Source organism: Talpa europaea, assembly GCF_964194135.1.
Source record: "Talpa europaea genome assembly, chromosome: 14".
In the NCBI taxonomy this organism is placed as follows: Eukaryota; Metazoa; Chordata; class Mammalia; order Eulipotyphla; family Talpidae; genus Talpa; species Talpa europaea.
The window spans coordinates 73,508,287-73,638,669 of record NC_140082.1 but is presented as its reverse complement, the minus strand read 5'-3'; the positions used below and the strand labels follow the sequence as shown (position 1 = coordinate 73,638,669).

At 39.3% G+C, this 130,383-nt stretch overlaps 2 protein-coding genes across 2 annotated transcripts; one reads left to right on the top strand and one right to left on the bottom strand.

Moving 5' to 3' along the window:
- Positions 1-37,108: 37,108 nt before the first annotated feature.
- Positions 37,109-97,774, bottom strand: LOC311184215 (ankyrin repeat domain-containing protein 26-like; the record flags this gene model as incomplete). Its single annotated transcript, XM_084254059.1, is given in 19 exon segments — positions 37,109-37,342; positions 37,921-37,986; positions 37,990-38,174; positions 38,177-38,207; positions 40,762-40,891; positions 42,550-42,568; positions 42,571-42,661; positions 54,580-54,673; positions 55,005-55,075; positions 57,975-58,123; positions 59,455-59,835; positions 59,838-60,414; positions 63,583-63,720; positions 64,214-64,315; positions 64,317-64,398; positions 90,480-90,586; positions 93,612-93,781; positions 93,929-94,047; positions 97,536-97,774. Coding segments are annotated over 19 exon segments (2,985 nt in total).
- Positions 52,301-52,825, top strand: LOC311183600 (AP-1 complex subunit sigma-2-like; the record flags this gene model as incomplete). Its single annotated transcript, XM_084253146.1, has 1 exon — positions 52,301-52,825. One exon carries the CDS (start codon positions 52,301-52,303, stop codon positions 52,823-52,825), a length of 525 nt encoding a protein of 174 aa, XP_084109272.1.
- Positions 97,775-130,383: the final 32,609 nt, after the last annotated feature.

The following is a 130,383-nucleotide window of genomic DNA, read 5'->3' as shown; positions in this document are numbered from 1 at the left end:
CATGAGTCACACACACACATATGTGATGACTATGGCTAACATATGTTTAGCATTAATTATGTGTTCTTTATATATTATTTAACTCTTAAAATAGCACTGCTTTGTAGGCATGGTTAGCCCCATTTTACAGATGAGGAAATGGGCCTTAGGGATTAAGGAATTTGTCCCAAGTACCTAGCCCCTACACACAGCAGCTGGAAATACTTTCATGGTTCTCTGAAAAGTCATATTTATAAACCCTTCAAAACCTCTCAAACCCATGATCTACAAGATTCCTGGGTACATGACTAGCCCCTGATAAAGTATACAACACCTCCTCACCAACTCTTCTGGAGACCCACCATATTGCTAGGTCCTTGGGTAGAGAGTAAATTGACACTTGCCCTTAATGAGAAATAGCCTAGAAGCTTAAGGGAGATAAAGTGAGACAAAACTAGAAAGACTCATAAAGAAACGGTTAACACTGTTTATTCACCTGCGGAAATGTGGTCAATGAGTGAAAGGAAAGAACAATAATTGTCTAATAAAACTGAAAGTCAATATGAAAAAAAGATGCTGCTTTTAGTATATAAAAACGGAGAGTTGAAAGGGATCTCCAGAAGCAACGAACAAATGAATTCTAGTTTCCTTGTTTAAAAACAAATTCTTGAACACAAGTCTTGGTTTTAACATTTTTAGATATTGTGATGTTACTTAATAGCAAAAGACGGTTGACTTTCAGGTCTTAAGCTTCTCCAGAAGGAAAAGTCTGGTCTGCAAAACATTTCTAGCTAAAAAGCTTCAACAAATTCTGGCAATAGTTGGAATCATGAACAACCTTGTTCTTTCTCAAATTGTTCCACTCAAAAGTCTCTTTTATTTACTCCTTGGCAAACAGTTTGGATTACCCTAAAGCATTCTGTCTCCCCGAATTCCCCTCCAGTCACATTTGCCACGTCGACTCTCAAGATGAATCTGGGTCTTTGTGCCTGAGCAGGGGGTCCAGAACCACCAGCTGTAATGTGCCCGGGCAGTGTTTTCCCTTTGGACTGCCAACCTGAGTCAGGCCCAAGTGGGTGGGTGATTCAAGATGAAATGAACATTGGCTCCATCTAAGCTTTTGGTTCTGATGCTTAGCAAAACGTCTTTGTCCTGTGTGCCAGGGAAATGCAAGTTTAGAAAAAAATAGGCAGGGAATTGTTATATAAAAGTAAAATTGCTTTTATGACCTCAGGACTGGGATATTAAAGTGCTGTCTAAAGAGGGGGAAATATAACTAGAGGTATATTACAAATTCCCCCTTTTTTTTTTTATAGAGGCATGCTTTATTTCTTTGTTTGCTGGTTTGTTTGTTTTGTTTTGTTTATACATGCACTGGGTACAGTCAGAAGCGCGGGAGGGTGAGAGAATTCACCAGAGCCAGAGCGGGGAGCAGAACAGGCAGAAGGACCGAAGTACACTGCTGAGGGGAGCAGCGGGCGGCAGGAGAGGTCTGCGCGCCATGTGGGACCCTCCTCCGGTGGCGGGGAGCAGCCGGGGATCGAACCGGCGCCGCAGAGGCCGCGGGCAGCTTCGCAACCCAGCGCTCAACCGCTGCGCCACCGGGGAGGCCCACAAATTCCCCTTTTTATGTTTAATATATTTTATTTTATATAACTATTACAACATTTTTCATTTTTGCACAATGTATGCATTTTCATTTTGGTTACATACCCAATACAGACTAATTATAATAAAGAAAATATCAAAATCAACAAGCAACTATAAACCAGAGACACTCTAGGGTGGGGGTAGGAGAGGAGGGATTGGAGTCAAAATAAGGCGGGTGCAATTTTATGGTGTACAACTCACCCTTTTAAGGTAGATTAGAAGTTGAGTTCCCCTTTGAAAGGATTTTAAGGGAATACTTTGGCTTTCAAGAAGCTTGCTCTTGTTTTCTCCCAGATCATGAAAGTATTGGAAAGTGATGACTCACAAAACCAAGAAGAATCTTCTCATTAGCTGATGTGAGACTATCTGACTATATATTACCCTTTAAAACTTATCTACAAAAGGAGATCACTTGAATTCTAATATTGATTCATATTTTTGGTAATTTTTACGTGGAACAATGAATTGATGTCCAAATTGACATCAAGGACATTTATTTTTCCTTTCATTCAGTGACATTTTTACACCTCTTGAGCTATGCTGTGTTTTGGTAAACTCACAGTGACATCTGAAATACATCTCCCCATTTTCTCCTAGAAGTAGATGATGCCAGAACAGAATAATTCTATTTTTTTGCAAGCTGAAGCTATTATGGCATAAGTGAATGTTTCATCTCTACTCACTCAGAGTTTTGCTGTCTTTGAAGTTTTAAATTTTTAAAATACAATCGGGAAGGGAATAACAATACAACTATGAATTGCATTTGTAGAAGGTAGAATACATTGAATATACTACAGCTTACATATGCATAATGTATATATTGCTAATTCAGGACCTACACACTGTCACAGTGCTATCTTCATAGTTTTCTCCTCCACAGTTATAAGACTGAATATAATTTTGTAGTCTTAAAAAAAAACCTACCTTTAAATGGCACTGAGAGCTAGTGTTGAAACTTTTAGCTCCTCAGAAAATGAACAAAAATAGAACTAAAATGACCTCCCTACATTCACACACAAGTCCACATCAAAACGGCTTCCTATAACTGGAGCAAGTGTGGTTCCACATTCTTAGAAAGAAAAAAAAAAGATCCGTATTTTCTGTGTGGAAGCAACAACACTGAGTGTTCAAGTAAAAGGAAGTTACATGAACTGAAAGATCCTTTCAAGGAAGAATGAATAGCTAAGAGAGGTAATGAAGGGAATGAATAAATAAATGCATTCAGGTCATGACACTATTAATTTGGAACAAGCTGTCTTCAAATGTTCAAAAAATTATCCCAAAGGAAAGCAGACTAAATCATAGTAATATGGCTTAAATTAGAGTAATGCGGTAAAACTAAGTAGGTCTGGTATTATTATTTTATTTGAAGACCAATTTTGAACAATCCTTCTGGGATAATTGATGATGGTGTGAAAATGATTTTTGGGAAATGAATGATTTTGTTAAAGATTTCTATAGAGCTGGTCTTTTAGGGGTGGGAGAACACCAGCCATTTATGGCTGCTTTGCTCTGGTGAAAGATTTCCACTCCTTTCTTGCCATCTGCAAACCTGCTGCAGCTTGGAGTCTCCAGTTCTCTTTTAAACTCCTGCAGCTGAGACGGGAGACTCAAATCACAAGAACTGGGAAGAAGGGACCATCAGGCAAACTTTATGTTTGTGTATATTTGTACGATCGTCCACAGAACTCTAGATTAAGAACTGGAAGCTCCGGATCTCAGACGCTCAATAGCTACATGGTTTAGAACCAGCTGTTCTGTTCATCATAATTCCGTTTTTTCCCATCTGTGAGTTATGTTGCTGACATCATTAAGTTATAACAGGGATCAAATGTGTTGTGGAAATGCAAAGTGTATTATAGATTCATTATTACTAACTCTAAAGTAATTCTGTGCTGCTTCTCCACCCCACTTTCCCAGCATTTTTGCCTCTAAACCAACTCTGCCCTTGCTGATAGGTTGTCAGAGGCAGTGTCCTGAAATGTGTGAGATGAAGAAGCTCAAGAGAGAGGTACCAAGAGGTCAGTTGCCCCAGGTTACCAGCTAAACCCCCTACTAAGATTCATAGCCTGGAAGAATATTTCTGATAATTACTGTGCAATAACAGAAATGTTTCTGAACAATTATTTATTCTAGTTCTGAGTTCTCTCATTCTATTCTCTAAAATTAAGACATAGGATTGGTATGAAGAAGGCTCTTACTCTGAAAGTCACTGTTTCTGTACTAGAAGGAGTTCCATCCACTTTATTAAGTTATGGGTTGGGTATGATGGGGCTTGGTTTACTGAGTTTTGCTTGAGATGGCTTTTCAAAATGACTGCATGTTACAAAATACACATATTTTTATGTATAAATTACATATTTTAGTGGGCGTGGAAAGGAATGTCTACTGACTTATATGAGGCAGAGCAGAAACTTGGTATTGATATTATAGGTGCATGATTTATAGGTCTGAACACATAATCAAAGGGGCACTTTAGAAGGAAATTTTGTCATTCTTTATGAGGGTTCACAGACTAAAGAAATAATAGTTTAAGGTTAAGGAATATTAATATGTGCATAGGCATCAAAAAGCTGAAACCACAACTAACTACACTAATGGCTTACCACCAACACAGGGTTTCTCAACAAGGACGTTCCTGACAATTTGAGCTGGATAATTCTTTGTTATGGGGCAGTCCTGGGCATTGGAGCATATTTTACAACATCCTTGGCCTCCACTCACTAGATGCCATTAACACTCTCCCACTTGTGACAAACCAGAATGTCTCCACACATTGCCAAATGACGCCTATGTTTGTTGGGGGCAAAATTAACCTTGAGAGGCAAAATCACTGCTGGTTGAAAATTACTGTTTTAATTTTGTGGTTAACAATAAGCACTTAACAGCTACATTCTGACAGCTTTAAGCTGCTGGTGATAGAAGGGGGGAAGTGAGTTGAGAAGACTCTGTACTCAAGAGAGACGGCAGAGGAAGTTCAAGCTCAGTTCAGAATGAGTCCAGAAAGATGAATGGCAGCACTATGGAGGTCTTTCCTTGCAGAAGGAAATTCAGCCCTTCTTTCCTTTCATGTTGCCACATGCCTCCTTTCTCTGACTCTCCAGTAGGAATTTATGTCTCAAAGCTCTTCTTTGGAATTTCACCCTGCCTTCACCTGGAAGACTCAGTATTTACACAATGGCCAATGACATGAGAAAGCATCCCAGAGGTGACATGTTTGTTTGCCCTGGCCTCATCCACAGATATGTCTCTGATTCCTCTAACAGCCTTGTCCATAAGTTTCAAAAAATGTAATTGGAAATTCCACCTCTTCTCTTGAGGCTTTTGTAATGATAACTTTTTCCCTATTAATTGCTCGTTTCTTTTAACCTAATATTTTCCTGTTAGTAGAATGCATGTATACTGAGTGATTTGTTCCAAACTTCGTACATGTAAAGGATATCTTTGCTGGAAGATCCTTATTATCATTTTTTTTTCTAAATTTTTAAAAACAAAATGTTTGTCAGTATATTAAGGGAGAAAACAGATACGAAATGGTACCTTAAATAAAAGGTGGGAAAATTGTTCTATCAATGAAAAGCTAAAGCAAACAAAAGTGAACGATTCTGTCCAATATATCAGCAGGGAAAATGTGATCTAAAGCATGAGGACATAGGCTTGCTTTGGAACAGGACAGCGGGAGTGTTGGATACAGAGCCAGGTCTTGCTAAGAATGATCTTAGAACTGGAGAGCAAAAGAACGAGACCCAGCCCCCAGGAAATGGGACTGGCAGGAATGAAGAAGGAAGCAGTTTCCAGCCAGCTGGCTTGCTATCCAAAAGGCACTGACGCCATAACACTAAGGGTATTAACTCATGAGTCCTCAAATGTTGTAGGTAGAAGAGTCAGGTAGAGCCTGGACTTACCATGTTGTGGATTTGTCAATACTTTTAGGTGTACTGGAACCATAGACATACTTAGCGTAAGCACCCTTAGGTGAGCAAGGGTAGAAGAGGGCAGGGAGCCTATTCCTAAAATGGATGTACCTCTTAAAATGTAATTAGGTTTAGAAGATGTGAAAAAAGCCCTGCAATATCCTCCATATGTATCAAGAACTGTGGCATTTCATGCAATAAATGATTATTTTTTTAGAGTTATTTATTTATACATGAACCGGAGTACAGAACAGAAGCACAGTGGTGTGAGAGGATTCACCAGAGACAGAGCATGGAATGTTTTAAATGCACTAAAAAAGACATTCTTCTTAAATTTGAGCTTATGACAGAGTAGATTATTCTTTATTATTCAATAGATCTAGTGAGAAACTAGTGGGTCATGCATTACAAAAATCAAAACAACTGGCCAACAAATCTTTTTCAAGTATAAAAGTGAGCTCCTGGGAATTCCTGTGGTGGTAGATTGGGGATGGAAAAGCATCTTCTATACTCAGTGAGTGTCGAAATCTGTCACCATTTCCCTTTTTTCTTTCTTCTGCTGTGCCTCAGCCTCCAAGAATTCAGTGTCAGCAAAAGCAGTTGGTACAGAGGATGTAAACTGCTTTTGGAGATTGTTCCTCTCTGTTTAGTGGAATTCTGGTTTGAAGATGTAGAGGCCAAACCACTGCTTTTCTTTCTCTCAGTTCTCCCGCCATTTGACCATGGACTTGGGCTTATTTGTGAAACTTTCCTGCAACCAGAGTTAACTACGGTCTTTGTTCTCTGGCTGAGGAATAGGAAGAGGATCTACGGCATCAAAGAGAATATTGGGCAGATCACCACGAGGGAAGTTCTTGGGAAAATGACTCTCACAGTTGTTCATGTGCTCCTGGCCTGGCTCCCAAGCTCATGTGATTCAATCTGATCCTATTCAGCATATGAGACGAGGCACTGGGCATCGCAGACACTGGAGAGAGTTCCAATAGCCCTGCTAAGGCTATGAAAACAAAATATTGGGGAGAAACCAATAATCTCCAGAGTACCTGGAGAAAGTAACAAAAACAAAAACAGGACAATAACAAAAACATAAAAAACTAACAAGAAAGAATAATCTTGAAAGCAACCAGAAAGAATAATCTTGAAAGCAACAATGAAAATGTTCATTGTTCATAGAGAAACCATGATTCTCATGACTATGATATTCTTATCAGAAAGCAGGAGGCCAAAAAGAAGTAAGAAAATGTTCAAGTGCTAAAAATAAAGACCTATCAATTCAAAACTGTGTAGCTGGTAGAAATATCCCTCAGAATTGAAGGTGAAAGAAATGCATTCTTACATCGGGAAAACAAAGAGTTTTCATTTTATTGGGAAACTATTATTGGGAATACCCATTCCTCTCTTCTCTATGCACACTAATTCTATTAAAGATCTTTCACACCAAGAGTATGTTTCTTTTCTTTTATCTTTGTGTGTGTAGATGGTCTAATGCCTTTCAGAGAAGGCAGAACTTGATAGTTTGGGGTCCCTAGGTGCCCTTGGTTCCATGCTAACACTTTCAAGGCAGAACCCCTGGAGCAGCTCTGGGAACTCACACGCCAGGGGAGGTGGCTAAGTAGCCTTATGGAGCCTAGTTCCAGCTTCAGGGTCAGTTTGGAGGTATATTCTTTTGACTGCCTTGCCCAGTAGGTAAGGTGATGAAACCAGCGAGGTCCAAGGGCAAATGGAGCCCACTGCCACATTTCCTTTGCTGTAAAATGAATTGCTTGGTAGGAAGTGACGGTATGTGAGTTAAAATAGGTCTGGGATCAAAAGGAGAATAACAATAACAGGTCCTGTTCCAAGTCTGGGCTACAGTGTCCCATGGGCCCTGGAGATAATATTGCTTGTGTTAAGCTGCAAAGTTTAAACTGGCTGCTCCAGCTTGTGACCCTTCTCATCTTAGGACTGAAATCCCACCCACAGTGCTAAAGGGCACAAAAGTGTCTTCCTCTAAGACCTCTCTCTGCCAAGTTCCCAATGCTTCATCAAAACAGCTAAACAGTGAAAGGCACTTCTCCTTGAATGTAAACTGAAGGGCCTGTGCTCATTGACAAAGGCAAAGAGATAGCTGGAAGGTGGAGAGTTATTTTGGAAATCCTGCTCAGTGCAGGCCAACACAGCTGTGGGTGGGGTGAGAAAAGCATGTCATATGAATCTTCTCACTAGTAAGACCTGAAATCCAGTACACAAGCCTGTTACACTTGGCCATAAGCAGTCCTGCACAAGCCATGAGTCACAATGCTCCTGTTTGTGCCTGTCACAGCATGTGAGTGAAAGCAGCATTCATATTCTTCTTTTCACCACCAATACCTGGAGAAAGTAACAAAAACAGGAAAGCCATTGGCCTGAATTTGACGTTTTTCTTTCCAATGTCTCTTTCTGGGGAACACAGAATACTACTACGATAGAGTGTCTACCATAACAGATGCATTGAACATTATAAGAACATGTAATAGGAACATTTAATGCTGACCAAGGAGAAAGAGACCCAAAAGCTGGAACACAGAGGATGAGTAGAAGTTGCCCAGAGAAAAGTGTGTATGAGTACATGCTGAGGTTGATGGGGGATGGGAGACTGAAGAGGGCTCCAGGAAGAAGGCATGGCCTGTGTAATGTCCTGCTGACAAGGACAACATGGTTCTAGAAAATATAAAAAGAAATTAATTAGCCAAAACACCAAGTAGAAAGCACTGGCTAGCAAGGGATTAGGTAGGAGGAATAATTAGGGCTTATGCTACTAAACAAACACTTCTAAGGACAGCCAGCAGCCTATGGAAGGTGGGATGACTCAGGTGGGTTTGCATTTTAGGAACAGCACTTTGGCTGCAGCATAGAGAACAGTCTGAGGGGTGAGGAGAATGGAGGCAGGATCGCCATACTGGGCAATCTGTATGGTAGCTCATTCAGCCAAAAGATGATGATCAAATCACAGTAGTGATTAATAGAGACCAAAAAACTTGGATAAATTTCAGGGATACTGGGCATCCCTGGTTGTTCAAGGGGTTAAGATGCAAGCTGTGAAGCTATCCACAGCCATTGCAGCATGAAATCGATCCCAAGACAGGGAGGTGACCCACATGCGCAGCAGACCTCTCCTGTCTCACCTGCTGCTCCTCTCAGCAATGTTTTTCAGTCCATCTGCCTCTTCTGCTCCCCACTCTGTCTCTGGTGAATGCTCTCACCTCTGGCACCTATTCATACAAGAAATATACCATTCATACAAGAAATATCCCATTTCTTGTATAAATATATAAATAAATCTTAAAAAAATTTCCAGGCTGCTTAAGGGACATACAGTTTTGAGTACTCAACATGGGGAATGAGAGAAAGTTCAATGGGTGGCACTGTCATTCTCTTGAAGGAAATAAGGAGAAATAGCAAGTACAGAGGAGAACATAATAAGGTCACAGTCAGTGATGTGCTCCATCTGGGCACACCCCTGTGGAAAGAGCTTGGCAGTTGTGTCTGCTGACCTACCCAAATTACAACAATATTTAAAAGATGAGCAAGAAGATTTTGCAAAAAAACCAAAAGTGGTGAAGAGATAGGAGGAAATGATATTGCTTAAGTAGGTCAACTAACATCACATGGAGTATCAATATCCAGGACTATTATTGAGAAGCTTCCATTTTTTCAACTTATATTTTTATGTGAATAGTACAGTGTGTCAGTTCTCACACTTTTTGGTTCTATAACGTCTATTTTTTCGAATCATTGAAAACTCAAAGCTGATTACATGGCTATAGCTATCAATATTTCTTCTACTAGAAATAAAAAATTAGAGAAATTTTAGACATGTATTAATTCACTATAAATAACAAGTGTATTACTAGTTAATGTTTATGAAAATAACTATTTTAATACAAAAATTAGTGATAAGAGTAACATTATTTTTTAAAAGTATGCTTTTTTTCAAAACTCTTAATTATCTGGCTTAATAAAAAAAAGCTGAATTACCCTACCTGGTTCTGCCAGCATTCTGTTTTGCTATCACAGTTAATACATCCTTTGGAAAAGTCCCATTTGGTTTTGTGGTATCACAAAACAATAAGAGTGAAAAAAAGCTAAATAACATCTTAAATATTTATTAAGAGTTGGATCTTGCAGATCCCCAGAAATGGTCTCCTAGGTTTGGGGGACTACACTTTTAGAATCCCTGCCCCACGGCAGGAGAGCTTGACAATACAGAGAATCTCAGAAACACATTCTTGATGCCACAGCCAGGAGCAGACTGGAATAGACCGATTGAGATTTCAAAGATGATTTTATGAGAGGTTGTCTGGTTGATATCACTTTTCAAAGTTGGGAACGTAGTCTAGAATGTTCACTCAGTTCATTCATCAAACATTTAGTATAATTTTACATTATTATGCCAGAAACTAGACAACAGGGCTCTTTCTGTTCTCTTTGGGGCAGATTAAACAGTGAACAAATAAACTAGTAAAATATGTATAAAGTAGAATTTATTCATCATGTATATGTAAGGATGGCAAATTCTATGCAGAAAAATAATGTGAAGAGGTATAGGGAAGATTAGAAGACTGTGCACAGGACAAAGGAAGGCCTCCTTAGGAAGGAATTATTTGAGTAAAGACCTGAAGGAAGTGAAGGAACCAATTGGATATGTGGCAAAAGTGCTTTCCCAGATTAAAAAAAAATTCTTTAATTTTCCCCCTATTCCTTCTGTAATCAAATCTATTGTATCTGGCATTAGCTGCAAGTGCAAGAAGATGAAAGAACTGTTCAATGTCTGCTAAGTACCAAGCATTTCATTAGCTTTCATTTCCATATGAGATTTGGGACTTTCAATAAGATTTTCAACTTAGTGAAGGAAATAAGGCACATGTACACGATTCCTCTAGTTGTGTAGTTTTTAAGAACAGAAATAGCTGGTTTGAAATTGCACCACCATAAGTTTTTATGCACCGGATCTATAGAGTCTACAATTCCCTTTCAAGTGGTACAGATGTAGGAAGGGAATTCTTCATTAAAGGAGGGTAAATCAGGAAATTCGTACCTGGTCACACTTAAATGGTTTACTTGCGTTTACAAAGTGTGTTCATAAACGATCTCACTTACTCTTCATAGCAATCCAAGAAGCTGGTATTATTCTAAGACATACGCTGGCCTCCATTTCTGAGCCGAGCTAACAGGTTCAGAAGGCGAGATAAATTAGCTGGCCATGTGGTAGAGTTGGGACCTACTTTTACCGTAATTTGCCTTTCCGCACAGTGCTTCCCCACGCCGCACAGCTGTTATGAGCAGCAACTAAACCAAACAAGCGTTACACTCCCCTGGCCCAGGCCCTTCCCTTTGCCAACTGCACAACCAAGGCCGACGAAGACCAGGGCCGGAAGGAGGAAGTGCGCAGGTGGGTGAGGTCACACACTTCCGCCCTCTAGGTCTGCGCTTGCGCACGAGGGGACTATCCTCTCGGGGAAGCCGCCTGGAACTCTGGGCTGGCGCAGACGCAGAGCAACCTCCAAGCGGAACTGGGTTGTCGCCAGCTCCAGGGACCGACACACCCCGTGGGAAAAGGTGGTGGCACGCGGAGCGGTGCGCATGCGCGGGCAGTTCTCGGGGTGAAGGGGTGAGAGCCGGACCGGGCGGCCAGCTGGGCTGGAGCGGAGCAGCGTCAGGATGGACGAGGACGTGCTGCCCGCCCTGAAGGTCCTCATCATCGGCGAGAGCGGCGTCGGCAAGTCCAGGTGAGGCGGCCCCGCGGTCGTGACGGGGGCGGCGGACGGGGCCGCCATGGCATCATCTCCCCGGCCGGCCGGGAACCGTCAACGGCGCGCCCCGAGTGGCTGCGCGGGGTCCCCGCTTGTGCCCCGCGGGCCCCTCCGCCTCGCGTCCCGGCGGCCCCGGCTCCCGCGGCCTCGCTGGCCGCCCTGCCCGCCCGCCCGCCCGCCCCGCGCCCGCAGCCCCCGCCGGCCCGCGCCGGCCCGAGTGGCGGGTCTTGCACACCCCGTCGTGGCGAGAGCGCCCCGCGGCTGCTGCCCGCCGCGCGAGGCCTGGGCGCCGGGGCCGCGCTGGTCCCGAGGCTCGCCCGGGCGAGGCCGCGGCCCCGGGCTCAGGCCGCTCGTGCCCCGGCGAGCTGGAGTCGGGACTTTATCACTTCGGGATTCAGGTTGGACTTTCTCTAACGACGTGACGCGCAGGGAAGTCTCGTGACGCCGCAGGTCGCCGTCCTGGCCGCGCTGCAACGCCCGCCCCGGCTGCTGCTGTCCTGTGTCATGAGTCAGCCCTGAAAGATCTCTTTGGTCTTCCAGCTGCTGGAGTCACTCCCTGTGCTCTGAGATACTTTTGCTGAAGCTGTGAGCCACCTTGACAAATGATGGTTCCAATCTGCTGCAGCACAGAAGATAACAGAGTGTTGTTTTTTCTTTCTAGGCGCGAGGGGAGTGATACTGACCATAGTTAGACTTGAGTGTGTGGCGGAGACATGGAGCTCGCGGTGTGGGAAGAGCGTCCTGATTTCGTCCAGGTCTGTGGAGCAGTTCCCCGGGTGAATTTATCCTCACCATATTTCCTGTTTTCGCTCCTGATACGCTTATATGTCAAGTCACTTTCTTAATCGCTTCCTAGTTAAGGATTTTTAGAGATTTAAGGATTTGAAATCTTATTCTCTAATATGTTCTGAAAGTTGATATATTTTTTAAGTATGGTAATATATTTTCATAGTTTTTCTCTCCTATGAGAGAGAAAGAGAGAGAATGGCTGTCACCGCTACTGGTAACATCTCTTTAAAAATTGTGCGTACTTACTAAGAACGTCTTGCATTCATGCAAATATCTCTTTCTTCAATAAATGACAAAAAATAAAACTTTACAGCTTCATCATGGCCTGCAGTTGATTCTTGGCTCAAGATTTAGTTGGCTTTAGGATTTTATGGATGAATTCTGCATTAGTTTAACATCTCAATTATAGTTGTTTTTATTGTTGTTGTCGTTGTCTTGGAGAGAGAAAAAATGGAAATATATTAAATCTATTAAATATATTAAATTTCTTTCCACTCAGGATTGGAAACAATCTTAATGAAAACCCCAGGAAACTGTCCAATATATCTCACATATACATAAAATGCTACAGTGTTCAATGAAGAAAGTGGAATATAAAATTCTAGATAGTGTTATTCCAGTTTGGATAGAAAATATTAATGCAATAATCTAGTGTGAATGTAGAATAGAATGGAAAAATTACTTGGTATTAAGTGGAATACTATACAGAGGTGAAAACATGAGGGTGTAGCTACAGCCGATCCTGTGGATCATCTTGCCCACATACAGTTGTGTGAAAGAGTCTAGATAGAAAATGAACATAATAAAATTTATTTATATTTTAAATACCAGACAAAATGAAAATCAAGTTTTAATTATACACTTAATAATACAGAATTATATGAGAACTTGTCATGTAAAGCAAGGGAAATAGTTACTGTAAAGGTCGCATATTGGTGCACACTCAGAGAAGATGATGATGATATGTGATTTTATGTTTCTCCATCTAGTGAATGGGAGTTCATTTGGTGATTCTTAAACTCTACATTTATACAACTTGCCCTTATACAAGGGTGTTATAGTTGACAATTCAAAATACTGGAAATCACAAGGAAGAAAGTAAGCTAACTCATAAAAAATATTTGTCTTTTGATGAAAAATCATAGTTGGCCATTGGTCATTTTATTTCATTCGACTGTTCAAATTTTGTATAATGCATGCAGCCCCCTCTTATGATCAGAAACGGTTGACTAAAACTAATGAAAACATCATCATTGCGCTTACATCCCTGATCCTTGGCAGGTGAAAAGGAACTGCTAAAATTATTTTTCAAATTAATAATACCTTGATGGCCATAGAAAAACTACTATTAAGGATGAAATTGTGGCCTTCCTGCTAGGCAGGCAGGCGTGGGCACAGCAGCTTCATTTGGAGTGAATGTCAAATACACCTCATTGATTTTAGTGAGGGGGTTTGGGTTTCTGGCCTAAACCTAGGCTCCTGCTCATTTGCAAATCCAAATAAATATATTTTGTCTTGAAAAAAGTAACTATAAATGTACTCTGTTTAACCCATAAGCTTTATATTGCTTTGATAAAAAAAGTGAAAGTAAGACACTAATACAAAGCCCAGACCATTCCAGCTTTCATATACAAGAGTTCTGAAAGTTGTACATACCTAGGGAAAGAAAAAAGGCAAAATGATGAAAGGAGACATGATGTCTCATAAAACAAAATTTGAAATAACTGAAAGATCCTTCCTCTAACTAGTTACCAAGAAACAAACAACAAAAAAGAATATGGTAGAATAGAATGAAATTCCTGTGTTCCAAATCAACTCACCCCATGTTGACATCCTGTGGCAGACAAGCCTCTACAAAATGTCCTGTCAGGGCACAGCGGTTGAGCGCTGGGTTGCGAAGCTAACTGCAGACTCTGCAGCTATGGTTCCATCCCCAGCTGCTCCCTGGCCACTGGTGGAGGGTCCCACATTTCGCGCAGAGCTCTCCTGCCGCCTGCTACTCCCCTCAGCAGTGTACTTCGGTCCTTCTGCCTGTTCTGCTCCCCACTCTGGCTGGGTGAATTCACTCACCCTGTCGCACTTCTGACTGTACCCAGTGCTTGTATAAATAAATAAATAAATAAATAAATAAATAAATAAATAAATAAATCTTAAAAAAAGAAAAAGAAAGAAACCTCTGGGAATAACCAGAGCCTTTTCAAGGAACCTTGAGAATGACAACAATGTCTAAAGCCCCTTTGTTAAAAAAGGAATTTTATCTTTAGCTGAAAACAATTCACTCTAAATGAACTGATGTCAGCCGTCAATGAAAGAACATCACAAATACAATGCAGACACTTGTTGCAATGTCCATGGGACCCTTTATTGTTTTTTACAATTGGTGACTTTCATGGTAGCAATGATGAGATGACAACCAATGTTCTAATCTAAAGCTCAACCCATCTGAGCAATTTTGAAATGGAATTGCACACAGACCACACAAAATAGATATCCTAACCAACATTTCCACCAAAGATTGTAAGAACACTTTCTTCCCCACTTAGAACTTTTACATAGTCACGATCTTTGGAGAAAACAGAGGCTATTTACCTCTATTTCACTTTGAATTTCCACACCACCATGATGCAGCGGGTCTGTCGGGTGGGTGATGCCAACATGAATGAGTCCCATCCTCCCAATACGAGCACCCTAAGAATTGGAGAAGAGTCCCAGCCCGGGCCTGTGGGCAGAGATTGGGGAAGGGGATGAACCTGGTCCAGCAGGATCCAGTGGGGAAGCACCCTCTGTGCTTTCATCTAGGGAGAAAGCGAGACCCCAGAGGGAAGGCAAAGTGACTAGTATCTCCCTATGGGCGGCCTATGGCAGCGTTGGGGAGTACCGTTCAGGAGACCTCGGGGGGGGAGAGGGCTGGATGTGGAAAACTGTCAGGCTTTGGCGGGTTGCTTTATGGGCATGGAGGAGCACATAGGTCCGGCTTCATTCATTCTTGAGCAGCCGAGTGGGTCAGAACCCCAGGAGACCCATGGACACCCTGGAAATTGCCCAACACTGTGAAGTCAATGAAGACGACACACGTAGTTGCTCAAGGATGTCAGGATGGGGTGAAGGCGTCCAGTCCACCCAGGAGGAAAAAATGCCAAGCCATCTGGTGCGAGCACAGCCTGCCACGTGGCCACTATGCTGTGGGGTAAGGATGTGCATGCAGTGTGGGGAGCAGCCACGCCAGGTAGGAAAGAGTAGGTGTGATGGAGAGAGGGCTGGAAAGAGGTGAAGGTGACAGAGAGGGGTGTTTTGAGCAATGTGTTCTGGGAAGGCCCCTCTGAGGAGGGAGCTCTGTGGGAAGGAAGTGAGGGAACAGGCCCTTCAAGCAGACAGAACCTCAGGGGCGAAAGCACTGAGTCTGACAGGCTTTGTCTTCAGCTTACACTGTCAGTACGGCCAGCGGAAAACTGACAGACATAAAAGGTAGAAAGAAAAAGAGGCCTACGGGCCTCCCCGGTGGCGCAGCGGTTGAGCGCTGGGTTGCGAAACTGCCCGCAGCCTCTGCAGTGCCGGTTCGATTCCCAGTTGCTCCCTGGCCACCAGAAGAGGGTCCCACATGGCGCGCAGACCTCTCCTGCCACCCACTGCTCCCCTCAGCAGTGTACTTCAGTCCTTCTGCCTGCTCTGCTCCCTGCTCTGGCTCTGGTGAATTCTCTCACCCTCCCGCGCTTCTGACTGTACCCAGTGCATATATAAACAAAACAAACGAACAAATAAATAAATAAATAAAACATGCCTCTATAAAAAAAAAGAAAAAGAGGCCTAGACTTGAAGACCTCCTGACTGAAAGAGGCCACCCAGAAAAGGCCACCCATGCAGGAGTTGTCCTTGTTCTTCATCCCTGTGAGAGTGAGGAAAGGACTCAGGAGCAGTGACAAAAAAGGATCTGAATGGAATTCAGACCTGTTCACGTGGGCAGGGCAGGTGACCATTGCTGAAATGGGCCCGTGGGTAGGATGAGCATTTGGACACCATGATGACCACTCATTGGGTCCTAGTTGGTAGCCCCCTTGGATAGTTTGGTGAAAATGCACAATGGAATAATGTGAAGAAAGCACAATGCAATGTGGGTGAGTTCAAATCTGTGCTAGAAGAAGCCTGCTGGGAATCCCTGTGTAGAGATAGAGTGCTCTGCTATGAAAGTTTTCTGTGCGTGTGAAGGAAAGGACAGTCAATTCCTTCTCAGGAGGCCTCTCCAGAAGAACAGAGAAGACACTGACAAGGGTGATGGAGGGCCAAGGTGAGGGGCGCAGGCTGCAGATGAGAAAAAAGGCACTGCCCACGGCTTAGGAATCTGCACAGGCACCCCTCCTCTGACGCGTAACTCATTTGCTCTGAGTTCAATTCCTACTCCAGGAGGTTCCTGGAAGAGGCACGGAAGGATGTCATTTCTGTGAGAGACTGAGCCACCCCAGAAGGGTGAGGGGAGCTGAATCCAGAGGCCAGGGGAGGGGGAGTTGCCAGGGAGACAGGCCTGAAGGGTCTGCAGTGAAGGCCATTCAGGGATCACTCCCGTCTAGGCTGAACTCCATCAGATGCCTGTGAGAGAGCAGGTGGCCACGGCTCTCTCTGGAGCATGCTGATCTAATCAAAGTGCATATCAGAGTCAATCCCTGATTGTCTTCACTGGGCAACAGGAGGGTGGCAGGAAGAAAGGCAGCCGGCATTTCCCAGGAAGTCACCGACAGGGCCGAGGTCGCATCCCTCCAGGGCCATGTTGCTGAGGGTTCCGGTCTCAGGAAGAGGCTGTGTGTGGAGATTCCACCAATAGACCTGCTGCCTCGGGTGTGGCGGACGACCCGGGATGTGGTAGAAACAGCAGCAATCTTTCATTCCAAGTCTCTGTCACTGCACAAAAAAAATAAAATAAAATAACTTGGAGAAGATGAAATCAGGAAGGTGGCAGGACACAAAATCAACAACGAAGCTCAGCTGTGTTTCTCTCCCCTGACAGCGACCAGACAGAAAGAGTCTTCAGGGAAACGACCCCACTAACGAGTGTCTGGAACTGCGCTGAGGAAAGAGGAGGGTGTCACGATGGCGCCTGTCCCTGGACCTGCCCAGGAAGCCTATGCCCAACTCCGCTTCCGCCACTTGCCCTGCCCAGAGTTGTGGGATGGGGGTGCTGCGCCTCAGGGGCGGAGGCCTGGGCAGGGCAGGCGTAGACCCAGGTGGGGCGGGGCGGGCTGTGGCGGGCGGGGGGCGGGGGCGGGAGGGGGCTGTCGGTTGGGGGGCGGGGCTGGGGCGGGGCAGGGGCAGCCTGGGGAGGGGCTGGTGCTTGTCTAGTCAACTGGACAAGGCGGTGCAGATGCTGACCGCGCCCCTGGGAGATGGAACCCAGGTCCTCTACCCTCAGGTGTGTGCCAGGTACCAGAGAACCTGCATGCCCTCCAACGCACTCCTGTTCATCTGGCAGAAGAATAACAACATGGACCTGAGAAGCATCACCTTCCCTATTTACAACACCTCCGCTGCGCCCCTCTACTTGGCCGGCCTCTTGGGAGGAACAGTCCTAGGTCCCGGCTCAGGGAAAAGCCGGTTACTCCAGCAAGCCAAGGCCATGCGGCTGCAGTACTACCTGAAGACCGCGGGCCCCGAGGACAGCGCACGCAGCCAGAAGTGGCTACTCGAGTTCCTGGACCAAATTCATGCCATTGAAAAGCACCTGCCCTTGAAGAACATCCAGGTGCCCTGGGCTGGGTTTAGAGGGAGGAGAAGGTGGGAGGGATAAGAACTGTCCACATGGGCATCCCCAGTGGCGCAGCGGTTGAGCGCTGGGTTGGAAGCTGCCCGCAGCCTCTGCGACGCCGGTTCGATCCTCGGCTGCTCCCCGGCCACCAGAGGAGGGTCCCACATGACGTGCAGACCTCTCCTGCCGCCTGCTGCTCCCCTCAGCGGTGTACTTCGGTCCTTCTGCCTGCTCTGCTCCCCGCTCTGGCTCTGGTGAATTCTCTCACCCTCCGGAGCTTCTGACTGTACCTAGTGCTTATATAAATAAAATGAAAAAATAAATAAATTTTAAAAAATAAATAAATATATATTAAAAAAAAAGAACTGTCCACGGATTGTCCACCCTGGCTACTTGGTGGAGGCCTTGACGTGGAACCGGGTCTGCTCCACTCTGTTTGAAGCTTAAGCCAGCTTTCTTCAAGGGACACCAAGGGAAGTCGCCAACCTAGATACTGGGTCACATTCTAGTGGGAAACACTCATTTTACACCCCAGGGGTGGGAGTGTTCAAAGCAGACATTGATTTTCAGGGTTCCTTTTGGTTTTCTAGCCAGAATGCTCTCACTTCACGTCTGCACTGTTTCTGGAGCCCCCAAAAACTTGCTTGGTGTTACTGGAATGAAAAACAAACCTTTAAGCTGAAGTTCCCTGGTGTTTTTGAAAAACACGACTAGCTCAGATTTCTCAAGTATTTTCTAGCATCCTGCCAGGTACCTTAGATGTTGTACAAATCTGCTAACACTTTTGGCAAGACCTGGTGAGAGACACCCGCTGGGAAAAGGCTTTGGATACCAGGCCTTGCTGAAATTATACTTTGTATTTAAATAGCAAAAGACAGCAACCTACTCGTCATTTACAAAAAGCCAAAATTTTGACAGTTATCAGTGATTACACAGTATTAGAGAAAATTGAGAATTTGTATACTCAGGAATATTAAACATTGGATTTTTGAAACAAATCTTAGAAAGCATGCCATGCATTGGTGGGGAACAATTTTTATTACCTTTATTCTAAAATCATAATTCACACTATTTTAATCTTTTACCGAACTGTATCTTGTTTCAATCAATAAGCTATAATATTTTGATAGATCTTGTCACTCATACACAAATATTGGAATTAAAAGTTATTTTACCTGAATGTATTTTTACGACAGGTGGTCTACTTCACATCACTCTCTAGGAAACTGGAATTTGAGGTGACTGTTAGGTCAGTGGTCCCTTTGTTTTACATGGCATACCTTCTGATCATATTATTTGCAATCATATCATGCTACAGGTAAAAAAAAACTTTTATTAGTTTTTAAACTTAAAAATATTTGTTGTAAGATTTTTAACGTAACGTGCCATTCTAACCATTTTAAGTGTACAGTTCACTGGCATCAATCACATCCCCACGGCTGCGTACTGTCGTGACTGTTTCCAAATATCTTTTGTAACCCAAAGGAGGAACTCTGTGACCAGTGAGCAGTGGCTCCTGCTGCCCTTCTCTCCTCCAGTCCCGATTAACCTTGACTCTATTCTTTCTATGAATTTACCTTTCTTAGATTTTCATGTCAATGGAATCATACATTTTTCTGTGACTGACTTATTTCACTTATCATAATGCTTCCAAGTTTTGTCCTTGTGCACATGTGACAGCTTCATTCCACTTGATGGCTCTGTGCTCCGTTGTATGTGTGCTCCAGAATTTGGTTACCCACAGTCTTTTGTGGGTTCTTGGAATATTTCCTTCTCATGACAATTGTAACACTGCAAGGAACATGTTGTGCTCATGTTAAGAGAGTCATTTACAAGTGGAATTGGTGGGTTGCATGAGAATTCCATAGTCAGCTATTTGAAGAACCATCACATTGTTTTCCAGAGTCTACACCATTTTCGATCCCACCAGCAGTATATAGGGGCTCCAGTTTTACACACGTTCCCTATAAACCAGCACTCATTCTTTTCCCTTTTATCGATTTTACCTGTCTTAGTTGGTGTCAAGTGGTATCTCATTGTAGTGATGATTCGCATTTCTGTAAATATCTGATCATGTTGATTGTCTTTTCAATTGTTTATTGGCCTCTTGTATATCCTCTTTGGAGAAATGTCTACCCAAGTCCTTTGCCCTTCTTATAATTGGTTTGTTTGACCTTTTGTTGTTGACTCGAATTTTTCCTTAGCACTTTGCATATTTCAGTTATTAAGCCACTTCTCAGCTATATGACTTGCTGATATTTTCTTCCTCTTTATAGTATGTCTCTTCATTTTCTTGACAATAGCCTGTAACAATTAACATTTTTTTTATTTTTTTATGAAATCCAACATATCTAATTTTTTTGGTACTTGTATTTTTGGTATTATATCAAAGTGTCCATTGACAAGTCCAAGGTCATGCACACTGACCCTGTGTTTCCCTCTACAAGTTTTTATGATTTTAACTGTTTTATTTAGATTATTGATCAATGTCTAATTCAGTTCTGTTTATGGTATTTAGTAAGGTCCCAGCATCATGCTTGTGTTTGTGAACATCCAGTTTTCCAAGAGCCATTTATTGAAGAGACTCTTCCAGTTTGTTAGACTTACTACACTTGTCAATCAACTGGCTATATTTATGGATGATTTCTGGACTCCCAATTTTATACTGTTAGTCTGTATATTTATTTGCATGCTAGTACCACATTGGGTTTCTTGTTTTTTTTTTTTAAAGATTTATTTATTTTATTTATACCAGTACTGGGTACAGTCAGAAGCGCGGGAGGGTGAGAGAATTCACCAGAGCCAGATAGGGGAACGGAACAGGCAGACTGACAAAATACACTGCTGAGGGTAGCTGCAGGTGGCACGGGAGTTCTGTGTGCCATGTGCGACCCTCACCCAGTGGCCAGGGATCGAACTGGCGCTACATAAGCTGTGGGCAGCTTCGCAAGCCAGTGATCAACCACTGCACCACTGGGGAGGTCCCCTCATTGTTTTAATTACAGTAACTTGTTGTAAGTTTTGAAATCTGGAAATCTCAGTCCTGCAACTTTTTCTTCTTTTTCAAGATTGTTTTGGATATCCTGGGCTCCTTGCAATTTCAAGTGAATTTGAGGGTTGGCTCTTCCATTTCTGAAAAAGAAAAAAGGAAATTGCAATTTCAATAGAAATTGAGTTGAATCAGTATATTGCTGGGTGATTGACATTTTAACAGTATTAATCCTTCACATCAACTAAGGATGTCTTTCTATTAAATTAGGTTTTCTTTAGTTTCTTTCACCAGTGTTTTATAATTTTCAGTGTATACATAGTTTACCTCCTTGGTCAAATTTATTCTTAAGTATTTTCTTCTTTTAGATACTATTCAAATAGAGTGGCTTTCTTAATTTCCTTTGCAATAGCTCTTTGCACATAAATAGAAACAGAGCTTAGCTATTGTAAATAGTGCTGCTATAAACATAGGGATGCAGGTGCCCTTTGGAATTAATGTTTCTGTGTCCTTTGGGTAAATACCTAGGAGTGGAATAGCTGGATCATATGGAAGCTCCATCTTTAGTAGGTCAAGACATCTCCACACAGCTCTCCATAGTGGTTAGCCCAGTTTGCTCACCCAGCAATGCAGGAGAGTTCCCTTTTCTCCACAACCTTGCCAACATTTGTTGTTGCTAGTTTTATTAATATGTGCCATTCTTCCTGGTGTAAGATGGTATCTCGTGGTACTTTTGATTTGCATTTCCCTGATTACAAGGGATGTTGAACATTTTTTCATATGCCTGTTGGCCATTTGCATTTCCTCTTTGGAAAAGTTTCTTTTTAGCTCTTCTGCCCATTTTTTTACTGGACTATTTTCTTTGTTTTTGTTGAGTCTCATCAGCTCTTTGTAGATATTTGTGATCACTCCTTTGTCATTAGTGTTGTGTGCAAAAATTTTCTCCCAGTCGGTGGGGTTTCTCTGGTTTTGGTTATTGTCTCTTTTGCTGTGCAGAAGCTCTTTGATTTGATGTAGTCCCAGCTGTTTATCTTAGCCTTCACTATCACTGCTTTGGGTGATGTGTCTGTAAAGATGTCTTTGAGGTACATGTCATGTAGTGTTTTGCCTACATTTCCTTCTATGTATTTTATAGTTTCAGGTCGTATGTCTAGTTCTTTAATCCATTTTGATTTGGTTTTTGTGCATGGTGTGATATAGTAGTCAAGCTTAATTCTTTTGCATGTAGTGACCCAGTTTTCCCAGCACCATTTATTGAACAAACGTTCTTTGCTACAGTGCATATTTTTTTTGCTCCTTTGTCAAAGATTAGTTGACCATAAATCTGAGGGTTTATTTCTGGATTATCTATTTGGTTCCATTGATCCATGTGTCTGCTCCTGTTCTGACACCATGCAGTTTTGATGCTTATGGCTTTGTAGTATAGCCTGAAATGTGGTAGTGTGATGCCTCCATTCCCTTCTTTTTTTTTTCAGGAGAGCTTTGACTATTCAGGGTTTTTCGTGATTCCATATGAACTTCATAAATAATTGTCATATTTCTTTGAAGAATGTCATTGAAATTTTGATTGGAATAGCATTGAATCTGTAAATCGCTTTGGGTGGGATGGCCATTTTAATAATATCTTTTCTTCCGATCCATGAGCAGGGGATGTCTTTCCATTTCTTTGTGTCTTCTTCTATTTCTTTTAACAGTGTTTTATAGTTTTCTTTGTATAGGTCCTTAACCTCTTTTGTTAGGTTTATTCCCAAGTATTTGATTTTTTTTGTTTCAATAATAAAAGCGATTTTTTTTTATTTCTTCTTCTTCGGATTTATTGTTTGTCTATAGGAAGGCTACTGATTTTTGCGTGTTGATATTGTATCCTGCCACATTACTCATCTGATTTGTTTAATTAGTTTTTCTGTGGAGTTTTTGGGGTTCTCTATGTATATTATCATATCATCTGCAAATAGTGATAGTTTAACTTCTTTTCCTATTTGGATTCCTTGTATGTCTTCTCTTGTCTTATTGTTCTGGTTAGGACTTCCAGTATTATACTGACAAGCAGTGGTGAGAGTGGACATTCTTGTCTTGTTCCACATCTTAATTGAAATGCTTTCAGCTTTTCGCCATTGAGAATGATACTGGCTATGGGTTTGTCATATATGGCCTTTATGATGTTGAGGTATGTTCCTTGTATCCCAAGAATTTCAAGGGCCTTTATCATAAATGGGTGTTGTACTTTGTCGAACACTTTCTCAGCATCTATTGATATTATCATATGGTTTTTATATTTCTTTTTGTTGATGTTTTGGATAACATTGATTGAATTTCATTCTTGGGATACAAGGAACATACCTCAACATCATAAAGGCCATCTATGACAAGCCAACAGCCAGTATCATTCTCAATGGTGAAAAGCTGAAAGCAATTCCATTAAGATCTGGAACAAGACAAGGATGTCCACTCTCACCACTGCTTTTCAATATAATACTGGAAGTCCTAGCCAGAGCAATAAGACAAGAGAAAGACATCCAAGGAATCCAAATAGGAAAAGAAGAAGTCAAACTATCACTATTTGCAGATGATATGATAATATACATAGAGAACCCCAAAATCTCCACAGAAAAACTAACTCAACTCATCAATCAATTCAGTAAAGTGGCAGGATACAAAATCAACACGCAAAAGTCAGTAGCCTTCCTATACACAAACAATGAATCTGAAGAAGAAGAAATCAAAAAAACTACCCCTTTTATTATCGAAACAAAAAAAATCAAATATTTGGGAATAAATCTAACAAAAGAGGTAAAGGACCTATACAAAGAAAACTATAAAACACTGTTAAAAGAAATAGAAGAAGACACAAAGAAATGGAAAGACATCCCCTGCTCATGGATTGGAAGAATAAACATTATTAAAATGGCCATCCTACCAAAAGCAATATACAGATTCAATGCTATTCCAATCAAAATCTCAATGGCATTCTTCAAAGAAATAGAACAATTATTGATGAAATTCATATGGAATCACCAAAAACCCCGAATAGCCAAAGCCCTCCTGAAAAAAAAAGAAGGAAATGGAGGCATCACACTCCCAGACTTCAAACTATACTACAAAGCCATAATCATCAAAACTGCATGGTATTGGAACAAGAACAGACATACAGACCAATGGAATCGAATAGAAAATCCAGAAATAAACCCACAGATTTATGGTCAACTAATCTTTGACAAAGGAGCAAAGACTATGCATTGGAGCAAAGAAAGTTTGTTCAATAAATGGTGCTGGGAAAACTGGGTCGCTACATGCAAAAGAATGAAGCTTGACCACTACCTCACACCATACACAAAAAACTCAAAATGGATTAAAGAACTAGACATAAGACCTGAAACCATAAAATACATAGAAGGAAATATAGGCGAAACACTACGCATCAAAGACATCTTTACAGACACATCACCCAAAGCAGTGATAGTGAAGGCAAAGATAAACAGCTGGGACTACATCAAATTAAAGAGCTTCTGCACAGCAAAAGAGACAATAACAAAAACAAAGAGAAACCCCACCAACTGGGAGAACATTTTTGCACCCAACACTAATGATAAAGGACTGATCACAAAAATCTGCAAAGAGCTGATGAGACTCAGCAACAACAAAGAAAATTATCCAGTCAAAAAATGGGCAGAAGAGCTAAAAAGAAACTTCTCTGAAGAGGAAATGCAAATGGCCAACAGACATATGAAAAAATGTTCAACATCACTTGTAATCAGGGAAATGCAAATCAAAACTACCATGAGATACCATCTCACACCAGTGAGAATGGCACATATTAAAAAAACTAGCAACAACAAATGTTGGCGAGGATGTGGAGAAAAAGGAACTCTTGTGCACTGTTGGTGGGAGTGCAAACTGGTCCAACCACTATGGAGAGCTGTGTGGAGATTTCTGGACCTACTAAACATAGAGCTTCCATATGATCCAGCAATTCCACTCGTAGGTATTTACCCAAAGGACACAGAAACATCAATTCCAAAGAGCACCTGCACTCCTATGTTTATAGCAGCACTGTTTACAATAGCTAAGCTTTGGAAACAACCCAAATGCCCAAAAATAGATGACTGGATCAAGAAGATGTGGTCCATATATACCATGGAATATTACTCAGCATTCAAAAAAGATAAACACATGCAATTTGCAGCAACATGGATGGCACTGGAAGGGATCATGCTCAGCGAAATAAGCCAAAAAGAAAAAGAAAAATACCGGATGGTCTCACTCATAGCAGGAATCTAGAAAACTTAAATAAGGGACCAGGAAAATGAATATAAGAAAGTGAAAATCAAAATCAACAAATAACTATGAACCAGAGACACTTTTTGTGGTGGGGGGCGGGAGGGGAAGGATTGGGGTCAGAATGGGGCGTTTGCAATTGTATGGGGGAATATAAAAATAAAATTTAATATTAAAAAAAAGATTAAAAAAAATAAACATAATAATTAATATACCAAAAAAAAAAAAAAAACATTGATTGAATTTCAGATGTTGAACCATACTTGTGTCCCTGGAATAAATCCTACTTGGTGAATTATCTTATGGATACATGGTTGGATTCTGATAGCTAAAATTTTATTAAGGATTTTTGCATCCATCTTCATTAGAGAGATAGGCCTGTAGTTTTCTTTTTTTGTGTTGTCGTTTGTTCGATTTTTATATTAATGTTGGCTTCATAAAGCATGTTTGGTATTATCCCTTCCTTCTCAATTTTTTGAAAGAGTTTGTGAAGGACAGGCACTAATTCGTTTCTGAATGTTTGGTAGAATTCATTTGTAAATCCATCAGGTCCTGGGATTTTGTTTTGGGGAAGGTTTATAATTACCATTTAAATTTCACTGCTTGTAATTGGTCTGTTTAGGTGTTCTATTTCTCTTTATCTAGCTTTGGGTGATTGTAGAGTTGTAGGAATTTGTCCATCTCTTCTAGATTGTTGAACTTGTTTGCATATAACTGTTCATAGTAGTTTCTGATTATTCTTTTGATTTCTGCTGTATCTGTAGTGATTTCTCATCTTTCATTTCTGATCCTATTTATTTGTGCTTTCTCTCGTTTTTCCTTTGTGAGCCTGGCTAGGAGTTTGCCTATTTCATTTATTTTTTTAAGAACCAGCTTTTGGTTTCATTGATCTTTTGGATTGGTTTTTTTTTTTTTTAGTTTTGATTTCATTTATTTCTGCTTTTATTGTAATTATTTCTTTTCTTCTACTCTTTTCGGTTTTTTTGTTGTTGTTGTTGTTGTCCTTTTTTCTAGTTCTTTGAGCTTTGAGATTAAGTTGTTTTTTTTTGAGTTCTTTCTTGTTTCTTGATGTGAGCCTCTATTGCTATATATTTTCCTCTTATCACTGATTTTGCTGTGTCCCATCTATTTAGGAAATTGGTGTCCTCCTTGTCATTCAACTCAAAGTAATTTTTAATTTGTTCTTTGATCTCATTAGTCCAGTGGTCTTCCAGTAGTGTGGGTTTCAATCTCCTTGAGGTAGGAGAGTCCCTTGCCTTTTTTTTTAATGGTTTATTTCTAGTTTGATGCCTTCATGGTCAGAGAAGATGGTTTGCATGATTTTAATCTTGGTGTATCTGTAGATGTTTGTCTCGTGTCCCAGTATGTGATCGATTCTGGAGAATGATCCGTGTGTGCTTGAGAAAAATGTGTACTTAGATATTTTTGGGTTTATCGTTCCATAGATGTCTGTTATGCCCATGAGCTCTAGATCTTATTTAGAGCTTTAGTGTGCTTACTTAATTTTTGTCTTGTTGATCTATCCATTGTCGATAGTGTGTGTTGAAGTCTCCTACTCCATATGTGTTTTCTCTGATGTCTGTTTTCAGAGATGATAATAGTTGTCTGATATATTTTGGTGCTCCTTCATTTGGTGAGTATATGTTAATGAGTGTTATTTCTTCTTGAAGTATTGTTCCCTTGATCTTAATGTAGTGACCGTTGGGGTCTCCTTTTACATTTTTGAGTTTGAAATCTGTTTTATCTGATATAAGTATAGCTGTTCCTTCTTTCTTTTTTGGTCCATTTGCTTATAGGATTGTTTTCCATCCTTTAACTTTGAGTCTAATTTTATCTTTTGTATCTAAATGTGTTTCCTGGAGACAGCAAAAGATTGGGTTTTGGATCTTAATCCAGCCTGCGACTCTGTGTCTTTTAATTGAAGAGTTTAGTCCATTTACACTTAGAGTTAATATTGATATGTTAGCATCTGTATTTGCCATTGTGTTTGTCTTTCCTCTGATTTTATTTACTTATTCTTTTAATAACTTTTCTTTGGCCTTGTTTCTTTGTTATTCATCCCTCTTTTGTTTCTAGCTTTAGAACTCCTTGTAGTATTTTTTGGAGTGGGGGTTTATCCATAATGAAATTCCAGAGTTTCTGTTTGGGAAGGTCCTTAGTCTTTCCTCATAGAGGAAGGAAAGCTTTGCCGGATAGATTATTCTTCATTGGCATTTGTTGTCTTGGAGTCTGTTGACTATGTCCCTCCACTCTCTCCTTGCCTGTAGTGTTTCTTCAGAGAAGTCTGATGTCAGTCTGATTGGTTTTCCTTTGTATGTTATCTGTTTCTTACATCTTGTCAGCTTCATTATTTTTTTCCTTTTATTGGATTCTTGGGAGCTTTACTATTATGTGTCTTGATGCATTTTTCTTTTCATCATGGAAGTTTGTTGTTCTTACTTCTTGTATGTTTATTTTCAGCTCCTTCTTCATGTTTGGGAAGTTCTCTTCAATTATTTCCTTGACTATTTTCTATTTTCCTAGGTCTCTCTCCTCTCCTTCTGGGATTCCTATAACTCCTATATTTCCTTTCCTCATGGAGTCAGGTAGTTCCCAAAGTCTTTCTTCAGTATTTTTCATACCTCTCTTTCCTTTTCTCTTTTCTCCGTTTCTCTTCTCTTCTCTTTCCTTTTCTGTTTTGGTTCTTTTTATTTCTGTGTCTTCGAGAGTGCTTAATCTGTCTTATAATTCATCTGTTCTTTTATCACTGCTTTTCCCAGCATTCTTTAGCTCTTCCATTAATCCTTTGATCTCCTGCATTTCCTTCATTTCTCTCTTTAGGGACTCAATTTTATTCTTCTGAGTGTTATTTCCCTTAATGACTTCTGTCAGTTTTTTCATCACAGCAATTTTAAATTCTCTTTCTGGAAGGCTCAGTAGTTCTTCCATGTCACTTTCGTTGCAATCTGGTGGCTGGTTTTCTTTTTGTGGTATGTCTTTTTCCTGAGGAGTGGCTAGGTTTCATGTAGTTTTTCTTCTCCCTGCTGCCTTTTTTCTAATTTGCTCTATGCATTGGGACACTGTGTTGCTGATACTGGCCGGCATCTTTTTGGTGTGCTCTTTCTGGGATTTCAGATACTGACGGTCCAATCGAGTCAAATACTGTTATGCCAGAAGTCCAGTGAGGCAGCTGTACTTTGAGTATGTTAATGGTCTCTGTCACAGAATATCTCCTCCTTCTGTGTTTGTTTAATTCCAAAGGTGTGTCTTGAAGTCCCACAGACTTCCCTGGGGGTGGGGCAGCTGGATAGCACTCTGGGCTCCAAATCATTGGATCCCCCTCTGGGCTCCAACTCCCTGCCAGGCTGGACCAGGCTTGTGGGGGCCTTCAGCTCACCTCTGGTGGTGCACGGAGCCTTCTCCCAGTTTCAAGCAGTCTTTATTGAAGGAAGGTCCCTGTTCTAAAATGGCTAGTCGGATGCGCACTTTCCTGCATATGCGTTCTGCCCCGGCCTTGGATATCCATTCCCCCTCTGGGCTCACTCAAGAATTATATTCTTTACCTAAAAGGCTTTGTAATTAAGTAACTTGGAATGACAAAGCCCACCCTCAACAGACATACACTGTCAACTAGAAAAAGAAACAAACAGGCAATTGCCATGAATCACATATACCAAGATAGGTGCAACACAGGGCACTACTAGAAAACACAGAAGGGTCATTCCAGTTTTATGACAATATTATGGCTTTGATGGTGATACCTCACTGATTCAAAGAGTATGCCAGGTGCAGGGAAGATGCATATGTAAAGAGCTAGTATATGTGGTGTTATAAGTGGTCTAGTTCTGTCAGATGTTAAAGGGCAAAAGTATAAATAGCAGCAAGAGATAGGCTGTATAATTTAGCAAGAACCAAGGTGATGTAGGTGTGATTTTATTCTATGCTAAGGATTTTGAAAATTTTCCTGAGTGTCAATTGTAAAACGATGACAAAGTCAATAACTGGAGATTTAAATGTCACTTGTCAAGTGACAGCATTTGGCCTTAATAGCACTACCCTCTGGGCCTCCCGGTGGCGCAGCGGTTGAGCGCTGGGTTGCGAAGCTGCCCGCGGCCTCTGCGGTGCCGGTTTGATCCCCGGCTGCTCCCCGGCCACCAGAGGAGGGTCCCACATGGCGTGCAGACCTCTCCTGCCACCTGCTGCTCCCCTCAGCAGTGTACTTCGGTCCTTTTGCCTGCTCTGCTCCCTGCTCTGGCTCTGGTGAATTCTCTCACCCTCCCGCGCTTCTGTCTGTACCCTGTGCATGTATAAACAAAACAAACAAACAAACCAGCAAACAAATAAATAAAGCATGCCTCTATTAAAAAAAAAAATAGCACTACCCTCTGGTAGTTCAGAAGCTGATGAAGTTCATGCTTCTAGAGAAGAGTTTGTGTGCCGACTGACTTTTTAGGGGATGGCAAAGTGAAGGAAGAGGACAGTCAGATATTCAAAACTGAAAAATTCAGGGCCTCCCCGGTGGCGCAGCGGTTGAGCGCTGGGTTGCGACGCCGGTTCGATCCCCGGCTGCTCCCTGGCCACCGGAGGAGGGTCCCACATGGCGCGCAGACCTCTCCTGCCGCCCGCTGCTCCCCTCAGCGGTGTGCTTCGGTCCTTCTGCCTGCTCTGCTCCCCACTCTGGCCCTGGTGAATTCTCTCGCCCTCCCGTGCTTCTGACTGTACCCAGTGCTTGTATGTATAAATCAATCAATCATTCAATCAATAAACAAATCTTTAAAAAAAAAAACTGAAAAATTCAAAGCTGTTATTTTCAGAATTTTAAAAGCTATAGAACATGATGCATAAGTGTGGGTTAAGAATATTTCATATCATGAATGTTTACAATTTCACATTTTTATTCAATATGGATAAGAAACAATATTTAGTTATTCACTATCCAAACAATGACAAGGGTTAACTTAGTTCTTACAGTTTATTTCAGAAAGCATCAATATCTAAAGTAACTTATAAATTTCGGGTACATACCTTCTTCTAGTTCTCTAGTTATATTTTTTCCAACTCCTGCTGCATCTGAAATAAGCCCAATATTATTTATAATGATTAAGTATCAAGAGACATTATTGCAGGAACAATATATAGCTTATGAAATGTGCCTTCTAAATAATATTTCTAGAGACAAAACTAGTGGGATGCTTAAGTAGAAAAAATAATCCTATAAATAAATTCCTATTAATTTTAATTAATTTTAGAAACAGGACATAATTACACAATGCTATTTAGATTGATCTGATAGAAAGTATAATTAGTATTGGCCCACTGCATATATACTGTTGCACATTCTTTAATGGCAGAACCAATTTTAAGCAAAAGTCAGATTTTACAGTCAAAGTGTAATTTGCAATTCTTTGAAAAACTACCCTTTGAAAAAAAATTGACTTTTTTTTTTTACTTTAATGGATGTTTCCTTAAAATGAACTTTCCATTCTCCAGACTGAAAATATTAAAATCTTAAGGTCTGTTCTGTTTTTAATTTTTTCAGCACAGTCTTAAATATAAAAATAAAGCAGTACTGTCATCATGTCATGTGAAAGTCCTGGCAAAAAAAAAAAAACTGTTTTGTTCTCTAGATTAGACTGACACATTTCCTTATGCTTATGAATGCAAAGATTTAAGAAAATGTGTTTGAAAAAAGGAAAAATATAGGCTAGTGTCAGCTTTCAAACTTAGATTCACTTTCATGACTTTCTAGAATTAGAAACAAGAAAAACAATATATAACTCCCTTTAATTGTAACTTTGTCTCCTCTAGCAATTAGGGTTAATTTTTGACACATTGACTAATTATAATCTTATTAGCTATGTAATCCATAAAATATAAGGGGATATCTTGAACTACATTACAAATGACTCTAAACCATCTAGGGTGTTATTAAAATATTTCACATATAAGAGTTTCTTATTAAACTCTTTCATATATAAAGAATAGACTTATAATTATTCAAGACAGGGTCTACAATAGTGACCCTGAATAAGAAACACTGTGATAATACTGAAAAAATGATATACAGTGCTTTTACAAACTTTGTGTAGACAGATTTTTTTTGGCTGGCCATATTTTCCAATATTTAGAGACAAACTTTCATAACATTTTTGAGACAAAAGCATTATAAAATGAATAATGTGACATTATCACTAGATAAATCTTATCAGATTAAGAAATTGATACGAGATGACAGAAGTCTTTTTAAATAGAATTTTATACTACCGTTAAAACATTATGTAAAACATAAAACACATCTTTACATGACTTGAATCCAGGAATTACCAATGTAGTAGTATTATTTACAATCATCAAAAAAATTAAATACTGGAGAAATCAAAAAAGACTCAGTAAAAATCAAAAGAATAATCAGAGATTACTATGAACACTTATATGCAAAACAAAATCAACAACCTAGAAGAGATGGACAAATTTCTAGCTTGATATAATCATCCAAAGTTGGAAAAAAAAATAGAACAACTAAACAGACCAATTAAAAGCAGCAAAATTGAGGCACTAATCAAAGCACTCCCCAAAAACAAAAGCCCAGGCCCAGATGGCGTCACAAATGAATTCTACCAAATGCTCAGCAGTGAATTAGTGCCTATCCTATACAAACTTTCAAAAAATTGAAAAAGAAGGAATACTACCAAATATTTTCTATGAAGCCAATATTACACTAATACTAAACCAAACAAAGCCAGCACAATAGAAGAAAATGACAGGCCAATCTCCCTAATGAACCCTGATGCAAAAATCCTCAACAAAATCCTTGCCAACAGAATCCAACAATGCATCAAAGGAACAGTACACCACGATCAAGTGAGATTCATCCCAGGAGCACAAGGATGGTTCAACATACGAAAATCAGTAAGTGTAATCCAACACAACAACAAAAAAAAATAAAAACCATATGATCATATCAATAGATGCTAAGAAAGCATTGGACAAAGTCCAACATCCATTTATGATGAAGGCCCTTGAAGTTCTCGGGATAGAAGGAACATACCTTAACATGATAAAAGCCATATACGACAAACCCACTGCCAACATTGTTCTCAATGGCAAAAAGATGAAGGCTTTTCCTCTAAGATTAGGGATAAGACAAGGATGTCCTCTCTCACCACTTCTCTTCAATATAATACTGGAGGTCCTAGCCAGGGCAATAAGACAAGAGAAAGACATACAAGGAATCCAAACAGGCAAGTAAGAAGTCAAACTATCACTATTTGCAGAAAATATGATAATATACATAGAGAACCCTAAAAAAATCCTCAGAAAAACTTCTCAAAATAATCAACAAGTTCAGTAAAGTAGCAGGATACAAAATCAACACGCAAAAATCAGTAGCCTTCCAATACACAAACGATCAATCAGAAGAAGAAGAAATCAAGAAAACCATCCCTTTTATAACTGAAACCAAAAAAATCAAATACTTGGGAATACACCTGACAAAAGAGGTGAAAGACCTATACAAAGAAAATAATAAAACACTGTTAAAAGAAACTGAAGACGACACAAAGAAATGGAAAGACATCCCCAGCTCATGGTTTGGAAGAATCAACATTAAAATTGCCATCCTCCCAAAAGCAATATACAGATTCAGTGCTATTCCAATAAAAAATCTCAATGACATTCCTCAAAGAAATAGAACAAATACTGATGAAATTCATATGGAACCACCAAAAAAAACCCCACAAATAGCCATAGCCCTACTGATGAGAACAAAGGAGAAAGGAAATATCACACTTCCAAACTTCAACCTATACTACAAAGCCATAATAATTAAAACAGTTTTGGTATTGGAACAAAAACAGACACACAGACCAATGGAACCAAATAGAGAGCCCAGAAATAAAACCACACTTATATGGACAACTAATCTTTGACAAAGGAGCAAAGACTATGCAGTGGAACACGGACAGTTTGTTCAATAAATGGTGCTGGGAAAACTGGACCACTACATGCAAAAAAATGAAACTAGACCACCACCTTTCATCACACATAAAAATCAGCTCAAAATGGAGAAAAGAATTGGACATGACAACTGAAACTATAAAATATATAGAAGAAAATATAGGTAAAACACTACAAGATATGTATCTCGGAAACTTCTTTAAAGACTCATCACCCAAAGCAGTGATAGTGAAGGCAAAGATAAACACCTGGGATTACATCAAACTGAAAAGCTTCTGCACGGCAAAAGAGACATTAACCAAAACAGACACCCCACTGACTGGGAAAAAATCTTTGCATTCCATCCAACTGATAAGGGACTGATCACTATGATAGACAAAGAACTCACACAGCTCAACAAACACAAAATAAACAATCCAGTCAAGAAATGGGCAGAAGAACTCAAAAGACATTTCTCAAAGAGGAAATGCAAATGGCCAACAGACATGAAATGTTTAACATCCCTTATAATCAGGGAAATGCAAATCAAAACCACACTGAGATACCACCTTACACCAGTAAGAATGGCACATATCAAAAAAACAAGACAACAACAAATGTTGGTAAGGATGTGGTGAAAAAGGAACTCTTTTACATTGCTGGTAGGCATGCACACTAGTCCAATCATTGTGGAATGCTGTCTGGAGGTTCCTCAGTCTACTAAAAATGAAGCTACCAGGCCTCCCCAGTGGCACAATGGTTGAGCACTGTGTTGTGAAGCTGCCCGCAGCCTCTGCAGCGCCGGCTCAATCCCCAGGCACTGAGCGAGGGTCCCACATGGTACACAGAGCTCTCCTGACGCCCGCTGCTCCCCTCAGCAGTGTACTTCATCAGTCTGCCTGCTCTGCTCTGCTTTCCGCTCTGGCTCTGGTGAATTCTCTCACCCTCTCATTCTTCTGTACCCAGTGCTTGTACAAAGAAATAAAATCAAATCTTTAAGAAAAAAAGGCAAAGAAAAAATGAAAAAAAAAGTTAAAAAAAAAATGGAGCTACCATACAACCCAGCAATTCCACTACTTGGGATCTACCCAAAGGACACAAAAACAGTGATTCAAAAGAGCACCTGTACACCTATGTTTATTGCAGCACTATTTACAATAGGTAAAACCTGGAAACAACCCAAATGCCCAAAAATAGATGACTGGATCAAGAAGATGTGGTATTGATACACAATGGAATATTATTCAGCAATCAAAAAGATAAACTCATGCCATTTGCAGAAACGTGGATGGAACTAGAAGGAATTATGCTCATTGAAATAAGCCAGAAGGAAAAAAGAAAAATATTGGATGGTTTCACTTATAACGGGAATATAGAGGAACCAGATAAGACATCAGTGTAAAAAAATAACAATGCAAAACACAACAAAGCAAAAACAGACAATTATAAACCAGAGACATACTGCAGGGGAGGAGGAGGGAGAGGGGTGTGAGAGAGGGAGGGAGGAGCACAGGGGACAGTGGTGATGGTGCACAGATGCCTTAGGGGAGGAAATTCTATGGGGACTACACCTGAGGGGGTGGGCGGAAGCAAATATTTTTAAAAATAAAATTAAAAAATAATTAAAAATTAAATACTGAGGAATTAACTTAGCTAAGAAGGTAAATGATTTATATAATGAAAATGTTTTAATTTTGTATCAGACTCAACAACTTAAAGTATATTTGACATTTATTATTTTTTTCTTTACCCAATAGTTCAATATCACAACTTTAAATTAATCATACCCTATTTTGGTTGCAATGCTGTCTAAGAGCCTTAATTTTGCCATTTTATGATTCATTATGACATGAAACCAAAAAGAAAAAATATAAGATTGGGCCTCCCCGGTGGTGCAGCGGTTGAGCGCTGGGTTGCAAAGCTGCCCATAGCCTCTATAGCGCCGGTTCGATCCCCAGCCACTGGGTGAGGGTCCCACATGGCGCGCAGACCTCTCCTGCCGCCCGCTGCTCCCCTCAGCAGTGTACTTCGTCACTCTGCCTGTTCTACTCTCCGCTCTCGCTCTGGTGAATTCTCTCCCCTCCTGTGCCTCTGACTGTACCCAGTGCTCGTTTAAATAAATAAATAAATCTTTAAAAAAAAAAAAAATATATATATATATAAGGTTGAGAACTCATTAAACAAAGACCTATACTCTGGATAAGTTTATCTACATTAAGAGGATCAGGAAAACACCATAAAAACTATAAGCATTGATTGAAATGGATAGTTTAAAAACAATGAAAACTAGTTGCTATTCAAAGATGGCTTACCATTGTCATCTTAGCTATTCAGGGAATTGCCAGATATAGAAACATAAGTGAACTTCATTTTAAACTTTCAGGTATTTGCTCAATTCAACTATTTGAAAAATGTTCTACAATTGTTCAGAAAGACATTTTATATCAGTTGAGATAAAAATGCCATAATAGCAATTAAGGATGCGCTCTCATGTAAGAAAATGTGACTCAAAAATTTAACTCAAAAACAAACTAATTTTTTGCAATTAATTTGCAGTTTTATTTAATTTATGAAAGGGATTAATCTTGGATTCCTTTAAATAATAAGCATAAACATTTGTCAGGGGTGGAGGGAAGGGGGTGGGGTGGGAAGGGTATGGCACGGGTATAGGAAAACTTTTAAATTGCTTTGAACCACAATGAAAATGAAATCAATTAGAAAGTATGTCAAAGCATTTCAAAGTATACCTCTGGTTTTTAGGCATAATTATTTAATTTCTAAAATCTAATTAAATACAGCTTTTCAAGAAAATTTAAATGTGTCAATTATATTACATTTATTGACTAAGATTAATGATGGATATTTTTGAAAATGTGACGTAAAATTGCAAAATTTCTGTCTCCTTTATTAGCACAAGTGACTTTTACTTACTGTGTATAAATCAAATACATTATTCAGAATTTCACCAAATTAAAAAGGACTATTGTATTGAAACCTGAAAGCCAGGGATAAAAAGATACTACAACTAACCTTAGTCAAGAATGTCTCCATGCTGTTATTTGAAGACTGCTGGTTTGAGGTAGAAAGAGAAATCATTAAGTTTTCTCTTGGACTAAGATGTTTATTGAGCACTAAACTATTACTAATAGTTTAGTTTACTTTTATGTTGCCATAAAAGTAAATGGAATTTCCCATTCAACAGTGTTTTAACCATGAGCATGTGTTGCAGCATTCCTACTGTTTACAATCACAGCTTTAAAATTGTTCTAAAGAAGTACATATGTTTCTAGGAGGACTCCTATAACTCAAAACAGGGAGGGCTGTGAGTGATGGAGATGGCTTGGGAGGTAGCACCTGCTCTCTTCCAGAAAACTCCTTGAAGATGCGATTAGATATAATTAGTAAATCAGTTCAGAGATGAAAAAAAAAATCCCTCAATAATATTTTCAAGCATTTGCTTTCACCACTCTTGTTCATTTCATTCATCCCCACAGAGAAATGAAGCATTTGGCACTGAGGAATAAATTTAGAACACAATCTCTAGGGGAGAAATAGATAGGTTGGTGGATGATCAAAAAGAACTAAACAGCTCCAGAGGCTACAATCTCATAACATGGTTACCAAGGCGTAGGTGGTGAGATCTACCCTTTCTATAATCCATAGATCCCCCCACAGCTTTTGTGAATTATACTACCCTTCAGGCCTAAGATAACATTCCCCTATTTTACATGTATGCCTTTACATAGAGCAGAAAAATTATAAAGGATAGTCTGTCTTCAGGCATCTTCTAGTGATAACAACAAAGATCATAATCAAGAAATTTAATTTACCAAGTGCCAAAATGCTCTTATTATTTGGACATCTGGTTTAAGTTATAATCTTCTACATGATAAACTCGTTACTACTCCTCTTTAGGGAAATTCTGATAAGTAATTTTACATTATCGTTCTCTAAATTATAAAGTTTCAAAAATATTTAGCTCAAAGGCTAACAGATCAGGTTAACAATGCTTCCTACTTATCTCATGAATCTTGAATCTATAATTCAATCTATGCTATGGAGGCAAACCGAAGAGCTAAATTAATTTTCCACTATTTTATGTTTTGACTTGCCTGTTTAGTTTATTTGCTAATGATTTTCTGACCTTTAATTCTTCTAGGTAGAGTTGCTTGTATTTTTCCAATTCTATTTTATTAGAATCTTCTTGAGAGATTTTCATTTTGGAGAGTTCAGATTCCAGATCTTTAATTCTGAGGTCCATCTGACTTCTTATTGAAGTATTATGATTCTCCCTTAACTGTTCTAAGTTTTCTTGAGATGCTGCTTGTGCCTAAAACAAATCAAAGAACACATTTTAAAAATAATTATAATCTGAATAATTATATTTGTTTCCTTAAGTTTTGAGTCAATGATTTAGAGAATAATTTCACATATAAATAATTTCACATATAAAAAGCTTAAGTTTAAAATATTTATCATCAATGAATGACAACCAAATTAAATATAAATTATAAAGAATAGTTAAATTGCTCTTATATTAATTCTCATATAGCAGATAACTCAAAGACTAATACAATCAATTTAAATTTTTTTAACTGAATAATATAACTTGAGAATAAGAATATGGTACTTTTTTTCCTTTTCTTCCTAAGATTCTTGTTTTATATTAATTGTTCTCAAAAAAAATAAAATGATTCTCTTACGAAATAATGTTGAGAGATCAAGATCCCAATGGTGGGAAGCATAAATACCTAAAGGGTGAAACAAAGCTACCTTCTTTCTAGAGATCTACAAAAGAAATGACTGTAATGGCTATAACAGAAGTAGAGAGAACGCATACAGTGTACATATCCAAAATGTAATATGCAGTGAAATGAAATTAAAGCATGTCACAGATCAACAAATTACCTGTATAAATAGATTAACTTCTTTTAATTTTTCCACTATATCCTGCCTTGCTCTTTCTTTGATCTCTCATTTATTCTGTTCCACTTGATAGTGTTCTACCATATTCATTTCCATATGACTTTTGAGGTTCACTACTTCTTGTTCCAACTTCTTTTTATTCCTCTCTAGTTTTTCACATTTCTTTTGTATTGCTTTCGTAGATGGTAACTCCTGTTGAAGAACTTGATTTTTTGCATCCAAATATAGTTTGAAAATGCAGTTTCTAGTTTTGCAGTAAGATCATCAATCTGAATGATTAAAATAAAAACTTTGGTAGTGAAGGAAGCTGACTGAAAATAGTCTGATTCAAAACCAGTATCAAATTTTGAAATAAATTCAGTTGCAATAGAATGTTATCTAGACTGAAGTAGAATCTTAGAGCAATACAAGTGGTAACTCAGAAAATGAAGAATAAAGTTAAAACCACTAAGAGTGACAAAAATATATTAACTGTAACTGTCTTTGTTGTGACATTTGCAATTGATTTTATACTCTTTCCTATGATTGCTTTATCTTCCTTTCACAAAATAATTTTAAGTCACCTCTTAGTAGACAGTCTCTGGCCTCTTACCCCACTTTAACATCCCATAATTATATTGAATTCTTTAGGCCTGAGTCAATAAATGCCCCTGAAATAAAACTTTGAAAATAAGACTCTACAAATTTTATTCCTTTGTCACTTTGCACAAATAAGGGACCATACTAAATAATAAAAACAAAAAAACTTGCTGGAATTTCAATGATACTGAGTTGGGAAGAGCTGCTTTCCTTTACATACTGTAATTATTGTCGATATAATAATTATTTGGTAAGACAAGGTGAGAGGAAGTGGCGGTTTTTACACATGTCTACAGACTGACATTTCTCCCATGACTTTCCTTCACTTTAATGTGGGTTAGTCTTAGTAACTAGCTACCAAGCAAGTAACATAAATGCTCTGTGTTCTGTAACTGCCAGGTTAGAAAATGTGAAACAGCTTCCACCTGACTTTTTCTGTCCTGAGAAGCTTGCTGAAGCTTGCCGTTAGAACCCAGCCACCACTTTGTGAAAAAGCGCTTTCAGCTGAGATTATCCAGGCCAGCGTCTCAGCTAAAAGCTAGCTGAGTTGGCCAGACATGTGTGTGAACAAATCTTTAAATACTAATTCTAGGCACCAGTCTTAAGGCATTGCAGCGAGGTCGAGCAGAGACCTATATCTAAACTGTACATTCAATAACAAAATAAACACAAAGAAAATAAATCTTATGCCAATGGGTTTTGAGGTGGTTTATTATGCAGGAATAAATAACTGGCACCATTTTGATAATAAAAACAGGTCTAGCCAAGAATATACAATCTCTTCACTAGATGGTGTTGGGAAAATTGAACTACTACATGCAAAAGAATGAAATTGGATCTCTATTTTAATCCATACACAGTTCATTCATTGCCACAGGTCTTGGGTATGACTTTTTTTTAACTTGACACTAAAGCAAAAGCAACAAAAGCGAAAGTCAAAAATTGGGACTAAATAGCTTCTGCATAGTGAAGGAACCCATAAATAAATCAAAAAGTTAATCTAACAAATGGTAGAAAAAAATTGCAAGTCGTATATCCAATAAAGGGTGAATATTCAAAATACATAACAAACTTGCTCAACTCAATAGCAAAAGTAATAGACAGAGGATCTCACTAGACATTTTTCCAAGGAAGACATACTGATGGGCAATAGGTACATGAAAGAAAGCTCAGTATCACTAATTATTAGGGAAGTGAAATCAAAAGCACAGTAAGCTATCAAGAAGACAAGAAATAACAGGTGTTGTACAGCATGCACAGTAAAGGGAACCCTTGTCCACTGCTGGTGGGATCTAAATTGGAGGCATCTCAAAATATTTTAAAAAATTTTAAAAATGATCTAGTAATACTACTTCTGGGTATTTATCTGAAGGAAATGAAAAAACTAACCTTAAACAATTAATGTATGCCCATACCAGTGCAACATATTTACAAAAGCCAAGGCATGGAAGCAACCCAAGAGTCTATCAATGGATAATGGATTAAGTAGATGAAATGCATATATGCAACAGAGTATCATTTAGTCACTAAAAAGAAAGAAATCTTGCCAACTGCAGCAACTTGCTTGGCCCTTAAAGGCATTAAGAAAAGTGAAATGTTAGACAAAGAAAGACAAGTACTATATGATCTTACTTATATGTGGAATCTAAAAAAAAAATTGCACTCATAAACACAGAGAACACATTGTGGGAGTCCATTGACGGCAGATGTCTGAAATAAGCAAATCGATATATAGAGAGAGCAGAGCAGTAGTTCCAAGGGCTGCTGGGGAGAGAGATGAGGAAACTGGCTGAGGGTGATGGCTAATGAGTATAAGGTTTGTTTTTAGGGGGATGAAAGTTTCTAAAAATTGTGTTCACGACTATACAACTCTTTGAGTATACTAAGTCACTGAATCATATAATTTGAGTGACCTGCATGGTATGTTCATTACATCTCAATGAAAGCCATTACAAAAAACAAACAAACAAACACAAAAACCCAACTCAGTGCTAGTGCTTTGGGGTCCTGTGATGTGTGCTGCCTGGATTCAGATCACCAGCCAAAGCTTGAGACCTAAGAAAGTCTATAGTAGGTCTTTTTTGTAGAGAAATGACATAGGAAAAAAAAAAAAAACATCATTTTCAGCAGTATCAAGTCTATATAAGTAAGAGGAAAAGCTTTATTTTGCTGCTCCAAGAGTTGAGTGACTTATATTTCCCCAAATTAAGTGATTTGGGGGTATCAACACTAATTACATATTACCTTATTTTTTAGCGTGTTAATCTGACTATCCATTTCAGTTTGATTGGTTTTCAAATCTCCATGGAAACTAAACTCCCCATTTTCATATTCATTTAACTTCCTTTTTGACATTTTTAGGAGTTTCTTAAATCTGTGGGAATATACAGAATGATAAATCAACTTCTTAAAAGTAAATATTTAGGGCCTCCCCGGTGGCGCAGCGGTTGAGCGCTGGGTTGCGAAGCTGCCCGCGGCCTCTGCGGCGCCGGTTCGATCCCCGGCTGCTCCCCGGCCACCGGAGGAGGATCCCACATGGTGCGCAGACCTCTCCTGCCACCCGCTGCTCCCCTCAGCAGTGTACTTCAGTCCTTCTGCCTGCTCTGCTCCCCACTCTGGCTCTGGTGAATTCTCTCACCCTCCCGCGCTTCTGACTGTACCCAGTGCATGTATAAACAAAACAAACAAATATAATAAATAAATAAATAAAAGCATGCCTCTATTAAAAAAAAAAAAACTTTAAAAAAAAAAAAGTAAATATTTAACAGATATTGTTTCTATATATAAAGTAAACAAATCTATCACTCATGAGCCTCTCATTTGTCTCCATTTACCACTGTTTGAAAGCATACTATCTAAATTATAAAAAAATAAAGAAAAATTTTATGACATTTATGGCAGATAAAAAGTTAATGTGGTAACAATATAGACTTATAAATTATTCATATCCATATTTAGTATGTCAATATAAAACTTAACGCACTATTAAATATTAGCTATAGGGCCTCCCCGGGGGCGCAGCGGTTGAGCACTGGGTTGCGAAGCTGCCCGCGGCCTCTGCAGCGCCAGTTCGATCCCCGGCTGCTCCCCGGCCACCTGAGGAGGGTCCCACATGGCGCGCAGACCTCTCCTGCCGCCCGCTGCTCACCTCAGCAGTGTACTTTGGTCCCTCTGCCTGCTCTGCTCCCCACTCTGGCTCTGGTGAATTCTCTCACCCTCCCGCGCTTCTGACTGTACCCAGTGCATGTATAAACAAAACAAACAAACAAATAAAACATGCCTCTATAAAAATAAATAAATAAATAAATAAATAAATATTAGCTATAACACAGACGTCAGTATCCAAGAAGAAGAAATCATGTTTACAGTTGAATGTTTTTAAGAGACACAGAATACATTTTGGTAAAATGTACTGACCTCAATCTATAAAAAGAGGATGTTCAATAGAAAGAGAAAATCTTTCAAGCCTGAGTTGAGGAAAAAGAAGCAGAGCTTTAGAAGAAAGGCAAACAGCAGCGATACATGATGACTCCCCAAAACGGATTTAAGAAGAGATGGAGTGATCTTGCTAGCAAAATGTCAACAAATGAAAGTCATGTATAAATTTTTGTATAATGATACATTTTGTAACTAACAAAAGCAGAAAGAATACATAAGGCAAGTCAGGGTAATTATGAACGTTACGCAATGACACAGAGTTCTTAGATATCTAGTAATGTGAATGCTGAAGCGAAGAATGTAATGGAAACACGAGAGACTATCAGGGAAAACAGAGCTTGCAGAAATAAAAACTCAAGGTAGAAGATGAAGAATGTAGTTGATGTTTTAAGCAAAAGGCATTGTCACTATTGTTTAAAAAAATCATTAAGAATAAATTTAATATTTAATGCATTCAGATTGTGTTCTAAGATTCTGAAGTAATTTTTTAAAAGGGTTTCTTTAATAATAAAAATACAGACATAAAATGAATTTGTATTTATGTTTTAATAGTCAAATTAAGTCAATTAATGGTTGAAATATTAAAAACCATACCCAGTAATCTCTTTTTCCATTCACTGTTTTTCTGCATTTCTTGATCCAAACTATGTTCCAGAGATTGCTTTAATTCCATATATTTCTTTAATTGTTCTTTTTCATCTTCAGGCTTTGATAAAAGCTTTAAAAGAAAACTCTTTTTGAAAATCTAGAAACTCACTCTTCTTTAAAAAAATTTCTTGACAGTTCATGAGTAATATGGGTTTCGATAGGTTTGTAAAATGTCATTTATAAACCTGATGGCAGCAAAGACAGATTTCAAAAACATGACTTTTCTTGAAACAAGTTAAGCTGATTTGACATGTTTATTATTACTCTTCCTGGAATTTAAACTGCCAAAATTTATTTGTTGAAAAGAGGTTTTCACACATAAAATACCAAGTGCTAATGAATTTTTAAAAAAGAATTTTTAAAAAAGAATTTAGTTACCGAAGATGCCCTAGAGACATTTTCATCAATAGTTCAATATATTTCAGGTTTTGTTAAATTACATTCCTTCTGAGACAATCTTTGCAAAGTTCCCATGTAGTCCCACTACATTTATGATGATCGAATCACTTTAGGATGAGTGAAAGACTCATTTTCTACAAGCATACTTCTATAGGATTCAAGTTCTCCTTTTCTGTTACTTTTCTCTTTAAATAAATTTGTCTTCTTTAATTATGTAAAAATGTAACTTTTGTTCAATTCTATAGCTTTTTCAATCTATCATCTGCTTCTCCCCTTCCATTGGACTCTGAAATACTTTAATGCCTGGGCTCATAAACAGACTGATCTTTTCATCATTTATTCCCTTCTGTTATATTTTAATCTGATTTTTTAAAGATTTATTTATTTTTATGCATATGAGAGCTGGGGTACAGGCCAGAGGTGCGGGGGTCGGGGTGTGTGTGAAAGGATTCACCAGAGACCTAGAGGGGACCAGAACAGGCAGCCTGACTGAAATACACTGCTGAGGGGAGCAGCGGGAGAGATAGGAGAGGTCTGCTGTGCCATTTCGGTTGCTCCCTGGCTGGCTAGGGATAGTTCCAACATGAAATTTCTGCCAGTCAGCACTTTTTTTTTTTTTTTTTAAGATTTATTTATACAAGCTCTGGGTACAGTCAGAAGCCCAAGAGGGTGAGAGAATTCACCAGAGCCAGAGTGGGGAACAGAACAGGCAGACTGCTGAGGGGAGCAGCGGGCCCTGCAGGAGAGGTCTGTCGCGCCATGTGGGACCCTCGCCAGTGGCCGGGCATTGAACCGACGCTGCAGAGCCTGTGGGCAGCTTCGCAGCCCAGCGATATACCTCTGTGCCACCAGGGAAGGCGCCACCAGGGGAGGCCCATCACATATTATTTCCAGACTTGATAACCCCTCCCTCACAACTTCACTGAGGTTCAACTGTATTTCCATCTCTTCCTTCCAGTTTACTTCTCAGAGACAATTTCCTCAACCACATACTCAGACTATTACACCAAATGCACAGGTGTGGACTACCTGTGTAGATTGCTAACCTTGTACGTTTTAGGTTGACCGGCATATTTTGTCTTGCTTTTCTTTTATTATGTACATGTTTTTCACAAGGGTCAGATTATCAACTCTCTCGGTTTTCTTTTTGGATTACTTCCTGTTTCACAAACCTTTTGGAAATATTTTGAAGTTCTTTTCAGATAAATACTTGACTATATTATATGGAGGCTTGAGTCAGTTAGAGCTACCTCTCTCTTCCCAATCCAGATTATTCATCTCAAAATTGTGTTAATCATATATCCTCTTAAATTTTATATATTTTTACATCATTTTTCATTTTTGCACAATGTATGCATTTTCATCTTGGTTATAGTCCCCATACAATTCCCACCCCCCTTGTTTTGATCTGACTCCTTTCTCCCCCACCCCCTGCCATAGTGTGTCTCTGGTTTATAGCTGCTTGTTGATTTTGATTTTGATTTTATTATAATTAGTCTTTTTCCTGGTCCCTTATTTAGGTTTTCTAAATTCCTGCTATGAGTCGGACATCTGGTATTTTTTTCTTTTTCTTTCTGGCTTATTTTGCTGAGCATGATCCTTTCCAGCTCCATTCTTGTTGCTGCAAATGGCATGAGCTTATCTTTTTGATTGCTGAGTAATATTCCATTATGTGTTTGTACCACATCTTCTTGATCCAGTCCTCTATTTTTGGGCATTTGGGTTGTTTCCATAGTTTACCTATTGTAAATAGTGCTGCTATTAATATAGGGGTGCAGGTGCCCTTTGGAATTAATGTTTCTGTGTCCTTTGGGTAAATACCTAGGAGTGGAATAGCTGGATCATATGGAAGCTCCATCTTTAGCAGGCTGAGAAATCTCCACACAGGTTTCCATAGTGGTTGGGCCAGTTTGCACTCCCACCAGCAGTGCAGGAGAGTTCCTTTTTCTCCACATCCTCACCAACATTTGTTGTTGCTAGTTTTTTTAATATGTGCCATTCCCACTGGTGTAAGATGGTGTAAAATTTAAGTCTTCTTTAATTATGTAAAAAATGTAACTTTTGTTCAATTCTATAGCATTTTCTATCTATCATCTGCATTTCCCCTTCCATTGGACTCTGATATACTTTAATGCCTGGGCATTATAGTTTTGATTTGCATTTCCCTGTTAATCACATATCTTAATCCAGGCCTGGAGATGCATGACATGGTGAGAAACTTTTAGAGAACTTAGGTCTATTGATTGAGTCCTGGAAAGCTCTCTTAGTAATTTTTGAGCCACAGGACAGACCTTAAAGTGACTAATAATTTTATGTCATAATTCTAGCTCATTTCTATAAGAATCTGTAAAAAAATCACTCATCATTTTTGAATAAGTTTATTTTGGGATATTCTTATATTTTCAATTTTTGATACCATTATAATTTTTATGTGACACTATAAAGGGATATCTCCTGGCACTGCCACAGTCCTTCACAGTCCATTCCTATGAACACAGTATCTATAAAGTAAGCTAATGCTAATATTATGTGACTATGAATAACTTTCAATGTTTCTTAGACTATAAGAATATGGACCAGTCAGTAGGAATGTTCTACATTCACTGCAGGAATCTAATTATTGCGATTTAAAGAAACTACATTGTCTCTAATGCATCTACCTCATTGCTCCATGCTCCAACTGAGGGTTCACAATGCAATGCAATCTTCTAACCTTAAATCATAAGAAACCTCTCCTATAAAGGAGAGTCTGGATGACAGAAGAATCTTGTTCTGCTTGGTAAATAATCACAGAGTTTGCACGATACATCAATACATTGGCATCCTTCATTAAACATCAATCTTTTCTGAGATAGGATCATTAAATTTTTGAAAGGCTGATTAACTCAAGTAAATGGGAAAACATGGTTTCTGAACCATGCGAGTGCTGGAGTGCTATGTTACTCTTCAAGGTCCCGATGAAACAGTTCATACTCTTTCACTAGCATCTCTCATCATTTTTAAAATCTTTTTTTTTTAATTAATAAATTTTATTTTTATATTCCCCATACAATTGCAATTCCCCCATTCTGACCAAATCCCTCCCCTACCGCCCCCACCCCCCAAAAAGTGTCTCTGGCTCATAGTTTTTGTTGATTTTGATTTTCACTTTCTTATAGTTATTCATTTACCTGGTCCCTTATATAAGTATTCTAGATTCCTGCTATGAGTGAGACCATACGGTATTTTTCTTTTTCTTTTTGGCTTATTTCACTGAGCATGATCCCTTCCAGCGCTATCCATGTTGATGCAAATTGCATGAGTTTATCTTTTTTGAATGCTGAGTAATATTCCATGGTATATATGTACCACATCTTCTTGATCCAGTCATCTATTTTTGGGCATTTGGGCTGTTTCCAAAGCTTAGCTATTGTAAATAGTGCTGCTATAAACATAGGGGAGCAGGTGTTCTTTGGAATTGATGTTTCTGTGTTCTTTGGGTAAATACCTAGGAGTGGAATTGCTGGATCCTGTGGAAGCTCTATGTTTAGTAGGTCCAGAAATCTCCACACAGCTCTCCATAGCAGTTGGACCAGTTTGCACTCCCATCAACAGTGCAGAAGAGTTCCTTTTTCTCCACAACCTCGCCAACATTTGTTGTTGCTAGTTTTTTTAATATGTGCCATTCTCACTGGTGTAAGATGGTATCTCATGGTAGTTTTGATTTGCATTTCCCTGATGACAAGTGATGTTGAACATTTTTTCATATGCCTGTTGGCCATTCGCATTTCCTCTTCAGAGAACTTTCTTTTTAGCTCCTCTGTCCATTTTTTGACTGGATTATTTTCTTTGTTGTTGTTGAGTCTCATGAGCTCTTTGCAGATTTTTGTGATCAGTCCTTTATCATTAGTGTTGGGTGCAAAAATTTTCTCCCAGTTGGTGGGATTTCTCTTTGTTTTTGTTATTGTCTCTTTTGCTGTGCAGAAGCTCTTTAATTTGATGTAGTCCCAGCTGTTTATCTTTGCCTTCACTATCACTGCTTTGGGTGATGTGTCTGTAAAGATGTCTTTGATATGCAAATCATGTAGTGTTTCGCCTATATTTCCTTCTATGTATTTTATGGTTTTAGGTCTCATGTCTAGTTCTTTAATCCATTTTGAGTTGATTTTTGTATATGGTGTGAGGTAGTGGTCAAGCTTCATTCTTTTGCATGTAGCGACCCAGTTTTCCAAGCACCATTTATTGAACAAACTTTCTTTGCTCCAATGCATAGTCTTTGCTCCTTTGTCAAAGATTAGTTGACCATAAATCTGTGGGTTTATTTCTGGATTTTCTATTCGATTCCATTGGTCTGTATGTCTGTTCTTGTTCCAATACCATGCCGTTTTGATGATTATGGCTTTGTAGTAGAGTTTGAAGTCTGGGAGTGTGATGCCTCCATTCCCTTTTTTTTTTTTCAGGAGAGCTTTGGCTATTCGGGGTTTTTGGTGATTCCATATGAATTTCATCAATAATTGTTCTATTTCTTTGAAGAGTGACATTGAAATTTTGATTGGAATAGCACTGAATCTGTATATTGCTTTTGGTAGGATGGCCATTTTAATAATGTTTATTCTCCCAATCCATGAGCAGGGGATGTTTTTCCATTTCTTTGTGTCTTCTTCTATTTCTTTTAACAGTGTTTTATAGTTTTCTTTGTATAGGTCCTTTACCTGTTTTGTTAGATTTATTCCCAAATATTTGATTTTTTTTGTTTCAATAATAAAAGGGATGGTTTTTTTTATTTCTTCTTGTTCAGATTTATTGTTTGTATATAGGAAGGCTACTGACTTTTGCGTGTTGATTTTGTATCCTGCCACTTTACTGAACTGATTGATGAGTTGAATTCGTTTTTCTCTGGAGTTTTTGGGGTTCTCTATGTATATTATCATATCATCTGCAAAGAGTGATAGTTTGACTTCTTCTTTTCCTATTTGGATTCCTTGGATGTCTTTCTCTTGTCTTATTGCTCAGGCTAGGACTTCCAGTATTATATTGAAAAGCAGTGGTGAAAGTGGACATCCTTGTCTTGTTCCAGATCTTAATGGAATTGCTTTCAGCTTTTCATCATTGAGAATGATACTGGCTGTTGGCTTGTCATATATGGCCTTTATGATGTTGAGGTACGTTCCTTGTATCCCAAGAATTTCAAGGGCTTTTATCATGAATGGGTGTTGCACTTTGTCGAAAGCTTTCTCAGCATCTATTGATATTAACATATGGTTTTTATATTTCTTTTTGTTGATGTGTTGGATAACATTGATTGATTTTCGGAAGTTAAACCATCCTTGTGTCCCGGGAATGAATCCTACTTGGTCGTGGTGAATTATCTTATGGATACACTGTTGGATTCTGATAGCTAAAATTTTATTGAGGATTTTTGCATCCGTGCTCATTAGGGAGATTGGCCTATAGTTTTCTTTTTTTGTGTTGTCCTTGTTCGGTTTTGGTATTAGTGTAATGTTGGCTTCATAGAACGTGTTAGGTATTATAACTTCCTTCTCAATTTTTTTGGAAGAGTTTGTGAAGGATAGGCACCAATTCATCTCTGAATGTTTGGTAGAATTCATTTGTAAATCCATCAGGTCCTGGGCTTTTGTTTTTGGGGAGGTTTTTGATTACCATTTCAATTTTGCTAATTGTAATTGGTCTGTTTAGGTGTTCTATTTCTTCTTTATCTAGCTTTGGGTGATTGTGGAGTTGTAGGAATTTGTCCATCTCCTCTAGATTGTTGAACTTGTTTCCATATAACTGTTCATAGTAGTTATTAATTATTCTTTTGATTTCTCCTCTTTCATTTATTATCCTATTTATTTGTGCTTTCTCCCTTTTTGCCCTTGTGAGCCTGGTCAGGGGGTTATCTATTTTATTTATTTTTTCGAAGAACCAGCTCTTGGTTTCATTGATCTTTTGGATTGTTTTTTTAGTTTCGATTTCATTTATTTCTGCTTTGGTTTTTATTATTTCTTTTCTTCTACTGGTTTTGGGGTTTTTTTGTTGTTCTTTTTCTAGATCTTTGAGCTTCAAGATTAGGTTGTTTCTTTGAGTTCTTTCTTGTTTCTTGATGTGAGCATCTATTGCTATATATTTTCCTCTTATTACTGCTTTTGCTGCATCCCATACATTTAGGAAATTGGTGTCCTCCTTGTCATTCAATTCAAAGAATTTTTTAATTTCTTCTTTTATCTTCTCGTTAGTCCAGTGGACTTCCAGTAGTTTGGGTTTAAATCTCCACGAGGTAGGAGAGTACCTTGCCTTCTTTTTATGGTTTATTTCTAGTTTGATGCCTTCATGGTCAGAAAAGATGGTTGATATGATTTCAATCTTGGTGTATCTGTTGATGTTTGTCTTGTGCCCCAGTATATGATCGATCCTAGAGAATGATCCGTGTGCGCTTGAGAAAAATGTATACTCAGGTTTTTTTTGGATTTCGTGTTCTATAGATGTCTGTTAAGCCCAAGCACTCTAGATCCTTATTTAGAGCTTTAGTGTCTTTACTTATTTTTTGTCTTGTTGATCTATCCATTGTTGATAGTGGTGTGTTGAAATCTCCCACTACGTATGTGTTTTCTCTGATGTCTGTTTTCAGAGATGCCAATAGTTGTCTGATATATTTTGGTGCTCCTTCGTTTGGTGAGTATATGTTAATGAGTGTTATTTCTTCTTGAAGTATTGTCCCCTTGATCATAATGTAATGACCACTGGGGTCTCTTTTTATCTTTTTAAGTTTGAAATCTGTTTTATCTGATATGAGTATAGCTGTTCCTGCCTTCTTTTTTGGTCCATTTGCTTGTAGAATTGTTTTCCATCCTTTAACTTTGAGTCTATTTTTATCTTTTGCAGCTAAATGTGTTTCCTGGAGACAGCAAAAGGTTGGGTTTTGTTTCTTAATCCAGCCTGCAACTCTGTGTCTTTTTATTGGAGAGTTTAGTCCATTTACATTTAGAGTTAGTATTGATATGTTAGCATCTGTATTTACCATTGTGTTTGTCTTTCCTTTGATTTTATTTATTTATTCTTTTAATAACTTTCTTTGGCCTTTTTTTGTTGTTATTCGTCCCTCTGAGGTTCTGGCTTTAGGACTCCTTGTAGTATTTTTTGGAGTGGGGGATTAGTTGTAATGAAATTCCGGAGTTTCTGTTTGTCTGGGAAGGTCCATATTCTTTCTTCAAAGAGGAAGGAGAGCTTTGCTGGATAGAGTATTCTTGGTTGGCATCTGTTTTCTTGGAGTCTGTTGACTATGTCCCTCCACTCTCTCCTTGCCCGTAGTGTTTCTTCAGAGAAGTCTGATGTCAGTCTGATTGGTTTCCCTTTGAATGTTATCTGTTTCTTCCCTCTTGTTAGTTTCATTATTTTTTCCTTGTCTTGGATTCTAGGGAGCTTTACTATTATGTGTCTTGCTGTATTTTTCCTTTCGTCATGGAAGTTTGGTGTTCTTCTTGCTTCTTGTGTATCAATTTTCAGATCCTTCTTCGCGTTTGGGAAGTTCTCTTCAATTATATCCATGAATATTTTCTCTGTTCCTACATCTCTCTCCTCTCCTTCTGGGATTCCTATAACTCTTATATTTCCTTGCCTCATGGAGTCAGATAGTTCCCGAAGTCTTTCTTTGGTCTTTTTCCTTCGTACTTCTCCTTCCTTTTCTGTTTTAGTTCTTTTTATTTCTGTGTCTTCAAGAGTACTTATTCGTTCTTCCATTTCATCTATTCTGCTTTCATTGCTTTTCCCACAGTTCTTTAGCGTCTCCATTAATTCTTTGATCTCCTGCATTTCTTTTACTTCCCTCTTTAGGGACTCAATTTCATTCTTCTGGTCATTAATTATTTTCCCCTTATCATTGTTTTCCTTTATGACTTCTGTCAGTTTTTTAATCACAGCAATTTTAAATTCTCTATCTGGAAGGCTCAGAAGTTCTTCCAAGTTACTGTCATTGCAATCTGGTAGATGGTTTTCTTTTTGCGGTGTGCTTTTTTGATGAGGAGTTGCTGGGTTGCATGTGGTTTTTCTACTCCCTACTGCCTGTTTTCTAATTTGCCGTATTCCTTGTGACACTGTGTTGCTGGTACTGGCCGGCATCTTGGGCGACCTTCCCAGCTCACCACTGGCTCCTCTGGGGAACTTCTGCTGGGTTCACAAGTCTCCAGCAAAGAAAGGTCCCTGCTCTGTCTCCTCGGTGAGCCTTCTGCTGGGTTCACACAGTCTCCAGCAAGAAAGGTCCCTGCTGCAAAAATGGCGATGCAGGAACGCGCTCCCCTGCACGCCCGGTCTGCCCCAACGGTGGGTGCTGCTCCCCTCTGGGCTGGAACTGCAGGCTAGAAGGTGCCCGGTATGGGCAAGCCTCCCAGCTTAACCTCTGTCTCCTCGGTGAGCCTTCTGCTGGGTTCACACAGTCTCCAGCAAGAAAGGTCCCTGCTGCAAAATGCCAGTGCCGGGGACGCGCTCCCCTGCATGCCCTGTCTGCCCCAGCGGTGGGTGCTGCTCCCCTCTGGGCTGGAACTGCAGGCTAGAAGGCGCCCAGCATGGGCAAGCCTCCCAGCTTACCTCTGTCTCCTTGGTGAGCCTTCTGCTGGGTTCACACAGTCTCCAGCAAGAAAGGTCCCTGCTGCAAAATGGCGTTGCAGGAACGCGCTCCCCTGCACGCCCAGTCTGCCCCAGCGGTGGGTGCTGCTCCCCTCTGGGCTGGAACTGCAGGCTAGAAGGCGCCCAGCATGGGCAAGCCTCCCAGCTTACCTCTGTCTCCTTCTGCTGGGTTCACACAGTCTCCAGCAAGAAAGGTCCCTGCTGCAAAATGGCGATGCAGGAACGCGCTCCCCTGCACGCCCGGTCTGCCCCAGCGGTGGGTGCTGCTCCCCTCTGGGCTGGAACTGCAGGCTAGAAGGTGCCCGGTATGGGCAAGCCTCCCAGCTTAACCTCTGTCTCCTCGGTGAGCCTTCTGCTGGGTTCACACAGTCTCCAGCAAGAAAGGTCCCTGCTGCAAAATGCCGGTGCCGGGGACGCGCTCTGCACTCATTTTTAAAATCTTTAAAGGAGAAAAGTATGTTCCTTCCAGAAAAATGCTTGCACAATGACAGACTATTCATTCTTGATGAATAGAACATATTACAACATTAAAAGCAAATCAATTCCAAAATCTCACCAAAAGGTGTAGGTAACACGAAAAATTCAGAATTCTAGATCAAAACAGGATTCAAATTTGGAGGAATTTTTAAACATTGAAAATATTAGTAGAGATTCAAAGAGGAAGTTGTGGTCAGCCAGCCGGCTCCCTCCCCGCGGCTACATGGCTGCTCTGCCCGAGCTGGCGACAGGGGCTTCCCAGCAGCGCCGGTGGCCCGCGGCCGCCGTGCAGTTCATGTTGCTTTTTAGTCGTCAAGGAAAGCTTCGACTCCAGAAATGGTATGTCCCGCTGTCAGACAAAGAGAAGAAAAAGATCACAAGAGAACTCGTTCAATCCGTTTTGGCCCGGAAACCTAAAATGTGCAGCTTTCTTGAGTGGCGAGACTTGAAGATTGTTTACAAAAGATATGAGAGCCTGTATTTTTGCTGTGCTATTGAGGACCAGGACAATGAACTAATTACCTTGGAAATAATTCATCGTTACGTGGAATTACTTGACAAGTACTTTGGCAGTGTGTGTGAGCTTGGTATCATCTTTAATTTTGAGAAGGCTTATTTTATTTTGGATGAGTTTCTTTTGGGAGGAGAAGTTCAGGAAACATCCAAGAAAAACGTGCTGAAAGCCACTGAGCAGGCCGATCTCCTGCAGGAGCCACGCCATGAATATTTTAATGTGCCTGAGTACTAAGTGACTGCTCACCGGGTATGCCGCATTTCAGAGGAAATAGAAAGCTGATATGCTTATGAAAGAAAATATCCTCAGCTTGGTGACTCATATTATCTCGTATAATAATAGAACATTTTAGAATCAATACCTATACAACTGTATTTTGGTCCTTGCTTGCACGTCTTTCTTGGGTTTTATTTTCATTCTATATGTGTTCTTGATGTAGCTTATTCCTGCTCTCAAATGATTGAATTTCTTCTTGAAAAAATATGACCCTTGAATGTTTAGAGTAATGTTATCTTAAACCATATACATGTCACCATTTTTGAACCATCTGTGATTAATCCTCCAAAAGGAAAAACCTAGTAATCTTTCAAATGTTTACCAAAGAAGATAAAGTGAAACACTAGATTGAAATACGCAGTGCCATGATACACAGTGTGCTTTGGTCTGAAAATGTTGAAAGAAATGAAACTATATTTATGTGATTATATTACACCGTCTATATGAACAAATGAGCTAATGTGTTCTAATGTATCACATAAAAGCATATTTGGAAATAATACAAGAAAGTAAAAATCTGTATTAGTATATAATATTGAAAGTAAAGCACAGGTTTTAAGAAATGTGTAATGCCACATTCATGGAATCACCTTTTGCTAGCGAGAACAATCAGTCCCTTTAGGAATCATCAGAAAACTGTCCAAAGTCTCTGATGCAGTGTCATCAGTTCCATGGAAAGTAAACCCCCTTCAAAGCATTAATATTGGGTTTACTTATATAGTTAATATTTAAATACCACTTTTTGTAGTTCTTGTTTTATAACAGATTAAGCCTTCATTTAAATACTTATTAAATTGTTAACTGTAGTTTTATATTTCTAAATATTAAAACCATTACTATTGATCATTATTGTGTATACTCTTAATAAAACATGCAACATATTTTATTGTAAAAGGAAAAGTACCAAATAACTAATATTTATATCTAAAGAGTTTGAAGCCTAAGTTTAGTACGTTATCAAACAATAAATTCAAAAGATGCTCGAATTGGTTTGCCACTGAAAGACCTATTGATGATGTACACTGGACAGGTATGCAGATCCGTTATTTCCATTCTTACCATTCTCAGGTACTGTGTTCATTTACAGCACCAGGATGGCCTACCAAATACAAAATTTAGAATCACACGTAGAAAGCACTGGGAAACACAGGCCTCATTTCCATTTTTTTCCACTGCCCTGCAATGTTATTCATCTGGTTTTGATGCTGCATAAATATGCATTGTCTCATGCCTGTTTGCTTTGGATGCTGTGTGCTGTAACAAGATGTTGCTTCTTTTGTTATCTGTATACAGCTACTTGCTTTAAATATTCTGAAAGAGCTTTCCTTGCATGTCTAAAATAAAAGTATTGCATGTAAAAAAAATAAATAAACAGGCCATTGTGTGCCAGTGGTCTCAAAGGCATCATCAGTAATAATCTGAAGGTGGAAAAACTAGTTCATCGATCGATGGATAAACAAAATGTAGTAATACTGCTTTTAGACTAATACAATTTTTTTACTAGAATCTTATCACAAAAATAACACATTTTATGAAGTCAGTTAACTTCCTCTACTACAAAGTGTAACTACACTACCAGGAACAAGCAGCAGCAATATGAATATAATAAATAAGTTTACCATTGAGGCCTTTCATATTGTCCAAACCACTGAAACATACTGCCACTGGAGAAATAAAATTCCTTTTCACAGAAGTTAAGAGACTTGACTTACCGTATTTGTACTTAGCAGAGTTTTCTGAAGCTGTTCAATTTTGCATGCTTGTTTTTTGATTGTACCTTTAAACTTTGCATTTTCCGTTTCAAGCCTAGAATGTATATTTTAAAATATTAATCTCACACATAAACAAAAGCAACCACATAAATCCTAAACAACTATCTGAGGGTGCAATTACATAAATTATTAAAAATATGCAGAGTAGATGATTAGCCAATTGTGTATTTTTTAACTTTTGCTTTGTAGGTTATATATATGATTGAGAAAAAACATAAAAATTATGCACTTCAAGAGCTAAGTGCTCAAAATTTTGCCCAACTTAACACTGATATGTCAATAATATCATAACACATAGTTCTTATATGACACTGCTCATCTGCTTTATAAATACTCAAGTTCTTTGTGCTGTTTTAAAAATGTACTTTTGCACGTGATCTTGCATCTTCTCAGCACATCTTACGGCCTCTGTATGTCCATCCTGTGCCTCTTGCAACTGAAATAAAGAAAAAAAAAATTTTTATTCACTAGTAATCTAGGACAAATGTGCCATTACATGCTTTTTTAACTAAAATTTTATTGGAATGCAAACATATGCTCTCATTTGTATATTGTTTCTGGATACTTTTTTGCCATAAGGGCAGAGTTTGATTGTTACAAAAAAGACCTTGGGGTGCACAAAGTCTAAAATAATTATTATTTGACCCTTTACAGGAATGTTAATCAATCTCTCCTCTAATATTGATATACAAAATTATGTTTTAAATTATATTTTATCAAATCATACACAAATTTATAAATTGGTCAGATGGAGAAAGATGGAAAATTGAAAATTACCTTATAGCAAACATTTATATTTTTGTATTCTAAGCACCTCTTCAAGTATAAATTTAAATATTAACTGTGTGAATGACCACAGCTTTCTAAGTGATTATAAAAGTTAACGTGCTGCTTGAAGTCACAACTAGATGTTTCATGGAATAGTTTGAGATGCAATCACCTACATAGGAGACAGGTGCCGGGGACACAGCCCATCTCTACCAGACCTTAAGTCTCTATTGTGACCTTAAGTAAATTACTTAAAATTTTGTCTCAGTTTCTTCATCTGTGTAATGTAAATAATAATAGTACTAACTTACTGAGATGTTGCAAGATTAAATTAGCAAATATACATACAGTAATTAGAAGTGTGCATGGCACATAAGTTCTAACTCTGCAATTAGCATTATATTGTTGCTATATTTGATGTTCTAATTACATTGGATAATTTATACAGATGGTGCACCGTGGTATCCTAAACAAGTTACAGGGAAATCACTGGTACCATTGAAAGTAGCAATAAATGGGGAACATGAGGCCCAGAATTTAACTTCAGTGTTTCAAAACCCTTCACCAATTCCACTAGCCAATGTACTTTTTTCTACTTGCAATCATTTGTAACACACTTCTCTCTCTGCACTCTTGTTGGGACTCATGGACTACAAAGAAAACATCAACTGGATTAAGCAGTACATGATCATGTGATCACCACAGGCAGCAACAAAAGAGTCGCTGACTTGGAAATACTGGACTTCCTTGCTAAATCAGAGTACCCAAATCAATTCTTTCCCAGCAACTGTTAATGCTGGGCTGCTTTGGCCAGTACTCTGATGAGTCAATTAAGGTTATGTGACATGGCATTCCAGAAAAGCCACTCCCACAGTTACACAATGGGCAAAGCTTTGTAAGTCTGTAGGTTCAGTTCTGACTGCACAATGAAGGTAAATTTAGATTTTCTTTTCATACTGAGGGAAGAAAATTAACATTCGATTAACAGTTAATGCCTCTTAGATTAAGTGTTTAATTTCATACTATTCATTGAAATACATTTAGAATAAAAGCTTTATTCTATCAATATCTCCAAGAAGAAATTATTGGTGTGGCATAAAGTACTTAATTTCTATCTAAACAACTGTCAAGCGCAAAAATTTTCAATTTTTATAAGACTTTATCTCTCATGAAAAATACTTAAAACAATACAAAGTTAAGGGCTAAAATGTTTTATATAGACTGACAAGCACTGAAGAGAGTATGACCAGTGAGAAGGCAGTAGGAGAAAGCTTCATGCACAAGGAGAGATTGAACTAGGTCTGAATGAAGGCAGGATTAAGCAAAAGAAATAGAAACTGAAGACAGGAAGAACATTGTGAGTAAAGGCCAAGAGGAGGAGAAAGCAGAGGCTAAAAATCTAATATCAGAAAATAAAAACATAGATCCACACACAATAACTTGAAAATGGAAGTTCATGGCAGCATTTTTAAGGTAGGGAAAATAAAACACAAGAAAGGTCCACTAACTAGACAGTGCTTTAGCCATAGAATAGAGTATTATTTGACAGTAAAAACAAGTGAAGCACTAATATGTACTATAACACAGATGAAATCTGAAAACATTATGTTAAGTGAGAGAAGCTACATACGGTATGATTCATTAATATAAAAATAGATAGATAGGGGCCTCCCTGGTGGCACAAGGGGTTAAGACGCAGTACAATGAAGCCATCCATAGCCACTGGAGCACGAGTTTGATCCCTGGCCAGGGAGCTACCCACATGACACAGCAGACCTCTCCTGACTCGCCTGCTGCTCCCCTCAGCAGTGTATTTCAGTCAGTCTTCCTGTTCTGCTCCCCACTCTGTCTCTGGTGAGTCCTCTCACCCCTGCATCTCTGGTCTGTATCCCAGCTCTTGTATGCATAAATAAATAAATATTTTTTAAAAAACATAGACAGACAATAGATTGGTCTGGGCTGGGGATAGCGGCTAAGGGATACAGGGCTTCTTTTGAGGGTGATGAAAATGTTCTAAAATTGATTCAGTTTCAGTTTCACAGCTCTCTGAATATACTAAGAGCTACTGAATTGTACATTTTCGATGACTGACTTGTATGACATGTGAATTGCATTTGAAAGCTTTTTAAAAATTCCAATGGCAGGTAGTCTCTTAATTCTCTATTTTCAGTGTATATATTATATATGATCTTTTATGTGCTTTTACAACATATCTAAAATGATTAAACATGCACGGACTCTATATTCATACACAAAAGATAAGGAGAAAAGACAACATCCTGGAACATTCAATTAAACATTGTCCTGTGACTTTATCTGGCTTGCCTCGTTGTAGTAATAGAGAGTACTAAAAAACAGTTTAGTAGAAAAAAAGTCTCTCAACTTGTATGAGGAATGGTAAGTTTCTATTGTATAATATGACAGAATAAAGCCAAAGCTTAAGAAACAAATACATTATAGAGAAAATAATGAAAAAAGGAAAGATGTCCATGAAAAACAGTACTGGTAACACTGTATTATGTAACCAGTTAGAGATTAACTCTTAATATTTTAATTTTCATACGTACTTGACTTCTGATTTGACTTAATTTCTTCTTTAAATCCTGTATCTCCTCCTCTAAATTAATACGATGGTGTGAAGTAACCTCCAGCGAAGCCTCTGACATGGATTGCTTTTTTAGGGTATCAGCCAGTTCTTGTTGACGTTGTCTCACACCTACCTAGTAAGACATATCTATTACTGATGTCATAAATCATCTTATTATTAAATTATGTTAATAATATGTAATGCTAACACATGTTATATGGGGGAAAATCACCAGTTTACCTTCTTTCCCTCATATATACACAATTTCTGTTTACTGAATTTGATTAAAGACATCCTCCTGCATAATCATCCTCCTGCTAGCCTCCTGCATAATCATTACTGTGTTAAATTGACAGGATTCAGCCCCACCGTGCACTCCCCCCTGATCAATTTGTGAATTATTACAAGCCACTGAAGTTTCAAAAGGAGATAAGAATATACAAAGAACCTAGTGGTGGTAAATTTCATATTGTTAAACCTCTTCCCTCTTTCTACTAGATGTTTAAATTAACTTCATGGTTCCTCACATAGTCAATCATCTGCTCAAATCCTTCCAATACATTTCTCTCTCAGAATAAAAGTGAAGTAATTCTGATGGCCTTTTCAAACCTGGAGGTATAAAACCTGGCCGCCACTTCACTTTCTGACCTCAGCTGGTCCAACTCTCCCCTATTCACTCCATTCCTGCTATACATAAACCCACATAGTCTGAGTATGGAATCCAATGCAAATTAACAAATCACATAGAGATACAATTCTTTTAGTACTGAACAAACTTATGACCAATTAATAATAACTGAGCTTTGAATTAAGTCTTGAGTGACTTACTTTAAAAATGTTCAAAGTAAATCAAAAAGAGCAGTGGGGAGAGTAAATCAAATAGTAATTTCCTAACATCACATTTGTCCTAAATTATGATTTAATGAAAAGTAGATGCCTTTAAAGAATTGAGTGGGCTCAAGAATATATGATCTGAGACCAAAATATTCCAAAGTGAAATCAAATTGACGTAAACAAGCAAAAAAATCCACATACACAACAAAACCAATTAAAATATATTAAAAGTTACTTAAGGAACTTTTTAAAGTTACTTAAAGGAAAAGTACACTGGGAAATCTGAAATTAATGGTCAAGGTAGTCTACAAAACAATCATTTTAGTATGAACATCTACATTTATCTGCTTTATCATGGTATTAAAATTGTGTTGACAGATTAAAATGATTATTTTAGCAGTATAAGACAAAATTATTAACATCAGTCTATATCTATTAACAAGTTACAAGTAGCCTTCTTAAAATTTCATAGGTGGTACAATGTCTTTGACAGTGTAAAGTGCGCCTCTCTGGTCTAATTTTTATTTGCTGGATACATGGTATGCCTCTAAGCTGATAGAGCAAATACACTGATTACTTTGAATTTTCTTTCAGGAAGATTGAAAAATATTTATCTTTCTGGATACTTATTTCTCTTGCAGCTTTCTCATTTTCATACTGATACATCCTTTCTTTTAAATGATTGTATTCATTGATTAACTCCTTATTCCTTTCTTCCAGCACAAGACCTTGTTTTTCACTTTCAGCTTGAAGTCTATTTACCACATCCTGAAACTGATCTTGGATATTCATTATCATCTTTTCTTTATTTTCAGTTCTGTTGTGAGCATCATCCAGTTGCTGCCGAAGCAATGTATTTTCACTTTGTAGCTGAGATAATCTCTCCTCTAAGGATTCCTGCTTTCCAATGTATTTATTCACTTTACCTTGTTCATTTTGATACATCTGTTCAATTTCCTTCTTCTGACTCTGTGTTTGGTTTAGTTCTCTTTGTGCCCTTTCTAAACCAAAGTCTTTTCTCTGAGAGCATCTCTTGCGTGATGGAGTTCAATTTCGAGGTTATTGAGTTTACTTTCAACTTTCGAAAGTTGTTGAGAAAGAATCTCATTGTTATCTTTTAGGTTAGACACATCAAAATTCATTTTGTCCTGTAAACAAAGCCACTCATCTCTTGCCCTCTGGAAAGTAAGTTCTAGGTCTCTCTTGGATGTCTGACTTTGGTCATGATCATGTATAGCAGAAGCCAGTCTAGAACGGAAGGATTCAATTTCTGTTTCTAGTCTGTCTTTGTTTTGTTTTTCACTCTCCAATTTAGAGTTTAGCACTGAATTTTCAGTCTTCAGAACATTAAGCTGTCCACTATATTGGGATATTGTTTTAGTTAATGTTTCCTCATTTAATTTTAGTGTCTTGAGAAGATCATCATTCTTTTCTTTTATAATTTCAATGTCCTCAAAATATTTATTTTCCTTTTCCAGGTTCTGATTTCTTATTGTATCTATTGCCAGTTTTAGCATTGCAATTTCATCCTGCAACATGAGGTTTTTATGCACCAGATCTTTTTCTTTTTCATAGATATCAGAAACCTAAATAGAACACAAGAGACTTCTATCTAGCACTCAATAAAATAACATATCATGATTTCTTCTGAAATTAAAAAAAATTATATAAGCATAGATGCCTGAAAGTTTAAAAATTTAATTGAAGACAGAGAATCCAAGAAAGTGAAAAAATTTTGAGTTTTTGAAAAAACCTCAAAGTTGGAATGACCTTGCTCTAAATTACAACAAACCCTGAGGCAGAAATAAAGATTAATGAATGTATTTAGACAGGTTAAACTTCCTAAAGTTCTTTTTATCTAAGATTCATTCCACATATTTTTCCTACTTTTCTAGCATTCTTAATAGTCAGCTATAGAATGAAAGTTACTATTAGCTGGTAAATCTAGGCATTGTACTAAAGATTTATGTGTGTGTGTGTGTGTGTATACACACATACACATACACAGAGTTATCACAGTTCTGGAATGGAGAGGTCAAAACTATAAGCTAGTTTGCAGAATCTTCCTACTCTACCATGAGTGCTCTTCTATTAAATCGCAACTACTTCTCTAACATAAACATACAAATACAAAAGAAGCTTTCTAATTCAAAATAAAATAGGGCATATGGAAAAGTAGGGGTAGGAACAGATCACACCAGTTAACAGCCACCTGGCCATCAGATGGTTCCGGGGCCAGGAAGACATGATGGACACTGGAGAGACTGTATTTTTTTGTAAGTGCTCTGCTTATACCCACTTTGTTTTATTCAATACTGTGTGTGCCCATGAGCAATCACCTTTCCCCAGGCATATGGGGACACTCCACAGGTTTACCTGCAGCCCTGATCAACACGGGACCTCCAGAGTCATGAAAGATCAAACACTGTGCTCCACTCTGCAGAACCCAGACATCTCAAAGCAGGAGACAGGATCCTTGAAGACTCCTGAAAAATTGGTCTTGGGTTACCCTCAGGGAATCAATCTAGAGTCCTGTCCAGGGGCCATTCCCTTGCATTTTTTGACTGCACTCTAATAAACCCTCTCTGGTTTGACAACACTTCATGCTCTTTGGTGAATTCTTTCTTTCGAGAGCAGAGGACCCATGCTTTTCGGTCAAGCTCCGCTACAAAAATACTAATGGTAAATGAGGCAAAATTTAAAGAACTTTCTGAAAAAATCATGAAACTCTTTGTGAATGCAATAAATTTTATTTCTTCTTCATTATGTTTAAAATAGTAAGAAATGTGAAAGAGGGGAAACATAAACTGAACTGATTTACTAGGAATATAGTACTTTTCAATAAATTATCACAAAGTACATACTATAGTTTATCATTATTTTCTAAAGCTCTTTCTACTGAAATAGAGCACTGTTTGTAGCAAACTGTCACTTTTCTTTTTTTTTTAATAAATTTTATTTTTATATTCCCCATACAATTGCAGCCCCCCCATTCTGACCCCAATCCCTCCCCTCCCGCCCCCACCCCCCTAAAAGTATCTCTGGTTCATAGTTTTTTGTTGATTTTGATTTTCACTTTCTTATAGTTATTCATTTTCCTGGTCCCTTATTTAAGTTTTCTAGATTCCTGCTATGAGTGAGACCATACGGTATTTTTCTTTTTCTTTTTGGCTTATTTCGATGAGCATGATCCCTTCCAGCGCCATCCATGTTGCTGCAAATTGCATGGGTTTATCTTTTTTGAATGCTGAGTAATATTCCATGGTATATATGTACCACATCTTCTTGATCCAGTCATCTGTTTTTGGGCATTTGGGTTGTTTCCAAAGCTTAGCTATTGTAAACAGTGCTGCTATAAACATAGGGGTGCAGGTGTTCTTTGGAATTGATGTTTCTGTGTCCTTTGGGTAAATACCTAGGACTAGAATTGCTGGATCATATGGAAGCTCTATGTTTAGTAGGTCCAGAAATCTCCACACAGCTCTCCACAGTGGTTGGACCAGTTTGCACTCCCACCAACAGTGCAGAAGAGTTCCTTTTTCTCCACACCCTCGCCAACATTTGTTGTTGCTAGTTTTTTTTTTTTTTAATATGTGCCATTCTCACTGGTGTAAGATGGTATCTCATGGTAGTTATGATTTGCATTTCCCTGATGACAAGTGATGTTGAACATTTTTTCATATGCCTGTTGGCCATTTGCATTTCCTCTTCAGAGAAGTTTCTTTTTAGCTCTTCTGCCCATTTTTTGACTGGATTATTTTCTTTGTTGTTGTTGAGTCTCATCAGCTCTTTGCAGATTTTTGTGATCAGTCCTTTATCATTAGTGTTGGGTGCAAAAATGTTCTCCCAGTTGGTGGGGTTTCTCTTTGTTTTTGTTATTGTCTCTTTTGCTGTGCAGAAGTTCTTTAATTTGATGTAGTCCCAGCTGTTTATCTTTGCCTTTACTATCACTGCTTTGGGTGATGTGTCTGTAAAGATGTCTTTGATGTGCAAATCACGTAGTGTTTCGCCTATGTTTCCTTCTATATATTTTATGGTTTCAGGTCTTATGTCTAGTTCTTTAATCCATTTTGAGTTGATTTTTGTGTATGGTGTGAGGTAGTGGTCAAGCTTCATTCTTTTGCATGTAGCGACCCAGTTTTCCCAGCACCATTTATTGAACAAACTTTCTTTGCTCCAATGCATAGTCTTTGCTCCTTTGTCAAAGATTAGTTGACCATAAATCTGTGGGTTTAAACTGTCACTTTTCAAATGTAGGAAAATGAAATTGAAAACATAGTCTCTGAACTTGTTACCCTTTTTCTCCTCACCATAAGTATAAGTGATAAACTAATTTCTAATATGTCAAGGAGGTGAAATCACTGCCAGAAACTGGACATCTATTGCTAGTAACAAAAGTTTTGAGATTATAGAAAGTTCACTGGTCCCTATAGAAAATATTAAAAGCCTCTCCTTTGGGAGACATTTGCATATGTCACTACTTGATTACTGCAGACAAGTACATTTGAATTAAGCATATTATTTTATTCAATGGCCCAAAGATGCCAAGAATTTTATTGTTTTACCCAATGGCCCAAAAATATTAAAAATACTATTTATTATTTCAATTATTGATCCAAAAATAATGCCCCCCCACAAATATATACATTTAAAAACCCTCCATATTTTCCATGATGCATATAGTGTTGATTTTTAAAACATATGCCCATACAAATACATATACATTCATATTTGAAAACAACTAAAGAAAATACCTCAGAATTTGTTTTCTTATGAGCCATTTCTATCTCCTTTTGTTTGCAAAGGAGATTGGTCAGAATTCCATCTTGAGATATTCTGGCATTCTGTTCTCGAGAGAGCTGCCTCTGAGTGTCATTTCGCTCTTCTACAACCTAGAGACAAGTTTCATTAAGTTTTTGGTCTTATACCATTAAAAACAAAGTCAAAAGCTCAAAGTCTTTCTAAAAAATGTTCAAAGGAATTGGCTTTTTTAAGTACAAGGGTCTCTATTCTACAGACTAACTCAATTGGAACTTAAAGGAGAGTTACATTTGTCATAGAGCACACAGGTACAAACAATGTCTCTACAGAATATTTAACTAATTCCACCATAGCATTGAGGCAATTATGTATTTTAACATAAGAAAACAAAATTAACTTGCAGGCTAATGATGAAGCTTAATTTACCTTCATTCCTTCATTCAGAAAACATATAAAAGCATCTACTAGATTCTTCGCACTGCAATAAATTAATCATTGTGGCTATAGATGGCATAGTTCATATTTTTGATTTGTTTTAAATCTAATAATATACATTAAATGAAAATTATACTATAGTATTGATAAAATATTAGAAATATGAATTTCTTACCAAAGATTACTTACCTGATTCAAATTATTTCTTAGTGTCCTTAATTCCATGTCTAGTATTTGAAGATTAAGTTCAAGCTGTTGTTTCACTTCAACTTCTTTATGATATTGCTCTTCTGTTTTTTTTTAACTGCTCCCTAATTTTTTCACATAATGTATCTGAATTTCTTCTTTTCACTTCTTCTTGTTTCGAGGTAAATCTGCAGTTAAATATGCTTACCTTAATATTCACTTTGTTAAAAAATAAAAAGTTGACTTCATGATCTATTTCTAAGCATGATTGAACCATGTCGGTTTGTTCAAATGATGAGCTCATTAACCTAATAAAATTTCTATATTCTTAAATTACTGTCTTTTTTAGATTGTAAGTTTTTATTTCTTGCTACAACCTCTTCCAAAAGATGTATATATCTTTGAAAGATAGCAATAAAAACATATTCTCCTATGCAGTAAATTTCCTTAATAGTAACTCTATGGTAGGAAATAAAGTCTTAAATTATTCAGTAAAGTAAAAGCTGAAAAGCACCTTTTCTACACAGGTATTATTCCTCTGCCATTTGGATAGATAATTTAGTTACTAATAAAATGGAGACTTTGGGCCTCCCTGGTGGTGCAGCGGTTAAGTGCTGGGCTGCGAAGCTGCCCGCAGCCTCTACAGTGCCAGTTCAATCCCTGGCCGCCAGTGAGGGTCCCACATGGCGTGTAGACCACTCCTGCCACGCCGCTGCTCCCCTCAGCAGTGTATTTCGTCAGTCTGCCTGTTCTCTTCCTCGCTCTGGCTCTGGTGAATTCTCTCATCTTCCTGCGCTTCTGACTATAACCAGTGCTTGCATAAATAAATAATCTTAAAAAAACAAATAGAGACATGGTTGTTCATAAGCAAGTTTATAAATTCACTAGAAAAAAGTTAAGCTGCACAAAATGATGGAGTGTAAAAGAGTGTCTGCAGGTATCTTTTACACCATCACAGCTCCGCAGAGACTGCACGCCCCAGCTAAGGAGTCTATTGTCTCCTCCCTGCACTTTTTACATCTCACTTGCAACACTTTCAATATATCTTGTTTCATATGTGCTCTCAAGACAGATCTTTAAATTTATTTTCTATGTAGGAGGGCTATGTAAATAATCAGTAATCACCTTCTACTTTTTACTTTTTTCCCATGTTTATAACAATAAAACTGTATACATTTAAAAAAAACTGTGTCTTGAGAAAAATGGCCACTTCATACTCTATTGATGGAAATGCAAATTAATATAGTTTCTTTTTTTAAAGATTTATTTATTTATACAAGGACTGGGGTACAGTCAGAGGCACAGGAGGGTGAGAGAATTCACCAGAGACAGAGTGGGGAGCAGAACAGGCAGACGGACCAAAGACACTGGTGAGTGGAGCAGCAGGCGAGGCAGGAGAGGTCTGCTGCACCATGTGGGTTTCTCCCTAGCCGGTAGGGAATTGAACACGCACTGCAGAGGCTGTGGACAGCTTCACAGCGCAGTGCTCAACCTGCTGTGCCACCAGGGAGGCCCTAATATAAAGTTTCTTAAGAACAGATTGAAAATTTGATGTAGCACTGGTTTAAAGCACTGTATACAATTCAGGGGAACAGGTTCACACCTCCTCAGATGTACATCATCACTAGCAGACGCTAGTGGGCCCCCCCCCCCGACTTTGTGCATACTCCCACCTTCCCCACTTCTAGGAGCCTCCAGTCTGCAGTCTAGGAGGCTTCTAATTCATAGTTCTAGGCTCTTGGTTTCGTTTTGTCAATTCCTTTGTTTCCACAAACATTTTTTAAAAGTGCTTATTCTTAATAGTATATTAAAGAATTCATTCAAAGTAAAATATTAGTAGAAAGAGAAATACTTATATAAAAGACATTCCTTCTACCATTTAGTAAGAGAGAGAATTTTTAAAAATTGAAATTCAAGTTTTTAAATAAATAATGAGGCTTCCATATGCTGGACTTCCATATGGCCATTAAAATTATGATGAGGAGGGGCTTCCCTGGTGGCGCAGTGGGTGAAGTGCTGCAGTGCGGGTTTCCTTCCCGGCCAGCCAGGGAGATTCCCACATGGCATGGCAGACCTCTCCTGTCTCACCCACTGCTCCCCTTAGCAGTGCTTTTCAGTCTGTCTGACTGTTCTACACCCCGCTCTCTATCTGGTGAATCCTCTCACCCTCCCGTGCCTCTGGCCGGTACCCCAGTTCTTGTATAAAAATAAATAAATCTTTGAAAAAAAATTATGATGTGGAATAATACACATTAAATTATTAGTAAAAGATTAAAAAAAGTTAATAGGGAGGAAAAGCGGCAGGTCCCAGTGAGAACTGGGACACGGAAGATAAACAGATGACTCCAGCAAACTACCCGAAGAAGAAAGTTGCCATAAAAGAGGACTAGAAGGGAGGAAAGCGCAGAACCCTGCTCCCCTCCCCCGCCCACAGAGTCGGCACTCTCCGACCAGCAGAGAGGAGGAAAACAACAAACTAAAACGACCAACAAGAACAAACTACGCATCAAGCGGGACTGTGAGTGGAAAGGAACTATTTCAGCCACCACAGCCCGTGAACGGGAGCTGTGGAGAACCCTGCAGGATTCGCCGTGAGCGAACAGCTCCAGCCGCCATTAGAGAACAACAGACTCTGGAGACGCGCACACAGCCCTGGCTGGCCGGTAAGCTTGTGTGGAAAAGCAGCACGCTTGGCGCACTTGAAAAGCAAATGCGGATCCGGATCATGGCGGCCCAGGTCCCCGGGCCTGCGACCTAGGCTTGCAGGGAGACACCGGGAGGCCCTCACTGAGGTGAAAGTCCCTCACTGAGTAAGCAGGAACCAGGCACCCAGGCACGGGAGCGGGGTGCAAAAGGCGCCATTCCCGCGCCACTGAACTGGGCTACAGCCCGTGTCCTGGACCTGAGGCTTTGGAACCGAGACCCGGGGCATGAAATTCGGGGCGTGGGTTCTCCACCACAGTGGGGCACAAGGCAGACACAGCACCCCAAAGCCGTTGAGGTTTACTCTACCATTCCTGCTCTGTTCCCTGTCCCACGAGGTGGGGGGGGGGCGAAAAACAGCCCCCCAAGGACAATAGGAGAGATCTCTGGTGCCACCTAGTGACCAGAAAAAAAAAGTTACTAACACCCCATAGAACAGGGAAATTTCTTAAGACTGCTTGAAAAGGGCAGAAGGCTCCCGGAGGAGACAGTGGCCAGCTGGGAAGTTAGCCCCTGCCAGGCCCCTTCCGACCAGCAGTCTGAGCCCACAGAGGGAACAGGCACCCACGGCCGGGCAGACCGGGCACACAGAAGAGTGTGCCTGAGACTGGATGCGCAGGGACTGAGTCCCGCGTCGCCATTTTAGAACAGGGTCATTTCTTTAGTAAAGACTGCCTGAAACCAGCAGAAAGCTCCCTCAGAAGCCAAAGATGGCTCCTGGAGGAGCCAGAGGGGAGCGGAGAAGTTCACCCAAGATGCCAGCCAGTCCGAGCAACACAGTGTCCCAATGCATATGACAAATTAGAAAACAGACAGTAGGGAGTAGAAGAACCACACGCAACCTAACAACTCCTCAAGAAAAAAGCACTCCACAAAAAGAAAACCACCCCCGAGATTACAACGACAGTAATTTGGAAGAACTTCTGAGACTTCCAGAAAGAGAATTTAAAATTGCCATGATTAAAAAAGTGACAGAAGTCATAAAGGAAAACAATGATATGAGAAAAATAATCAACGATCAGAAGAATGAAATTGAGTCCCTAAAGAGGGAAGTAACAGAAACACAGGAGATCAAAGAATTAATGGAGGAACTAAAGAACTCTGGGAAAAGCAATGAAAGCAGAATAGATGAAATGGAAGAACGAATAAGTACTCTTGAAGACACAGATTAAAAAGAACCAAAACAGAAAAGGAAAGAGAAGTACGAAGGAAAAAGAACGAAGAAAGAATTCGGGAACTATCTGACTCCATGAGGAAAGGAAATGTAAGAGTTATAGGAATTCCAGAAGGAGAGGAGACAGATGTAGGAACAGAGAAAATATTCCAGGAGATAATTGAAGAGAACTTCCCAAATGTGAAGAAGGAGCTGAAAATTGATATACAAGAAGCAAGAAGAACACCAAACTTCTACGAAGAAAGGAAAAATACAGCAAGAACATAATAGTAAAGCTCCCAAGAATCCAGGACAAGGAAAAAATAATGAAGCTGACAAGACGGAAGAAACAGATAACATTCAAAGGAAAACCAATCAGGCTGACATCAGTCTCCTCTGAAGAAACACTACGGGCAAGGAGAGAGTGGAGGGGCATAGTCAACAGACTCCAAGAAAACAGATGCCAACCAAGAATACTCTATCCCGCAAAGCTCTCCTTCCTCTATGAAGAAAGAATAAGGACCTTCCAGACAAACAGAAACTCTGGAATTTCATTACGACTAAACCCCCACTCCAAAAAATACTACAAGGAACCCTAAAGCCAGAACCTCAGAGGGACGAATAACAACGAAAGAAGGCCAAAAAAAAAAAAAAAAAGTTATTAAAAGAATAAATAAATAAAATCAAAGGAAAGACAAACACAATGGTAAATACAGATGCTAACATATCAATATTAACTCTAAATGTAAATGGACTAAACTCTTCAATAAAAAGACACAGAGTTGCAGCCTGGATTAAGAAACAAAACCCAACCTTTTGCTGTCTCCAGGAAACACATTTAGCTACAAAAGATAAAAATAGGCACAAAGTTAAAGGATGGAAAACAATCCTACAAGCAAATGGACCAAAAAAGAAAGCAGGAACACCTATACTTATATCAGATAAAACAGATTTCAAACTCAAAAAGATAAAAAGAGACCCCAATGGTCACTACATTATGATCAAGGGGACAATACTTCAAGAAGAAATAACACTCATTAACATATACTAACCAAACGAAGGAGCACCAAAATATATCAGACAACTGTTGTCCTCTCTGAAAACAGACATCATAGAAAACACATACGTAGTGGGAGACTTCAACACACCACTATCAACAATGGATAGAGGGTCTCCCTGGTGGCGCAGTGGTTGGGCGCTGGGTTGTGAAGCTGCCCGCAGCCTCTGCAGCGCCGGTTCAATCCCCGGCTGCTCCCCGGCCACCAGAGGAGGGTCCCACATGGCGCGCAGAACTCTCCTGCCGCCCGCTGCTCCCCTCAGCAGTGTACTTCGGTCCTTCTGCCTGCTCTGCTCCCCGTCCTGGCTCTGGTGAATTCTCTCACCCTCCCGCGCTTCTGACTGTACCCAGTGCTTGTATAAATAAATAAATAAATCTTTAAAAAAAAAAAAAAAAAAAAAAGGGCCTCCCCGGTGGCGCAGCGGTTGAGCGCTGGGTTGCGAAGCTGCCCGCGGCCTCTGCGGCGCCGGTTCGATCCCCGGCTGCTCCCCGGCCACCGGAGGAGGATCCCACATGGAGCGCAGACCTCTCCTGCCACCCGCTGCTCCCCTCAGCAGTGTACTTCAGTCCTTCTGCCTGCTCTGCTCCCCACTCTGGCTCTGGTGAATTCTCTCACCCTCCCACGCTTCTGACTGTACCCAGTGCATGTATAAACAAAACAAACAAACAAATATAATAAATAAATAAATAAATAAATAAATAAATAAAAAACAATGGATAGATCAACAAGACAAAAAATAAGTAAAGAAACCAAAGCTCTAAATAAGGACCTAGAGCAATTGGGCTTAACAGACATCTATAGAACACTAAACCCCAAAAAAACGGAGTACACATTTTTCTCAAGCGCACACAGATCATTCTCCAGGATCGATCACATACTGGGGCACAAGACAAACATCAACAGATACACCAAGATTGAAATCATATCAACCATCTTTTCTGACCATGAAGGCATCAAACTAGAAATAAACCATAAAAAGAAGGCAAGGAACTTTCCTACCTCATGGAGATTAAAAACCACACTACTGGAAGACCACTGGACTAATGAGGAGATCAAAGAAGAAATTAAAAAATTCTTTGAATTGAACGACGAGGAGGACACCAATATCCTAAATGTATGGGACGCAGCAAAAGCAGTAATAAGAGGAAAATATATAGCAATAGAAGCTCACATCAAGAAACAAGAAAGAACTCAAAGAAACAACCTAATCTCGAAGCTCAAAGATCTAAAAAAGAACAACAAAAAAACCCAAAACCAGTAGAAGAAAAGAAATAATAAAAACCAAAGCAGAAATAAATGAAATTGAAACTAAAAATCAATCCAAAAGATCAATGAAACCAAGAGCTGGTTCTTTGAAAAAATCAATAAAATAGACAAACCCCTAACCAGGCTCACAAAGGAAAAAAGGGAGAAAGCACAAATAAACAGGATCATCAATGAAAGAGGAGAAATCACAACGGACACAGCAGAAATCAAAAGAATAATCAGTAACTACTATGAAAAGTTATACGGAAACAAGTTTAACAATCTAGAGGAAATGGACAAATTCCTACAACTCTACAATCACCCAAAGCTAGATAAAGAAGAAATAGAACACCTAAACAGACCAATTACAAGCAGCGAAATTGAAATGGTAATCCAAAACCTCCCCAAAAACAAAAGCCCAGGACCTGATGGATTTAGAAATGAATTCTACCAAACATTCAGAGATGAATTGGTGCCTATCCTTCACAAACTCTTCCAAAAAATTGAGAAGGAAAGGACAATACCAAACACGTTCTATGAAGCCAACATTACACTAATACCAAAACCGAACAAGGACAACACAAAAAAGGAAAACTATAGGCCAATCTCCCTAATGAACACTGATGCAAAAATCCTCAATAAAATTTTAGCTATCAGAATCCAACAATGTATCCATGAGATAATTCACCACGACCAAGTAGGATTCATTCCAGGGATAAAAGGATGGTTTAACATCCGAAAATCAATCAATGTTATCCAACACATCAACAAAAAGAAATATAAAAACCATATGATAATATCAATAGATGCTGAGAAAGCTTTCGACAAAGTGCAACACCCATTCATGATAAAAGCCCTTGAAATTCTTGGGATACAAGGAACATACCTCAACATCATAAAGGCCATCTATGACAAGCCAACAGCCAGTATCATTCTCAATGATGAAAAGCTGAAAGCAATTCCATTAAGATCTGGAACAAGACAAGGATGTCCACTTTCACCACTGCTTTTCAATATAATACTGGAAGTCCTAGCCAGAGCAATAAGACAAGAGAAAGACATCCAAGGAATCCAAATAGGAAAAGAAGAAGTCAAACTATCACTATTTGCAGATAATGTGATAATATACATAGAGAACCACAAAAACTCCACAGAAAAACGAATTCAACTCATCAATCAGTTCAGTAAAGTGGCAGGATACAAAATCAACATGCAAAAGTCAGTAGCCTTCCTATACACAAACAATAAATCTGAAGAAGAAATCAAAAAAAACCATCCCTTTTTTTATTGAAACAAAAAAAATCAAATATTTGGGAATAAATCTAACAAAAGAGGTAAAGGACCTATACAAAGAAAACTATAAAACACTGTTAAAAGAAATAGAAGAAGACACAAAGAAATGGAAAGACATCCCCTGCTCATGGATTGGAAGAATTAACATTATTAAAATGGCCATCCTTCCAAAAGCAATATACAGATTCAATGCTATTCCAATCAAAATTTCAGTGTCATTCTTCAAAGAAATAGAACAATTATTGATGAAATTCATATAGAATCACAAAAAACCCCGAATAGCCAAAGCTCTCCTGAAAAAAAAAGAAGGGAATGGAGGCATCACACTCCCAGACTTCAAACTATACTACAAAGCCATAATCATCAAAACTGCATGGTATTGGAACAAGAACAGACATACAGACCAATGGAATCGAATAGAAAATCCAGAAATAAAAACACAGATTTATGGTCAACTAATCTTTGACAAAGGAGCAAAGACTATGCATTGGAGCAAAGAAAGTTTGTTCAATAAATGGTGCTGGGAAAACTGGGTCGCTACATGCAAAAGAATGAAGCTTGATCACTACCTCACACCATACACAAAAATCAACTCAAAATGGATTAAAGAACTAGACATAAGACCTGAAGCCATAAAATATATAGAAGGAAACATAGGCGAAACACCACGTGATTTGCACATCAAAGACATCTTTACAGACACATCACCCAAAGCAGTGATAGTAAAGGCAAAGATAAACAGCTGGGACTACATCAAATTAAAGAGCTCCTGCACAGCAAAAGAGACAATAACAAAAACAAAGAGAAACCCCACCAACTGGGAGAACATTTTTGCACCCAACACTAATGATAAAGGACTGATCACAAAAATCTGCAAAGAGCTGATGAGACTCAACAACAACAAAGAAAATAATCCAGTCAAAAAATGGGCAGAAGAGCTAAAAAGAAACTTCTCTGAAGAGGAAATGCAAATGGCCAACAGGCATATGAAAAAATGTTCAACATCACTTGTCATCAGGGAAATGCAAATCAAAACTACCATGAGATACCATCTTACACCAGTGAGAATGGCACATATTAAAAAAAAAAAACTAGCAACAACAAATGTTGGCGAGGGTGTGGAGAAAAAGGAACTCTTCTGCACTGTTGGTGGGAGTGCAAACTGGTCCAACCACTGTGGAGAGCTGTGTGGAGATTTCTGGACCTACTAAACATAGAGCTTCCATATGATCCAGCAATTCCACTCCTGGGTATTTACCCAAAGGACACAGAAGCATCCATTCCAAAGAACACCTGCACCCCTATGTTTATAGCAGCACTGTTTACAATAGCTAAGCTTTGGAAACAACCCAAATGCCCAAAAATAGATGACTGGATCAAGAAGATGTGGTACATATATACCATGGAATATTACTCAGCATTCAAAAAAGATAAACCCATGCAATTTGCAGCAACATGGATGGCGCTGGAAGGGATCATGCTCATCGAAATAAGCCAAAAAGAAAAAGAAAAATACCGTATGGTCTCACTCATAGCAGGAATCTAGAAAACTTAAATAAGGGACCAGGAAAATGAATAACTATAAGAAAGTGAAAATCAAAATCAGCAAAAAACTATGAACCAGAGACATTTTTAGGGGGGCGGGGGTGGGAGGGGAGGGATTGGGGTCAGAATGGGGGGGCTGCAATTGTATGGGGAATATAAAAATAAAATTTATTATTAAAAAAAAATAAAATAAAATAAATAATTTCTATCGGTGCCTCCCTGGTGGCGCCGGAGGTTGGGCGCAGCGCTATGGAGCTGCCCACAGCCTCTGCAGTGAGGGTTCGATCCCTGCCGGCCGGGGAAATACCCACCTGGTGCCTCAGACCGCTCCTGTCTCACCCGCTGATCCCCTCAGCAGTATATTTCAATTAGTCTGTCTCTTGTGCTCCCCACTCTGTCTCTGGTGAATCCTCTCTCCCTCCCGTACATCTGGCCCGTACCCCGGTTCTTGTATAAATAAATAAATCTTTTAAAAAATAATAATAAAATAAAATAATTTCTATATATTTTATGATAGAGTTCCTGCTTTCACTTAATCCCACATTTCTGTCATGTTTTACTAATAATCTTTCTCATCTCACTGTCTTATCCAATCTTCATATTTATCTTATTCTCACATGAATTCTCCCCTTCATCCTTCTCATCTTCCTATTCATCTAGCTCTTATTCCTAGTTGCTTTCTCATTTTTTCTGTCCACAATAGTATACTTAAGAATTGTTTCCTCATCAATCCACATCTCTCTTTGGTTATTCTGTGCTCTATTATAATCTCAAGGAATTAAATTTCTTTCTAGGATTCTTTCCATCACGGTAAGGATCAGGGGAATGTTATGTACACAAGCATGGGGGGGGGGGAGTTTTAAAAACAGAACAAAATGACTTACTTTTGTACGATCCAGGACTGCTAAAGACTTGAGAGGCTCAGGTGATGGAAAGGCAGGATGAGAAAAGTCCTGGACTTTAATTGATGGCTTAGAAAGGGTTTCAACTACATCTTCATTTTCACTCTCAGAATTGTTATCCTCAAATAAGGATCTACTTTCTGGTCTCATGACGGCACATTTGGCTTGTACTATAGTAAAAACAAAGTAAAGAGTACATAAGAATATCTATATTTTCAAATCAGTGAATAACACAAAAATAGTCTTCAAATGGCTTACTGTTTTTCCTGCATTGCTGAGAAGCAGACATTAGCTTGGCAAAGTTCAGTTTCGGGACAGTCTATGGAAAAAAAATAACAGCTTTAAGAATAGCAAGTATCAAATTGTATAAAATAAATATAATATCACAATAATATTTCCAAATGTTATTTCCTTTATCTATAACTTATTACTAAACAAATACTATGATATCAATTAGATTATTTTCTTTATCAGGATAACCAAAATTAAAAACTGTAAGTAGCTTAAAAGTAGTATTGAAAAAAAACTAACACTATAAAATTTAAATTTATTATTTATTATAATTCAAAATGTGCTTGTCTGATTTATACTTGTGTGAATTTTTAATTGTAGGGGACAATGAGAATTTACTTCTGAGCAGTATTTTATATAGATGGGCTGGAATGGAAAACAATGTAAGTAGTTCCTATTTTGTTTGTCCAAAAGATGAAGACAAATGATTGTATAAATTCAGTTGCAAAAATGAAAAAAAAAAAAAAAAAAAGAAGCTGCCTTGTTGGGCAGTGATTCACGAATGAAAGCAACACTCAGATAATAAAGAGAAACTAAATTAAGAGCAAGAAAATTACTTTCACAAAAGAACACTTTACCTTGGTTTCAAAATCTAAGTCTTCATCGTCTGATGTAGGCCATGAATCATCAATACCAGGTTTGCTGGAAAGCCTCAAGAGGTAAAATACTGACTAAATATGAGTGATTTAATTTATGTATTAAAAAATTCAAGTAAAAGTAGGTTATCTAAATATTAAGTTTCTTGATAAAATTTAAACTTGATCTCCATTTTTTTAAAAAAAGTTTTCAGTTTTCTGTTTCTTATTCTACCTCTCCAAACATGTAAAATATTCAGTAAAATCACATTCTTAGTTCCCACACAAAAAGTGACAGCCCATATATTGGCAAAGTCTGAGAATTCTTTGTTTTTACCAAAAGTCCTGACTTACGTAGTTCAGTAATATCAAGTCTCCTAATTTTTGAAGGGATCTAAGCTACCCTCTATAACCTAAGGTGGAGGGAGAGGATATCACATTGTATTTACTGTAACAAATGGCTCAAGTTATTATATATTTCAACAAACACCTTAAAGTTTGCTGGTTCCTTCAATTAAACAAACTAGAAGTAGCCTGTTGAGGGTAACCCTGAGCCCTCCACTTCATGTGCCTTTCTACACAACTTCCAACATACTGTGTCCATTGTTCCTGTAATTTATCTGAGTTGCTATAAACCCTAATATTCACATCTCTTTTCTAAGTCCCTTATCACTCTCCAACCCAGTGTCGTTCCTCTTGAAACATGCCACTTCCCTGCTTATTCCGTTCCAGAGACCACAGAGAGACCACAGCTATTCTTCATTTACAGTAAGACAATCCATCTGAAGGAGTGTAAGGTATCACTCTTTATACCTAAGAAGACTTGGCTGATTAGGGCTTGCGTACATAGTTCTAAAGTTCTGGCTATAGCGTCTGAGATCTGCCTTAAAACTTTTGAAGGTAACAACAAGGTAATTTGACACTGCAACTGTCAAATTATTTAGGTCAAATGCTTGGACAAACCAGGTTTCTTAGAAGAACTGTAAAGCAAAGTTAACACAAACTAAAGTTAACTTTCTCAGCTGATCTGATTTAGATCTCTCTCCAGTGCCAATGCTACACAAGTACATGTCAATCTACACTGAAAGACAATGGATTTTTGAGAGAGCAGGATGACTGTCAACTCATGGGTCAGTACCTTTGTAAACAATGGAATCATGAGCCAATCAAGATTCCGGAACCACAGTTACCTAGTTAGCAAAAAAAAGAGCTATAGCAGCACAGCTACTTTGCAAAACTATGGAGATTACTATATGAGATAAGTTGTTAATCACATAATACAGCGTGTAGTCAGGGTAAAACACTCAACAAATATTAGTTCCTTTTCTCTGCACTTAGTTAACAAATAGTATTTTTAACCAATAAACTCGTACCTGCTTAAAGAATCTTCTTCAGAACTCTCATCCACTAGTAAAGACAAAAGTAAAATACATTTTAAATCAATAACAGAAAAACACAGAGTATTAAAATACAAGTGTAAATCTGATGTTTTGCTAAAATGCATGTCTTTGGAACCACACCTGGAGATTATACTAGAGTGAGCATTCTACTATCAGTATGTAATTAATGTGTTAAAAACTCTTATGACCTTGCCCTTTTATATTTATCAAATGCATGAAACTTGAAATCATTTACCAAAATTTGGTACCTACACATGAACTGCTGTTAACAATGAAATGAAACTAACATGAAATGGTATCACTAGCAGAACCAGCATACAGTGCCATACATTGCCAATGTCAAACTTAAATAACATGATTTTTGTGGCTGTCCTCTATTAGTAGTTAGAGGAAGTATAATAATCTTGCTGAGACACAACACAACTTCACCTCTTTAGTAGAGACTGCTCAGTTTAGGATGAAACGCCCTATCACAAGGAAGTTCGGTTTACAGTCACTTATTTTGTAGCAGGGCAAAAGAGGAAATAGATTCTCTAGTTTTACTTCCAAGTGCAAGATAGGTATGGACTTTGTGATTGTAGTTTTATTAATTGCAACCTGTTCAAACTGTCTCCTTCCATTGGTAGGATCTTTTTCTGTACCCACCTCATAGACCAGGATGGTCCAGTTAATGCTGTGCAGTAGTGCATGATGCCATTTTTCTCAACCCTCCTCATTATGTGACAAATGTCAACAGAAAGCATGCTTTTCCAGCTTATAAGGTATATTTTATCAGATACTATGCTGATGAACAACAGCAAAAACCATAAAGGACAAAGAATATCTTAAAAACTACATTCAACTTCCTTGGATTTTAACTTTTTAAACATTCAAAAAGATGGCCACGGTAGGATTCCACAAGACATTCTGCAAAAGGCAAAGCTATGGAGACAGTAAAAAAGATCAGTGGTCGCCAGAGATTAGGAAAATGGAGGGATGAGTAGGCAGAGCACAGAGGATTTTACGGCCATGAAGCTATTCTGCATAACACTACAATTATTGGATATGTCACTATACATTGTCATAATGCACACACCTACAGAATTCACAACACCAGGAGTGAATCCTAAGGTAAACACAGACTCTGGGTGATAATAATGAACCAATCAGTGTAAGCTCAGGAGTTGTAACAAATGTACCTCTGGTGCAGGATGTCAACAATGAGGGAGGCTGTGCATGCATGGGGATCTGGGACATGTGGGAACTCTGCACTTTATGCCCAATTTTGCTATAAACCTAAAACTGCTATACAAATGAGTTAATAATTTTTTTAAAAGGTATCATCTGAACCTGGTATTACCATGTATCATTGATATTGTCAGGATATAGTCACCTTGAAAATTAAGATAAAAATCAAAATGACAGACTGTTGATATTATCTCCCCAACTGAAGTATACAAAAATACACAAAGTAAATAAGCCTGATCATATACTTAGGCAGCAAAATTTTACTCATCAATATGACTGAATTTCTTACTTTATAATTAACAGGATTTAGCATAATAGGAACCAGAACTGGATCAATTTTTATTCTAATTATACATCAGCTATCAGTTGGCTAGGCAGGAATTCCATCAAGATGGTGTCTTAAGAGGTCTGTTGCATTACTCTTAGGGGGATAATTTGAAAGTTATACAGAGAGGCAATAAATCTGGAGGGTCCTGTGACTTGGGGTGAAACTGGAGCAGCTCTTGGATATTGGCGACCAGCATGGACTGCACCTGAAGAGACTCATGTTTCATTAAATAAGAGGTGCAAGGAGGGCATCTCCTCGAGTTGTGGTCTGGGGCAGGGAGACCTGAATGGTGTGGAAGTGCACACCTTTGACTGATGGGAAACATATACAGAGGAGCCAGGCCACTCCTGTCAAACCAGGTTCCCGGTAGAAAGAATAAGGACCATAGTGCACTGGGCAGCACTCAGCCTTCCCCACCCCTCAGGACTGGTACTGACCTCTTGAAGCGCACTGACAGCGCGCAGCCTGCAGACTCTGGTCTGAAGCCCAGAGAGGAGGGGCATGGGCAGTGACACAAGAACAATCCAGTGCCTCCCCCACGACACATTTCAAACAATAATGGTCCCTCCTGGGCCCTCCCTTAACCCCTCACTCAGTATTCAAGATTAGGCCTCCTGGCCTAAGGAAGTTGAGAAAGACCAATAAATAAATAAATAATAATTAAAATTAAATAAAACCACCGTGCCACTTGATGGAAAAGCAGAAGTAGTGCAAATATTTATGCAACTGTTTCAGGTGCTTTAAAAAAATAGGGACATCTAAAACAGCAAAATGGGCAGACAAAAAAAAAAAAAAAAAACAACACGTGGCACAGCTTGAGACCTCAAGGGAATATGTCACTATAGATAAAGAACAATTAACTCTCCATAATCGAACCACAAAGACATGGAAGATTTTATTCTCCTCTTGGTACAGAATTAAACACTGTCATGATGAAGACATTCAAAGAAATAGTAGAAAATGCAGAAAACAAGTCCAAGAGATAACTCTGTAAAGTTAAAAACAAAATTCAGAAAAACAGATGACTCAGATGAGAAATAAAATGAATGACCAAAAAAGAAAAGAACAGGGTTGCAAAATATAAAAAGATCAATAGAGGAGATAAAAAATTCTGGAAAGTCAAAGATGGCCTCAGAGCAGGCCTTTAGGATGATCCAAAGGCTGAACCACATTGGAACTGCACCCAGGGAACCATGTCTGGGGCAAAACTGGAACACGTCTCAGACCAGACCACACCAGAAAGGACCACACCAGAAAGGACCAGACCACACCAGAAAGGACAACAAAAAGATTCATGTATAAGCCAGAAGTTGGTGGAGACAGACAACTGGGGGTTGTGGTCACAGGTAGGAGGCTGCCTTACGAACCACAGCTCTGCTGCCTCGCTGGCATACCTCAGAAGGGACCGAGCCTAGCAGTGCGGAGCCACAACATAGAGACAGAGGGGAGACATGTGCAGAGGAGCTGGGGTGCTCCCAGCAGGCCGGGTGCCCAGTGAAAGGAATAAAGACAGTGCAGTTGGCTGTGTCTCCATTCCCATAGCCCTTAGGCTGTGCTGACCTTGTGGACCTCGCTGAGAGCACTCAGTCTACAGAGACATGGGTGTGAAACCCTACAGTGGAGGGATTCAGTGGTGCTACAAGCATGAGCTAACACCCTGCCGCCTGCCCACCAGAGCCTGGACCCTCCAGGCCCTTCCCAACCCTGACTCAACGGCTTCAAGATCTGGAAAGGCCAACATCTAAAATTATAAAGCTGGGAAAACTTCAAAAAAGAAAGAAAAAGAGAGAGAGGAATGGAGGGAAGAGAGAGGGAGGGAAGGAAGGGAGAAAGGAAGGAGGGAGAGGGAGGGAAGGAGGGAGGGAGGAGAGAAGAGGGAAGGAGGGAGGAAGACAGTGCCACCTGCTGGAAAAGTAGAACAGCAAAAGTCTAAATTATTGCTACTGTAACATTTAAAAAAATACAGAAATCAAAAGGAACAAAATAGGCTAACAGAAAAATACAGCACATGGCACCTTGACATATCAAGGGACTATGTTATCACAAGGCAAGAATAACCTTCCAAAATCCAACCACGAAGACATGGAAGATTTTATCCCCCTATCAATAATTCAAAGAACAGGAAAAAAACTCAGAAAAGCAAATGAATGACGTGAGAAATAAAATTAATGAACAGAAAACACAAGGTGAAGCTTTAAATGAGAAAATAATGGCTACGCAGGATGTGGAAAGATCAACAGAAGCAATAAAATATTCTGGAGAAGCTATGGAAGCAGAATAGACCACATGCAAGACTGAATTAGTGACATCAAAAATTATAATGCACAAAGGACCCAGGAGGAAGAAGAAATAGAAATATAAAGAAAAAGAATCAAGAAACCCTTCAAGAATGAACTGATTCATTAGGAAAGGCAACATAAGTATCCAGGAGCAGAAGAGAAAGAAGGAACAAAGAGAGATCTTGTTCAAAGAAATGATAGAGGAAAACTTCCCAAAGCTGGTGAAGAAACTAAACATACAAGCCCATGAAGTTAAAAGAACACCTGGTTATCTAAATGTAATGAGACCTACACGAAGATGTGAAACTTCCAAGAGTTCAAGACAAAGACAGAATATTGAAGGTAGCTAGGGAACAAAAACAGATCATCTGTAAAGGTACTCCCAATCAGGCTTACATCAGAGTTCTCTGAAGCAACCATACAAGCAAAGAGAAAATAGAATGACATATTCAAAATACTGAAAAATAAAAACTGCCAGACAAGAATACTACATACCCTGAAATACTCTCCTTCAGATATGAGAAATAAATGCCTTCCCAGACAAACAGAAATTGAAAGAATTTGTAAACACTAGTCTCCAACTGCAAGAAATGTTGAAAGGAGCTCTTCTAATTCAGAGAAGAAAATCTACAAATAAAAACCTGACCAAGGAAATAGATAAGTAAACTAAAGACAAAAATGACACTGTGCTTAAAATGAAAATATACCCCACTGAATGGCAGAAAATATTTGCACATGAAATATCTGACAAGAGGCCAATAGCTAAGATCTACAAAAAATTCATACAACTGAACAGCAACAATAAAACCTCCAAATCCAATCAAAACATGGGCACAAGGGCTAAAAAACCTCCAAAAAAAGCACAGAGATGACAAATAGGCACATGAAAAAATGCTCATCATCACTAGATATGAGGGAAAGGCAAATCAAAATCATGATGAGGTACCATCTCAAACCTGTGAGAAAGATCCATATTTAAAAGATCAGAAACAACTGTTAAGGAAGATGTTGAGAAAGGGGACCTTATACGCTGCTGGTGGAAATGTAAACTTGTCTATCGCCTCAATAGGAAGAGTACGCAGTTTTCTCAAAATATTAAAAATAGATCTAACACATGATCCAGCAAATTTTACTCCTAGATATCTATTAGAATGCAAAAACACTTAACTTGAAGGGATATATGCAGCACAATTTATAATAGCCAAGTATGGAAACAACCTAAATGCCCAAGTACTGATGAGCATATAAAAATGTGGCATATATACACTAGGAATACTACTTTGCTATAAAAAGAGACGAACTCTTGCCATTTCTGACAACATGGGTGGAACTGGAGGGAATTATTCTCAGCAAAATAATTCAGAAGAAGAAAAATACTGAATATTTTCACTCATATGTGGAACATAGGAAAACAAAACCAAAAAAACCCGCTAGAAATCCTACTGAAAACTTGAGGGTAGCAGAGGGTGGAGGGAGGTTGGAGAGCAATGTAGAATAGAGCCAAGGGACTACAGCGGATGACTATGGATAGCTTGGTAGTAGGTGCAGTGTGGGAACATGCATCTGAATAAGTGTGATTCTGTACCTTTTTTTTAATTTAAATTTATTTTTATATTCCCCATACAATTACAACCCCCTTATTTTGACCCCAATCCCCTGTTACCCCGCCCCCCACCCCCCATAGAGTGTCTCTGGTTCATAGTTGTTTGTTGATTTTGATATTTTCTTTCTTATAGTTATTCTTTTTCCTTGTCCCTTATTTAAGTTTTCTAGATTCCTGCTATGAATGAGACCATCCGATATTTTTCTTTTTCTTTCTGGCTTATTTCGCTGAGCATGATCCCTTCCAGCTCCATCTATGTTGCTGCAAATTGCATGTGTTTATCTTTTTTGAATGCTGAGTAATCTAATTATAGTGAGTATCGTGAACCAATGCTACATGAATTTAAGAGTGTAGTATACCTGGAGCTACCATACAACCCAGCAATTCCACTCCTAGGGATCTACCCAAAGGACACAAAAACCATGTCATATCATCATATTAGCTGCTATTAAATAAATTTAAGATAACAGCAAACGCTGAGGCAGGATTACAGATGTTATGCAGACATTTCAAGAAGCAGGCCTGAGATGCCTATCTTTAGAAAGTCCTGCTTGAATAGCTGACCCATGGTTGTGAATGGGAACTTGGACTTGAAAGGGTCTACCATTCCCTAACTGATTGATAAAGGTGGCTCACTGTGTCTCAACTGTGTGTGCAAACAATGTGGTTTCTGCTGAACACTTGGCTTTCCTTTTGGGATTGTGGGATTTCAGTACATGCTAGGGAGAGGAAGCCTATGTGGCTAGACTGCAGTTGTAATCTCAGGCACCCAGTCTCTAAGGAGGCTCTGGCACTAGTAGACAACATATTTTCATGCCGGGGAAATTAAGCAGATCTTGGTAACTACACAGGAAAATGACTCTTGCAAACTTGAATCTGGTTTCCTCCATTTTGCCCCAGCCACCTTTCTTTTTGCTGATTTTGCCTTGCATCATTTCACTACAACAAATGACAGGCATGAGGACAAATATATGCTGAGCCCTGTTAGTCCTCACCAAATAACCAATGGGGTGTGATTTGAGGAGCCTCTACCATGAGTGCATTTTATGAAACTCTTATTATTTGGGTTGACATATTATACACAATTATCATCAGACGGTTATTTCACAGAACACCTTTCTTTGATTCTGTTTTTCTTGTTATCTTTCAGGTTCCTGTACTTCTGTCAGTTTGAAGAAAGGCATAAAAGGGATACAGGAAACAAAGTCAGAAAAGAATGTGAAATAAGCAACAATCCTATTTTAATCAGAATTTTTAAAAGCACTGATAATTGGCAAAATGGCCTATACCATGAAAGCTATGAAGACAACACACTCAATTTTCTCCAACTATGCAGGGTTTAAGTCCTTTTTATAATAGTTATGAATCAAATAGGTCACTGAAATAATTATGGAAAAATGTATAACTATCACAGGTAGTATAACAATGTACTACTTGTTACATAGTTTTTGTTTCTAAACTTTTTCTTAATTCATGAAACAACCACCACCACCCACTTATTAAAGGAAGTTGTTGACAGAACGAGTCAAAATGAAAAAAGGAAAAGAAAAATGCACCCAAAATGTAGGATGAGTTGTTATTCCACCCTGTACACAGTGAGCTTGATCATTTACAATCAACAGAACTGATGGCTGAGGGAGAGTGAGTTATCTTATATGTGGATGGTTGGAAAGTTTGGTAATCTAATTGAGTACATAATCTAGTTAAGCCACAGATGATCAATTTCTGAAAAAAATGTAATATCAAAAAAGCACTTCACAATAAAACTATGCCAGATAAAACTTTGTGTTTGATAATCCAGAAGACACTTTAATCCTGGCAGACCATCATCAGTAGTTCTGTGATTGTGATACAGATACAAAGATATTCACCATAAGAAACTAACAGACTATGAGATAAACGTTTGGTTAGGTAACCAATGACCTAAAAAGGAAATGTACACCTTTGTCAAACATAGATATGTTTTCATGTGTTCTGATTGCGGTAGATTCCAAGACAATTTTCCACAGGATGACATTTAGAAGGCAACACTGAAGAGTAGGCAAATGAAAAGAGAATCCTGAGACATAGCACTAAAATAGTCAGGGACTGACTTTTTACTAATATCATGAGAATTCCCAAATAACTGAGAACTAGTATATTCAGAAATATTATTTTCTTCTGGTATATTAACTTTCTGCAATAAAATATTTCGGAGATCCCAGTGTCTCTAAACTGTGGGTCTGTAGAGGAAATCTGATCAAAACATGAAATTATCAAAACATGGTTGTGTTATGACCCCCTATAAATTAGGGTCTGACAGAGGCTTGAGGTTATGTTGGCCAAATTTTCATTTCAGTATGCCTCCAGGAGAATGCATCCAGAATGTGAGAAAAACACAAGCATTTCCACAAAAAGCCAGTAGGAAAGACAATCATTTTTCTCACAGTGTATCCCAAGGTTTTGACAATTATGGAAAATGTTGGCATGTGTACTCACTAGGACACACTTTCCCCAACCCTAGGTGTATGTGTAGCATTATCCTTACAAAAAAGGTTGTCATGACCTTGGTAGATATGATTACTTTTCCATATTTGAACATTGAATGTACCAGTCATTTAAATAGTTGTTCTAGGATGCTAAAATTGTTCTTTTAAAAATTACTATCAAAGAGATTTTAAAAATTAAATCCAACTTACACTTCAATATATTTACTTGATACAAGTGATACTTCTCCTCCTTAAAATTCCAATTTAAAAAAATGTTTGCAACATTGCTTCCTGATTCCTGTCTTACTGTTGTTCTTGAGTCCATTCTTCAGTCATTTTATTAACTTCCTTGACCATCCATTCAGGCTGGTATTCCCAAGGTATTGTCAATGGCCTTCTCCTTAATCCATATGTTCTTCATCACAGACAGTTCATTCAGATCTATGATGCTGCCTTATAATTACTGTAAGATTATTTCAAATATGTATCTCTAACCTTGAGCTTTAGCTCCAGCTAGAAATTTCTATTATCCAAGTAGCCAAGAAAAAATGTTGGTCTTCCCTGCTGACCTGATGTTCTTCTTTGTTCATGAGACAAAGTCCTACTCATTCTTGTCCAAGGAAAATGCTAGGGCTCACCCCAGAAACCTATGAATCATCTTGGATTGATCTCTAGGTCCCTTAACTTTTTATACTCAATAATCACTAAGTTCTTTACCTGCCTCTCCTTTACATTTCCACTCTATTGCTCTGGGCAAGCATGGTTCTTCCCTTATGGCTTGCACAGGAAATAAGCGCAAACTAAATCCCAAAACCACCTACAATAATTACTGTTATTTCATAATGAATACATTTTTAGAGCAAAACAACTGAGACAGAAAGCCTAGAAAACCCACCTTTTCCCCCTTTTTATTTTAACGAGGTAACAGTTTCCAAAACTGTAGATTCAAGGGTACAATATCTTACAACACCAATTGTATATATCACCACTCACCCACCATGAAAAAAAATCAACATTTTAAATGGAATAAATTGAGCTTGCTGACTTGGCTTATTTCAGCATGGATATGTGAAAACTTCAGAATGGACTAATACTAGCTCCAAAAAACTTATCTCACAATCTCTTTATGATTTCCTTCAACCTTTACATGAAGGGTTAGCAAACTCTGGCCCATAGACAAACTCCACCCTGCATCTGATTTTAAAAATAAAGCTTCATTGGAGCGCAGTCATATCTAGTCCCTTATGGCCTGTGACTGCTTCCCATTACAATGGCAGAGTTGAGCAGACATGACAAAGACCACATGGATTAAAACATTTACTAACAGTCCTTTACAGGAAAAGCTCTCTAATTCCTGCTTTAAAATACAATAACCACAGTGCCCTAACTCTCAAATCCAAGCTTGTTACTCTAATGCTGAAAATTCTTCAATGAATCCCTGTAGCAAACAGAGCTAGCACCTTCCCTAATAGCCAACCATTCTCATTCTTTGCTATTGTTGAAGAATCTCGAGTTGGAGCCCCTCCACAGTTCCACAGAGAAATGATTGTCCTGAGCTAATCACAGTAACCACGTTTCCTTTACCAGTGACTGGTTTATGGGTGTGCTTATGATGTAATCCAACCAATACAGTGTTAGGGGACGTCTACTGCAAGCTTCTGAGTTTATTTCCTGTTTAAAAGAGACACATGAAAAAAAGCAGCCTTTTAGCCTCTGGATATTGTTATGGGAGAATATGATGTTTGGAATCACTGCTATTAGCCAACCAGGCAAGAGAACAAACAAAACACCCCCAACCCCACAACTGAAAGAGGGACAACTGGAATCCTGATGATATCACTGAACCCCCAAACAATCCTGATTCCTATCATTTCAGCCACTGTTATTTAAGTCACCTGTTAACTGTTGCTAAAAGCCTTCTACCTGATAAATCTCCCAAGGTGCACAGGGTTCAGGGGAGGAGTCCTTCCTTTATACTACCATCAGGCTGTCATCAGCTTGCCCTCGCTAGTTATTCACCTCTTTTCCAGCCATTCCCAGAGCACGCTTTTCATACCAACAAAGCGAACACCTTATGAATTTGGCAAAATTAACTCCTGTATCAAAGTCTTTGCACTACTGCTCACTTTTTAAAAACTCGAATTCCTTACCAAGAATTTAAAGTATCTGGCACTTATTAAACAGCAACCAAAAACAAAAACAAGTAACTTTTGTTACTACTTTTTTGACTTCTATACTATCAATAGGTATCTTTTTTTTGGTAAAAATTTATTTATTTATACATATAATAACTGGGTACAGGCCAGAAGTGCAGGGGGTGAGCAGATTCACCAGAGACAGAGTGGGGAACAGAATAGGCAGACTGACTGAAAAAACACTGCTGAGGGGAGCAGCGGGCGAGTCAGGGTAGCTCCCTGGCCGGCTGGGGATCAAACTCGTGCTGCAGAGGCTGAGGATAGCTTCACAGTGCTTTGCTTAACCCCTTGCACCACCAGGGAGGCCCTCAATAGATCATCTTAAGAATGATCTCTTCTTGGACCTCCCTGGTGGCGCAGGCGGTTGAGCGCAGCACTGTGAAGCTGTCTGCAGCCTCTGTAGTGCCGGTTCGATCCCCACTGCCGGCCTCGGAGCAACCCACATGGTGAGCAGACCTCTACTGTCTTGCCCACTGCTCCCTTCAGCTGTGTATTTCATCAGTCTGCCTGTTCTGTTCCTGGCTCCGTCTCTGGTGAATCCTCTCACCCTCCCGAGCATGTGGCCTATACCCCAGCTCTTATATAAATAAAAATAAATAAACAAAAAAAAGATCTCTTCTTGGTATTGGTGCACACTGGCTAAGTTTTGCAGTTTTTTTGTTTGCTACCTATTTAGAGTACCCGACAGGTGTTGTTGAGCCTCCAGTTTTAAAGATATAGTTTTTTTTAAAAAAGATTTATTTATTTACACAAGAACCGAGGTAGAGGCCAGATGTGCGGGAGGTGAGAGGATTCACTAGGGACAGAGGGAGGAACAGAACAGGCAGACCAACTGAAATACACTGCTGAGGGGAGCAGCGGGAGAGACAGGAGAGATCTGCAGTGCCATGTGGGTATCTCTGCCACTGGCAGGACAACAGGTACTGCAGAGGCTGCGGACAGCCTCACAGCGCTGCACTCAACCTCCTACACCACCAGGGAGGCCCAAGATATAGTTACTTTTTTAGTGAGAAAAAGCATGATGTAATAATTAATTTACATTTAACATATGCAATCCACTTGTTGGAAAAACTGAATAAAGATCATTTTTAAAACAAGTCCCATTTGTTATGTTATTAGGAAGAACATAGCATACTAACTAATAACCTTTTTCTTTTTTATAAAAGGTGTTATATGGTATTTTAGGGTCCATGGGAACTAAATAAGTGACTTTTTTTTCAGAAAGACAACACTGTCTCAGATTTTAAATTATCTACAATTAATTTTCTAAACAATTGTGAAAACCAGACTATGAAGAACTTAATATACGTGTAATTGAGCACATTAATCTTTTTCATTATCAAAACTCCTTTATTTTTTCTTTCTTTACCTATAGTAGGAACACCAAGAGTCGTTCACTATCTAAAGTCTTACCTGGATTGCTAATTGCTGAAGAAGAATGAAGTCTCTTTTCTTCTTCATATTGAGAAATTAGTTGATGATTGTTGTGATTAAAAAAAGGTGATAATCATATTACTTACTATTTTAACAGTAGTTTCATATAATATCAAAAGGATAATTATCCTGTATACTTCAAATTTGTACGGTCTACAAATTTTTACAAAACGTAATTTAAAAGGGGCCTCCCCGGTGGCGCAGCAGTTGAGTGCTGGGCTGCGAAGCTGCCGACAGCCTCTGCAGCACCAGCTCGATCCCCGGCTGCTGCCGAGGGTCCCACATGGCGCGACAGACCTCTCCTGCCACTCCCGCCGCTCCCCTCAGCAGTGTACTTCGGTCCTTCTGCCTGTTCTGTTCCCCGCTCTGGCTCTGGTGAATTCTCTCACCCTCCCGCGCTTCTAACTGTACCCAGTGTTTGTATAAACAAATAAATAAATCTTTTTAAAAAAAACATAATTTATTTATTTTTTTAATTTTTTAATTTTATTTATTTATTTGATTGTTTGTTTATACATGCACTGGGTACAGTCAGAAGCGCGGGAGGGCGAGAGAACTCACCAGAGCCAGAGTGGGGAGCAGAGCAGGCAGAAGGACCAACGTACACCGCCGAGGGGAGCAGTGGGCGGCAGGAGAGGTCCGCGCTCCATGTGGGACCCTCCTCTGTTGGCCTGGGAGCAGCCGGGGATGGAACCAGCGCCGCAGAGACCGCGGGCAGCTTCGCAACCCAGCGCTCAACTGCTGTGCCACCGGGGAGGCCCAAAAACCATAATTTAAAGAAGGAAAAAGAGGAAGGTGAAGCAGTCATGAAATGAGGGCAGTATAACTCAGAAGCTCATACACAGTGGAAGACGTCTTGAACTCAGAACGAGTCCAAGGCTCTATAACCAACAGCTTTTTCCTCCTGGACAAGTCACTTCCCTTCAGCTCAAAACCTTTCTCCATAAAACGGGGGTCTGATTGCCTTATTTTAAAGGCAATCAGATTATTAGAAGATTTAATGAGATGATACGGCCTCCCGAAAATGATAAGACAAATAGTGAAGCAATAGAATGATTTGTTCTTGAACTTTACCACTGGAACAACTTTGGAATTCCCCCAAAATCTCAATGTGTGTTTTTTCATACGTTCTGACAACGAAATGTTGCAGTTTCAAGAAAATGTTATTAATTTGGGTTATTAGTGACTTTCTTTGTAGTTTGTAGCTCAAGGTTTTAGCTATTACAAATCTGTAACTAAACTTATTATAAATGTCACCTCATTAAATAAAATAATTTAGCTAATCACAACAAGAGCAGAAAACTAAGAAGACAAACCTGGCTTTGCCTACTACTAGTCCTTCTCTACCTACTCAAACCCTGAACCAGCAGATCTTTATTGGAATAGTGTTCACTGCCATGTTCATCTCTAACTGACTTGGAAAATATAATCTAACTTTTATAACTCATGGATACTGGTGAATCATGGATGGGTCTTGGCTTTCCCATTGTCAACTAACTTACTTTAGATCTAGAGATTTCTGCTGAGTGGCTTCCTTTTAAGGCAGAATCAGAAAATAATTTGAAATTTGACATAAATATAAGTCACGTAGGGGAATTTTCATTTGTATAGGAAATAGATCACTGGAGAGCTCAGTCTTAATTGTGGAATCTCAGGCATGTTGGCACCCACTATCTCAGAATGATATGGGATTTTCCACAACCAAGAAAAGGTGTCACAGGACGTAAAGCAGCAGTAGCATACACATCTGGTAACACAGGAGAAGGGAAAGTCTGATCTCTTCCTGCAGCATTGTTTGAACCCCTCTACAGCTTACAATGGCCCCAACTAATATCTACTAGCGGGAAAATCAAAGAAGATCCTAGAAGGATAACTTACTGCAAAGGTCTGGGCATAAGGGTTTTGAAGGAAGGGGAAAGGTTATCTTTGACTAAAATTGGGAGGCCCACCTGTCAGTGCTTTGAAGCAGTGACGGAAACATATGTAGGGAATTTTAAAAAATTGCAGCTTTGAAGTCTAAATGCAGATCACCATGAAGGCTGAGGAATCTGGACCAGCAAGGTTATCCTGGGAACAAAGGTCAATCATTACCAGACCAGCAGGACCAGCCTGTTAGCAGCATAGCAGACTAGCTATACTGCAGCAGTAGGGTGAATGGAAACCAAATCAACTCTTAGTTATGCATCAAATGCAGCTTTAAAGGAAAAATATATTAAGTAGAGGTTAAAGAAATACCACAAAAGTTAAGAAAGTCAATTGTACCATAAACTAAAAGTTGGAGTCCACAATTTACAAAATATGAAGCCCCATTAGCTAATACTCCATTAGCTAATCATAGGACTAAAAGAATCAGATTGTAAATGATATCAGCAACATTAAAAAGGAATAAATTTTGCTATATACTTTTATATATGCCCATCAGAATAACTGTTTTTCCTCCTGATGACTTATTGATATTTTTCAATATATGTCAGGATTATAAATTAATTCTCTTAATGATTTAATCCTTCTTATTTGAGTGACTGTTACCACTCTAAACAATACTAAAGTTCAAAAAAAAATTACTGTACCTTATAATGTTATCTACAGCATGTCTATTTCCTTCCCTCCTTCCCAACAATTCTACCATTTGCTGTTTGTTTTCACTTAAAGCAAATAAAAGTAGTGTGAGGTCATCCTGTAAAACAGTAAAAACAGTTTAGAATTTCTAAGTCACACATTTTTAAACTGAATTTTAATACTTATAGATAATATGAATTAAAATATGTAATACAGACTGTTAGAAAAAGTGACCCATCTGTTCTCACACCTCTGTAATTTCTCATGTGCTCCTCCTCCTTTTTCTCTTGCTCCATCTTTTCAATAAATGCAAACTCCAAACGTTTACTGTCTCCAAGAATCATACTTCTATCACAGCCTTTACCATGGTATATTGTATTTAATTTATTATTCCCCATCTAAACCAAGAGCTTCTTGGGGGCACAGGCTAATTTTTTTTCTCTATCACCAAACTTTACACATACTAGTAATGCTTTAAGTATTTTTATTGCATTCATAATCAAGCTGAGTATCTCTTAACTAGTGTTTCTTAAATTACATTCCAAAGAATATGTACCCTTACCAGAAATTAAGGAATACACCCCAATGGAAACATTCTGTGATCATCCATTATTTGGAAATATTTTATTTTTTTAAAGATCTATTCATTTATACATACAAGAGCTGGGGTACCGGCCAGAGGTGTAGGGAGTAAGAGGACCCACCAGAGACAGAGCAGGGAACAGAACAGGCAGATCAACCGAAGTACACTGCTGAGGGGAGCAGCAAGCGAGCCAGGAGAGGTGCGCTGCGCCACGTGGGTCACCCCTGGCCGGCTGGGGATCGAACTCACGTCACAGAGGCTGCAGACAGCCTCACAGGCCACGTCCCAACCCTTGCGCCACCAGGGAGGACCCAATTTGGAAATATTTTAAAACATTATACCTCTAGTGATAATGAAATCTGTTTAACTTTGCTTAATCCCTGTTTGATAGTACTTTTTTGTGGCAAACAAAAACATTTGAGGAATTAGGAATTGCAGTGATAGTTTTGAGAATTTTCCACTAAAGGAAAAGCATTTCTCCAGGTAATATGAGCTTGTGTGGGTCTCTTCCCTCAATGGCATCAAGATCCCAGATGTCGCCTTCAGGCACTAGGGAAATGGGCGCTGAATGAAAGATACAGGTTTCAAATGAAATTTGATTGCTTATTATTAAATGGCCCAATGGGGCTTCCCTTATTACAAGCTGGTAAGTTTTTATCTTAGCTGTCAGAAAGCTCAGTATGTAATTTCATTATCAATTATAGTAATTCTGAAACCTTAATACATATGTACTTTTTAAAAAATGCACTTTTATTCTGATTTCCATTTTTAATTCCTACTTAAAATCACTTTCTATTTTATATGAAATATTAATTAGAAATAAAAATACAATGGCTTACCAACAAAAATTCTAATAATGACCTATTTGGGTTATTTTAGCAAAATAAAAGCTACTAAATCACTTGCACTTTTTTAAGGATGAATACTGAGGAGAAAGATAAAATATTGTGTGCAACATGCATAATCTATTCAACTGTGATTAACCTAACAAGGCTGGTAGACATTTGATTGACAATATGATTATTTAGAGTACATGTAAGTATACTTCTTAAAAACACTGAGAAATTTTAATTTGAAACACTCAAACTCATTTATAAGAGATTAACAAAAATATGAAACATTATAAATTGATAAGACGGTCTTCAAATCTTGAAATCTTCATCAAAATACACAAGGGCCTCCCCTGGTGGCGCAGGCGGTTGAGCATCGCGCTGAGAAGCTGTCTGCAGCCTCTGCAGCGCAGGTTCAATCCTGGCCAGCCAGCGAGGGTCCCACATGGCGCGGCAGACCTCTCCTGACTGGCCTGCTGCTCCCCTCAGCAGTGTATTTTGTCAGTCTGCCTGTTCTGTTCCCCATTTTGTCTCTGGTGAATCCTCTCACCCTCCCGCGCATCTGTCCTGAACCCCGGTTCTTGTATAAATAAATAAATCTTTTTTTTAAAAAGATTTATTTTATTTATTTATATAAGCATTGGGTACAGTCAGAAGAGCGGGAGGGTGAGAGAATTCACCAGAGCCAGAGCGGGGAACAGAACAGGTAGACCGACAAAATACACTGCTGAGGGGAGCAGCAGGTGTGGCAGGAGAGGTCTGCGCACCATGTGGGACCCTCGCCGGCAGCCAGGGATCGAACCGGTGCTGCAGAGGCTGCAGGCAGCTTCGCAGCCCAGCGCGCAATCGCTGCTGCGCCACCAGGGAAGGCCCTAAATAAATAAATCTTTAAAAAAAAAAAAATACACAACAAAACAAGCACTGTAAGCTCAGTGCTAATGGAAGCAAAGTAGGTGACCCAGTAAGTGAAGAACCAAGTAGGGACAGATCAAGCTGGAGGACACAACCCTCACATGGCTTTAGAGTTGTTTCCATGGCAATGCATGAAATGTTTTGTGGTTTAAAAAAAACACAAAACACATGTACTTTGTGGGTCTCTAGATTTAAAAGGCCTGCTCAGCCACCATCTTGGTTACGTGCAGTTCTGCATTCAAATAAAAGGTCAGGAAAAAAAAATACAAGGTCAGTCCAGACCAGTCAATTAATTATTTGAAAGAATGTAGGACTGTCAGACCCTACAAGGCTCTTTTCATATTCAACAGGAGCAGGATGTTTGATCATCCCGGAACAATGAGTATGAATCACAAGGTATGACTAGGAAGGAGCACAGGGCCACTGACTGATGCATAACCCTGCCCTCCCAGAGACTGATAAGCTGAAGGTCTTATCAATAAGATTGGAACCAGGAGTAGGGGGACTGAGGTACAGTTTCCATCTCAATACTGAGTCATCAAGTGGATAAAAAAATACACTTGTCAGCAGACTTGCCTTCCCACGGAAACCCTGGATACATACGCACATTTGTTCAGTTTCACCCATCCTTTTTCCTTGTTCTCCTATCCCACACAAATGATGCTGTATTATTATTCTATCAATAAAAGGCCAGGAGCTTGCTCTTTCAGCAACATCCTGCACTGGACAGTTTGCTCTACGACTCCCGTTGGTCAGTGAGGAGTTGTCAACACAACAGTACTACAAATAGTTTGTAAATAAAGTTGGTTGGTCTAGACCTTGTTTCTGGCTTCAACATCTGCGTTGTGTGCCAGAAGCTTGGCTACGATGGCTGCATTCTGACCCCGCACAGCATAGTGCAGAGCAGTGTTGCCGTCCATGTCCATGAGGTCTGGATCAGCACCATGCTCCAGCAGAATGGCTGCACACTCCTCTTGCTGGCATTGTACTGCCTGTCAGTGTTAGAACAAGAAATAGATAGTCAATTCTAGGAATTCAAAGTAAACATTTCACCCATTAGTTTTATTTAAATGAGATAAATTCATGTTTATTGTATTAATTAAGTCCATTTCATACTGACACAGTTGGCTACTACATATCTTCATCAGGGATGTCCTGTTTTCACTGTTACAGAGGTTAAGCTGGCATTTTCTCTCTACGAGGAGAGTTACCACTTCTCGATGGCCATTGGCACAGGCCAAATGGAGAGCAGTCCTATGAAAGTGAGAAGGCTTTTTAGGAAATTATAGCGTACTAACTCAAAACTGTAAACATTAAATGGCAAAATTCCCATGTCTTTAAACACATGCCCATTGGAAAGTACAACATTATTAGCCCTTATTGCTCATCACAGTAGTGAAAGAGCAGTTCACTTGACTAGTAAGAGCATGGATTCAGCTCACTTTGGGTTTGAATCCTACTTTGCTCTGTCACTTATTAGCTATTGCTTAGCCTCTTGATGCCTCATTTTCTCTTGAATAAAATGGGGATGAAAAGGAATTGTCTCACAGGCACTATTGTAATGTTTAAGTTACAATCTTTCAAAGTGTTCTAAACAATCCCTGCAGTAAAAAGCAACTCAGTATTGTTAGATAGTATTACTCTATTTATTGCCATTACACCACTTTACAAAGACATTTAAACTAAGAAAAATAATACAAATATACCTACTTTGCAGTATGTTTTAAGATTAAAGAGAGCACTGCACTTTAATGATTCTAAGATGCACACTTTCTCACATTTTACCCGACACTGGAATGCAATTTATAATTCATAATGTCTTACAATTATAACTGAGGCAGTTAAAAAAATATGTCTTTGGTACATAAGATAGAGGGGCATTACACAATCCACAGTGAGGTACAGCATATTCACGCTGCAGTTCTAATCACATGGTTGGCATTTAACTAAATTATAGTTCTTTTAAAAATTCTGGAGAAAGGGGACTAAATAGCAAAACAAAAGCATATTTTTAAAAAGTCAATCTTACTTCAATTTTCAGGAAACTTTAAGTCAAAGGAAACTGAACATTTGCATGAATATGGATAGCTCATTTATTCAATTATTTTGAGTCAGGGATGGTGTGAAAAATCAGACCTTTCCAATAATTAACATTAGCACTTAATACTACTATAAATTTTCAAAAGAGCAAGTAAAAGTTATCTTTTACAACTTCCTACCCTCCAAAATGCTTTTGTTTGAAAGGATGGAGAAAAAGCTTCAAATGAGATTAAGTCTTAATACATTCTTCAGTTTTAAATTTCATAACTTAGGCTGGGCAACATTTAGTTTCTAAGGATGAAAAAGAGTCCTGGGAGGTAGTAGAATACATCTGCTATATAACAGGTATTCAAGCTATATCTGATGAACAAAAAGAATGAATAAATGTAGATGGAGAATTCAAAATAGATCATATACATATATACACACATACACACGCATATATAAGTATATATTTACCTATATATAATCTCCATTAACAGCTCTAGTAAAGTTCCCCAATATCTCTAATACACTATATACTTTCAAGTTATCGAAGCAAAGTCTACCTGTATCCTCGCATTATAAACTGGGAATTCAGAACAATAGGTTTAAACAATGTACAGGTTAAGTGTGTAAAAGAGCTGAGGGTGCAGTTTGTTCAAAATCTTCAAAGAAATGATAATCATCATTTATGTTTACTATTTTTACATTCATACACAACTAAAAATTGTTTACAAATTAAAATAAAGCTATATAATAAAAATGTATATAATTAAGTGTATGCTAAATAAAATCTACAAGCACATATAAAAAGATTCTATTTACTTCTGAAAGGCCAAAAGTTATCAGAAGATATCAGTCCTTCAAGAAAAAATGTAAAAAAGTGAAATCTCTGCAAAATTCATGTCTGCTCTTCCCCAGGAATATTTCATTAATAATAAACTCATTAGAATTTTTATACATGTTCCACATAGAAATCACACACTTTTTTAAAAAAGAAAAATTCACTTAAAATACAAAAGCTCAAAAATAACATTTTATCACATCTTGTACATGTTTTTGGCTAACACTACACTACAGTCTATGTGTATGTGTAATCCAAGTGAATGTAGATCAAAATGATCTACTAAAGTACATCTTTGATTGTGAACACACATCTATGTGGATGCCACTTTCAAAGGTCATACTCTAGATTATGGGCGCACTGTAATTATAAAGTCTGTTATGAGTTTTTCTTAATACATTGCTATTTTAAGCAGCACTAGAAAAAAATTGTACATTATAGGTCTCAACTTCCTAAAGATATTTTTAGAATACACATAAGTAAAAGGAAAATAAATATTTGTACATGTGTTAGTTATCACCAAGTTGCCTACTGAAAAATCAAAAGCAGCTTAAACTTTAAGCAACTGTGTAAGAACCACAGCTCCTCATCATCACAAACTCTGCGGATGGAAAAGGTGATTTTGCTCATCTATTAACTTAAATTCATTTCCTACCCGGGACACTAAATATTTTTTCCCATGTCCACTGGCGACCAGATAGGCAAAAATAAATCTGCCCAATCTTCACATTAGTTTCCTTCTTGTTGATTTCAAAGAATTCTTTAAAATGAAGACATATTTTTCATCTGATACAGATATGCTGTAGACATTTTTATTTTGTTAATATGATTTGATATACAGAGAGCTTTAATTTTTTATGTTACTGAATCAAACTTCTTCCTCTTGAAGTCATTCTTAGGAAGGTCCTGGACAACATAAAAAATGAACAAATACACATTTGTGTTTCCTTCTGGTGCTTTTCTAGTTTTGTATATTTAACATTTTTAATTTCTATTTGATCTGGAACTTATTTTTATGAGATTAAAAAATCTAGTTAGTTTCTTCCAAACACAATTAGCTGGTATTTCACCATTATAATATTTCACCAGTAAATTCACATGCATTTGGATGTTTGGGCATCTTCTATCCTGTTCCATTTATTTATGTGTATTTTCAGTTGTGAACCAATTACTAGTTAGTGGAAATTTATACCACATTTTGATATCCAGAAGGCAAGCTTTTGTCTATCTTACAAACCTTTTGTAAGTTTCATCACAACAGTAAAAGACAGCATATGTAACTCAAATTTTTTAAAACCTTATTTTTTTGGTTTGGTTTATATAAAATTGATAAATACCAGGAAGAACTCGCACTTAGAGAAAATGACATTTTCTGTTCAAGAACCCAGGGCCAACTTCCCCCTTCAAAGTTTCCTTTGAAGGTCGCTCCATAAGAACATATAGAAATAGGTACAGACTGGTACCAGGTGGGTCCTGGAGTTCATCCGAAGCGCGTCTAGCCTGGGCGTTGCTCTAGGATGGGAACGGTCGCTCTCATTCTGCGCTTTTCTACAGTATGGAGTGTGATGGCATGAAAATGCAAACATAAATGCAAAAATAAAATGTTGCACACGACTCTTATAACTGATACTAGCTGCATCTTTCTAAAATTGTCAGTAAAGGTAGTTTTGAGTGGACGCAAAGGGCGCGAGCGCCGGCGGGGCTCTTCTCCCCCACGGGCGGGGCGCGGCCCCGCGGCGGCTCCAGGGCCAGCGGCTGCCGAGCGTCGGCGCGAGGACGGCCGGGCCCGCGGGGACAGGCCGGGCCCCGCCGGGCCGCGAACGTGCGCGCGTCTCCCGGGTCCTCCCGCCCCGGGGCCGGCCCGCTGCCCCGTTACCTGGACATCTTGTCTCGATCATTCAAGCCGTTTTTCCCCAGCAGAAGCAGCTGCTGCACCGCGGCCACGTCGCCCGCGCTCGCGGCCCGGTGGATCTTCCCGAGGTCCCGGGCGCGGACGCAGTACCCGGGCGGCCTCGGGGCGACGGCCTGGGCGCCCGCGGCGCCGCTCTGCGGGCTGGTGGAGGAGCCCCGGCGCCACGCGCCCTTCCCGCTCCGAAAGCCAAAAATCTTCTTCATCGCGTCAGAAACTCCTCGCCGCCGCCGTGGCTTTCCTCCGCCCCCCGAGCTCAATTCCCGTCCACAGAGAAGCCAACCGGCTGTCGCCGCGGCGGTCACCGCAGCCCGGGCGGCGGCGGATTTAAATCTTTCGGACTAGGCTAGCGGTAGCCAAGCAACGACGCCACACGCAACTGCGCGGGCGCGCCTCAGAAAAATGGCGTCACTGCGCCTGCGCACCGAGAGGCAGTTCCCCCAGAGGGTGAGCAGTGCGCGTGCGCAAGGGCGCGGCGTCTCAAATCTCGGCGACGGCCGGCTGGCGGCGCGGGGTTGACGTCTGAAGTCGGTGGCGTCGGCGACTGTCGTGGACCTTAAAGATGCTTAAGGTCTCGTTCCCCGGAAAGCTCCTCTAAAATAGTTCTAAATATGCTTGCTCCTCAGCTTGTTTCTCTTCTCCATCACCCAGGGCCCAGGACATCTTCGTGGAATTTAACAAATACAACAACAGGAAACAGAAAGCTGTTTGTTTTCATGGTTCCAGAGGTTGTGGCAATGTACGTCATCAAGTGCAAATTTAGGAGAAATCAGATGAAGTGAAAATGAATTTCTGAATGCCTCAACTCTCCCATTGGGCCCAGCATTACTCGTTTTTTTTTTTTTTACTTTATTGTTTTGCATTTATTTTATCGAATTAAATCTCTAACTAGATACTTCTTTTAGAGCGTAATGTAACATTTAAAACTTTTAAAAATGGGTTTCACTTGTCCCAAACAATCCATGTTTTCTGACCTGGTTTAAAATACTTTATCTAACATTAAATTCTGAAATACACTTTTCTGCTTCTGGGTTTTCTATTCTTTTCCACTAAGTGATCCTCTGCTTTTTGCATCCCTACCCTACTATTTTAATTCCTTATAAAATATATTTAATATACATTATTATTTTCATTTTGTTGACTATTTGCTGACAATTGATAATTTGATATAGTGCCACTTGTTTTTGTTGCCTTTGCTTTTGGTGTCAGAAAACCATTACCAAGTCTGATGTCAAGGAATTTACATACTTATGTTTACTTCTGGGAGTTTTATGGTTTCAGGTCTTAACATTCAAGTCTTCAATCTACTGTGGGTTAATTTTGCCCTGTGGTGAAAGATGGTGGTCCATTTTCATTCTTTTGCATGCAACTTCCCAATTTTCAACACCATTTTTTGAAGAGACTACTGTTCCCATTATATATTCTTGACTCCTTTATCATATATTAATACACAAGTTAATTTCTGGACTCAATACTCTGTTACAATGATCTATGACTGTTTTTAAGCCAATACCATACTATTTTGATTTTTATGGCTTTGTAATATAATTTGAAATCAGAAGCATGATGCTTCCAGTTTTGTTCTTTGGTTATTTGGGGTCTTTCATGGTTCCAAACTAATTTGAGTATTGCCTGTTTCATTTCAGTGAAAAATGCCATTGGAATTTTGATAGAGATTGACCTGAATATGTAGATTACTTTGGATGCTATGAAAATTTTAGCAGTATTGATACTTTCAACCCATGGAAATGAAAAAACTTTCATTTTTCCTCTCCAACTTCTATATCAGTACAGGTCTTTCACCTTCTTGGTTAAATTTATTCCAAGGTATTTTAATCTTTTTGGTATAATTGTACATTATTCGTGTAAAGAAATGCAACAGATTTTTGTATATCGATTTTGTATCCTGCACCTTTATTAAAATCATGTCATTAGTTCTAACAGTTTTTGTTGGTATCGTTCTTAACATTTTCTATATATATAATGTCATGTGCAAATAGTGACTCTTTTACTTCTTCCTTTATGGTATGTCTTTTATTTCTTTTTCTTCCTTAATTGTTCTGGGTGAGAATTCCAACACTGTGTTGAGTAAAAGTGATGAATCTGAGCATTCTTATCATGTTTCTAATCTTTCAGCTTTTCACCATTGAGGATGAAATTAGCTATGGCCTTGTTTTATATTGAAATGTGTTCTCTCTATACCCACTTTGTGGAGAGTTTTTTCTATTGAGATGATAATTTTGTTAAGAATACATGATTTTAGGGCCTCCCCTGGTGGCACAGAGGTTGAGCACAGGGCTATGAAGGCAGCTCCAGTTCATTCCCCGCTACCAGCGAGGGTTCCACAGAAAACACAAACAACAAAAAAAAAAACATGATTTTACACTAAAATATTTCCAAATTGAATTCAAACTGACATGAGTAAAAATAAAATTATGCTTAAAATATGTTGAAAGCTACTGAAGGAATAGTAAATGAGATTCAGCACATTTCAGTCATCTGGGAAATCTGGATTTTAAACAGGTGTAAGCATTTCCATTTATCTGTTTCACCATTGTAGTAAAATGTGACAAATAAAATGATTATTTTAGCACGACTAAATTATTAATATCAGTCCATATCTGTTAACAATTTATAACTTACCCTCTTAAAATTTCATAGGTGACATAATTTCATAGGTGACACAATGTCTTTACACAGCACAAAGCATAGCTCAGTACTTACTTTTTTGTTGTTCCTGGAAACAAGGTGTGCTTTCAAAGTAGATAGAGCAAATAACCTGCCTCTGGGTCTGATCTGCTCTCAGAGTCTGGTTGGAGCCAGTCTTCCTGCTCCAGCCTCTGTGCCCCTGAGCCCCTGAAGCCTTCCCTTGCTTGGACACCCTTTGGGAGCAATCTTGGAGGGACTAAGACCCATTTCTGGGAAGGAAAGGCCACTTTGTTAAACAGGAGAACAGGTTAGAAAGTATTGACTGGATGGAGCACCCAGTGCCCATTTCCCCCCCCCCCCGCCCCCGCCCCCGCCCCCGCCCCCGCCCCCGCCCCCGCCCCCGCAATGATTTCTTTGAAACATTTGAAGGGAGGTAGTTGGAGGAGGGGCTGCTCCTGCCTTCCTGGATTTTGGAGACATTGATGGGGATCTTGTGATATAACCGGTAGCCTAACTAGCCCCAAATGTGTTGTGGGGTGCTTATCCTTTTAGGAGATCAGTTAAACAAGCAACATCTGTACACCAGGGAGGTCCTAAACAGCGATATTTAAACACATTTCCTCTTCTAAAAATTTAGAAACTAGGCTGCAAGCAAAGTTGTCAATTGATCATTAGTTCACCATGTGAGGAAAGCCATGTAAACTGACAATGACTTATATCATGTTTTCTGGCGGCAACCAAAGAAAATTGTTCAGAGTAAATAAACTTGAAGTTTTTGCTTGATGAGATGAGGAAGTTGAGAGCAACCAATTTTAAAAATTGTCCAGCAGAGGGCAGCGTTACCCACCGAATCAAAACCTGTATGCAGTAACATGGTTAAGAGGATCTTTTGCCAAGAGTTAATAAGTGACATATTAGTATAATGAGAATACTACAAAACAGGTATAGTTTTTAACCTTGTTTTGCAAATAAGAAAGCTGAAGCTCAGAATGGTTAACTGACTGTAGGGTAAGGTAAAAGGTATCAGGCTTTTCTGCCCTCCCGACACCAGGATAGATGAGGGAACCCTGTGATCCTGAATGCATGCCTGATGGCGGGCACCTGAAGTAGGTACACCTGCGCTAAGACTGTGCTTTTTAAGGGCGGCGTCACGGGGATGCCAGTAGAAGAAGCCGAGAAGCAGCAGAAGCTAGAGAAGCCGAGAAGCAGCAGAACGAACGCCAGAGAGCCCAGATAGAGTGAAGACTTGCTGGGGGCTGGGAGGCCCAGCCAGCGCCCCTGCCTGCCATATGCCTGGTGAACACCAATAAAAGACCTGCAAAAAACCACTGAGGACTCTGACTCCTCCTTTACCCGGTCTGCTGGATCAGAAAACCTGCACCGTGTCCATTCCTGCCGTTATACTGACTTACAAGGTCACATAGCTAGAAAGTCCTGGCCATTTTTTTCCATTTCCAGAACTTGTATTTTATTTAATATGTAAATGATAGCCAAGTGCTCACTCTGTGCCAGGTATGGCTTAAACACTTTGCATCTTTTAACTCTGCCACTGTTATCATCATCTCCATGTTACAGATGTGGAAACATCTGTATGTGCAGAGAAGTGAACAACTTGTCTGAGATGATTTCACCAATAAATGGCAGAACTAGGATCTGCACTCACACCATCTGCCCCCAGTCCCTGGTGCCCTTAAGTGCCCTGGCCCCTGCCCTCTGTTGGCAGGGATCATCCTTACAATAGGCCAAGGCTTCTCAAATTCGGGTGTCACTGAGGAATATCCTAGAAATGCAGTTTGGGGAATTCTATCCCAGACCTCTTGAATCAGAAAGTTTGGGTAGAGCTGAGCAATCTGAGTGTACGAGATCTTGGGGTGGCTCTCAGGCATGCTGAGTCAGAAATAGTTATCCTTCCTTCCTGGTCTTCTGTGCAGTATGGAGCCAAGGGTCAACGTAGGTGTCCATCCAGGATCATCAGCAACTTAAGAGGTCATTGGGATGACAGAGACACAAGACTGGACATTAGGGGTTGATGGTTGTACTGGACAAGGAGAGAAACCAGGACTTAGGTAGTAGGAAATCTTACAGGTCTCTGTGGCCCTAGCATGATTAATTGTACCCTTTTTTATTCTCAAAAGTGTTCGCATTTTGGGGCCTCCTTGATGGCGCAAGGAGTTAAGCACAGCACTACGAAGCAATCCTCAGCCTCTGCAGCACGTGTTCGATCCCTGGCCAGCCAGGGAGCTACCCACATGGCACAGCAGACCTCCCCTGCCTCGCCCACTGCTCCCCTCAGCAGTGTGTTTCAGTAAGTCTGTTCTGTTTCCCACTCAGTCTCTGGTTGGTCTACTCACCCACTGCATCTCTGGCCTGTGCCCCGGCTTTTGTATGCATAAATAAATAAATCTTTAAAAAAATAATATAAAAGTGTTCGCACTTGAATGCAATCACCCTATATATTGGGAAAACCAAGTGGACCTGGTGATAGGGTCGGTGTGGTGATGAGAGATGAAGTGTCAAGGATAATTCCTAATGTCTCGCCTGCAGACCAGAATGGAAGGTATTGTCAGTCTCTGTGAGCTGTGCGCTGTGAGGGACAGGTTGGGCAAAAGTCACCAAGATAGAAGAGACATAGGTCTGGAGCTCAAAGTGGAAATCTGGACTGGGGAGAGGAAGTTAAGAGTGAGTGACTGATGAAAACTTGGTAACTGAAACTGAATGAGAAAGACGTTGTCTAGAAAGAAAGCAAATGCTGCAAAGAGGAGAGATCCAGGAGGAGATTCGGGTATACAAGGCTAGAAAGGTAAACTGGTGGCAATCACTTGCTAGTATAAGGGGGCGTGGGGGTGTCAATGTGTTTCTGTGGCAAATTAAAATGGGAATTCATTGGCAGATTTGAATGGAGGTGTGATAAAATATTGCTCTGAGAATTTACCTGAGGAATTTGAGAATTTTAAAAGATAACTATTAAGTGTCTAGAGACACATGAAATGGCTGTGTATTTATCTTCCAGTTTAAAGTCCATCTAAGTGAAATAAACTTATTTTTTTTAAAGACCCATCCATTCAAACAAGAGCTGGGGTACAGGCCAGAGGTGCAGGGGTGAGAAGATTCACCAGAGACAGAGTGGGGAACAGAACAGGTGGACCAACCAAAACACACTGCTGAGGGAAGCAGCAGGCGAGATAGGAGAGGTCTGCTGCACCATGTGGGTAGCTCCCTGGCCGACCAGGGATCGAACTTGTGCTGCAGAGGCTACAGATTTCTTCATAGTGCTGTGCTTAACGCCTTGTGCAACCAGGGAGGCCCTGAAATAAATTTATTTAATGAAATTTTATCTTTTCAACTTATGTTCTAATTTAAAAAAACCACTTTGTTCTCCTTTTGTGAAACCTATAATTAGCAGTGTTTGAAACTAAGGGCTTTTTCTCTACTCTCTTTTGAACTAGTGCAACCCTTAATTACTCCCTAGAGCTATTATTAAAAGAATCTGTAAATGGAAACATTTAAAAACCAAGAAGCTTAATAATTTCATAGTGATAAGTGTATGTAACTCTGGAAATTTTATATTTTGCCATTCTGTGGTACAAAGATGAAATCCTAGGTATTTACCCAAAGGACACAGAAACATCAACTCCAAAGAGCACCTGCACCCCTATGTTTATAGCAACACTGTTTACAATAGCTAAGCTTTGGAAACAACCCAAATGCCCAAAAATAGATGACTGGATCAAGAAGATGTGGTACATATACACCATGGAATATTACTCAGCATTCAAAAAAGATAAACACATGCCATTTGCAGCAACGTGGATGGCGCTGGAAGGGATCATGACCAGTGAAATAAGCCAGAAAGAAAAAGAAAAATACCGGATGGTCTCACTCATAGCAGGAATCTAGGAAACTTAAATAAGGGACCAGGAAAATGAATAACTATAAGAAAGTGAAAATCAAAATCAACAAAAACTATGAACCAGAGACACTCTATGAGGGGTAAGGGGCAGGGAGAAGAGGGATTGGGGTCAAAATAAGGGGGTTGCAATTGTATGGGGAATATAAAAATAAAATTTATAAAAAATTTTTAAAAAATAAAAAAAAATGATGAAATGTAACTAGAGAAAACAAAATATAATTTAGTAGTCAGACTTCTGTACTAGGTATTGGACCCCAAAATCTCACCTGCTTACAGGTTCGTGTAGATGCACTTAAGTTTGAATTATGATTCTACTACATATTATATTTAGAGGAATTTGTTTGGTCTTCCTTATCCTTAACTTTGTCAATAACACAGCAGTACCTGCCTCGTGTTCCTGTAATATTTAAATAAGATAATATTTATTTAGTACTTAGTGTTTCTTACTCAATGTATTTTATTAGTTATAATGCAGAGTTCCTGATTGAGATGATGAAACATTTTAGAAATCGTTGTGATGGTTAACAATATTATGAATGTACTTAATGCCATTGAAATGTATGTTTATAATGACCAAAGTGATAACTTTTATGTTATATATAAGTTTAACAAAATATAAACAATAAAATATCTAAAATACAATAAATTCATAGTTTATAACCCATTATATTTACCAATATATTTGTGAATTTCAGTTTTGGAGTTCCAATGTGAGTTCCAATGTAAATTCCAAAGGCATCTTTACTGCTGTGATAGTAATCCAAGTCACTCTGAGCGCGTGTCCCTTTTTTTTTTTTTTTTTAGCAAATGGAGCTATTGAACATTAGAGTAGTGCCTCCTAGTGGCTAGAATCTGTCATAGCAACCCATGTTGAGTTACCAGTGAAGGCATTTGGCAGTAGGATCTGCCAACTCTGCTCTCCCCACCCCAAACCTTAAGTTCCTAATCTTTACAGCCTTGAAAATCACAATCAGAAAAGTAGAGAATATGAGAAATTATAATATGCTCACTAGTGAGAGAGAGGGCATGTGACTCATTTTTTAATATTTTAGGTGAGCTATTTGCTGTCAGGAGGCAAGGAAGCCTACATGGCAGGGATGGGCTGGTGTAGGTCCTGCTTCCTGGCACTACGGGCTGAATACAATGCAGAGAGGAATTTACTGGTTTACTTCAATCAGTCACTTGTAAAAGTTTGGTCATGAAAGAAATTAAATTTACTGTGAGAATTCCAACAAGACTTTCTATTTAGGGCAATTTTTAGAATCTTAGCAAAACTGAGCAGAAAGTACAGAGCAGCCAAATACCCACTGCCCCCCTGCACAGCCTGCCCTACTATCAGCATGTCCCACCAGAGGGCTACATTTATTACCGTGAACCTACAATGACACAGCATCAGCCCCCAAGTCCGCGTTTATACTATGTTCACTCACGGTGCTATACATCCTATGGATTTTAACATGTATAAAGGCATCTTAGTACCATTGTCTTATAGAATAGCACCCAACTCTCCCTATTCTTAACCTCTGGCAACTGTCTACATAGATTTGCCTTTTCCATAGATTTGTATGGACCCGTACAGTGTGTAACTTTTTCACACTGGATTCTTTTACTTGGTAATATGCTAAAGGTTCTGCCATGCGTTTCATGAATGAAGAGCTCATATCTTTTAGTGCTGAGTAATATTCCATTGTCTGGATATACCATAGTGTATTTGTCCATTCACCTACTGAAAGACATCTTGGCTACTTCCAAGACTTGGCAATTATGAATAAAGTTGCTATGATCATTCATGCACAGATTCCATGTGTTCATGTTATGTATTCATAGGTATCCATGTACCCATAATTCTTCATCTTCAGTCTTCACTATCTGAGAACAGTGGCTGGTAGAACTTGACCCAGGCTGTATAGCTATAAATTTACTTCCTGTTATGCCTCCTTACCAAGGCAACCATTCCAAATATTAGCATAGTCAATACAAAGGTTGAAAGAACCATGGCGGAAGTATTTAATCATAATATCCAGAGTTATTGTACTTGGGAATAATTAGATTAGGAGTCTGCAGAAAGCATAATCTAAATATAATCACAAACTTCCTTTTGATTACATAAGGTCTGCAAACCATAAATAGTTTAGGCTGTAATTATAGGAGAAGCAGTGCTGTAAATGGCCTGCACAGCCCTTTTGTACAGATCACAACAACTAGACTACATGGTGATCCCCAAGATAACCTTAATTCAGATCCCAGTGGTAAGACTTGAGATTAATAAATTAGTAGAATTGAAACTCACAGATCCTGGAGAAGCAGATGGAATGTGTAGTTCAATGAAATACAGGATTCTTTTTTTTTTTTTTACAAAATATTGCAATGATCATTATTAAAAGTTAAAATGTAAACAATTCGAGGACTTTATGAAAGTTTTATTTTCTAATTATCCACATGTTCTCTTGTCTGCTCCCATGTCCTTGCCCCCTGTTCTACTCCAGCTCAGAGTATAACAGAAGACCCTGCTTTTTCACCTGTCACACATCTGTCTCCTCCCCAGCACCTATGGGAGCCACAGTGACCACTGACAAGACAGAAGTACTTAAAATAAGAATTGGGTTTCTTGATCAGACTTTGGTTTCTTGTGTTGCTGCTCTTCTTGTTGTTTTTTTCTGATGGTTCTGAAATCAGTTTGCTTGTTTCAGATTTATTTTTCCTAGAGAATGGGCCATCCATCCTTAAGTAGTGAGGAGGAGGGATGTACGCTCATTCAGCAGGCAGTGGACATGCAGAGGTGTCAGCGGCATCTCCACCATCATAGCAGAGATACAATTCCAGCTCTCCATCAGTGGCCCCTGATGAGCCCTCCCCTGTGCTGCTGGGAAATCTGCCTTCATTTGGAGCATGGCCAGGGCCTAAGCCACCCCGTGGTATCCAGGAAATTGTCCCCACAGGAGTTACAAGCATTGAGGATATTGGGGTCTTCTTCCTGCACACAGAACTTCCACATGAACCAGTAATCCCACACCTGGCTTTATACTCAAAATTGAAAGCAGAGACTCCAATGAATATTTGTACGCCAGTGTACATAGCACAACAGCCAAAAGGTGGAAGAACCCACATGTGATCTAGCCATACAATGGAATATTATTCAGCCTTGAAAAGGAAGGAATTCTGACACATGTTACTATATGAATGAACTTTGAAGACCATATACTATGGAGAATAATTCAGTCACAGACGGACAAGTATTGTGTTATTCCACTTTGAAAAGTTACCTGGAATAAGCAAATTCAGAGAGACAGAAAGTAGACAATTGTTGCCAGGAACTGGGGGAGGGGAAAATGGGGATCAAATGTTTAATAGGTACAGAGATTCTTTTTGGGAAGATGGATAGTGGTGGTTATACAACAATGTAATATGTGTAATGTCATTGAACTGTACAATTAAAAATGGTTTAAATGATAAATTTTGTTATGTATATTTTACTACCATTAAAAAAAAGGACTACCCACAGGCCCAGGAGAGACAATGATTAATCATTATTTGAATGTACTGAATTTTGGAATGACTTGTAAGAAGACCTCATTTCTTGCTATTACATAGATCAAGCATAGGCTGCCCTCCTATTCATCCCTAAGGACACTGTAACACATTGACCACCCTCAAATATCATGGGGTTCAAACACCCAAAAAATCACCTTCCCAAAAGGTCTTTTTATGATTTCATACAGCCACTGAACCTCACCTCCCTGGGATCCCACCCTCTCCTCTCCTCCTGGAGTCCTATCTCCTCACTGAGGTCATATCCTCCTTCTAAGACTCCTCCCTCTTTTCTGGGGCCCAGTCCTCCTGGGACCCTGCCCTTCTCCCTGGGTTCCTATTCTCTTCTCTGAAAATAGGGAGCACATCTCAATGTCAGTATCTCCCACCAACCTGGTGTCTAGAGAACAGTGGCTACAGGGCTTTTCAGGGATGTTGGTGCCCCCTCACCAACATCATAAATGGAAGGTTCCCTCTGGACCCTTGAGGGAATGCAGCAAAATGGTGCCAGTGATTATGATGAGCCTCTTAGATTTTATAAGATAAAATCTAAAAATCTGTCCTTTAGGTTCCTTGCTCCCTCTGTACTAGGGAAATCTTGGCACCTCAGCCTTGCTGACTTGGTCCACCAAGCAAATAGCTGCTGAACCACCTCCTGATACTCCAACTGCACATCCCGTCCAGATACTGCACCAGCTTTGGAGGTCAATCCTTCACCTGTACCTCTGTGCTTAGGTGAAACAAAAGGAGAGAAAACTGGGGACTTTTGTGCCTTACACAAGATGAAACTTCATTATAAGATTTATATCTTGTTCTTCCTGAGGGAGAGCTAAATCTTAAAGTCAATGTGAAGGTGTTGACACATCTCTGTGTTTTTGCAGACTTGATCACAGTTCCGTGCCTTTGGAAAATAGGAACAGAGTGTTCAGCATGCAGAAGAAGAGTGTGCAAGGGTTATTTTTATTGCATCTAACCATGCTGCATTTTCAGTGATGCTAGTGGTTCTGTGGCCTGGTGACGTGACCCTGAGCCAGTGTGGGACCATGAGGCCATCTAGAAAGATCCAATGATGCTCCCAGCACCAGGGACATGCAGAACTTGAAATCAAAGCTTCAAGGGGGACTTGTGCTCTCTCCTCATTTCTTAAGAATTGTGATTTTTTATTAATTATTATTAATTTGTATTAGTATTTCATTATTATTAATGTCAATCATGAGCTTTTGATAGCATGGAAATGATACAAAAATCTGAAAAGAAATCTAAAATCTTAAAACATCCATGTCAGACAATAAACTGTTAAGAGGAGGAAGACAAAGCAAAGAAACAAGGGAAAGAAATAGAAAACAAGCCAAATTAGAGTGAGCTTTCAAATATAAAAAAATAGTGAATCATCAAACACCTTCCTTCCAAAGGCAGAAAAAATACTTAATAGAACTTTCCTGATCAGTTTTATTTTTAAACAAACATGGTTCAGTTCTATCGCTAATGAATAAGATATGGAAGAAGAAATTTTTATAAAAAGACACCGGACCTAAGATTTAGAGCTCTCTATCAAGCATGAGTTAATTTCCTTAGATGTGAAACAGCTTCAGAGTAACGGTTTCTAAGGGATTGTGCTTTTTAAAAAGATGTTTATATAGTTTTCACAAAATACATGAAATAAGACAGAAAATTTGAAAAAGAGGGAAAACACAAACCCAAATGGCAATCTCTAACAAAAGCACCCTTAGCTTTTTCAAAACAGGCTTTCTTTATTACTTTCTATTTTCTTAAATTCTGAAAGTCTGCTCTCTGCACAGTCCCTTTTTTTTTTAATTGATTACAGCTTCTCTTCCTCCTATTGTTTCTACACATACTTTGAGAAACTGAGGGCAAAATAATTATCATAATGTTGCACCCAGCAAAGGAGACCAGAAAATAAGGTCACTCTCCGATTCCTAAGAGAGACCAGTAATAAAATGACCTGCTTTTTCACATTTAGATCCAGGAATCTTGGTTTAGTTATGAAGGCAGCTAATTGTAAATGTATCTACTCAATGTCAAAAACCGGTGTGTTCAGAGATCCCCGGCACGGAGCTATGAGGAGATAATGTGACTCACAGCTGAAACAATAGCTGATTAAATGCCTTATGGAAAAACATGTCTATCCTGAGCAATTCAAAACGCATGTGGAGTGATGGAAAAACATTGGACTTCATATTCTGAGTGCCGGTCGGGCTCTGAGTGGACTTACGATCTCGTCCAGGCCGATTTGTAGAACAGAGACAATCTATGGGACAAACCTTTGAACTTCCCTCTAGGAAAGTTGGCTCCTTCTCGCTCTGAAATTCTATTATTCTAATGCTTTCATTTCAGCCATCATCTGCCCTTGGTAGAGGGTGAAGGGGGAGAATATTACCTTGGCAATTGGTGATACCAACTTTAAAAACAATTTTGTTTACCTTTGGGCCCTCCCTGCTGGCACTGTGGTAAAAGTCTCAGTGGCTATTAAGCTATTGCCAGCTGTGGCATGAGTTTGATCCCTGGCCAGGGAACTACCCACATGGCGTGCAGACCTCTCCTGTGTCACCCGCTGCTCCCCTCAGCAGTGTATTTCAGTAAATCCACCTGTTCTGCTCCCCACTCTGTCTCTGGTGAATCCCCACACTCCACCCCACCACCTCTGGCCTACACCCCCCGTTCTTGTATGCATAAATAAAAATTAATCTTTAAAAAACTTTGTTTACCTTCACAGTTCTGAATGAGGTTGAATTTTATTATTAACAGGCCTCCCTGGTGGCGCAGGTGGTTGAGCACTGCTCTGTGAAGCTGTCCGCAGCCTCTGTAATGCCGGTTCGATACCCACCCGCTGCGGAGCAACCCACATGGGTCGGCAGACCTCTCCTGTCTTGCCCGCTGCTCCCCTCAGCAGTGTATTTCGATCAGTCTTCCTGGTCTGTTCCCCACTCTGTCTCTGGTGAATCCTCTCACTCCCCCCGCCCCCGTCCCCCTGCACATCTGCCCAGTATGGCGGTTCTTGTATAAATAAATAAATCTTTAAAAAATATATTATTAACTTGAAGTAGTGATGTGACTTCTATGTTTGAGCTGGATATCAATGTTTTTTGGTTTTCCTTGAATGTGATTTAATATCTTCCCCACCACACTTTGAACCAATGGAATCTTTGGGGGAACAAGTTATAATTCTGACATGCTGTACGTTTACCAACCTGGATCCCACTATTGAGTGCAGATAGAGTGGGAAAGACCGGATCACAGAGCCAGCAGCAGGATCTAACGTAGGTCAGCTTTGTGCACTTCTCCTGTCCCGTTTTCCACAGCAGCTGTACAGCTTTACAATTTTACCAGCAATGCCCCCAGGTTCCAATTTCTCTACATCCTTGTCAAAACTTGTGATTTTCTGGTATATGTGTGTTTTTCCTGTCACTCACCCTGGCAGGTGTGAATGCGGTGGTTCTGGCTCTGGTCTCTCAGGTAGCTGGAGTTAAGTCACAGCCCAGGGATTGGGACCTCCTTCAATTGCCTCTCAGAGCACTGGGGTATCTACAGCAGTGGGGGCTGGTGGGAGGACCCTCTTCACGCAGCCCTGCCATTGGCAGATGCAGATCTACCCTGTAGGCAGATCACAGGGTAGTTGCACTTTTTTTGTTCCTGGGAGTAAGTATCCCAGGAAACAGGAAGTGGGAGCTGCCAGTGTCTTGAGACCTGGGCCTAGACCTTAGCCTGGGGTCCCTTACACTGTGTTCCCAGTCAAGTGCTCACCAGGGGAGTGTCGAGGGGAGGGGAACTGAGCCTCTCTCCCAAGGTGAGAATGTCCAGAGATGTGTGGCTGTCCTCAGCCTGCGGCTCACCACAGCAAGCAGTCAATTCACAGACCTCCAGTAAGAGGGCTCAGATACCCCTGAAGAAATGCCTTGGAACATTTTCTCAGGTGTGTGCTGTAGTCTCCTTCCCAGACTTCCCTACAACTCTGGAGACCCTTTGCTCGGGAGACTGTGCATTGGAGAAAGGAAGAGATTCTTCCTTTAGGGCTTAGTAGATACTGAACTTCATGTTCCGCTTTTGTGCATTCTTTCTGTTTGTGAAACCCACCACCTTTGAGGCAGAAATCCCTTCTAAATAAATAGACAATGCTAATGATTGTTTTTTCAGAGTTTTCTGCAGCCTAAGTGTAGACACACGACCATATTATTAATTGGCAAACAGTGACACAAAATCAGGGCCTGCACAGAGTCCACTTTGGGGAGCATGAGGGCTATGCTCCTCACACCAGATGGAGAAGGGGGCACCCCAGCATCAGTGGCTATAGTTAGGACCAGCAGGTTGGTGGAGAGGCTGCCTCTGGGCCTAAGGGTGCTCACAGTGGTCTCCTGACCAGCTTTGCTGTTCTGGGTGTGTGACCTCCTAGAGTCCTCTTGAGTTCTTGGTGACACCTAAAATCCATACAAAGATTCCTTTCTGATTAGTTAGGTATATTTTCCTTTTTTAGCTTGGACACAGGAACTGGATTAACAGGATTCTCAATTTTATATTCATTCACTCTAGGCATCTTTGAGAATCAGACCTGCAGATTCAACTGCCTATTCAACACTAGAACATGTAGGTCTGTTACCTCAGATTTCTGAGTTGCAAGCATGCAGTCTCTCCCTCAGTTCTTCTGCTTTCATGTTCTCTGTGTCTTTGAAGGGCCACACATCTATCATCCCTGACTCCCCAGTGCCCAAGAGTGGGCTTGTCACAATGTCAGACCTTCTAGAGCACTCCATGTAGACAGAAATGGCTTTGCTTCCTTTTGGCTGTTACCTGTATAATCTGTCTTTGCTTCCTCTTAACTAATTGTGTTGCTTATCACCTCTAGTTTAATGTTGAACATGATGGTGACAATGGGCAACCTTGCCTTGATCCTAATCCTGGTAGAAATGTTTCTGGTGCTCTAGTATTTCCCATTAAGCAAGACACTGGTGGGGTCTCCCTGGTAGCGCAAGGGCTTCAGATGCAGCACTATGATCTATCCACCACCACTGCAGCTCCAGTTCGATCCCAGCCAGGAAGGTGACCCACATGACACAGCAGACCTAACCTGACTCACCTGCTGCTCCCCTCAGCAGTGTGTTTCAGTCAATCTGCCTGTTCTGTTTCCCACTCTGTCTCTGGTGAATCCTCTTACCCCCCACACTTCCAGTCTATACCCCAGTTCTTGTATGCATAAATAAATAAATCTTTAAAAAAAAAGACACTGGCTTTAAGACTTTGGAATTAAGATACATTCATATGTCTCTACCTATGATTAAGAAGGTATAAATTAATTCTTATTTTCATTTGTTTTCACTAGGAGTAGATGTTGACTTTCATAAATAATTTTAAACATCTCTGGAAATAATGATATGCATAATTTTCTTCTCCCTCAGAAGAACTGAGGAAGAGACTGCATGCTTGCAACTCAGAAATCTGAGGTAACAGACCTACATGTTCTAGTGTTGAATCTGCAGGTCTGAATCTCAAAGCTATTAATAGTGTTTATTATATTAATGGATTTCTTAATATTGACCCAATCTTGTGTTCCTGGGATAATTCTCACTTGGTCATGGTGTATTAATTGCTGAACATGGTACTGAACTTTGCTTACCCACATTTTATTTAGAGATTTTGCCTCAATTTTTTATATAATGTTGGCGTATAATTTTATGTTTTCTACACTGTTTTTAATAGATTCAGGTATCAATGATATATTTGCTTCATAGAAAGAATTAAGAAAAATCTTTATTTTTTTTAAAGTTCTGGAACAATTTAGATATTATATTATCTTTGAAATTTTGGTAGAATTTCCCTCTGAAATCACCTAGATGTGGTGCATTTTGGGAGTATAAATCCTTGATAACTTTCTCCATTATTCTATAGATAATAGTTTGTTTCAGCTTTCCAAATGTAAAGAGATCAATTTTGGCAAAAGGCATTTCCCTAGGAAATTATCCACTTAATTTTTTTTCAAATTAATTTGCAGAGATATGCAAAGTAGTCTCATATGATTGCTTATTTCTTCGCAACCCAGCGCTCAACCACTGAGCCACTGGGGAGGCCCATGATTGCTTATTTCGAACAGTGAGTATTTCACCCTTTCATTTTTCATCTTGTGTCTTTTTGCTCTTTCCCTTTCCATTGATTAAGGTGATAACAGTTTGTCTATTTTGTTAATTTCTTTAAAAACCAGGAGTTGGGCCTCCCTGGTGGCACAAGGGGTTAAGACACAGCCTGTGAAGCTGTCTGCAGCCTCTGTGACATGAGTTCGATCCCCGGGAGGCCAGGGAGCTACCCACATGGCACAGCAGACCTCTCCTGACTCCCCTGCTGCTCCCCTCAGCAGTGTACTTTGGTCGATCTGCCTGTTCTGTTCCCCACTCTGTCTCTGGTGAATCCTCTCACCCACCCCCCACACTCTGGCCTGTACCCCAGCTCTTGTATGCATACATAAAAAAAAAATCTTTAAAAAACATAAAAACCCGGAATTTATTAATTAGAACTACTCTTTTCTTATATACCTCACTAATTTCTGCTTTTTTCTTTAATTTTTCATACCTTGTACTTTCTTTCTTTCCCCTAGCTTTTTGAGGTAGGAAATTAATTCATTTATTAAAATAGTTTATTTTTGTTGATAAAAGTGTTTAAGACTATGAATCTTCCCATGATCACTGCTTTCAATGTATCTCACATATTCTGATACATTGTGCTTGCAGTTTTGGTTTAGAAATTTTGCAGTTTTAGTTTATATTTCTTCCTTCATCCATTGAGTCCTTAATAGAAGCTTTTACATTTCCATGTGGAACAGGTTTTTTTTTTTTGTTTGTTTATTTGTTTTTGCTGCTAATAATTTCTAGTTTCATTGCATTGTGAGCAGAGACATTTTGCAGTACTTCACCCTTATGCAACTTACTGATATTTTCTTTATGACCTGATATATGATCAGGTTTTGTGAATGACCTTTACAACTTGAGAAAGAGTTGCGTTTTCTATTAACAGGGTAAACTTATGTATGTAACTTATAACCTCAAATTATAGCTTGTTGAATATTTTCTCCAGCATTTCTATATCTATACTTATACTGATGTGTTTTACCTATGCCTCTTTGCATCTTATAATTTTTCCTTTGTAAGAGTGGGGTTTTGGGGCCTCCCCTGGTGGCACAGCAGTTGAGCGCTGGGCTGCGAAGATGCCCGCAGCCTCTGCAGGGCCAGTTCAATCCCCAGCCACCCGGAGAGGGTCCCACATGGCGCGACAGACCTCTCCTGCCACACCCGCTGCTCCCCTCAGCAGTGTGTTTCGTCAGTGTGCCTGCTCTGTTCCCCGCTCTGGCTCTGGTGAATTCTCTCACCCTCTCTTTCTTCTGACTGTACCCAGTGCTTGTATAAATAAATAAATAAATCTTTAAAAAAAAAAAGAGTGGGGTTTTGTTGCACTATGTTTTATGTAGAATAATGGAAATAGTTTCATTGTGATTTGTGACTTCTAGTTTTAAAAAAATATAGACTTTTTAAAGACTAGTTTACCTTCTTCCTAGAATACATTTCTGCACTCCACCCATTTCATGTAGATCATTCTTGCTTATATTTTCCATCAGTGTTTATATATCATACTGTCTCTGAATTCCTATAATTTGTCACTATTACTATTCTCATAATGAATATACAAATTCATCAAATCATTCTACACATGTTAAGTTCCTACAATGTGCAAGGTGTGACTCCAAGTCTTGGAGAAGCAGCTGTGAATAATAAATCAAGGAACTGCCCTCAAGCAGCTCACAGTTGCTATTTATTTTTTGTTCCTAACATTTAACACAATTTGAAGTTTAATATTGTCTGTCTGCTCATTGTCTTCATGAAAACGCTTCATGAAAAAATGCTTCATGAAAAAAAGAACCATGTTTGCTCTCTTCACTATTGAATTCCCAGCACTTACTATAGTGGGCACCGTATTGTTGACATTCAATAAGTATGTAGTAAATGAACCTATAGATCTATCTATACTTACTTTTGTATTTTATATATTTAATATTCTAGACCAGTGGGGTATAGTCACAATTGCACTTGCCAAATTTTTTTTTAGTTCAGTTATAAATTTTTTCTCACACATGTGCACTCTGAAATCCATCTTGAGGAAATATCACTGGGAGGAAGATAGGAGCAGTTCATTTTCTATTCAAGCAAACATTCCAGTCCTCATTTTCACGTCTGAATAAAAGAATTCATTTTTATTTTCCTCTCCAGGAATCAAAAAGCCTGGAACCAGCTGGCACTCCTGCAGGCATCCCAAGACAGATGGGCTGTGGTCGGCTAGGACTGTGCTGCTTTGCACTACCAGAGTAGAGAAAGAGCTGGAAGGAACTGAAGTCCCGAGTGAATCTTTTCATGTTGCTGAAACAAAGGCATTGTCTCTCCCAGAAGGATTTTAGAAGAACAAAGAATTTCTGATCTTTAAAGTCATCTGAAAATGACTTTTTGATATATTTACCTTTTTCTATTTGTTTCCTTAATAACACTGTGTATCAATCACATGACTGCAAGAAATATAGATAACTTATGAGGGTAAAACCAGGAAGTCTCAGGACACAAGTTCTTCATAAGCAGCAGATTCCCCAGAACTGAAATGACCTCTTTCTGCTTCCAGAGCTCTATCATGTATAGCATCACTTTAATGTAGGGATTCTCAGAGGTTAGGGAGAATATTCAAGACACCTGTGATGCTACATAATGCTAAGAATATGTAGCATATTCTGCCTCGAGGGGAAGTTAGGATGAGGGGAAGGGCATGTATCATGCACCAACCCAGCCTATCATTGTGAAAAACCCTCACCAAGCTGAACTACTACTGAGAGGTATGCTGCAGTCATGACCTCTGGCACCCTGGTGTAGGAAGATATTGAGAAGCTTTAGGGCGATGATCTTTTAGACATGATACTTGGTTGGTGACCAGTTATCTCAGTTAATGAGTATGGTGTGCTAGTCCTTTCTTATCATAATCTGATTCTGTGTTCCTGGACCAAATCCAGTCAGTCATTTAAAAAGTTTTTTCAGGGTCAGAAGAAGATCAAGATAATCTCATGTCCCTCATTAGCACATTTGACTAACAGGATAATGTCATGTCTGAATATAGTGTAGGATATATACTGATCATTGCACCTGGGTTAAGGTCCTTTGTGAAAATTATGTCTCTTGATCTCTAAAGAAAAAAAATGTTGAATTTTTAATTCATAAAATTATGCATTGTTCGAAAATCGTGACCACAATATTCTGTCTCTGGAGAGTGTTACTGCATTTATCAAAAAGAGAACTAATATTTGTTCAGGGTACAACTTACATAATGAACAAATGGCAAAACTAACATAAAGCCTGTGTCCTTTAAATTCATCTTGTAAATCTCCTAAAAATGATTTTCTAACTTTTTTCTTAACTTTTTTCTATCTCCTGATCTTCATTAGTCATTGCGTCATCTGAGAAGAGTCTTATTGCTCCCAAGTATGACTGAAATGATCTCAAAGAAAATCACATTAAAATATTTCTACAAGTGATGTTGAACGTTTTTTCACATGCCTGTTTGCCATTTGCATTTCCTCTTTGGAGAAGTTTCCTTTTAGCTCTTCTGCCTGTTTTTTGACTAGGTTGTTTACTTTGTTTTTGTTGAGTCTTGTCAGCTCTTTGTAGAGTTTTGTGATCAGTCCTTTATCATTAGTGTTGTATGCAAAAATTTTCTCTTTGTTTTGGTTACTGTCTCTTTTGCTATACAGAAGCTCTTTAATTTGATGTAGTATCAAAAAAGAAAGTCATGCAATTTGCAGCAAAATGGATTGGGATGGAAGGGATCATGCTCAGTGAAATAAGCCAGAAAGAAAAAGAAAAATACCGGATGATCTCACTTATAGCAGGAATTTAGAAAACCTAAATAAGGGACCAGGAAATAGACTAATCATAGTCAAAATCAAAGTCAAAATCAACAAGCAACTATAAACCAGAGACACACTAGAGGGGTAGAGGGGAGAAAAGGGATCAAAACAAGGGTGGTGGAAATTGTATGGGGACTATAGTCAAGATGAAAATTCATATATTGTACAAAAATGAAAAATGATGTAAAAATATATAAAATTTTAAAAATTAAAATAAATAAATAAAATATTTCTGCCTCCTTAAAAATGTTAGGCTTAAGTACTTTTTTGCAATCATATATATTGATCTCATGTTAAATCATAAATATGCCTATTAGTTTATAGACCCTAAAGCAAAATACTTTTTTGTAGACACAAACATTTGAATTAAATAGAACTTTGTTTATTGAAGAAATATTTACAATAACCAAGCTATAAGAAAAAAACTAAGTGCTCCAAAATAAATGAGTGGATCAAGAAGATGTGGTATATATACACAATGGAATACCACTCAGCAATCAAAAAAGATAAATTCATGCCATTTGAGGCAACATGGATGGAGCTGGAAGGGATTATTCTAAGAGAAATAAGTCAGAAAGAGAAAGAAAAATGCTGAATGGTGTCACATATATATGGAATATAGAGAAACCAAACAAATGGTCAGATAAAGTAAAACTTAAAATTAAACCTTGAAAGTTTGCCATAGAACTGAGATATCCAAAGGGAGAGAGGGAGGGAGAGTGTTGAGAACAAAGTGGGGAGCACAATGGACCATGGTGGGAGACTATGGGTGTTTTGGTGGTGGGTTTATGGTAACTACACCAGAAAGGGGAGATTGTATACTTCCAAAATACTAACAATGATATCAACCAATGGTACTTCAATAAACAATTTAAAAAATGAAAAACAATTTTTAAATTATAAGGTATAATTCTCACATATATAATACATACTTAATATATAACATAAACACAATACAGTACTCTCTACAAGTAGTATTAGCAACATCGTTAAGGTCTAAATTATATCCCCTAAAATTCATGTGCTGAAGTCCTAACATCCGTACTTCAGAATGTGACTGTATTTGGAGGTAAGGTCCTTAAAAAGGTAGCTGAGTTGAAATGAGGTAATTAAGATGGGACCCAACCCAATATGACTAGTGTCCTTAAAAGGAGATTAGTACACAGGCTGCAGAGGATGGGAAAACATAGAGAGAAACAGCTATATATAACTCAAGGAGAAACCTTGATCTTGGGCTTCCATCCTTCCCAACTGTGAGAAAATAAATGTCTGTTGTTTCAGTCACCCAGTCTGTGGACCTTTGTTATAGCAGCCCTAGCAAACTAATATATACATTTTTCAGATGAGGGGATTCAAGGTGAGAGGAGTAGAATGACATACATATTTGCGGTAGAGTCAGGCTCAGATATGGGCTCTTCTGACCAGAAATTGCTTCCCACCCTGAACCTAACAGAATATGCTCCCTCTCACCCCACCACTGTTCCTCTTCTCAGACCTTCCTGAGCTCCAGACTCCCACCACAGAATTCAACTGTCACCTTCAAACAATAACTATCTTGTCTTCAAAACAATAACTATCTGATCATCACACATAATTCAGGGGCTCCAAGAGCACATTTTTCTACCTAAGACATGCATGTCATAAACAAGATATCTCAATACTTTTAGAGGGAAATCCGTGGCGAGAGTTCCATTATTAGTCAAAGCAGAGCCCAACATCCCTCTGGCTGTCCCTTCAGTTCTAGTAAGCTTGGGGCACACTTGGGCTTTACCTGGCAACATGAACTCGGGCAGGTCTGTTTACTGACACCACCAGATCATTGGTCAGATCCAGAGGGTGTGCTGGACAGGGAGAACCGGACTGTTGGGTTCCAGGCTGTGTGCCGACTGCACACCTACGACGGCCTAGACTTTTCTGTTTCAACCTTGGTTATCTCTTCCTTCACTGAAATTCAACCCAGAATCAGAAACCAATGAAACAGTAAGTTTGTGAACAGGATGGCTACAGTGCCATATCAGTGTATTACTGGCCACCTTGTAAACAAAGGAGACAAGGTTGCTTCAAATTTCAAAAAGGGCCAAATAGCTAACTGTGCAGTCAGGGGAGAGGGGCCTGTGTAAAGAAGCTCTTACTCAAGCACGTGGTCCTCAGTCTGCTTTTCCACGTCTCCCCTTTCTGGCTCCTGACATTCAACATGACTTATATGTCTAGCTTTGGAAACCTCTGTGACACTGGGATTTATAAGCAATAAGTATTTAGTCATTCAGATCATCAAAATATATTTCTCATATATATTCATCCACAGCTCCTGGCTCAGTTTGCAAAACCAGAGTCATAAAAGGGAAGTCTCTGAGGAGGGGGGCTGCTTGCCTAGGTAAGCAACCAGCCCTACCTTTAGACCTCCAGGGAGGAGAGAGGCTGGAGAGTGAGTTCAATTGTGAATGGCCAATGGGCTAATCAATCATGCCTCCCTAACTGTCCAAAGGAAAGTGCTCAGGAAAGCTTCTAGATTGGTGAAAGTATGAAAATTTGGGGAGAGTGATTCACCTGGAGGCTCTGTGCCTTCCCCAAAACCTTGCTCTGCCTTTTTCCCATCCAGCTGTTCCTGAGTTATAGCCTTTGTAATAACTTAGTGATCTGCAGAGTAAATGGATTTCCTGAGTTCTGTGAGCCACTCTAGCAAATTAATCAAACCTGAGGAGGGAGTCACGGGAACCTCTGATTTACAGCCAGTTGGTCAGAAACACAGGTAATGTTACAGGGCAATCCCAAAGGGAAATGGAATGCCTGGGTATGAGTTCTCACCCCTGTAGTTAAAAAACAACAACAACAAAAAAAAAAAACCAAAAACAAACAAAAAACCCTCAGAACAAGACCTAAGAGCAGGCAAAAAAATAGAAAAGTTAATAAAAGGTTTATTTGCAAGGGAACTGGATAGAGAGGGAGCCCAGAGGGAAGGGGGGTGGGAGGAAGTGAGAGAGGGAGAGAAGAGATATTAATTGGTCAACGCATCCTTCTGGTAATGCTGCCTGTACTGAGACCCCGAATGCACGCTGAAGGCAGGCCCACATGTATTCAGTTTTATACCAAGAGGGGCTGCTTAACTCCACCCTTAGTTCCCAGCAATCCCCCTTCAAGAAGTTAAGAGTTATGGCAGATCCATGGCATGATGGGAGTTGTAATCCTCAGCACCTGGGATCTCTTTAGCATGGAGCTGGGAGTAGAGTCCATAAAACATGAGTGGGTAGAGTTCACTCAGGACACACTGTTCCTCCAACAGTAACAGTCTGGATTTGCAACTTGTGTCTGAAGTAGAGGGTGGTAGTGGGGTATGGAAGCCGTCACCTGTGGAATCTGATGCTACCTCTAGGTAGGCAGTGTTGGAATTGAGTCGAAATCTTAGACACCCCACTGGTGTTTGAGAATAGTTTGTTGGTGTGGAGAGACCTCCACACATTCACAGTGGAACTGGATCCAGGAACCCCCAAGCACCCACCTTTTCATTTAACATTGGAGTCCCCAAGTTCAGCCCTGGGGCCTCTCCTCTCCTCTGCCTTCACTCTTTCCTTGGCAATATAATGCCCTCTCAGTTGTCACATGCTGATGAGACTACCTTATGTCACTAGCCAACCCCCTCTCTGAACTCCAGACTTATATATTCAGTTATCATAAGCAACTTAAACTTATATGTCAAACTGTATTTCTAATCTTTCTTCCTGAAACTGCTCCTTTCTGAAGTTTCCGTAGCTCACTAAATGACAAGATTGGTTTGGCAGACCATAATGCTTGGAGTGGGCTTGCCTCCTCGTGTACCCCCAAAACCAAGACCCAATCAGTGTGCCAGGTGGATGTGCAAGCCCTTCCATCAAGACATGTCCAAAGCCTCACTTCTTCCTGCCACTACCTCTGTCACTTCTGGTCAAGAAATCACGTGCTCCAGCCTGGAATCATCCTCTCCTAACTGATCTGCCTGCTGCCCATGGCCCTCTCAAGCCTTCTTAATGTCTTAAAAAACATAAAAATTACCTAATAAGAGGAAAAACATTACCAGTCTTTCAAAAACTTGCAAATTATTGTGGGTTTTCTTTTTTTCCTAATTAATTCTAATTCTTAGATTTTTTTTAATTTTATTGTTTCATGCACATTTATGTTTTTATCTCCTGCCCTGATATTCCTGTTTCCTTGGTCTTCCCTGCTGATCAAGGTCTCCTCATGTGATCTTTGCACCTCATATTTAACCAGGGAGCCACACCCCTGCTCTGTCCTGTGACCTGCTGCTACAGGTCTGCCTAGCAAACAACCATATTGTCATTAAAATAACCTCACCCTCATTGTTCTGTTGTCTTGTGCATGCATGATGAGCTTGTTATTGGCAGGGTGAGGGGTACCCTGAAATCCCAAACCTGAATGTTCTAAATGGGTTCTGCCATCTGCTGCATTAAGACCAAAGACTCTAGTGCGTAACACCTTCAATAGGAAATAAACTTTAAAACAATTAGTGTGTGATAGAGAGACAATTAGTGTGCCATAAAGAAATGAGTAAGACTACAGTTAAAATAGTTTCCCCAAGAAAGACCCAACATTACACTTCCCCTTGTGGGTAAATGCCCAGCCAAGCAGGGTAGGCCCAAAGCAGGGCCACTGTGGCCCAAAAGCCTGTCCCAAGTCCAAGGCATCCTCTGGTGGGGACCCATAGGAAAGGGGCAGGAGGGGTCAGGCAAGTCTGGAAGGAAAAGAGCAAAGTCAAAAATACAAGTCAAGATAAAGGCTGCCATTGTTGGCCTCCCCACGGGTCTCTCACCCACTCTGTCTCTTTCAAGAATTTCCATCCATGCTCCCCAAGTCCCTGTTACAAATCCAAGGCTGAGAACCAAGCGCAGCTTCTTCACATGTCTATGCTCCGTGTGCCTCCTCCAGATCCTCTTTTTTTCTTGCTTGCTTCTTACTTCCATTTACTTTGCTTCTTCTACTTCTTCTAACTTCAACTTCCTCCCAGCTCCATCCTCCCTTAGAGTGGGGCAGGGAACCTGGAACCTCTCCTTCCCTGGGGGCCACCATGTTACAAGCCAATGGTGAGGTTCCAGGGTATGGTGAAAATCTCTCGGATAGCACTAGCTGGGCCATCTTGAAAAACTCAATCTCTCTGTCATCATTTTCTAATCTGAAAACTTGGGACATAAGAGAATCTATCTATATTTTGTATAATATGACCATGCATCATAAGCCTAATCATGTGACTATAGTTTTTTGAAACTTTTTGATCACTGGGAAGATGGGGGCAGGGGATACTTTCTTAGGACACAAGATTGATAGTTTGCTCATGTGTTTCAGAAGGGATTCGAATTTTCCTATCCAGAAACGTGTCCTCAGGAATCCTCTGTACTTTGCCTATCCTATTACCATATCCCTTCTTGTATTATAGTTGTTTTACAGATTTTTTTTTGTTCGACTAAAATTGTAAATACCTTGCTGTCCTGAGTCTGCTTTAAGGTGTGGCTATAGGGATCCCCTTGGTCACACTAAGCTCAAGAGTTGGATAGTCACATGCTTTCCCCTCCCAAATCAAATTAAGCAGAAGCAGGATTCACCCCTAGTACATTCTTCTAGAAGGCATATGAAAGACAAAACTGGCTTCCTGATACAGTATTTCTCCTTAAGGTTGGATGTAGACAAGTTCATGAGACATTTGGGGATTCACACATTCAGTCCAAGTGTTACAATGCATTGCAAACTCAGCAATGGATTTTGACAATTATCACAATATATGAAAATTCCTTTCTCTTCCCCATTGCAGGATTGTGGGTGCTTCCATGTCCTCTTGTGGGAAGATCTAGAGAGAAGAGATGATTGCAGTTTCTGGAAGGGAGTAGGACTATCCTGTCATTGTCGGCCAGGGTGATTACAGTTGTTGGGAAATAATGACATGGTCACTTCTTATCTTCAGGGTGCCTGAAAAATTAGAGGAGGTCAAGGTTTTGCAATAGTTAAGAGCAGTTTCTAAAGAGTTCTTATCATCTGCTAGGATTTGGGCAGCTGGAAAATGTTTGGCTTGGGGAGTTTCTGTGATGTGTGTTTGGCGAGGGCAGTTGGAGGCATATCAGTTGCTACAAAGGTCTGGGACAAGCAGGCTTTTCTATAAGAAGGGTCAAAACAGCTGGGAGGGCAAATTGGGAATGCTGAGGTAACTCTGAGGGAATGGAAAGGGCATTTTCATCAGGGGGGAAGTGGGTTGCAACAGCTGGGAAGACCCAGACCAGGGGGTTAAGAGAAAAATAAAGACTGAGGGGAAAATGGTGCTTCCATTATGGCTCAGCCTAACCCAAAGGGTCTGTGTTCAGCATTAGCAGCAATTCCTTGTCTCACCTCTCCAGTGAGTTTCCAGTGTCAACTTTCCTGCCATGACATCCCTTCAGGTGCTTTCATTTCCCCCCAGAAACTTATATATATAAATTATGATTTATCTATTTTATTATAATCCTGCAGTACTACTTTAGTTAAAAATATGAAAACACCTAAAAACAATACTTGTGGAAGATGATACCCACGGTGAAAAGAAATATTAGAAATCTAAGTAAATACAGTTGTACTTCATGAGAGATGCTCCTAGAAAAGTGTTTATATAAATAGGATTTTGGTCAGTAATATCGCACTTAAATTTTACTCTAAGAACTCGTTATTTAATTTGAAAGTATACAGTATATAATTAGCACTGTGCTAGGCTAAAGCAAATAGTTTGTAAAATTCTAATAGCCATGAGTTTTATTTAACACACATATATAAGTTTTTAACCATTACACTTTTTGAAATATAATGCAACTCATAAAAGAGTATAGAAGTGTAATTAGTGAGTCTAAAGTGAACACCTATATGCCCACCTCTCAGGTCCAGATACAGAACATATCTGAATATTAGAAGCTCCCATATGACCCTTGTCCTTTCCATATGTGCCAGCTATCCTCAATTACTCTGACATCAAACGCTGTTTAGTTTTGCCCATTTCTTAACTGTATATATCTCAAATCAGATAGTTTATACTTTTTTGTGTCTGGCTTCTTTCACTCCTCATTAGTTAGTGAGATTCACTCTTGTTGTATTTATCTGTAATCCATTCATTTTCTTGACTGGAGTATAACATACATTTCAAAATTAACTTACCCACCTTACTGTTTTAGACATTGAGATCATTTCCATTTTTGAGGTCTTACAAAATTGCTGTCACATGCATGAGTACATGCACAGAAATGCACAGGCACACACACAAATATGCATGGTACACACAAAGAGCTGTGAGCAAAATCACTTCCAAGATGAAGCATTTAATGCTTGGCACATGATCCTCCATTTTCTTCTTTCTTTCATGTGTCCCAGATGACAAGATGAAAGCAGATAAGATCCCTGTATCACTGCTTAGATGAGAGCTGCTTTGGGGAGTCACTAGATCTACAATGGATTTTGCGTGGCCAAAAAATTAGTTCCTATGTTTATAGACATTAAGATGCTGATAATATTACTGCAGCACATCCTAACCTTATCTAACCAGTAGAAACAATGTAAACGTTTTATTTTCAGAAATATTTTTTACAATGAAATTAATAATTGATTTCCATATCTGAAATTTTCATCATGCCAATGGGAGCTCTTAAGTTATTCATTCTGGTTCCCAGCAAGGTGATGGCCAATGACAATATGATTTCTGAAGACAGGTGCACCAATGTCATATATTGAACCATGTCTCTAAACCCTTGCCGTAACACCAGCTGGTGGAAGAGTTCAGGAGTTTGCAAATACTGACAAGGACCCATTCGTGGGCAAGTTGGTGGCTTGGTGACATTTCTGTGATGTCTCCCCTCTTCTCTATGGAGAAATGCCAAGATTATTATCTTTGTCCATTTTTTTCCTAGCATGACACCCCTAGTGGAAAAAGGAACTGAAGAAGGGTATGGTCAGGGCTCAGTCAAGAAAAAAAGCCCTTCATTTTCAGTGTTTAAAACCCTATTTATATACATGGAGGTTAGATATAAATGTTTTAGTTGTAAAAAAAAAAAAAAATAGGGCCTCGGGCCTCCCCGGTGGCGCAGCGGTTGAGCGCTGGGTTGCGAAGCTGCCCGCGGCCTCTGCGAATGCCGGTTCGATCCCCGGCTGCTCCCCGGCCACCAGAGGAGGGTCCCACATGGCGCGCAGACCTCTCCTGCCTCCTGCTGCTCCCCTCAGCAGTGTACTTCGGTCCTTCTGCCTGCTCTGCTCCCCGCTCTGGCTCTGGTGAATTCTCTCACCCTCCCGCGCTTCTGACTGTACCCAGTGCTTGTATAAATAAATAAATAAATCTTTAAAAAAAAGCCCTTCCAAGGTCCAGGGGTGAGGAAAGAGAGCATTCACAAGTTCAGTAGTAGCTGGGGAAAAGGAAAACAGTCTCTAAAACTATCCAATTGAAACCTAGCCAGGGGAGCAACAGGAGCTTGCAGGGAAACCCAGTAGATGTGACCACCAGCATGAGTGAAAGGGGGTCCACCGTGCAGAGTATGGGAGCTGCAGCCTCTTGGCTTTAGGGCCAGGGGCTGCTGCGAGGATGACAAGGTGGGCACAGAGTAGAAAGAGAGTGAGGGCACGGTGGGCCCCACTATGTTGGGCCATCATCATGTTTGTCCCTAATCTCTTCCCACCCTCCCAAGCCCCAGGGAGCACCTCTCATTGGCATCTTTAGTCGGCAACCACATGGAGAAGAGTGTTCTGGGAAATGTGATCCACCCTCGGATGGAAACCAAAATGCCCTCTTGGCAACAGACAAGCCAGCTCAGACTAGTCACTTTGTGAGGAGCAATTTCCTAATAGGTGGTCTCTTATAGGAGACTTTAAACTAGGGAGCTCCTGAAGACAAGAGGCAAGATGAAGATGACCAAGGCAAAGGGCTGTGGCTTGAAGAAAGTAAACACATGTAGATAGCTGACCTACGGAAGTGAAAGGTCCAGAAGCCGGCAACTTCTAATGTGGTTCTCTGCTGTCATATATATATATATATATATATATATATATATATATATATAAGTTTTTTAAGCTTTATTTATTCATGTATACAAGAACTGGGGTACAGGCCAGATGTGTGGGAGGTTGAGAAGATTTACCAGACAGAGCGGGGAACAGAACAGGCAGACCGGCCGAAATACACTGCTGAGGGGAGCAGTGGGTGAGACAGGAGAGGTCTGCTGCTATGCCATGTGGATATCTCCCCGACTGGTTGGGATTGAACCTGCACTGCAGAGGCTGTGGAAAGCCTCACAGCGCTGCAGTCAACCTCCTGTGCCACCAGGGAGGTCCCTCTGCTGCTATGTATTAGTGGAAGATAGGTAAGCAGTGAAATATTTTGATTTGTAAAAAAATCACTTTATATTGAATTTAATGTTGGAAATTATGCTCTAACAAGGAAAGTATTAATTAAAATATTACTTTAGAGAAATAAAAAATAAAAAGTAAAAATAAACAATGGAAAACCTATTAGGCTGATTTGTACTATATTACAAATTCACCTAAAAATGTACAAATTCACTAAAAGGAGTACATTTGAACATAAGAGTGAACATTATTGCAGTGGTGAAAAATCCTTATAAAAAGTACTGGAAGATGTGCTGGGATTAAGAGTTTGGTGAAGCAAGGACCCTGCATTTTTAGGAGGGTGACAGCAATGGCAGGCTACTTTAAGTAAGTGCTACACTATTTATAATAGGTAAAATCTGGAAGCAATCCAAATGCCCCCAAATAGACAACTGGATCAAGAAGATGTGGTATATATACACAATGGAATACTATTCAGCGATCAAAAAATACAAACTAATGCCATTCACAGCAATATGGGTGGAGCTAGAAGGAGTTCTGCTCAGTGAAATAAGTCAGAAGGAAAAAGAAAAATATCAAATGATTTCACTTATAGGAGGAATATAAGGGAATGAAATAAGGCGTCAGGGATCGGAACCAGGGAGGGAAGAGCTCAGGGGATTGTGGTGATGGTGCACAAGTGAATTGGTAGTGGAAATTCTATGGGGACTACGCCAGAGAAAAGACAGCAAACATTATTAAAAAATGAACAATGATGTAAAATATATATGAATTTAAAAAGGGGGGCTTCCCTGGTGGCACAAGAGGTTAAGACACAACCTATGAAGCTATCTGCAGCCACTGCAGCATGAGTTCAATTCCTGCCCAGGGAGCTACCCACATGGCACAGCAGACCTTTCCTGACTAGCCCGCTGCTTCCCTCAGCAGTGTATTTCAGTCAATCTGCCTTTTCTGCTCCCCACTCTGCCTCTGGTGAGTCCTCTCACCCCCCACACCTCTGGCCTGTACCCCATTGCTTGTATGCATAAGTAAATTTTTTTTAAAAAAAGAAAGAAAGTGCTACAACAGGGACCAACACAAGGTCCTCCATGTAAGGGAGTCAGGGAACACTCTGAGCTGAGACCTATGTGATAAACAGGAATGAATCAGAAGAAGATGAGCAGGTGGGGCTGCTGACTCTGTTCAGTTTTATAAAGCTTCAGATGATGAGAAAGCTGAGTATCTGGAAGTCATGGTGCGGGGGGGTGGGATGCTGGAAAGTCTAAAGGAGGAGCTTGTGGTGGAGCAGAGAATGTTCACAGCTGGGCTGGGGCAATGTAGGGGCCAGATCTTAAGGGTGGAAATTCTGTGTCTGAGAAAGTGCCAGCATTGCTCAAATTTACCAGACCCCCGATAGAATGAAGACCTTGTGTCAGTTGTGTCAACCTGGTGGAATACACATGGGGAGATGAGGCGTGATACAGTCTTGAAAGACAGCAAAACAATGGTTTCTCATGTGACTTTTTGCAAGAAGTAGTTAAAATTGTTGTAAAAATAGATTATAAAAGTACAAAAGACAGAAACAGTTACCAACCATTTGCCCCTCATGACTCTAGGTGTGGGGCATCGGGATGACCATAATAAGGCCCCGATCTCACAGGGCTTATGAAGGAAGAGAACAATAGACAACTAAACAAAGAAGTTTGTCACAGGTTTTGGGGTCACGCGCTTTGGGGGACCCCTGGCAGTTCTTGACCTCAGTGGGCATTGTGCTCTTCCAGGGTCTCTCTTTACTTCTGGACTTAAGCAAGGCTCCACACAGAGCAGCGTGGGCCCTCTGTTCTGTACTACCTCCTGAAGATCCTGGTAAATAAGGGGAAAATTAGCTCTGGTTTATGGGGGTCAATAAAGTTGAATCTACAAAGATGGACCAAAACATGAAGGAGCAAATAGCCCAAGGCTGCAGGATACAAATCTAACATCTGGGCAGATGTAGGGGGAGGGCCAAATGTGGTAGGGCCTGAAGCTTATCAAATTTTGGATCCTTCTTTAAGAGGCAGAACAAAAATTTAAGCATAGAACATTAGGTCCAAAAATAATTATTTAATTAAAGTGAGAAATGGGTCATAAGTTATAAAACTTGAAAGACTGACAAAAAACTTAAAAAACTTCAAAATAATCCACCAGTAAGCATTTTAGTAAACTGCCTGACATATCAGGATAATGCTATTTTTTTCTACATTTTTTTAGCTGGTCACCTTTCCCTCCAACTTTACTGAGTTATGGTTGATAAACACACATATATATATAAGACATATACCTTAATAACTTGAGATAGATAGATATATATCTTATATATACACTTGTATTTACATTGTGTCTAATATACAATATATATTGAGATGTATCTTAATGTATGTGTGTGTGTACATCCCAATCAAGGCAGTAACATCCATCAATTCATGTTTTGTTACATGGGACCACATTAAATGTACCCTCTTAGCAAAGTTCAAGTGTACAGTATAATATTGCCAACTACAGTGACTTATCAGATCTCCAGGACCTATTTATCTGTGAGACTAGCTTTGTGCCCTTGAACAGGACCTTGTCGCACCCCCTACCTGCATCCCCTTTGACCACTTCCTCAATTTTGTAATTTTTTCATGAGATGAATTGAAACATATTTCATAAGCAGAGGAACTCACTCATTGTAATTCTACTGCAAGTGTGTGTCCTCACAAATATAGGAATTCACATCAGTTCCATTTCATGTGCTTGTCTATAAAAATGGATGGTACATTTGTAATTATTTATGCAGCATGTAGAGCATATTTCTGATGTAACTCCCAGTTTGACAAGATACAGCAGAGAGCACCAAACCTTCTCGTGGAATGAACGGCCAGAGCCCAGCCTCTGGAGCCTTCCATATCCAAATCCTTTGCAGCAGGAGCCCTTCCAGTGCAGGAAATACAGGACAGTTCCTTTGGACACGGTGGCTCCAGAGACACCGCTAGTCATTTCCACACCCGGATGGCTAGCAACAATATACTACACATGGGAGCTGTACCCACATAGGTATATCTTGTCAGGGTCAAGGCTAGGGAGGGGCAAGATAGGTCCCTGAGGTTAATGCTTAAAGAGGAGCTCATTCTCAGGGTCTAGCAAGTGTAAGTTTTGTCCCTTATGTTTTGCTCCTGGACACTTGCCTTACTCTACCCTAGTCCTGGAATCATATCCACTGTCCCTAAACAAAATGTCTTCCCAACTGCGCTTCCCTTGGCTTGCTCCCTAAAATGTTCACTTGACAGCCACTCAATAGGAGAGGAAGTTAGAGTTGAAAGAGACAACTAAACTAGTGGTGGCTAAAATAAATTAGTTTGCAAAATTTACAAAAACATGTAACCATGTGTTCACATTGCTAGGGTACCCAAAATCTTGGGGAGGGGTTCTTTGGAAGTGAAGCTTTGGATTAGCCTCTTAATAAATCT